This window comes from Meriones unguiculatus, chromosome 1 (genome assembly GCF_030254825.1).
Source record: "Meriones unguiculatus strain TT.TT164.6M chromosome 1, Bangor_MerUng_6.1, whole genome shotgun sequence".
Taxonomy (NCBI): Eukaryota; Metazoa; Chordata; class Mammalia; order Rodentia; family Muridae; genus Meriones; species Meriones unguiculatus.
In genome coordinates this window covers 28,464,388-28,603,286 of record NC_083349.1, presented here as the reverse complement: position 1 = coordinate 28,603,286, position 138,899 = coordinate 28,464,388, and the positions used below count along the sequence as shown (strand labels likewise).

General features: G+C 51.4%; 1 protein-coding gene and 1 pseudogene across 7 annotated transcripts; both read left to right on the top strand.

The window, feature by feature from the left end:
• Positions 1–72,995: 72,995 nt before the first annotated feature.
• Positions 72,996–73,658, top strand: LOC110548084 (large ribosomal subunit protein uL16-like; annotated as a pseudogene).
• Positions 73,659–79,737: 6,079 nt separating this feature from the next.
• On the top strand, positions 79,738–137,054 carry Dagla (diacylglycerol lipase alpha). Of its 7 annotated transcripts, none has more exons than XM_060386397.1 (21): positions 79,751–79,881; positions 100,278–100,367; positions 112,804–112,941; positions 113,307–113,518; positions 114,720–114,821; positions 115,205–115,343; positions 118,527–118,614; positions 120,355–120,489; positions 121,031–121,108; positions 122,867–122,991; positions 126,051–126,204; positions 126,676–126,759; positions 126,840–126,917; positions 127,278–127,358; positions 128,078–128,220; positions 128,571–128,639; positions 128,954–129,026; positions 130,186–130,385; positions 131,261–131,390; positions 131,823–132,010; positions 133,713–137,054. In XM_060386397.1, exons 3-21 carry the CDS (start codon positions 112,847–112,849, stop codon positions 134,671–134,673), a joined length of 3,135 nt encoding a protein of 1,044 aa, XP_060242380.1. In that variant the 5' UTR covers positions 79,751–79,881; positions 100,278–100,367; positions 112,804–112,846; the 3' UTR covers positions 134,674–137,054. The 7 variants fall into 7 exon arrangements, with proteins under 7 accessions (XP_021491748.1, XP_060242380.1, XP_060242363.1 ...); XM_060386380.1 differs by having other exon boundaries at positions 100,278–100,374; XM_021636073.2 differs by lacking the exon at positions 100,278–100,367 and having other exon boundaries at positions 79,738–79,881.
• Positions 137,055–138,899: the final 1,845 nt, after the last annotated feature.

Below are 138,899 nucleotides of genomic sequence, written 5' to 3'. Positions count from 1 at the left end.
CGGAACCGCGGAGGGCCGGGGAAAGAAGGGTTGGTGGGTATCAAAACCAGGAGTGGAATATGTTGCCAGCGCCGGGCCTCGGTCTGACGGTCTTGTCTTTCCCAGAGCTGGCCCGCTGCAGGAACGGGTAGGACTAGAATCTCCATTTTCCATTGGGTACTAGGTTTCGCGACCCTCCCCACTTATTCCAGCTCTCTGAGAAAGAAAGCAGCCATTAAGCCCCTATTTGTTCTCCTTCCCTTAACCCAGTGCGCCCCTGATAGGAAGGAAATCCCCCTTCTCCTGCCAACCTTGAGGCTCTTTGGGTGTGCTCTCTGTCCCCGTATCTGTTCAACATTGTCCAAATCTGACGGACTCTGTTTTTCTCTACGGAATAGAGACTATTTGATTCTGGGGCAGGGAGGAGACAGACTAGTGTCTCAAGAACTTTAAAGGCCCAGGACCCAAGCTTGGAGATTAAGGTATCAGGCCTCCTTGCACACGTCTACAAAAGGACTCACCTCCCTGTGCCCAACACACACGAGCATACAAACCACCTAGCTCACAAAGAGTCACCGACCCTTCCCATGATGCAGGTGTTGCCCCTATCCTGCACAGAAAGGGGTGGGTAAGACAGCACAATCTTTGGGTTACAAACGTCAGCCTCCCTCCTTGCAGGCTCCCAGAAAGCCACCTAGCTGGCTTTATGCTGTGTGTGTGGCTCATGCCCTGCCATACCTCCACCTCCTACGTGGTACAGGCAGCCAGCATTCATGGGGACAAACCTTTGTTCCAAGTGTCCCTCGTTGTGCTTGTTGCACAGTTGCGCATGCACACCATTCCTTGAAACTCACATGGAAGCTACCCCACCACTACCACCACACACACACACACACACACACACACACACACACGCACACACATTTACCTCCGCCCACAGCTTTTCCGGTTGAGAAACAGATAAGAAATTTTCCTCATCAAACCTTCCCTAAGATGGTTCTGGTGGAGAACATATTTCCTGGGATTGAATATTCTAATTAAAAGTGGAAGCGGGGTGGTGGATGGGGGCAGGGAGGTGGATGTGGGTTAGGGCCTATAATTTCCCAGTGGCCAGAATCTCACCCTAACTATGGTCAAGGGCAGCCATCCACATGCAGCCAAGAATTCAGGACTAGCCATAGCCTACTTTGAGGGCCCAGCAAATCCTAGGAAGCCAAGCCAGGAACCCCAAGCTGGGGTTTTAGGGTCTCCAGTGTTCACTCCCTCCACCTGTCAGATCCAGCTGCCTCCCTCAGTGGCCCATCCTATACCCCAGCCATCAGTACACAAGGGTTCCTTCTTACTCCTGATCCCTCCCTCCTGCTGAGAGGGAGGAGAGGAGAACAGCATAATCCTTTGCCATTGCAACTTGACAGGTCTTTTGCTGGGCATCTGGAAGCTCCCAGTCTCTCAGCTGATGAAGAGGACATTGCAGAGATGACACAGACCACCTCCTCAGGTGACAAACGTTGAGAGTCAGGCCCCTAGAGGAGACCCAGGGAGCCAGATGCCCTGGGAGCTCACAGCCCAGGGAGATGCTAGGGAACCTGGAGCAATCCTTGGTTTAAACCCCAGATTTGTGGCTGCCATTCTGAAATTCGTGAATAGATCCTTCTATTTGTTCCCATCCCAGTCTCTCCCTTATAAAAATAAAACTCACCGCATTCTCTCTCAGCAGGCATGAGATAGCTGCTACTCCCAAACATCCGAGATGGACAGTCCCCCAGACATGCTAGATAAAACCTCATGAGATCGCTTTGTGCAGAACAAGGCTCCAGGGCATTGTGGGTTTTGGTTTCTTTCTTTTTTATTTTTATTTTTTTTTTAATACTGGGGACTGAGCCCAGGGCCTGTGCTTGCTATGGAAGCACTCTACCACTGAACTAAATCTTCAACCCCCTAAGACTTTGAAAACCCTTTTTTTCTGTGGGGTCTCAGGCACTTTGCTTAGGAGAAGCAGAGGCATTGGAAGGAAGAAGAAATAGATTCACGTGGCTCTGCCATTTACAGCTGCATTTAGCCTGCACAGGCACATGTCTCAGGGCTTTGGTTTCTTCATTCTACATAATGAGGATAACAATTCTTATTTCTTTGATTGCTGTAAGATTAAATGTACTGATATCATTAATGATGCTAGAAACATCTATTTTATTCTTGATATTGAATCCTATTATTGTTGTTTATCCTTAAGAGAGATGCTGCATACTCTCCGTTTTCATGTTTTGCTTGTTGAACAAGTCATTTCAGAAGAAATCTAACCTCAAACCATTCTGCTACATTTGAGGGCTACTCACTCCTGCTGGAGCATCCTGAGAGCCCAGCCAACCAGCAGTTCCTGCCTTCTAGGCACTTGCAAGGGTTGGGAGGCGGCAGGGAATGGAGTCTGCCAGAGAGCTCAGGTCCTTGGACAAAGGACCCAGGTAGCTGTGAATTGCCCCCACCCTGCCCTCAGGCCCTGACTCTTAGAAGAGTTTCTGGACATCTGGAGGGGCCTGGGAGGGGGTTCAGGAGAGGCCCTCTCCTTCTATGATGCTGCCTGCTGGGACCCTATGTCCTGGGTTCCATGACGTAGCAGGAAGCATTTAGAGCACCTGCTTCCCAAAGGACTGGCTTGCTGCATGCCTTGAACCCCTCAGGCCTGTCTCCCATATGGCACAGTCATTGAAATCAGGTGTCCTGGGTCAGCTGTAGGCTGGGAGTAGGAGCAGGGAGGGACAAATGTCCCTCTGGAGCAGATGCCAGGCCTCCACTCTCCCAAACAGGGCCCCCGAGGCCACCTGGCTATGTTGCTAGGCCACAGCATGGAGGCAGGGCTCCTGGGTCCACCAGACTTCCCTGGCATGCTGCCTCCCTACAGCGCCTGTCCCCTCACCCCCACCCACCAGGCTACAGGATGAATTATTAATAAAAGTGCTGAGGAAGCTGTTTGTGTGCGCATGTGACAGAGCAAACACACCTCTCTCCTTGTCACAATCCATGTGGAAACAGATTCAGACTGAGCATTGGCCTGACCCAGGAGTGACCGGCCGAGACCAGCTAGCATAGCCACATCAAAGCCTACACAGTGTGCTAGGCCACTTGTCCCACAACCCTGTCCCTTCCCTCCCCCCGCAGCCAATCCCTTCCTCCTCTGCAGAGGCCCAGAGTTTAGAGTGGATAAAAGCATAGGATTGACATGTCACCCAGGTGTGGTGCTGCACATGCCTATAAACCTAGCACTTGGAAGGTTGAGGCAGGCAGGTCAGGAGTTGGAGGTCAGTCTGAGCTGTAAAAGATCCTGTCTTAAAACAGCAATACACAGATGTTATTACCCTAAACTGATATGACAGAAAGGACCTAGAAGATAGTAGCTGCGATCACTGTGCCTGTCTCATCACAAGGAGCTGTAATCAGTACTTCCAGATTTCCTACCGGTACCCAGCCCCATGGCAATCCTGCCTTGCAGGCCTAGTTCTAAAGAAAGAGGATCTGTGACACAACATCAAGACCAGAATTCTGGTCCTGTGCTCTGCTCCTGCCTCTTTCTCTAGCTGCTGGTCATTGATCATTGGTTGTTTACTGTTTATCTCTGGATGTTTCCCCATTCATATAGTAGGGCTAAAAATTGTACTGCAGAGATGTCAAAATATGTTGGAGACATGAAAAGGTGTCTTTCCTGGCTCCCAGAGCTGACCCCAAAGCATCAAGAACCATAACCCAGGCTTATCTCTCCATAGTTACCCCTCAAGGATCCCTCAGGCTCCGCTGTAGGTCCAGAAGCATTCTCTTACTTCCATATCATCTGTGCTCCCACGTGTTTCTCCCCATTGATTCTCTCTCTTCTTAAGCTTTTAAAAACATTTATTTATCTATTTTATGTGTATATGTGTGTGGGCACGCACATGCCATAGCTTATAAGAGTCAGTTATCTCCTTCCACTGGATGAGACCCCAGGACCAAACTCAGATCATAGGGTTTAGTAGCCTGTGCCTTACCTGCCAAGCCATCTTGTGCCCCTGTCTCTCTTTTCTCCATGGTCCCTCCTCCTGACAGTCATTCATGTTCGGCTCAGCTCTTACAACATCTGCTCCCAGAGCTGAAAACAGGTGTTCTTCTGGTAAAGCTCTGTAGGGACAGCTATAGCCTTAGTCAGAAGCTTGCTCTCGGGTCTCTGTGTTGACTCTTGGGCTGCTCCAGACCCCCGAGACTGACTAAGGCCCCTTGGAAACTCTTCAGCTTGTTGATGCCAAGTTAAGAGAGCTAGGGTAGGACCCTCAATTCTTCTGAGAATCAGTTTATCACTCTGTGCCATAGGGATGTCTTTTTACCATCTTGATAATGTCTCAGGCCCTTCTGAAAAAGGAAAAAAAAAAAACATGCAAACACAAAGAGATACAACATTTTGCTCATCAGTAAGTATGTGGTCTAAAGTTTCCAGTAAAATCTCCCTTGTCCTGAAGCTCTACAAGGTGGCTTCCAACAATTTCAACCCGGTTCTTTGCACTCCTTGCCCTCCCCATGAAAGTGGGTCATGAGAGAAGTGGGCTAGGGGGATCCATCCCTAAAGTGTTTCCCTCCAGCCTTTGTGGCCTCTCCCTTAGCACTGCTGTGGCTGGAGCCAGCCTGTCTGCAGCTCATACTGGTGTTTTAATTCTTCTTGGAACCCACTGAACCGGCGTCACCTGCCTTTCAAGGTATTTAAAGGTTCTTTGACCAAATGCTTTTTGATCCTCCATTGATGGGAGCCAAGCAGAGGCTCTTTCGCCAGCTGCCCCATTCCCCTATGTGATTAGTTTCTAAGAGCTCTTTTTTGATATTGCAGAAACCGGCTGTGGTTTGTTCAAAGCTCTCACTCTTGCCGCTGCCTCCCCCAGAGAACCAAGCTGGTCAGCTCATCCCCAATGATGGCCTAGTTAACAGGGTCCTCCCAGTATCAAATTCTCACCTAGACTATTTTGAGACCCCCATCCCCAGCTTAGCTGATAGAGAATCAAGTCTGCTCCGCCCAGGGAGATTCCTGGTGTCTGGATAGGAACGGGTGTCAGACCAGAGGGCCCGTGGAGTCTCTGGACCTGTTTTCAGGTTCCAGTTAGTGAGATATCTTAGCTTGATGCCTAGAGGAAGGAAATTGAGGCTCTGAGTCCCAGTTTCAGGGTTCTGTGTGTGAGGGGACAGAAACTAGAACATACCACAGGGGATTCGTGTCCCCTGACCCTTTCAAGGCAATGTTTAGCGTATCCCAAGTTGGCCTCCAACAGGCTATACAGTCAAGGATGACGGCAAACTTCTGATCCTTCTGCCTCTGTCATTCTAGATCTGAGATAACCTGAGATAACAAGGTTTATGTAATGTTGGGGTTGGAACCCAGGGCTTTATAGATGTTAGACATGAACTTTACCAGTTGAACTACATACATTCCAAATCCCATCCTAAGATCTCCATGCTCCAGCAGTGAGCAACTTCCACTCTCTGGGCTGGGCTCAGATCCAAAATCGGAAGGTGGGAAAGATAACCAGGTGCTTTTGCTCCTAACAGAGGAAAGCTTGGGGGCCCTGGACTGCCACCTCTCAACCGGAGCGCAGAGAGGCGCATTCTTCTCTCCAACTTGGACCAACCCGGTGCTGGCAGGGAGAGTCTGGGTCTGGACAGGTGGAGGCAGAGAGGGCTCGCATGTACCGGTGCGCGTGCGCGTGAGCGAAGGGGGCATGGTGGAGCCCTCCTGATTGTCACAGACTAGAGAGGACAGGACTCAGGACCACGCTCTCCCAGGGGAGGAGGAGATCCAACCTCAGAGCCAGTAAGCTTCGCATGCTGGAAAGTGCTCAAACCTCGGTCCAAGGCCCACCCCCAGCTCTTACTGAAGTTGAAGACCGCAGAAGATGTGAGGGACCTTCAGATCATGGGATGATCCACAAGGGGACAAACTGCTGTCCTGAAACCACCTTCCCTGGCTTTGGGCTGAGGGTGAGTTCCAGTACCCCAAGAACAGCTAGTGCAGATCACCAGGCCCCTCCTTCACCAAGACCTCCAGTGAGGCTGCTGGGTACATTGGCTGTGCCAGACCCAGCGGCAGAACCCAGTCCCGGCAACAATGATAATCATAATAGCAGCAGCCAGCGTTTATTGAGCTCTGAGGGCTTGCCTGGCCCGAGTGCCAAATGCATAACACCCATTATCTCACTTAATAGTCACAGCAACCAACATGGAAATCGTCCCGTGGTTATCCCCTTAGGAAGATGAGGCTTCTCCCCCCCCCCCCCCCAGGGCTCCATAAGGTCAGACAGAAGGAGGGGTAAGGGAGTAAGGGATCCAATCACTTGAGTGAGCTGTGCTTCCTGTGGCTCTGTGAAGTTTTGGGGGTGAAACTGGGCAGGTACCAGGGCCACCTGTAGTCCTGCCCACAGAGGTGAGAGAGAGCAGAGGCCTCCAGCAGTGTGGGAAGAGGAAAAAGAAAGGGTTCTACCCCCTTCGTCTTGGCTGCTCTAATTTCTTTCAGGTCCCCAGTCTTCCTGCTCCCATCCCTCCCAACTGTGGGTGGCCCCCGAGGCTCTGTCCTCAGCCTTCATCTTCCTTGCATCTCTCCTTGTGATCTCATTCACTCCCACAGCCTCAGCTCCTGCTTCAGCCCTGTCTCTGGAGCCCTGACCTCCCTCCTGAGCCTGGCATCTGCATTCTTAATGAAGCAGCTCCACTCAGGTGGAGGGAACTCATTCCCTTCCCCAGGGAAGCAGCCCCCATTAGATCACACTGCCGCCCACCCCAGAAGGCCTCATTAACTCTCCCAAGCCCCAGATCTGTTTCCCAGATCCTCCTGGAACTCATTCCCCCACCCATCCAATCAGCCTCTTTGCTCTGCAGAGTTTCTCACCCCATCTCTGACTCTGCAGCCACCTCTCCAAGTCACACAAACAGTCTCTCATCCCGTACCTCAGCCATGGCTCCTGACCTATCCCTTGCCTCCTCGACTTCTCTCTCCCAGTCCTTCTCCGTTGTGACCTTCTGACCAAGATCTGTTAGGTCCTTTTGTCCCCCAGCTCCTGGGGACAAGAGTGACACTACCAGTGACATTAGTTATAAGTACCTTTGCCCTAAGTGGCATCTTCTCCAGAATGGCTTCTATCTCTTGCCCCCTTGCTGGACCAGTGCCCCATCTTTAACTAAAAACTCTGAATTCCGCCTATGAGTTTCCACCCTTTGAGGCCCTTCAGACAATCCATTTCTTCCAGATAGCTATCCCTGTTTGTCTTAGCAGAACCTTCTTCTGAAGCTCAAAGGTACTTCCTCAATGGAATTGTTTAATGGTATTTAGCATCTTTCTTTTCCTATTTCTTCCTTCCTTCTTTTCTTCCTTTCTTTCTTTGTTGTTGTTGTTGTTTTGTATGTTTGTTTGTTTTTTGAGACAGGGTTTCTCTGTATAGCTCTGGCTGTCCTGGAATTCTATCTGTAATCCAGGCTGGAACTCACAGAGAACGGCCCGGCTCTGCCTCCCAAGTGCTGGGATTGAAGGCATGCAGCACCACTGCCTAATTTGTTTAGCATCTTTCTAATCCTACAATGCACTGGAGATCCTTCTTTCATTTCATTTCTTGTTTTATTTCTTGAGAAAGGGTCTCCCCATGCAGCCCAGGCTGACCTTGAGTTCCCCCTCTCCACATCCCTCCACCCAAACCTCTATGTACTGTGATTATAGGCAGGCACCACCACGCCAGGCAGTGGGGACTCTTTAAGTGCAAGAAGTACTTATTGCTAACTGTATTCATTTTCGTGCCTTCACATTTTTATCAAACCATCCAACAAACATGGGCTGAATAGCTACTTTAAGCTAAGCATTAGATACGAAGATGCCCAACTTTGGCTACCTCTGGATGCCAGGCACGCTGTGGAATGGGGTCAGCGACAGAGGGATGTTCAGGACAATAGCCCTGCCCCATGTACGCCTATCCATCCACTAGCCACTGGAATTCCAGACTTTAGGTGATGGCATGCAGCTGACGTAAGGCCAAGCCTTGCCATCCAGGATAAACAGCAGCGTGCACAATTGCAGGTATGAGTCAAGGCCTCGTGGATGAGAGAAAACAACACAATGACCTTAGCCCTGGGGAAACCCAGAAGCTTCACAAATGCCCGCTGTGTTGCATCAAGCATGCGTCTCATGAACCTTTGCTGATTAAGTGGATTTGAAAAAGAAAGGGAACATAAATGAGACTAGAGAGGAAAGGGAAGGCTATGGGAGGGGCCAGGGCATTTTCATAACATCTCCACAAAGTAGCCCTGCTGTTTACTGCAGAGGAATACATGAGATCATGGACATATACTACTCTGAACTCTCAAGAAGGAGAACAAGAAGAAGAGAAGGAGGAGGAGGAAGAGCTAAATAAATGCCCTGGTGATATGATTAATCTATCCCCATCAGACCAGGTAAGTCCTTCTATCTGTGAAATCTCAGCTTCCCCCACCCCTGAGAAAATCAGCCAGGTCCTGTAGCAGCTCACTTCTCTCACTGAGCCTTGGCTTCTCTCTCTACCTGCAGTGTAAAGAGGCGAGAAAGTGCGGTCCTAAGGACCTCTGGTCCTGCTGGTGACATAGTCCCAGGGACAGTATCTGCCCAAGACACACCTTCTCTGTTCTCTCCTGCTTGCCACATCCTGGACTGAGCTGAGATGTCTACACAGTGTCATCAAGGTCACTCCCTGACATATTTGCCTTTCTGGTCAAACAAGACCATGGGATCTTTTTTCTTTTTTATCACCTACATATGTGTGTGTACATGTGGAAGTCAGACATTGATGTCTTCCTCAGTTGTTCTCCACCTTATTTTTTGAGACAGGGTCCCTCACTAAACCTAGAGCTTGCCTACTGGACTAGACTGTCTGGCTAGCAAACCCTAGAGATCACTTTCTCTTTGCCCTCTCAGCACCTCTGTGGTGAGCTATTTACATGGGTGCTGGCATTTAAACATGTCCTCAGGCTTACACAGCAATAGTAAAACACTTTACCAACCGAACCATCTCCCTCACTCCTTAGAGCCTGTTTTCTAAAAAAAAAAAAAGCCCTTTGTGTAGTCCCTTCTTTTCCATCCCTAGCCACAGTCTGGTTCCCCTGGGGTCTTCCTATCCCAGTCTTCACGGTCTTGGAGAACCAAATCCCCCAGTGCAAGGGTGGGGACCGCAGCAAGAGAGAAGCACCTCCGGAGGACCACCATGTCCCCTCCGATATGGGCCTCCATTCCCTTCCCTTGCCACCTCCTGACCCTGTAAAGAAGACATCAGCCATGTCCCTTTCGACCCCTTTTTCTTTAACCAGTACATTTCACTGGTGCTATATTTGTTACTTTTGTGTGACTATAACCAGATACTGGGCAGAAACAACTCATGAGAAGAAGGATTTATCTTGGCTCATGGTTTTAGGAGGTTTCAGTCCATCAAAGCCAGGAAGTCTTGGTGGAACAGCCCCATCTGCAGCAGTGGGAGTGTGAGAAACTGTTCACATGGCCTTGGATAAGGAAGCAGACAGAAGCTGGAACCAGGCTACAGCATTTAGAGTCCCAGGCTTAGTGGCCTACTTCTTCCAGCTGGGCCCCATAATCTAAAGACTCCACAGTCCTCAAAATTAGATCATCAGCTGGGGAACAAGGACTTTAATATGAGCCTGGTGGCATTTCAGACTGAAATTTTGAAAAGTGATAAGTTCCCCCACATAGTATCCCTCAGTTTACAACCAACCTCTGCCTTCCTCCCATGACCTCATCTCCTCTCCACATCCCACTGCCCTAATCCCTTGCTCTCATTCCCCTGTCTCCATTCTCTGTCCTCATCCCCTTCCCTTATCCACTGCCCTTCTTCCTAACCCCACCCCTTGCACTCATCTCCCTGTTTTAATCTCCTGTCCTCACCCCACGGTCGGTCGTCATCCCACTGTCCTCATCCCCTGTCTCATCCTCTGCCCTCATCCCCTGCCCTCATCTCCTGTCCTCATTCCACTTTCTCTCATCTGCTGTCCTCATCCCACTTTCTCTCATCTCCTGTCTTCATCCACTACCCTTCCAAGAGGCTTTCTCCATAGTACCCACTCAGCCTCCAACCTAGCTCCTCATTTTATATGCTCACCTATGACATCAAAGCATCAGCTCAGAGCCCTTCCATAGATCCTCGTTGTTTTTGAGCAAAAGCTCAGATTCTCTTCTTCAGCTAACCAGATCTTTGCAGGGTTGTCAAAGAAGGCTGAAGATATACAGCTCAGCTGACAGAATGCTTGCTTAGCATATAGGAAGCCCTGAGTTTAATTTCCAGTACCACATAAGCCAGGCATAGTAGGGCATACCTGTAACCTTAGCACTCAGGAAGTGAAGGCAAAGAGGATCGGGTGTTCAAGGTCATCCTCAGCTACAAAAAGAGCTCAAGGTCAGCCTGGGCTACACGATACATTGTCTCAAAAGGGGGAAAAAAAACAACCTGTCAAAGGGTGATGGGGAGTACACTTCAGACAGTGGGTACAAAGGTAGGAACTGTGATGGCCCCTGGGTGGGAAGAGTCAGAAACCTGATCTGACAGGAGACTGGGCTGGGTATTAAGCATATCAGGCACACCTGCTGTGTGCTAAGTTCTCATACTGGGGATGCAGCAGGGTCTGAAATAAAGATCTCTGCCCTTGGAAAGCTGACACCCTAGCTCTGCAGGGGAGACAGACAAGCAGTGCTTAGCAGCAGAATACAGAATACAATATACGTTAGAAGTCACGAGCGCTGTGGGAATAAGAGATGGCCATGGCAATATTCACGAGGTAGATGTGCAACTTGCCTTGGGAAAGGGTTGCGTGAATAGGATTGCGGCCCTGTGCGTAACAGTAGGTTGGATGGACAGAGAGCATCCAGGCAAAGACCCTAAGGTCTCCCCAAGGGGAGAGCATGCCTGGGGTATTAGTCACGGCAGGGATATTGGTGGGCTGGAGAAGGAGAGGAAGGGAGATGAGATGAGAAGGATGAGTCCCAGCAAGGACTTTGGGAGACAGAGGGACGCTGAGGACTCTGTGAAAAGCAAGGACAAATGGGAACTGGCTTCCATGGAAGGAGAGCCTCTGTGGCTGTGCGGAGGAGCTGGGCAAGCAGGAGGAGGCAAGGTGGATGCTGCTGCCATGATCCAGGCGAGAAATGATGGTGGTTGGATGCCAGGGGGGAGGTGGATTATGGATCTATTTTGAAGGCAGAACCAAAAGGATTTTCTGATGGATTGGATGTGAGTTGTGACAAAAAAGGAGGAGGTGAGGCAGCCAGCAGGGTTTGGCCTGAGTGATGGCAGGGTGGGATTGCCAATGGATGACTTGGGAAGTTCTCATTCCAGCTACCCTCCTTCCCAATCCTTTCTCATATCGCCCACCGCCAAGGAAGCTTTTTAGACTCCCCCCACTTTTGTGCCTCCCTATGAAATTTTAATTCCAAACTTACCATAAGTTATACTTTGAGAAATCCACAAATCATTACACTATATATGATGATTTTTGTCCTCCAAGAACAAGCTTTTGCATCCTTTACCCTCATGTGTATGCGTGTGTTTATGTGTATGTGTGTGTGTGTGTGTGTGTGTGTGTGTGTGTGTTTGTGTCTGTGTGCGGTCCCTGGAGGATGTATTTGATAAACCAAGTAGAAGAAGGGAGAACTAAGATCAGCTTTCCCGTGTTTGGTCAGAGTTTCCTAATACAGGGAAAGGTCACATATACTTGAAGTCCAAGTCTGGAAATGAGGATTTGAAGTAATAAGTATACAGATACTTTTAAGCCATGAGAGTGCATGAGCTCATCAGGAGAGTAATGAAGAGAGAGACCAAGATCAAAGGCTGAGCTTGGAGTGCCCAGTGGTGTCTGGGGGAAGAGAGAAAAGCTGAACAGAAGTTGGAAGGAACAACCAGAGATGTAGGGGAGTAGAGGGGAGTGGAGGGAAGGAGAAGGAAGGGAAGGGAAGGAAAGGAAAGGAAAAAGAAGGGAGTGGAGGGGAGGGGAGGGGAGAGGAAAAAAAAGAAAACTGATGGCTTCTGGGGGCATAGTGGAAACCATTTTCCTAGGAGCAGGAACTGTCAAAGGCTTCCAGAAAGCCAGCTATATGAAGCATGAACATCTTCACGAGACCATCTTTGATGCAGAGGAAACTCCAGCAGGAGGTTTTGTGGAGAGAAGGCAAGGGAATGGGCAGTAGCTGGGAGAGGGAGAGGACAAGCCAAGATCCAGGGGATTGAGTGAGATGGGAAGGAAAGTATCAGGTTTGTGCAGGGAGAGATGATTGGTGCTGAGGGAACGGATGGGGGTGACATGGGGAGGATGGATGTCCTTGAACAGAGCAGAAGGTCTGGGTTCCATGTCTGGCTGTGAGCATGGGTCATTATAGGCAGAGTGTGGTGGGGTGTACTGACCCCACCACAGATATGGTGCAGATATGGGTGAGGAGGAATGCACCCATGCTAACCTGGAGTTGCTTCTCATCGGATTGCCTTCAGGGACTGGGAATCGGGATCAGCCTCTGCATGAGGACTAGAAGGGGAGTGGGGGGCCATGCATGGCGAAGGCATGGATGAGGAGAGCAGAGATCACAGCCCCGAGCCTTCCAGGCTTCTCATCACAACAGCAGACTGCTCGCCTCCGGGTCTTGAGCTCCCCAACCCTGCTGAACTTCGGCTGTGCTGAGTAGCAGGGAAAGAAGCAGTCATCCAGTGTCCTTTTCAGGCGCTGGCTGTCCACCTTGTTTGTTGAGACCCTGGAGCTTGCTGATTAGCCTAAACTGGCTGATGATCAAGCCCAAGGGATCCATCTTCCTCCACCGCCCCAAACCTGGGACTACAAGTGCTTTCTACCACCTCAGGCTTTTGTGTGTAGCTACTGAGGCTCAAAGTTGGGTCTTTGCACTTGCATCACAAGTGTTTTACTGACTGAGCCACCTCCCCAGTCCCCGAGTTTAAAATTTAAAAGTGTTCATTCCTGAATAGGGTCCTCCACCAAAGTAGGGTCCTTATCATTCTGATCCTAGTGTCTGGCAAGGCTGTGTAGTCAGGCAGCCAGCTGGAACAAATCTGGGCCTTTATTGTTATCATCATCATCATCATCGCCGTCGTCGTCATCATCATCATCATCATCATCATCACCGTCATCGTCATCATCATCATTATTTTAATGCCCTGTGCCCTCCGGTCTGTGAAGCAGGAACAGAGGAAGAAGCCAGAACCATGTTGTTGGTGCTGCCCATGGAGAGGATGAAGGCACCATGGATGAAGAGTGAAGGAGGAGCATGGGGTGGTTTTATTCTTCACCCCTGAATGCCTAGTAGAAAGAAGAAGGCCATCACACCTGTGTCCCACTGTGTCCCTGAGCCCCAGTACTGAACTCTACTATGTGAATTAAAAAGCACTCAGTTAGGTGTGTACCCTGGAGACAGACCCACCAGTAAGCTCAGAACAAAGGTCAGGGCCACATTGGTCACTTTCAATAGAGCTCATAGGACCAGGGAAATGAAGCCTCTTTCCCTAGCCCCACCCTTGGACTTCCTGTCCAGCCTGGCCCTTCCTGTTTGCCTCCCTGCCCTTCACCTCCCCACTCCTGGACATTTCCTCCACCGGTTCAGGATAGGTGTGGCTTTCTCTCTTAAGAGCCTAGAGTTAGCTTGATGAGGGTATGGCCGGTGTGTATGTATGCATGCCTGCTTGTGGATATATGTGTACATGGATGTGTTTATGAATTCGTGTATGCCTATGTGTACATGTGTGTATATGTGTGTGATCATGTACTATATGTATATGTGCGTACGCATGAGTATGTCTGTATACGTGGGTGTGCGTGTAGGGGATAGGAGGTTTGAAGGAGATGCTGTAGTCTAGCTCCTTGCCCATAAAAAGACCTCAGCAACACAGCCCTGGGAGGAGCCTTGAGTTTTGCCTAGACACCCGCAGAGCACACGTGCAGAGTAAGACCTTTTGCTCCCAGCAGTTCACTCTCTGTCTCCTGCAACCTGGAGGCAGCAATAAAACCTCACCATAGGGGCCTTCAGGGAGCAAGCACTAATGGGCCAGAATAGGTTCTATGGCCTGGGAGAACAGCCGAAATGTTCCCTCCCCATCCAAAGGCCTAGTGGAGGGCTAGGCAGGAGCTGTTAAGTGCCAGGTGGTGGTGAGGCTTGAGTGAGATGGGTACAGACAAAGTGCTCGGCAAAGCCCTAGCCCTGCTTCTCACTGCTTAATGACTGGCTGGAGAATCACAAGAGGCTTTGGCCTCAGGTCTCAGCAGAGGGAGGCTCCTGCTCTAAGTCTGGCTGCCCTGGTCGCTCACGTCCTGCAAGCAGGCAGCCTAATGCAGGGCTGGTTCTCAGGTGCCTCTGGTCCCTCTCTCTGCCCTCCTGCCCAAGAAGGCTCTAGCAGTGGGTACAGGAGCAATCCACAAGCTGGGGTCTTTGGGCATCAGTCAGCCACTCCTTCTCTGCTTGCAAAATGAGGCAAACGGCCATGGGAATGGCTTACAGATTTATGTCATTCCTAGGAAGCCTGCTGACTCTCTGTTCTCCTTCAGATGACTAAGACAAAAGAAGCCATTTAATAGGGTCTGCACAAATGATGTCCAGCCAGAAGCAGAGTAGGATAGGGTGACAACAACCACTCTTTTTAATAAGGACCTACTGTGTGCCAGGCAATGACCATTTCACATGGGTCATCCAAGACCATTGGAAAATACAGATATTTGCATTCTAATTCATAACAGTAGCAAAACTACAGTTATGAGGTAGCAACGAAAATAATTTTATGGTTGGAGTCAGCACAGCATGAGGGACTGCAGTGAAGGGTCACAGCATCCTAATGCTGTGAGCACTGCTGCTCTAGGAGCACTGAGCTCTAGTCCCAGCACCAGTCTCAGACCCAGATTAAATCTGAAGGTCCAAGTTCCAATATGCACTCTGCCTTCGCCACTTTGGTGCAGTTGAGGAGGCTCCAGCCCCTCTTTTGGGCCTCTGTTTTTACAATTAGGGGGTTCATTTATCCCTGAGTTCCCTCAGCCCTGTTGACTAATTGTAGACACTCGTTGAGCCCTCCGTGGGAGCACCCTCAGGCCAATTGTCTGCTGACACTAACCGTACTCAGTCCTTCGTCATCTCCTTATAAATGAGGAGGTGTAATGGTTTGAATAAGAATGGCCCCATAGGCTCGTGTATTTGAAAGCTTAGTCACCAGGGAGTGGCACTACTGGAAAGAATTATAAAGATTAGGAGGTGTGCCCTTGTTGGAGGAAGCATATCAGTGGGAGTGGGCTTTGACACTTCAAAAGCCTACACCAGGCCCAGTCTCTCTCTCTCTCTCTGCCTACCAATCAGTATGGAAAGCTCTCAGCTACTGCTCCAGCACCTGCCTGCTTGCCACCACGCTCCCCACCATGATGATAATGGACTGACGCTCTGAAACCCTGAACAACGCCCAGTTAAATGCTTTCCTTCATAAGAGTTACCTTGGTCATTGTGTCTCTTCACAGCAATAAAACAGTGACTAAGGCAGGAAGGAGAGAAGTCTGACTTTGCTTACCCAGTCTTGCTGTCTCCTTTACCCATCTGTTTCCTCAAGGCTTTGTATCCTTAGCCCCTTCCCATTGTTCAGGGGGAGACCAGAGATGTGGAAGATAGAGTGGACCACACAGAATCATGACAGGTTGGGCTGGGTGGTGACAAGGACTCTTGGAAGAACGTGCTTGGCTGGAAAGGTATTTCTCGTCAAGCCCATGCCTACTGGGTAGTAGGAAGACACACACACACACACACACACACACATACACACACAATTAAAAATAAAAATCAATCTTTTAAGAGAGAGGGAAGGAGGGGGCTCCATGAACTACAGTGTGTTCCCAGAAAGCATTGTACCTGCAATCCATCATGTATCCCTCTCCTCCCCTGTCTTTTAAACAGCCTTCCCTGGCTGGCTAACTTCCATCCATCCTCCAGGTTAGCTGAGGATCTGTCTCCTGCAGGACACCTACCCCGGTTTCTCTGGTAGTCCTGCTACACTTCTCTGCTAGGTTACTAATCATCTGCTAAGTCATCAAAACACACTTTTATTTTATTTATTTATTTGCAGAACTGGGGCCTGGAGGATGAACCCCAGGGCCTCATGGATGCTAGAGAAGCCAACTACCACTGAGCTATATGCCAAGATCCTTATTTGTTCACTTATTTTAGATTTCATTCATTTTTATTTTATGAGTGTTTTGCTGGGGTGTGTGTGTGTGTGTGTGCACACACAAGCTCAGGTACCACATGTACATGCCCGGTGCCGATGGAGGCCAGTAGAAGACACCAGATTCCCTGGAGCTGAAGCTACAGACTGTTGTGTGCCATCGTGTAGGTGCTGAGAACTAGACTCAGGCCCTCTGCGAGATCATTAAGTGTGTTTAAACACTAAGCCATCTCTCCAGCAGCCCCAGACTGGTTTAAATTTTTTATCGAGAGACAAGGTCTTGCTAAGTTTCCCAGTCTTTTCTTTTTTTTTAATATTTTATTTATTATTTATACAATATTCTGTTTGCATGTACATCTGCAGGGCAGAAGAGGGCACCAGATCTTATAATAGATGGTTATGAACCACCGTGTGGTTGCTGGGAACTGAACTCAGGACCTCTGGAAGTATAGACAGTAGTCATAACCTTTGAGCCATCTCTCCAGCCCCCTCCCAGTCTTTTCTTGAAGTAACTTTTCTTTCTTTCTCTTATTTTCTTCCCTTTCTTTCTTCTCCTTTTCTCCTTCCCTCCTTCCTCCCTCTTCTCTTTCCCCTTCCTTCCTTCCTTCCTTCCTTCCTTCCTTCCTTCCTTCCTCTCTCCTTCCTTCCCTTTCTGCCATCCTCCCTCCCCTCCTTCTCTCTGAGACAATGTCTCACGTATCCTAGGCAGTCTTTGAACTGTCTATGTAGTGGAATATAAGCGTTAACTTCTTGGGATTACAGATTTGAGCCACACTCAGTTTAAGTGCTGCTGAGGGCTGACGGATTAGTGCGCATTAAACAAGCATTCTACCAACTAAACTATATGCCAGTGGAGCTTTGGACTTTCAATTCTTTCATCTAAACTTCCTAAACGCTGGGGTTACAGCTGTCATATCACACCCTACAACATCTATAGAGACCAACTATATGTTATGTGAGGTATCCAGGGCCAAACAGGACCCAGCCTAGCACTGACAGGAACAGTGGCCCAAAATGTGTGCAGCACCAGTCTAGTCCAGTGTGGTAGGAGCTCAGAAAAGGAAGGAGTGGCACTGAGATGGGCTACTAGCCATCCCAGAGAGAGAGGCCAGGGGCCTTAAACGGCAAGTCACGGGGGCAAGGATCAGGGCTAGATGACTGGCTTAGTGATCTGACAGTGTGCTGCTTGACTGTACTGGTGAGTGGTCCACAGGTCCAAGAGACTGACTTGCCATGGAGAGCCATTTCCAGGAGAGTCCAGAGAGTCGGCAAGATGCTCAAGGCAATGTGTCTGGGCTGCTGCTCAGGACCAGAGTTCTGTGCCATCCTTGCCCAGCTTTCCCTACCTTGCAGCCTCCTATCTCTTGGTAAATAAGCTGCCACAGGCTCCAGGGACACAGAATCAGAGGGAGGTGACAATAAAAGCTTATCAAGCCGCTATGTAGGAGGCAGCCACAAATTCAGCGGCTAAGTAATCTGTGTCTACTGTTGACTTAGCAAGAGAGCGGCCCTCTAAAATGTCAGTTCTGAGATCTGCCCCAACAGCTGTCAAGGCTGTTGAGACCGAGGAAACTGAGTCACTAGAGGAGCATGAAGTACTGTGTGTGGGATAAGGTTGCAGGGGTGAGGAATCGGGGTGTGAGGCTGGAAGGTGCTTGAATATTAGGATGAGGCCATCAGGCCCCCGCTGGCCGTTTCCAGAGAAGCAACAAGTTTCAGTTTGTGGCATGGACAGGAGCTAAGAACTGAAGCTGTAAGCTGTTCAGTAATGACACACACCTTAAATCCGAGCACTTGGGAGGCAGGAGCAGGCAGATCTCTGCTATCTTTCAGTTCGTGGCCAGCCTGGCCTACAGAGGGAGTTCCAGGACAGTCAGGGCTACACAGGAAAAAAAAAAAAAAAAAGAAAAAAAGAAAAGAATTTCAGCTGCTCTAGTGCAGACAGGGACTGTGCTGGCTAGTTTTATGTCAACTTGACACAAGCTAAAGTCATCTCAGAGGAGGGAATCTCAGTGAAAAAAAAAAAGCCTCAATAAGATCGAACTATAGGCAACCCTGTCAGGCACTTTCTTAATTAGTGATTGATGGGGGAGGGCCCAGCTCCTTGTGGGTGGTACCATCCCTGGGTGGTCCCTGGGTTCTATAACAAAGCAGTCTGAGCAAGCCAACGGAAGCAAGCCAGTAGGCAGCACCCCTCATGTCCTCTGCATCAGCTCCCACCTCCAGGTTCCAGCCCTGCTTCAGTTCCTGTCCTGACTTCCTTCAGCGATAAACTGTGATCTAGAAGTGTAAGTAGAATAAACCCTTTCCTCCCCAACTTGTTTTTAGTCATGGTGTTTCATCTCAGCATTAGTAACCCTACCTAGGAGAGGGACGGAGGAGGCTCAGCTGTGAGGACCCAGTGCTCAGTGGCTGCAGAGCCTGGCTCTTCCCATGAGCCCCTGCCACTTCCTTAAGTACCTTAGAACCTGTCTCCTACACGGTGTAGGAAGGAAGCCTGCTTGTCCAGTGTCTCCCCACCCAGGGCCACACTAGTGAAGTTACTGGTGTCTTGAAGAGGACAGGAGTCAGTTCTTTTCTGAATACCAGAGACGTCACCCTCACCTTTAGCCCACGTGGGTGGCTTTGGGACCTTCCTCCATCCCAGTTCCTTGGGAGACCTCAAGCAAATTTTCAGTTTTCTTTGAGCCTCAGCTTTTTCCACCTATCAGGTGACTGGGAAGGTCTCCAAGGTCCTGCGTATCTGTGGTAAAGAAGACTTCCTCCCTGCATTGCCCACCACCTGCTTCTCTGCCCTTCATGGGATATGGTCTTGGTATTATTATTATTATTGTTATTATTAATTATTACTATTTTGGTTTTTGCAAGGTAGGATTTCCTGTGTAGTCTTGGCTTCCTGGAACTCACTCTGTAGACCAGGCTGGCCACAAACTCACAAGAGATCTGCCTGACTCTGCCTTCCAAATGCAGGGATTAAAGGCGTGTGCTACCATCACCCGGCTTCCAGTTTTTTGTTTTTACATTTATGATGTTCGTGTTCCAATCATTCACAACAGCATACGCATGTGTCACAGCACACATATGCAGGTCAGAGGACAACTTGTCAGTTTCTACTATGTGGATTCTGTGGACCAAACTGAGATCATCGGGCCTGTTCGTGGACATCTCTAGGCCCCTAGGGTCTCGACTTTTTCCATTCTAGTCTCCCCAGGTTCCTGTTGCTCAGTAGCAGTTCAGGTATGCTACTGGCTTTGCAACTCCCAGTGACCATACCACCTCCTCCTTCCAGGTTCCTTCTCCTAGGAAACCTGGCTGGTGTGCCCCTCCCCCAACCCTCAGGTTCAGCTGGGCTCTGCAAACCTGGGCTGTATCATGGGCTCCTGTGCACGTGTCGGGATACAGATCTGGAAGCCTCCCCCTGCTTCTCTTCCACCTTCTCTTTTCCAACAGGGGTGCGTGGGCACAGTGTCTTCTTTTAGATTCCCCTCGGCACGGCTAGGATGAGTGCCAGGGCCTTGGTGGTACAGCCGGTGCTCAGGGGGTTGTTTACAGCCTGCAGTGAATCACCCACAACAGCCCATAGAAGGCTGGGCAGGCCTGGGCTCAGGAATGGAAACAAGGAGACCATGCCATTTTTATTTATTTTTTAAACACTCTCACGTAGCTCAGGCTGACATCCAGCTCACTGTGTAGCTGAGGATGACCTTGTTCTCTGGATCCTCCCAGTGTGAAAGCCCACCAGAGTGCTGGGATTTTAGGTGTATGCCACCAAACCTACTTTATGTGCTACTTCAGGTTGATGCTGGGACTCTGCATGATAAGCAAGCACTTTACTAACTAAACTACATTAGTTTCCGGTTTGGGACCACATCTTGAAAGCCTTCTTGGGGCTGGAGATGAAGCTCAGTTTGTAGAGTGCTTGCTTACCATGCACAGAGCCCTGGCTAACCAACCAGTTCTGCATAACCAGTTGTAATTCCAGCACTCAGGAGCTAGAGGCGGACGGATCAGAAGTTCAAGGTCATCCTCGACTAAATAGTGAGTTTGAGGCTAGCCTGGGATACATGAGACCTTGTCTTTAACAGGGAGGGATAGAGAGATTGCTTAGCGGTTAAGATACTTTTTACACATACATGTAGACAGAAGTTTGGGTTCCCAGAACACACGTAAATGCCAGATGAGCATGGTGGCCTGCCTGTGATATCAGTGCTCAGAAGGTAGAAACGGGGGCTCCCTGGAGCAAATTGGCTAGGCAGACTTGGGTTCAGCTGAGAGCCCCTGTTCCAGAGAAAGGTAGAGAGAGCAGTTGAGGAAGATGCCTGACAGTCAGTCTTGGGCTTCAACAGGTGCACATATGCATGCAGCAACCCCTCCCCCATCTACAAAAGTCTCTTGAGATGCTGCGACAGGAACCGAGAGGTCTCCCAGTCTCCCTCAGTCCTGGAGGAGCAGGGATGGGGATTTGAGCAAGCTGGGCCAGGATGGAGAGGGCCTATTCTGTGTAAGTCCACTGAATCCTAGCCAGGACCTCCCTCTTGGGAGCCTTGGGCTGGAAACCCGAGGAGAAAGAGAGAGAGAGAGAGAGAGAGAGAGAGAGAGAGAGAGAGAGAGAGAGAGAGAGAGTCTCAGGGATGAATTATCTGAAACCTTAAAAGGAACTTATAAGGGATGTTGTGAGCCATTGGAGGCAGTCATGGGGTATCATTTATTTGGTGACTCAGGTGTCACTGAGGCAAAAGCAGCAGCATATGCCCATTTGCAGAGGTTGCCTATCACAGTGAGTGTCTGGATGCCAGTCTGCCCATCTGTGTGGGCCTTGGTCCCCTCCCCTCTTGAGTCTCTGTTTGCTCATTTGTAACATCAACATGGTGCTTTAGTAAGGGGGTTGAGGCTGGTCCCAAACTTCTGATGGGCTTCTCCAGTAATGAAGAGGGATCTCACTGGAACAAGGGGTGTGAATTGTCCACAGGGCAGGGATCTGGGTGTTAGTGAGGTCCTGGGGGCTGGGCAGGCAGGATAAACAGGGCTGTCTGTTTAAGCAAGGAGGGGAGTTCGGAGTAGGACACTGCCAGCCAATGAGACCATCTCTCCAGGCCCAGTGTTTGCTGTTGGAACAAGAGCCGGGTGTGTCAACAGTGGAGGATGAGGTGGCCCTTCAGTGCACACACAGCCTGTCCCTGGAGCCAGCTGACAGAGACCTCTGGAGCCCAATGGTCCAATAAAGTGGAGATCTGCCTGAGCTACTTCAGCCTGCAGCAAGGAGCTGGGGTGGTATGGCTCTCAAGAAAGGAAAGCTCCCCCCTCTCACCCCAACCCCATGCCAGCAGTTAAGGCCTCCAGCTGTGCGCCTTGGAGATGATGCACACAGGTTCAAGTTTTTTTTATTATTTTAATTACTTATTTATTTATTCGCTGAGTAGGGGGCGGGTACACACGGTAAGTGTGCATGTGGAAGTCAGAAGAAAACTTGCAGGAGTTGGTCTTCACCCTTCACTGTCTGGCCCTAAAGAACCTGGGTCATCTAGCTTGGCAGCAAGTGCATTTTACCCTATGAGTCCTCTTACTAGCCCACAGGCTCAGTCTTGACTCTGGTACCAATTTGATGGATGACCCTGGGTCAGTCCCTTCCCTCTCTCAGGTGAGGTCTTGGTGTCACTTTCCTGTCCTGAAATGAGAGTATGAGAGATAATATATCAGCCATTTGCCTATGGGACCCTTCCTCTTCTACCTGATGCAACTTGCTGTCTGACTCCTCTGCATGCTAGCCAATGGTCAGTGCCGAATGGGTGACAGATGGTGGACACATGAGGGTGCAGCTGGGTCTCCACTTCAGCGAGCTTCTCTTTTAGAAGGGAAGCCACCTGCCTGGAGTCACACAAAGGTCAAAGGGCACATCCTGATGCTGCCGTTGGCTAACCGTGTGATCTTATACACTCTGTGTTATCTTTGAGCTGGGGATGAGGATGTTAGCCTGCTAGGTTGTGGTGACACCACCTAGCCCTGGCACTGTGCTTCCTTAGGGTGTTTGGAAGGTCTTCAGAAAGCCTTAGCTGTTATTGCTGTAGCTGAGGATCCTGACAAGTCCCCTCAGCCATGGAAGAAAAATCCCTGACCCTAGCAGGGGTAAGAGAAAGTGAATCAAGTGTCCCTAAATGAATGGGCAGCCTGGGGCTGTGTAGAACAGAAGGCTCTGGGAAGCAGTGATTACGCCCCTCCCCCTTCTATTGCACCCCATCCACACCCCATTAAGCTTGCAGTTCAGATGCCCTTAGAAAAGCCCCCTCAGGCTGGAGAAATGGCTTAGTTGGGAAAGTGCTTGCCTCACAAGTGTGGGGACTAGAGCTCCATTCTCAGATCCCACATGAAAGGCCAGGTCCAGAAGTGTGAGTTTCTAATGACTGGCAAGATGGGAGGAGACAGGTGGATCCCTGGAGCTCCCAGGTGGGTTAGCCTGGCCTACATGCTGCAGGTCCAGGGCAATGGGAGGCCCTGTCTCAAACAAGAAAAATAGAAAGGAAATGGGGAATGACAACCAAAGTTATCCTCTGATCTCCACACGAATGTGCATGCAGGCATCTACACACACGTGCACACTCCCACATGCATACATGAACGTGAACACACATGCCTAGGATCCTGTCAGATCCTGGCTAGCTGTGCTTGGTCAGAGAAGCATGAGGGTGCTGCCTGGGCAGGCTTCCCATCATGCAGGTGGAGAAACTGAGGCTCAGGTGTTAGGAGAAGCAGGCTTTTTAAACATCCAGCAGGATCCACCAGGAGCTCCCAGCCTGGCCCCTCTCCTCGCTGTAAACAGCAGGGTGAGGGATGCAAGCTCCTCACTCTAGCCCAGGTGAGCCTGCTCTGCCAGCTCTCCAGCCACCCCAGCACCCACTCTGAAGAGCCTGTCTCTGGGGAAGCAGATGGTGCCAGAGCCTGCCAGGTACCCAGCTGTTGCACAGATGTGGGGCAGGGGAGGATGTGTGAGAGCAGGTTCAGAAGGCAGGGACCCTTGGCAGCTCCTGCCTGAGTCACCCATCAGCTCTGGGAGTGGTAATGAGGGGATTAGCGTTATTACTGCGGAGTGACTGGGAGCGTGCACGCTCACCCGAGCAACCGCCAGCAACCGCCAGCGGCGGCTTATCCCACTTGGCTGTCAGGCTGCCTCCCTCACCCCTGCCCTCCCGTCCGCTCTCAGTCTCTGGCCTCCACATGCCTCATTAGAGCTGCCTGGGCGCGCCGTTCCCAGACACGTCATTTCTCCCACCACTCTCCCTGGGCCCAGCTAAGGACACAGAGCCTGGCCTTGGGGGCCTGGTGGTAGAGAGATGCTTGAAGCTGATGCACAGATAGGATGTGGGGCGGGGGCACAATCACCACACTTTGGTCACTTAACAGGGCCCTGAAGCCAGCAGAGCCAGGAACATCTCACTGTCTAGGGAGAGCTGTTCCTTCTCCCCCAACTGGGCCTCACGTCTTTGCTTCAGCTCCAACCAGCAGAAATAGACCACGTATCCAAGTGGCCTAGCTCTGGGATACGAGGCAGAGGACCAGGGTAGCAGTCATAATAACAAATGACAGATGGCTAAACCTTAGTGCCTGCTCTGTCCCAACTGCCCTGGTCTGTGCTAGGCTTGTTTGAATTTACTCTGTCCTCAAACCAGCTCTGTGGCCTGGTGTGTTATCATCCCCATTCTAGAGAGGAAATAACTGGCCCAGAAAGGCTAAGTAAGTGACCTCAGCTCACACAACTGGTGAACAAAACATCTGGGTTTTCACCCAAGCATCCTGGCCCCGGAAGCCTCTCTTTCTACTTCAACCTTTCAGGGCTTTATGACAGCTGCCCCAGGGCCCCTCTACCTGAGGCAGCTCCTGCTGCCACCCTTATACTCATTTTCTGGAGAGACAGTGGCCATCCCATCCATTGTCCACACTCTTCTTTTGTGTTCTAAGCAGTCCCACCCCTGTGTGCTGGCTTAGGATCTTTCCATGGTATATACCTTGCTTCGAAACCATTGCTCTGTGTGCCTGATCTGGCCCAGATATGTAAGCACTCATGAGGCACAGCGGAGGAACGTAAGGGGAACAATGGAGAGAAAAGAATCTCGGGGTCAGTTTGGTCGCTTACAAACACAGGGCGAAGTGGCCACCTCCCTGAGCCTCAGTCTCTGAAAGTGAGATCTACCAGCTTCCCTTAAAAATGTATGATGCTTCCGGGTACACATGGCTGTAATCCCAGCACTCGGGGAGACAGAGCAGACGAATCTCTGTGAGCTCCAGCCCAGCCTGGTCTACAAATCAAATCCAGGACAGCCAAGTCTACACAGAGAAACCCCGTCTCAAAACAAACAAAACCCCAAAATCCATGATGCCAAGTTCCAATGTCCTGTATCTAACAGACTGATAAGCAGCCAGTGTGACCAACGTGAGGAGGTCCCTCGTCTCCGCTTGTGAAGTTGAGCCAGGACCTTTTTGTCTAGGGGATCCCAAGAGGCCACCTGTCCTCCGTGACTCTGTGCTGGAGTCCTACACTCATAGCAGGATGAGAAAAAGAGACGGCAGCTTCCCAGGTGGCCCCCTGTGACCTGTTGTGGAGGACAATCCTCAGCCTATCTCCTGGAGCCCAGCACCCGCCCTCCCCGGGTGCTGGAGAGGTAGGTGGCACCCTGCCGCCTCCATGCTGTCGTCACCACCTCAAAGACTGAGAATCCAGGGAGACCGTCTCCTGGCAGCAGAGCTCCTGCCGCCCTGCATGGGAGTGTTTGGCACTGCCACACCCACCGAGGGCTGACTAGATCCTGAGAGCGGGTAGAGGGATTCGATTCCGCCAGGGGCACAGCATCCCGCTGGGAAGTGAGGGCAGATGAGGTGGCCACCCTAGCTGCTTTTGATGAGAGAAGACAGTGCACAGGGGCGTGGCAGGTACCAGATGTTAAGGACAACCTCCGAAGCATGGGGGGGGGGGTGTTTTTGAACACTCTGGCCACCAGCAGGGAGGGTCGCAGCACCTGGGGGAGTTGAGGCTTCGATGATGGCTGTTGGGAAGACAGTTGTTCAGCTTGTTCTCATTGGAGTGGACGTGGGCTCTACCCAAGATGCCCCCTCTGTCCATTTATGCACACCAGCTCCCATAAGATAACGTGGATAAACCTCTCCACGGTGCTCAAACCTGCGCTGGAGCCATGGCTACGAGGGTGCAGATGTAGCCTCTGTCCCAAATTGTCCTTTCCTCGGGAGGGTCCCCATGTGCCATTTCTACCTCTGGAAAATTTCATGGAGCCAAAAGCAATTTGAAATTTTGTCTCACCCAGGAGGGTCTGGAAATAAAAGAAATAAAATAGCCACATGGTGGTGGCGCACACCTTTAGTCCCAGCACTCAGGAGGCAGAGGCAGACAGATCTCTGTGAGTTCGAGGCCAGCCTGGTCTACAGAGACAGTTCCAGGACACACAGGATTACACAAAGAAACCCTGTCTCAAACAAAGAAAGCAAAAAATAAATAAGTAGTAGATGGATAGATAGAAGTTGTGTGTGTTTCTTTTATTATTTATTTATTTATTTATTTATTTATTTGAGGCAGGCCTTGTATTCCTGATCCTTCTGCCTCTCAGGTTCTGGAATTCCAGGCATACACCACCACACTCAGATTAATTTACATTAATATTTTGAATGAGTGGCACACGCACCAGGTTCAAAATTCAAAATAAAAAGGAAAACACACACACACACACACAAATAAGCTGGGGATGCTGGTATATGATATCAGTGCTCCAGAGTCTGAGGCAGGAGGATTGCCATGAGTGCCAGGCCAGCCTTCAATACAGAAAGAGATCTTATCTCATATAAATGAACTAACGAAAGAACCCAAACCAACCAAATAACTGCCCCCTCCAAAATAACTCAAATACCCAAAACAGGGCTATGAGGTTACTCAGTGGGTAAAGGCTCTTGCCACTGAGCCAAAAGACCTCAGATTGAAACCTGAAACCTGGGACCCACAAGGTGGAAGGAGAAAACTGACTCCCATAAACTGTTCTCTGACTTCTACGTGTGTGCTGAGGTGTGCGAGAGTACAAATACATATACACACGAGCTCACACAAAGCAGACAGCAAAGAGTCCCACCAGCCCCCTCCTCCTGCCCACTTTCCCCCTGCAAAGAGAGACATCCTTATTTCCTGAAATACATTATGTATGAACCATGACCTTCCCTGGTGTCCACACCCATCATCTCCTACCCTGTGTGCCCTTCTCCTACCTGCCTTTCCTCCCTGGCAGATACATCTTGGTTACTGCTAAGCATCTTTTTTTTTTCTTTTTGAAACGGTGCCTTCATCCCTAGTTTATGGCTATGCGGGACTTCCTTATATGGAGCGACCACGAGTTATTTAACAGATCTTACTGATACACACTTAGCTTGTTTCCAGCCTCTGGCAATTACTTTAAATGTTGCAATAAATAACCCCCTGCATGTGTGGCTTCAGTGGGTGCTTGTAAACCTGCAAGCCGAGGCCCTCCTGGAGGTGTGGGGATCTGAGGTCCTGATTGGGTAGAGAGGGTCACAGTGCCTTCCAGGTTGTCCCCAAGCTGTACCAGCCCAGCCTTGTCTGCTTGCCCTGCTCCCCTGTGGCCTTGCCAGCGGGCGTGTTATCAAACGGAGAGCTTTGCCAATCTGATATTTGAACAAGGCTGTGTCAGTGTGGTAAGAAACTTTTAAGACAGCAATTATGTAGTCGGCTGTCTGTTGCGCAGCGGGGTATTGTGCCAAGCACACGGCACACATGACATGGCGCTCGTTTCTCCTGAAGGACCACTGGATGTAGAAAACAGTTGCCTTTTCCAAACAGGAAGAGACTGAGACTCAGGAGGCTCGTGCTTTTCCAAGGTCCCACTGCCTCAAAAGGCGAGGTGGGATTTAAGCCCAGATCATCTGGCCTAAGCAGCCCCAGCTGCTCTTGCAGGAAGCCTTCTTCTGGTGATAGGCTTCCGATACCTAATGCTCTTCACCTGGGAGAGATGGAAAGCGATTTGGTCCCCCAACTGTCTCGCCTAATGTGGAGCCCTCCCTGATGTGGGCCCCCTGAATTTTAGGTCTGTCTTCAGAACAGAGAGGGCAGGCTCAGTGGGAGGTGGGCATCACTTCCCTTGGCAATTACAGAGTTCATTTCCAGGCCCTAACTTCCTCATCCTCTCCCTCAGGGCTTACCTCTCTAGAGCCAACCCCAGTGGCCTCCCAAAGAGGCCCTGAGCCCCAGCAGTCCATCCACATTTCATGCCCTGTGACACTATCTGTTTTCTAGACACACATTAGCTGACCTTGTCTCCAAGGAAACTGAGGAGACTCCAGCTGCCAGGAGGAGTTCCCTTTATTGCATCCAGGAGGTGACTCCATGGAGTCATCTCCATGACCCCAAATGGCTTTACAGCAACTCTGAACTCTGATCCTGGCCAGCACGGATGGGACAGGAGGCTCTGTCAACAGTGGGAGAAACTCATTAAGTGAATGTCAATACGATTAAAGGCTTGGATGGTCCAGGAGACACAAGTGACATCACCTGACAGTAGGAAAGAACTCCCTCGGACATGTGGGGGTGGCATGGGGGTTGGGGCAAATAGTAGCACAAATGTTGGAAGGGAGGAAAGGGAGGGAGGGAGAGAGAGAAAGAGAGAGGAACAAAGGAGAAAGGCAAACCACCCCAGACAGAAGAGCCAAGAGAACAGAAAAGAAAGAACGAAGGGCTAGCAAGATGGCTCACTGAATAAAGGCTCTTTCTGCAAAATCTGACCACCTGAGCTCAATTCCCTGGACCCACATGGTAGAACTGATTCATGTAAGTTGTCCTTCTACAGCCCCAAAGCACATACTCATACTCCATCCCTACAACAAACAAACAAACAAACACACAAATAAAGAAATAAATGTAATTAAAGATTGTTTTTTTAAAGCAGGAGAGCCCAAGAAATGAGAACAAGCATTTAGAAAAAAATGAGAGAGTGATAGAAAAATTTAGAATCCGGAGACATACATTCCCAGAACCTCAGAGAGAAAAATCAGAGAAAGGGAGAGAAGGCACGCACGGAGGCTGAATGGGTCTGAAGATGAGGAGAAAATCAAGATTGAGCTACTAGAAGCATTCTGGCCTATGAAGCCTTCTCAGGAAGCTGTGGATGGCATTCTCAGGGACTCTGAGTGGCAGGTTTGTCACTCAGGCAAGAATAAGATGGATTGAACACCCACATGATGTCAAGCTTGGCTATAGGTGTCAGGGACAGGTAGGAAACTGGCAGAATGAAAAGGAGATGGCCTCTGCCCTGGGGGTTGAAATCACACAGGGAAATTGGCACAGGCTAGCTCAGAGGAGCCACTGGCAGTTGACTCTAAGAACCCATGAAGGAGTCACATTGGCAGAAGCAAGAAGTGAACATGGTCCTAGTCCCTTGTCTCAGTGGTAACTCTGTGGGACCACAGTACTGCATAACCAAGGGTGTGTGTGTGTGTGTGTGTGTGTGTGTCTGATATGAGTGAGGATGGACAGCCTTTCACCTGTAGCATCCTAGGCTGATCACAAAGGTTGGAGAAGAAAGAGTATAAAGCAGAGATTGGAGGCTGATCCTGTAGGGTAGGTGATAGGGACCAGTTTGAGCTCCGGCTCTGCCGGTGTTTTGGGTACCATCTTGTCAAGAGACGCTCTTTTTCAAACCCTGTCCTGGAGGATAATGGCAAGGTTGTTGGAGGATTAATGGAATGTCCCTGCACATCAGAGGACTCCATCAGTCTGCCTTGCCTTGTCCCAAGGTCATGGGAGGATCCGTAAGATACCCTTGGCTGCTCTTGACCAAGGGAGGAAGCTGGGAGAAGCAGAATGTATGGGAGAGTTGGTCCTATCTCTTGGCCCCTGAGGGAGGGTGGGAGAGGAAGCAAGAGTGGACAACTGGAATCCCTAATGCTAGATCCCACCCAGCCCTAGTACACCCAGGACTCCTCCTTAGGTGCTCAGCATAGAGGGGAATTCCTAGAGCTGCCTAGCTCCTGGCAGGGTCCAGGATTTCTGCTGTGCCTGCCGGGCCCCGGGCTGCTGGTTGGCATACAGACAGGCAAGCCGGCAGGCAGGCAGGCTGCCTGGCCAGCGGGCACTGCAGGAGGGTAAATTCCACATTTGCATTTGGATGTTCCTGGCCCCAAGGGCCGCTGACCTTTACAGCTGTTACTTCCACCCCTCTTCCAGTGCTCGACTCAGCCATGCCTACCATCAATGCCCCAGCCTCATAGGCAGGTGTCCAGGGGCCTGGGAAATGCCCTGCAGACCCCCACCTTGCCTCACTTGTCCTACTGTACCCTGACTCAACATCAGCTGCCGCCCCTCCCCCACCCCTACAACCCCAGGATCTCCCTCCACCCCCCACAGCGAGTCACTGACTGATGCTCAGGCAGCTCAGGCCCTTGCATTAGCGCTGTCAAGGAGATGTCAGTCGCCCCCGGCTGCTGTGACGTCTCCCGGGGGAATCCCCGTCTATGCTGAGTGGCAGCAGTGCTGAGCACCGAGCACTGTCAGCTTTTCTGGGCTCAGCAGTCAGGCCTGCACCTCTAAGAAGAGAAATGCTTCCCAGCCCACCTGGTCCCCAGGGACTCTTGTCACGGGTGGCTTGGCTAGCCAGCTGACTGAGCAAATCCCACAAGGTTTTTTTATAAATTAAATTCCATCTCCCGTATGGCTCAGTGCAGAGGACTTCTTGCTCTACAAACCTAAAGACTTGTGTTCGAATCCTCAGGACCCACAGGAAAAAGCTGGGTATGGTAGGGTGCAGTATGGGGAGGCAGAGACTGACTTTGTGAGATACCCAAAGGTGTAGGGCAGAGAGCGATGGATGGGACAGGGCACCTGACCTCTGACCTCTGACCATACATGTACATGCCTGCACAACTGTACATACACACACTCAGAATTTAGTTTTTAAAACATCAGTATTTTGTGTGTATTATTTTACCTCTATGTATGTTTATGTAACACATGTGTGCCCGGTACCCACCGAAGCCAGGAGAGGGAGTTAGGCAGTTCTGAGCTGCCCTGTGGGTGGTAGGAATCAAACTCGGGTCTTCTAAGACAGCAGCCAGTACTGTTGATTGTTGAGCCATCTCTCCATCCCCCACCCACAGATCTAAAAACAAAGCCCATCCCCCAGTCTCGAGGGTGCGAAGGGTGCGAGGGGAGTGCCAGGTAAGTACCTCTGCACTGAGCTTCAGCCCCTGCTTGATTCACTCTTTTTTTTTTAAATAAACATTCTACTATCTTTTTACTCGTTTACTTCATGCAGTGGGGGTGGGGTGGCACACGTGTGGGGGTCAGAGGACAGCTTGCAGGGGTCAGTTCTGTCCTTTCGCCCTGTGGGTGCCGGGGATGGAGCTCAGCTGCCAGGCTTGGCAGCCGGCAGACTTTACCGTCTGAACCGGCCTGCTCTGTTTCTTCTTCTTCCCACAGGTGTGCCTATGTGTGCGTGTGTGTGCGTGCATGTGTGTGTGTGTGTGTGTGTGTGTGTGTGTTGGGGGTCTTGATGATTATCAGGGGTTGAATCACTTGTAGAGAATATGCTGCCGTGCCTCAGAGTAGCATCTATTTGGAAATTGGTATTCAGCGTACAGACCTGCTGAGGTAGGGTAGGGTGCTCCTGACTCCAATATGTTTGGTATCCTTAGGAGAGAAAATAGTAAAGTTATTGACACTAGAAGAAGATGTCACATGACAGCAAGCACAGGCAGTCAGGGAGCAGGAAGGAGAGCCAGGCAGGGGAAGGGAGGGCTTGTCCCCCCAAGAAGGGAGGGAGGCCCTTTCTGGACGTTATTGAAGATTTCAGAGCCAGGAGGTAATCCACTCTTGTTTGAAAGTGCCCAGGTTGTTATTAGTTACGGCAGCCCTAAGACATGAATGCAACCAGGGATGAGGGCCTCAGGCTGCTGGCGCAGCCAAGAGAACAAGGCAGAGATGGCAACAATCCAGGAGGTTAGCAGGTGAAAACACAGCGTCGGGCTGGGGGACCCGCAGAGCAAACAACCAGCCTTGTGCCTGTTTGCTCCTACCTGGAACAGTTACAGATCTTTCTGTCTCTTACTGTGTGGCACAGGCTAGCCCAGAATTCTTGTGCTCCAGATCCTCCTGACTCTACCTGTCTGCAGGCTGAGCCTGCAGAGGTGGGCCCCAGCACTGGCTTGTGACAGGTCTTAAGGCAAAAATTCACCTAATCCTACCAATCACCATGCCAAGGCTGTGATGCCATTTTATAGACGGGACTCAGAAAAGTTGATGGTGCACACTACTCTATGGCAAAGGAGGACCCGAACCCAAGCCCCAGGACTCCTGACTCCACACATTTAACTATTACTCCATGCCCTGTGTAAGGCTAGGGGTGAGGAACCACTTGGAGAAATAACCAAGTATCCTTTCTGATCTCAATGAGATCTCCCATGACTCCATTTTTCTCATCTGGCACACAGGGCCATCCCCCTCCCCGTGCCTGCACCCAGACACCTGCTTCTCACCCTGCAGCAGCTGCGGAGAAACCAGCAGTATCCATTGAGTCAGAAAAGCTGAGCTAAGCTAGGATACATGTTTTGTCACTTATGAATGTGACTTCTGACCCTGGTACTTTGCGAGATAGGAATGGGAACAGGGCACCATAGTTGAGGGAGGGCTTTGTGATACATTAAAGCTGGAAGTCACCTGCCTCTGGCTCTCCCCCTGGGTTCTCCTCTGTCCTTACTGATGAGGTCTCCAGGCTGGTCTTGACCTGCTGCTGAGTCTCCCTACCACTGCTCACCTGTGCCCCTGACTACATGTCTTTCCCAGAATTTTCTGCTCTCTTTCAAAATCTACCTGGAGGCGTCCTCTCCTCCAGGTCTTTGGGTCATCTATCCCCACACCAAGATCTTTGAGGGACATCTCCCAGCCTGGAGACTCATCTGCTGGAGACATTATATCCATTACCTTATCCTTTCCTCTTGGGACAGCAGCTGCAGGCACATAGGGACCATGCCTCAATTTTTTTTATCTCCACGATCTAGCATGCCTAGTACAATTTCTCTACCCCTGCTCCCATTGCCTTTCATCATTTGTCCATCTGCCCTCTAGCTGGTCCCCAAAGCCCCCACTGGCTGCCCTGCCACCTCCTGTCAACCATGACCTCAGCTGGGGCTGGGGAAGGGGCAATCCCCCATCTTCATCTGACAGGCAGATTACAGAGCTGTCTCTCCCAGAAGACAGTGGGTGACAAGGGTAATTAGCTGCCTGCCAGCTAGCCACCCGGACGAGCTGGCTCAGGGGTTGGTGACAACAGGGAAGACCAGCTGTGTCTAATGTCTCCCTCCCTATTGTAGTTCTGGGTACAGGGGTCCCTGTGCTAGCCCCAAAGTCCACTAACAGGAGCTGGCCAGCCAGGACATCATTTCATGCTGGGGGCTTTAGGAGGCCTGAGTTCCAGTCCACTCCCGTTCTACTGTGCTTGTAATCAAGTCACTACTGTAAACCTTGGTTCCAGGTGTATATGTCTAGGTGGGCCGCAGTGACCTGGGGGACATGATGCCTGGAGGTGTCCCTTCATGGGGTGATGATGTAAACTCTCCATCACCCACAGCTTGCCCATCACTTCACACACCATACGATAATCACATGGTATATGGTTGCGAAGTCCCTGGGTGGATTAAGGCTAGCCTCAGTTAACTATCTCCCCAGTTACTTACCTGCTCTTTACTCCATGGCTGACCAATGGGCATGATTGGGAGGTGACCAGGTGAAATTTAGAAGAAACTGTACTCTTGAAAAGCAACACGCACACTGGGATAGGCAGATTCCTTTTGGCCCCAGTCTTGATTTTTCTTTCCGGGTATTACAGCCAGGATGCCTGGAGGTAAAGCAGCCATTGTGCTACCGAAAGCTAGAAAGCCAAAGTTCAAAGCCGGAGACATCTTGAAGCTAGCACACCCGTTCTGGGCCTTTACCTCTGGAGCCCTTGTTATGTCAGAACGCTTGAGATCAAAGACACAGGTTCATTTCTGGCTCCTGATGTCCTCATTGTGCCAGGTCACTTTAGGCCTGTGCCTGAGTGCTACCACTCAGCACCCGTGGACGGGCTAACTGGATGAAGACAGAAGGGTCAAGTTTGCTGAAGTTCTTGGTGATGGCAATTGTCACATCACTAATAATAGAAACCTGCTGTGTCCTCAACATGAAGCACCATCTCTCACTGTCCCCACAGAGACACCACAAAGCAGAACTCTGCCCCCATTTCACAGATGACAGAAGCGAAGTCCCAAAATAGGTCCCACAGTTTATGGGTGGTGACACAGGCTTGCATGAGCGTGTTGGCTTCAGAGCATGCCTTCAGTCCCTCACCTCATTCCCCTATCTCAAGGGGTCCAGCCTGGTCTAACGCCTCCTGGCCTAGGAACAGCAGTGGTATTGAACAGGGAGGCTCCAGACCTCTGAGTCTCAATTGTCACATGCAGTTGTGCGCAGCTTGCAGGCTCAGGCAGGATAAAAGAGGGGCCTGGAGGGAAGCAACTGGCTCATAATGATCCAGTCTTCAAGGAGTCAGAGCCAGGGCCTCTGAGGTGAGCTTCTGAGAGCTCAGGGCACCAAAGTCACACCTATCTGTCCCCATGGCAGCCCTCTGGGTGGATGTCTGCTAGTTCCTCTTAGACCTAACCAGAGAGGGAAGTGTAGAGAGGAGATCAGGGCCAATCCTCCCGGGAGCCTTTAGAATGTGGCTCTCACTGGCTCAGCCAGACACACCAACACAGCCAGTGGATGTCCTGGGGTGGGGAAGCCATTAGGCCAGTAGTCCCTGTTCCTATGGGCATACATGATCAGAGGGAAGGCGCCTGATCCCAACAGGGAGGATCAGGGAACAGCCAGAGCTGAAGCTGATGGAGGAGAACGGTGATCAGAAGTTCTCCCTCAGAAAAGTTCAGGGTCAGCCTGGCACAATGGTGCACACCTGTGATGCCACCACTTGGAGAGGCAGGGGATCTCTGTGAGTTCAAAGCTAGCCTGGTCTACAAAGTGAGTCCAGGAGAGCCAAGGCTACACAGAGAAACCCTGTCTCGAAAAGCAAAACAAACAAACAAAAAAGCAAAAGGGTACTCCAGAGAGGAGGCTTCGCTGGCTCAGTGTGAGGGACAGGTGAGAGAGAAGTTAGTGGGAAGTGAGGAGAAGCTGGCCCTGGGCCTGTGAAGCTATACTGAGCTTTACTGACAAGGGCACAGAGGGGTGGACAGTGTTTCAGCAGAGAGAAGCATGCCAGGGTTAGAATTACAGCATCCCTTAGCTTCTCCGGGACTCAAGGTTCTGAGTCTCTGAGGCTGTAGCTAAAAACTGAACAACTCTGTAAACTGAATGTATTTGCCACCCACATGGAGACGTTCGTGGGGCAGTAACCATGGAAGGTCTGTGGATTCCTTTAGTACCACAGGGAAACAGGAAGAAGAGGTAAGACATCCCCCAAGTTCAAAGGCAGCCCCGCACAGCGCTTGACATGGCTCTAACCACCAACACTGTCAAGGAGACAGCGTCTCCTCTTTTCCTGCCCGAGCTCTGATCACAAATGGTGTTATGAGAGGGAACGCTATAATTGTTCACGGGTTATGTCACTGCAGACCTGAGAGGGGGACCCTGCTTCTGAGGGTGGGAGAGGGGGTTGTCTTAACCAGCACATGTGCTTATTAGGAGGCTGTAGCTTGACTCTCAGTGTCCCCTGAATTCTGGGACCCCAAAGGGCTGTGTGTGGAAGGTTTGGTGCCCAATGTGGCGTTATTCGTGGTGGAGTGAAGCCTAATGGTGGTAGCTTTTAGGTCTTTGGGGGTGTGCCCTGGAAGGAAAGAGGAGAAATCCAGCCTCCTCTTATCTCTCTTTCCTTCTGGCCACCATGAAGCGATCGATCGGCTTACTCCAACCTGTGTTGCCTCACCAAAGGGCCAAAGGCAAACCCAACCCAATGGCTGCAAAACTGTGAGCCAGAGTAAGTCCTTTCTTGAGTTGGTTGCCTCTGGTGCTTTGTTAGAATAGAAAGCTGGCACGTTGAGGGGAAAGACAAATTGCTGGACTTGTCCTCTCGAGGTGAGGTCCCTCACCTGCTCTTCTTGGTGCGCGCACCAGCTCTCGTTCCAGAGATCCTCGTGAATTAATGCAGTATCCACAGGATGCCCACTGTGGCCGAGGGACCTTTCGCAGTGTTTGAACAATTCGCACTACTCTTAGATTTGTATAGATAAATTTAGATATAACGTGCATGAAATATGATACTGATTTTTTTTTTTTACTGCTTCATGGATGCCAAACACTACAATTGCGAGTCTTGCGAATCGTTTTACCAAAAAAAAAAAAAAAAAAAAAAAAATGGTTAACAGGATTTTATAAAAATTTCAGAAAGATTGCTAATTCAGGTTTGATTTCAAATGAAGTTGTCAACTATCACATTATTATAACTTCGATTTTACCTCTTTGTTTCGACGAATAATCCTGAATGTTAGAATAAAATATCTTTGGGGAAAATCCTTTAAATGTTGATTTGCTGGAGAGATGGCTCAGTGGTTAAAAATACTTACTGCTTTTGCGGAGGACCTGGGTTTGGTTCCCAGCGCCAATAAGGCGGCTCACACCAGCCTGTAACTCCAGTTCTGGGGAATCTGACTCTCTCTGCTGGTCTCCTCAGATGCCTTGCACACACAGCACACGTAAACTCATGCAGGTATACATATTAAACCTTTAAAAGTTCCATCCGCTATAATTCGTCTTTGGTTATTTTTGTAGTCATCGGAAAGCAAACCCGAGACTTTCAGAATGCAAGGGAAAAGGCCCATCGTTGAGCCACTCCTCCAGCACCTCAATTTATCTTTTCTTTGGTAAAACTCTATTTCTTTCATTTCTTTGGATCACAACCATCACTGGAATTAGTCATTTTTGGTGAAATGAATACATGGATATTTTATAAAATAAAATAAAAATTTATGAATTATGTATCGCACTATTGCTTGTCTAAACACAGCCGGCCCTGTCAGCGGGCTACCCAAACACCAGTTTCCACGCATTTAAAAACCAGGGCCCCACATACACTTCTGTTTTGCCACTGTGAAGGTGTGTGTGTCGAGGTAGGAGAAGAGAACATATTTTATTTAACAGCTTGTTTGGTTTGGGGATATTTAGGCATATGGTATGTGGGTCTTCATCTGCAGTCCCCAAAATTTCAGAGGCTGGTCTGGATTAAAATAAAATAGCTTTATTGATATGTAATTCAGATGCTTTCAAGCCCATCCTTCTAGGGGGTGGAGAGATGGCTGAGCAGTGTCTCGCTCTTGCAGTGGACCTGAGTTCGGATCCCAGTACCCACACTGTACAGCTCACAAATGCCTGTGACTCTTCTTCTATATTTCCAGCCTTGCTTTAATGACCACTAATCCTAAATTAAATCTCATTATCCTCTTTGAGCAGTTGTTCCTCATCTTCTAGAAATCCCAAGTGTGCTTCCTGCCTTTGTGAATTTGCCTGGGTGCTGCCTGGGTGTGGCCTTTTGTTGTTTTTTTTTTCTTTTGCTTGGCATGATGTTTTCAAAGTTCATTCATTTTGTTCCACATATCAGTGTTTTTCACTTCCTTTCATGGCTGAATAATATTCCACTGTGTGGCCAGATCAACTCATCATATAACAGACATTTAAATTATTTCCATTTTATCTCACTCCCAAGAACACTCCTGTGCAACTCTTTAGGGGACATATGTTTTCAATTCTATGAGGCCTGTACCCGGGAGAGGAATTGTTGAGGCATAAGGTAACTCTATGGCTTATTTTCTGAGAAACTGCCAAGTGGATTTTCCAAAACAACCATGCCACCGTCTTGCATTCCCACCAACAGTGCACGGGGGTTCTAATCTCTTCCCTCTCTTGCCAGCACTTGCTATTGTCTGCCTTGCTTTATTTTCCAGCCATCCTAGCGGGTATGAAGTGGCTTCTCATTGTGGCTTTGATTTGCATTTCCCTGGCGAGTTGTGCTAAGCCGCTTTGCATGTGTTTATTGGCCATTTGCAGATCTTTGGAGAAATGCGTATTCAAATCCTTTGCCCATTTTTTAATTGGGTGATTCAGGTCTTCGTGTATGCTACCGGGACAAAGCTGCAGTCAGAAAGACCCCATCGCAGACACCTCAAGTGCTTTGCCGGCGGCCTGGGCCATTCGGGATGGCCACACTTACCTGCTGGCCTTTACCGAGGCGCTTGATGTTCTTGTCTAGCAGGTGTGAGGTCTTCATAAATCGGACATGGGAGGTGGAAGGTGGGGAAGTCAGGAGTTCAAGGCCATCTTCAGCTGTATATGGACTCTGAGGCCAGCCTGGATACCCAAGGCCCTTTCTCAAAAACAACAGGGGCCTGAGGAGATGGCTCAGTCTGTGAGGCGTCTGCCATACAAGCATTAGGACCTGAGTTCAACCCTCACCACCCATGCCAGAGCTGTGCTGTGTGCTTGTAATCCTAGTGCTGTAGAGGCAGACAGGGGCAACCCCTGGGGTTTGCTGGCCAAGCAGTCCGGCCAAATCAGTGAGTTCCAAAGGGAAGACACCCTATATCAGAAAATAAGGCAAGGACCTAGAGAGATGGCTCAGCAGTTAAGAGGACTTGCTGTGCTCGCTCTCTCTCTTTCACACACACACACACACACACACACACATCATACACAAAATAATAAAATAAACCTTAAAGGTAGGGAGCAGCCCAGTATCTTACTTAAATTACAACACTCCCCCCCACTACAGAGTGATATTCTGAAGGTGTTGGGCCAGACTCAAAGAAGCCAAGGCTAAGCTCTGACTGGCTTGCATGGTCCACACCGCGTCTCCCCAGACCTCAGCTGTGCACAGCTGGGTGACTCAGTTTCTCCACCCTTAGTAGTTCACCCCTTCCCCTGGTGCAGAGCTCTTAGGGTTACAGCACTAGGTTAAGGGTTGTGATATTGCTAATTGGAGGAAGCCCTTGGGGTGTCTGGTGGAAAGTTGTTCTCCCATAACGTAACCTCCCCTGAAGGGTCCCAGGGCCCCAGGGCCCCAGGACGGTAAGCAGCCCAGGCAGCCCCTGCTAGCCAGAGTGTGGGGCCCTTAGGTCTAGAGTGCAGGTCTGGACATTCCTGCTCCCAAACCCTGCTGTCCATCTGTTTCTCCCTTCTCTTCGAGGCCACTCAAGCCTCCTCCCGAGTGGCAAGTGGCGTGTGACTGCTCAAGGGATGTGAGAGGCAGTGGGAAAGTGACACAACACCCCTTAATTACTATCTTCCTTCTGCATCCCAGCACCTAAATTTAGCCAACAGAGCCCGGGCACAGGGGATGAAACTCCTTCCTCCCCAGTCCCCTGTCCTTAGGGGAGCAAGAGCCAGACCTACCCCCCAACCCCGTGAGTGTGTGTGTGTGTGTGTGTGTGAGAGAGAGAGAGAGCAGGACTTCTTACCAGCCTGAGAATAGGTCAGGATATAGCAGAGGGTAGTGGGGGCACTGAGCTCCAGGAGGAACACCCCCCGCCCCCGTGCAAATGGCAGGTGGCAGCTGGGGCCACTAATCACCGGGGAACAGAATGGCACCGCCCCCCAACAGGAAGCCTGGGAGGGAAGGTGGAGGGGAGGAGTGGTCAGAGTCCTAGGGACTCTGGATCCTGAATCAGACAGTGTCAAGCTCTCCAGCTTCTGTTCTGCCACTTGCCAGCCTTGCGGCCTCTGGGTTGTCAGCCACCCTCTCTGGGCAGGGTCCCTCATCTGAACCTGGTGCACACCTAAGTAAAGTGCCTGTGGGGTTTCAACAAGATCCCACGGGTATAGCATGGAGCACCAAGCAAAGGTTGATGGGTCCCGTCGTGAAGTCCGTCCAAGTTCTGTGGCCTGGTAGCCCAGCAGTAGGCCCTAGGTGTCTAGGAAGTGCTCATCCAGGAAGCCCCACTCCTTCTGTAGCCATTTTCCTTTCTCTCTTTACCCAGCATCCAATGCAAGCCCAAGCTGGACTCCACTCACTACGCAGCTTGAACTTCTGAACCTCCCTCCTCTACCTCCTGTGTGCCAGGGTGAAAGGCAGGCACCTCTGCCCCTAATTTACACAGCGCTGGGGACTCTGCACGCTCTGCACGCACTCTACCAACTGAGGCGAATCCCCAGTCCGGCAGTGTGACTCTCAACACCCGTGCTTTAGACGGCAGCGCACAGGCGGAGACGGGAGAGTTGCCATGTCCTAGGTCACCAGCCAGCTGGCACAGCTGGCACAGCACATCTGGCCTCTGTCTGCAGATGCAGGATCTTCCTGCAGTGCCTAGGGGGAGCTGCCCTTCTTCCAGGCCTGCTCAGAGCTGCCCACTCCAGGAAGCCCTCCAACTGCCCCACACCCCGCCTGCAGTCTCCCGAGCCGCAGAGACCGATTGTCAGCCACAGGCCTGGCCTCAGCTCCAAGAACTCCAGAAAGAGACATCTTACTTGTTTCTGTGAGTCACTGGAGTTCAAAGCTACTGATCCTTTTTTTTTTTTTTTTTTTTTTTTTTTTAAGAAAAAGGACACAGCTGGAGGGTGATGGAAAGAGAGAGTGAATGTGTGCCTGGCTGGCTGTGCAACCTCAGGTGTTGACAGCAGTTTTGTCTAGGTGTGGTGGGGTCGGGCAGGGATCCTGTGGTCAGGTGGGGTAGAAAGGAGCCCCAATCCTGGATCTCAGGTCTTGGTTCCTCATATACAGAATGGGGTGGTAAAGACAGCCTCCTGGGGGCAGGAGGCCGATGGAGAGAGACAGGCCAGTAGGACCAGGTCTTCCATCCTGACCTGTCCTGGATAACAGACTTTCACCCAGTGCCTGGATACACACTCAGGTGTAGGCCTCCCATAGTAGGAACTGAGGCACAGCATCACCACATACTCCTACTTTTGGTTCACACAGGACCTGCTGGGTGCCAGCCTTCAGGGGCATCTGTCAGTGAGGCCTGGAAGGCCCTACCCCTTCACTGCTCTGGCCCCAGGTATCCCTTGCCACCACAGGCTGTCACCAGCCACGTGGAGTTGAATTTAAACCTTCAGTCAGGCACTTGTGTCAGCTCGTCTCATAACCAAAAGAATCAGGGCAGAGATTGGACAGTTCTCAGATTCAGGCCCAGCCTGGGCAGAGTCTATGCCTGGCGGCCTCTGACACTGAGAAAGATGCTAGAGTCACCAAGCCCCTTTCGGGAGTGGGAGGTGATACATGAAGTGGGCGGAGAGTACTCTTGACAAAGTAGGAAGTGAGAAGCTACACCCCTGCCAGGTCATGTCCTTCTTGAAGAGGCCTGCGGGGTCTGAGTTTCACTCGTGACATGGTTCCTTGCGGTGGCGTGTTCATGAGGCTGGTGAGATACCGGTGGCTCATGTGCTGTAGGCAGGTTACAGGCACCACGCACTGTCCTAAAATTTGACACATGTTGAGTCACCTCTTGCTCACAGTATCTTAGGAGATGCAATGGTGAACCGGAGGCCTGGCCTGGTCAAAACACCAGGCTTGTCAGAACTGGTTCGTGGGGTGAGCATACCACGCAGACAGCCTGAATCCATTTGTTTGTTCACCCTGCACCCCGTCACCTGCCACCATGGCTCTCTCTGCCTCACCCCTGTGACCTGTTTCCCCCAGGCCTGGGATGTGCTGTCCATTGGAAAGCGGATGCTGGGTAGGGAGGTACAAGCCTGGGACTTGCACAGTCCCTATGGCCCCCTGAGAATGCCCTTAATAGCTCCAGCCCTCCCTGATGACCCTGTGGCCTTAACCAAAGCAAACGTTAAGAGTCAGAGAGACAGCCCAAGCTACAGGGAAATGTTTTCCCAATTGCCTCCTGTTCCATCCAGTAAGGGGCCCAGTGCATAGAGAGGCTCACTGGCCCTGGACAGCATCTCACTGGTGACACAGTGGAAAGTTGTTCCTGGGAAGGGCAGGATCTAGGTTTCCATCCAGACAAGGAGAAGAGACATGGGCACAGTCCCCTCTTGGAAAGCTGAGCACCGCAAGGGGCACCCTGGGATCTTTATTACATAGTGGCTTTATGATTGGTATTGTCATGGGGTGATCATTCAATCCCACCTAGCCAGGTAGGGACAAAAGGGACCAATAGGGATGAGGAGGAGCAGGCTCATCAATGAATGCACTTGCTGTCGAAGCCTGATGACACTGAGTTCAGTCCTTGAAAACCTTGCACGTGGTGACTCAAAGCTGTAATGCCAGCAGAGATAGATGCCAGAGACAGGAGAATCGGCTGGAAGCTCATGGCCAGCTAGCCTGGAGTACACCGTAGCAGCAGAAACAAGAGAGGCCCAGCACTGAGTGGCAATCCAAGGCCCTGACTTCTGGAGCAGGAAGACAGGGCTGTCTGGAGGGAGGGCTGCCCCGGCAGAGTTCTCTCTACATCAACCACGCCTCACGGTCAGGCATTCCACTCATACCTCCCAAGGGAAGATTCTGGAAAGGATCGACACTTGCTAACGTGCCTTCGCTGCTTATTAGGTGTGAAATGACCTAGGAACAGAAAACCCAAGCATAAGGGCTCTCGAGAAATTCAAGAATGACCTGTGTGTACTTAGAATACACCCACCCAAAAGAGATTGAAAAGCAACAACAACAAAGCAGCCACGGGCAGTCCCACAAGTGGGTACCTCTACCATCACTCGCTTCTTGGTTAGCCATTAGTTAGGTGGAAGTCATGTGGTCACTTCCTCACTGTCCCACGTGGCTACCCCAGCTCCAACAAGCATGTGCAACAAGCCAGCAAAGAAGAGACAGAAAGAGCTTTACAGAAGAGCTGTAGATGTCTTAAAAGGAAATCAGAGATCTGCAGTCTTAGTTCCCGGTGACCCTGCCCAGCTAGGCATCAGGAGTTTGGTGGGAAACATGCTTGGATACAGCTGACAACCTCCGGAATCCCACAGTCTGCCTCTGTTCTGCAGGAAGGCTGGCTGTGTGTTTCCTGGCACCATGCCCCCGGCGGCCTTGAATCACTCGCCCTTTGTTCTTACGCCTTTCTTGTTCTTGGACATTAGTCCAGTTCTCCAGCACGATGCCAGAACTGCTGTAAGAGCAAGACTGCTTGCTACACAAAGCCTTCCCTCTGGCCTCCGGAGCCCCTTGGCCTCTGGGGCCTGTCATCTGTCACACAGCTCTGCTCACCTCTGCCCTGCCCTCTGCCAAGACTCCCCTCCTCACCCCTCTGCAGGAGTCCAGGCTGACCTTGAAGGCCCACTATAAAAGGGTGCCTCATGAGTGTGCCTTCCTCAGTCTCTAGGGAGAATCAGACTCCCTTTCTCTGGCCTCCCTTGGGCTTCCGGAGCCTTCCGTCATTTCTCTATTTATAGTTAGAGTCAGGTGGCTCTGGCCTCCACGTCGTTGCTGGGCCTGGCTGGTAGAGCGGGTTCTGTCACCTGCCTGGAAAGGCTGGGATTTTCCAAGACAATCCTGTGTCGTGTCCCCCCCACCCTGCCCCATTGTGCCAATCCCCTGGAGAGAGGCACCCACACCAGGGAGACCCTTACCCAGGCACACCCTGCCAGCTTCTTGACCCTTGCTTTGCCATATGTACCCCTCAGCCTGTCACCTCCGAGAGACAGCTGGATCACCCTGTGCAGGATTTTACCTTTCTGTCACCATCCTGGTTTGCAGGCCTGGGGACCAGCACCCTCTTTGCCCTGCATGTCAGAACCCCACAGTCTCACTCTGTGACCTCCAGTGAGCTCCAGTCTTTTCTGAGCTTCTGCCATTTATAGCTGATGCCACTCTGATCTAACACGTTGGGGTTCCCAAGAGACCTGAGGAGGGGGATAATGGCCCTTGGGCCCCTGGGGACGTCATACTCTCCCCACCCTTCCTCTGACCCTCAGGTGTTGAAGGCAAGGCTTGCTGTGCCTCTGGACCTGGTCCCGAGGGCTGGCAGTGCCCAGCCCACCTAGCTTAGGGACCAGAGAAAGACGCTCTGGCTGAGGGTCGGGAAGGCTTCGGTACCAACAGAGAGAACTGATGTGGGGCGCCTCCTAGTGGACACCAGGAGAACATCTTCCTGGCCATCCTGTGGTCCAGGCTAGAAGGAATCTGGGACACATCTCATCTCATTCAAAAACCTCAGTTTCCTCAATCTCCTAAACTGAGATGAAATCCTCCATAGGATTCCTAAACTGAGATTATACCCCCCCCCACACACACATACACAGGACCCCACCAAGGCTTCCGTGTTTCCCAGGTCCCCAGAGGCAGGGACCCTTTGGGGACCACAAGGAGCTGGTAGTGAGGAGGTGAGGAGACAGGCTTCTGAGTTACTGCTGGATGCTCTCTGGGTGCTGTTTCACCGCGACCTTGCACTCTGCTGTGTTAATCTCTCCCTCCAGCTCTGGGTGTTCTCAGAAGTTTTTAGCTCTTATTAACATACCTGTCCCAGGAACAAGCTTACAACTGTATCCAATTAACCTTCCTGCCAGCAATGATTCGATGTGAGTTCTTTGCCAGTGTTCACAGGGATATCTCTGCTTTCCCTAGTCCTGAGAGACAGAAGTATTGCATGAACTACATCATGATGGCTCTTGTGGCTGGGGCCACAAGACGCTGGCTTCTGGAGAGAACTTAGGGTCTTCCAGGAGCGGTGGCTATTATGCTAAGCTGTGCCCTGGGTGAGAAGCTGTATGTTTGCATGTGGGTAGGGAGGAGAGGCCTCCCTATGGGTGCCAGTGGATGTAAAAGAGACCATTCAATACCTCTGGGTGGAAGGGAACTTCTGACCTGCATGATGGATTCCTTTGTGCTGTTGAGGCTGACAATGGGTGTTGCAGCCTAGGGGCTTCCAGCCAGACCTGCTGAGGTTGTCTGGGAGCTCTGTGTATTAGCATTCTGGATGCGTTCCTTGGGGGTGGCTGGACGTAACATAAGCGAGGCAGGTGACTGCATTCTCACCCTCCCTTAGGATGGGCCTCTCTTAACCGACCCCTGGACTCATCTCTGATGTTCTGGGGAGACCCAGTGGCTCTGGTGGAGGTAGGGTCTGAGGATCCTCAAGGGTCTCCCTGGTAGACCTATGCATGCTATGGCCCACCAGCTTTTACTCAACACCTATCATGACGGCCTGTAGATAAACCTATAGGCAGGCAGCATGGCTGCATAGATGAGAGGAGACTGTGTAGCTGATAGGCTGGCAGAAGGAGAGGAACAGGGTCCCAGGGAGGTGGGCTGAGACTACACTAGATGTGGTGTGGGTAGCTGGGGACAAGGTCACCTCCCCTCAGGCCCTCTAGCCAGGAGTAGGAAAAGCGAGGAGGACAACCTGGAGCCAGAAACCAGATTGTAGGCCTGGCGCCACCTTGGGGGTTGACAGAGGCAGTCCTGAGAGCTCCAAGTCCCTCGCTCCAGACAAACTGGCTTTTTATCTTCTCTGTGCTCTCCCTTCCAATCTCTCTGCCCTCACCTGTGCAGGTCTCCTGCTCACCTGTCACTCATGAGAGGCACCTCCTTGCCCTTGCCCTGCTATCCCTTACCCGGATCCTACCTCCTCTTGCCTCCCTTGGAGCTCTGGCCAGTACCAGAGCTCAGTTCAAAACACCTCTCTCTTTTGAAAGCTCCCCTCACTCCAATTCTGTTCCCTCTCCTGGGCTGGGAACCTGGTGGGACCTCTACCCGTACCAGAGGCTCCCTGGCCCAGCATGTTGCCACCCCTCCCTGAACAGGCTCAGTTGAAGTTGCTCCTTCTATTTTACAAAGGACAGCAGGAGGCCGGGCAGGTTTTCATGGAGCTGCAGAGCTGTGTGTCTGTATTGGATTTGGGCTTTAGAAGTTCACTGGGGCTGGCAGAGCTGAGATGAGGGCACAGGGCTTCTGTGATTGCTAGGCAGGGAGGCTGTGAGGGCAGAGGGAGGGGAGGGCTTCTCACGGTCCGGCCTTTGCTTGATCAGAGGTCTCTGAGCCTGGCTTTGCACTACAGTCATGTGTCTGATTCCTCCACCACTCCACTCTCCCCACCCCCCTCCCGCAACCAGGAGAGTAAAAATCAGATTTCTCGGATGAGAGTAATAGGATCTCTGGTGCCAGAGGCAGGATTTTAAAGAATTTTTTTTAAAGTGCACATGAAGGTTGTAATGTAAAATTTATCATCTCAGCATCCCCTCACTCACATTCACATTTAGAGACAAGGCCTTGGTCGCGCTGTACCTCAGGCTGGCCTTGAACAAGAGATCTTCCCACGTGTTGGAATTACAAGCCTGAACCATTATATCTTGGGTTCATACTGGTTGCTTTAGTATCTCATTAGCTCAGGCTTTGTATTCACTGTGCATCCAAGGATGGCCTTGAACTTCTGAGCCTCCTGCTCAGAACTATAAATCACTACACTTGATTTATATAATGCTGAGGATTGAGCCTAGGCCCTTGTGTGATAAGCAAACATTCTACTGACTGAGCCATATCCCAGCCTCAGTTTTAACTGCTTTTTGTTTGTTTGTTTGAGGCAGGGTTTCACCATGTTGCTGTGGCTGGCCTCAGACTCACAGAGATCCACCTACCTTTGCCTCCCAAGTGCTGGAATTGAGGCATGTGTTACTGAACCCAACAACTGTCACTTGGACATTTATTTTATTTATGTGTGTGTGTGGGGTAGGTGAGTGTAGAAACGTATCTGGGCACGTGCATACTATGGTGTGTATGAAGATTAGAGGACAGCTTTCAGGAGCTGGTTCTCTTCTTCCTCTGTGTCAGTCCTGGGGTTGAACGGCAGTCACACAACGGATGGTACTTGCGTTTGGATGGCCCTTGTTTGTGTTTTCAGTTCAGTGGTAAACAGATTCAGTTGTGTATGAGGTCTCTAGAGCTTTCCCGCACCGAAAATCGGAACCTCTTGAGCTTGCTGCACAGGGCCCCCGTCTTCCCATCCCACTCTCCGGCCCTTCGCCCCTCCCCCAGCCGAATGTTTTAGTGTCTATAAGTGAGTACTTTCTACCCCCTCTGATGGTTTCCTTCACTGTTTTTCTTTTGTGAGTTGGAGTCTATACATTTTTAATCTCCACATCGTTCTGAGGCAGCTGGTATAAGGCTCGGGTTTGGAAACCTGAGCATAGTCACCTATGCTGAAGGAACCCTGTCCTGTTCCTTACCATTGTGAGTAAAGCTAGATCCAAGTGACCTGGAGCCTTGAGTGAGGATTCCTCATGACCTCCGGGGGTCATTTTCTCCCAGAGAGACTGTCAAAGCCTACTCTAGCCAATCAGGATAAGAACCTGACATCCCAAATTAGGATTAATTTTCACGACCTGCATTTTTGTGATGTTTTGGATGCTGGCTACTTGAGTGTGGTCCTGCATCCCTCGGAGCTAGTTAGAAAAGTCCTCCTAGGTCCCACCTCCACTGCAGCATCTCAATGAGTGTGTTAGCGGGCTCCTCAGGGGCTCCTGAGAGGCGTAATGGGGGAGAAGGCCTGGAGGCTGGGTCAATGGAGAAGAGGGGACTTCCTGACCCCTTACCTCCCACACCAGGAGGGTAGAGAGGCTGGCAGAGAGCCTAGGCTGACATAGGGCTTGGCCTACTCCATTGCCAAGTTACCTCTGAATAGATTCTTCTATGCACGTGTCTAAAGCTCCCTGATGCCTTAGTTCCTGATCCTTAGCCACTAGCCTGGTATCCAGCCACCCCAGGCCTCAGCTACAAATTCTCAGAGCTATGGGAAGATGGCCTTGAAGTTGGCCTTTTCCTGCATCGCCTGTGCTGTTTATCACCCTCCCCACAGGGCAGCTCATCTACCGAGGCCTCGGTAGTTGTCCTGTTCAGTTATGCTTATTATTATGTCTTCCGGGGAACCAAGGAAGGGGCTCCCAGTCACCAGGCTGCTCAGTCCCCACAGAGGCCCAGAAGGATGGCACAAGGTGAGTCCCGGGATGCTCAAAGACTAGTACAATGTCCTGTGTGTAGTAAGTACCCAAGTTGTCGTTTGAACTTTAGGCTCTCTGTCAGGGCTGAGAACCTCATCCAGGCACCTATGTTTTTGCTGTTTTATCTTTTCCAGGGGAGAATACCATATGACTTAGGTGTTGGACCTAGGGCTTGAACTCAGGGTTATGCATGCCCAAGACCCTGACTTCTTAATTGCTGAGCCCAGTCTCTTTACCCCATCCTCAGATGAGAAGCTGCACAGCATGTTAGGATCCCTGTGGACTGGCTTCCAGCCACCCTGCGTTCCCCTGGGACTGTCATCTCAGCAGTAACAATCACTGATGAGCCAGGTCCCAGGAGCAGCAGCTGTAGTATGGGAGGCGCATGAGCTCAGCACCACGAGGAGAGATGGAAAATGACACCTTCTGGTCCCGAGGCTCTGTGCCTGGGGGAGGAGGGAGGGTGAAGATTGGACACCTGGGCTCAGGAGGTGGCCTGGTGCAGCAGCTGTCACATCAGGAGGAGGAGGCAGGAATGGAAACTGACAGCGTGGGTAGAGGTGCTTGGCCACCCAGGCACCGTGAGCTGCCCATCAGAGTCAGGATGGTGGCTGAGACGGGGCAGGTCGGGTCTGGAGCACATGGGACAACCCCTGGATAGCCAGGCAGGGCCTGTGGTGGCTGTCACACATTGATAGGAGTCATAGGTGTGACAAGTGATGATTGAAATGGTAGCTGGAACCCTCCCTGTCTGCTAACTGCGATGAGATACTTCTCCTGGACTCTTGTTCCCTACTGTAACTGGGGTGGTAACGGTACCTCTTGCCCTGCTGAGAGCCTTCGGGGCCGCAGCATCCACAAAGCACCTAGTGCCTAACATGCCTCCTCGCATGGGTTGGCTGAGCTGAAGAGAAGCAATTTACACCTGGCCGCTGTGAGGGGCAGGTGAATTACATATGGGAGAAAAAAAAATGCATGGTGCCAAGTGTACAGCAAGCTCCGTCAGTAATTGGTCTTATTATTAGGAACAGGCCAGCTACATCATTTGCAGAGCTCAATGGAAAAGGAAATGTAGGGCTCTCACACGTAACGGATTAAAAGCTCCAAAATGGCGGGGCCAGCAAAGGTTGGCAAAGTACGTAGGTAAAGGCACTTGCCACAAACCCTGATGTGGGTCCTCAGGATCTACTTGAGAGAAAGAGAGAGCTGACCTATGAGTTGCCCTCATGTGCACTGTGGCAGCTGCAGGCCTGTGTGCATGTACACACCACACACACACACACACACACACACACACACACACACACGGTTTTAAAATATAAATTTAATAAAAACAATAATTCCAAGATGGTAGCTTCAGAGGCATAGGCTAAGAGCAGGGTCGTGTCTGAGCATATATTCCTGCAGACTCTACAGCTGGCTTTGGTGAGGAGACAAGATACCAAGGTCCTTATAGTGGACTTGTCTGTGCCAAGTTAAGGATGTTCCAGCCCCGTGTCCTGGTTTCCAGATCATTCGGGTAAAATTCTGTGTATTGTGGGGACTTCTGACCTTCCCTTCCCTCTCATTAGCCTACTCCCAATTCATCATGAGAGAACATGAAGGGGCAGCTCTCTGAGGTCAAGGCGCATGGCCCCCTGCACAGATTTTCCCTGGAGAGATGTGAGCAAACGGCTACTCGTCCCAGAGAGGTCACCAACGAGTGACTGAAGTAACAATCCAAGGATGAGCTTATTGGGCTTGCTTGTGGGAATGTGATGACACCTCCAAACACCACTGAAAAGCCTCACCCCAGCACCAAGAAGCCCACCTACCCACCCCCTTCTCTGCAGCACCTCCTGAGGCCACTAAACCAACACAACCCAGGCAGAATTACACGCGGCTGGCAGGACGCACGGGTGGGTATACCTGTAATCCCAAATAACCCTCCCCCCTCTTGTATGAAGGAATGTCTGTAGGGCCAATACGTGTGTGTGTGTGTGTGTGTGTGTGTGTGTGTGCGTGTGTGTGTGCGCACGCGCGCACATAGGAGGCCAGACGTCAATATCTCTGACTTGGTTTTAATTTTATTCCTTGTTAGTGTGTATGCATGTATGGTATGTGTGTCAGTGCAGGCACATGCACACCACGACATGTGTGGAGGGTAGAGGACAGCTCTCAGGAGTCGGCTCTCTCCTTCCACTGTGGTCTCTGAGAATCGGACTCTAGTCTTTAGGCTTGTGCGTCCAGTGCCTATCTCACCAGACCCTTGCCACCTTACGTTTTTGAGACTGAGTTTACTCATTGCCTAGGCCAGGAGGCCAGTGAGCTCTGGGGGTTGTGCTTACAGATGCATGCTACCACATGTGGCTGGTTGGTTTTGTTTGGTTTTTTGTTTGTTTGTTTGTTTGTTTTTTCCATTAGTGCCGGGGACCCGCACTCAGGACCTCCTGCTTGCACAGCGAGTGCTTTTGCCACTGAACCCGCTTCCCAGCTGAAGCAGAGCTAATCCTGAAGGTCTCTTGTGAGTAGTCACAGCCGCTTTAATGAATATGGTTATGGCTGTTAGGCTCGGGAGACGGCTTACCACAACAGAGCCCAAGAACTCATCCCATGCCCACCCCAAGGGGACATTAGGACCCTGTCAGAATGCACTGTGATGACCCGGAACAACCTTAGGACAGGATGGGGACTCCGGGGCCCTGTGGAAGCAGAGGGTGTGCAGGGGAGGGAAGGGTGGGAGAGAGACAGTGCACATGTTAGCCTGGGCTGTCCCTGGGGGTGGGGACGGGGGTGGTTCTGTTCTCTCGGTGGCTCTGTGTTTTCTCCAATGGCAGGGATTGCTTTTGTAATAGCAGGAAAAACCCATAAATGAGCCTCTGTTCAAGAAAAGGCACTGTTCTCATAGGAACCAGGAAGACAGCCCCCACCCCGTGCAAAGTACATACAAAATAAAAGCCGTGTGGAGATGTTTAGATTAGAACGACTCATCTGTGCTACCCATGTTGGGCTGGGGGAGGGGCAGGAGGAGGAGGGGTGAGCCTTAAGTGGGATGGTGTCTGTGAGTGACCGTAGGAGGTGGGAGACAGCTGGTCTTTGCAGAAGCTGGACCCCCAAGTGTCCTCTACGATGCTGAGTGGCAGGACGACCAGACAGAAAACAGGTTTTGAATCAGGGTGAAACAGTGTAGGAGTCCCAGCCCCACTAAATCGGTCACAACCCGTCCTCAAACAGCAGCTCGCTGGTGTGTAGAAGACAGAGCACAGCATCTGAATTGTAGGATTACGGTTCCGACGGTGAAAGAAACAGACCCCTAGTGCACAGTTGGTGTTCAACCAGCGGGGGACTCCTCCACTCTACCTCCGGCACATCTTACCGTTACACTGAACTTTGACATCTTCAGAGGACAGGCCTCACAGTCACCTGTAACCCGACCCTCATGAACAGGACGGAGGACTGGTCAGCGCTGGTCACCGTATCTAGCCCTGTGCTCCAAGGCCACTCAATGGGAGTTATAGAACCCTGGAAGGAGCCATTTGGTGGAGCGCAGAGACCCCTAGTGGTCTTCTCAGAGACTGCACTTCCCACCTGGGGCCTTCCCTTCAAGAGGATGTGTTTGGTGGTGCTTGTAGGTGCAAACGGGAGATGATTATCGGCCTTAAGAACCCATTGTCAGATGCAGCAGAGGCCAGGCCATTCTATTTCTACTTCTTGCTCCTATATGTCCATATAGAAAATGGGCTTGGGCATGATACACTCACAAGCCTGTTGGAGGTCACCCATGGAATGAGCAGGAACCAGCAAATTCATACGGTTTCCAAAGATCTAACTTGACCAATAAATTGAGCCTGGAGTCACATTTCCTTCCTCCTCGGCAGGCAAGATGGAAACACCGAGATTCATGGTTATATTTGCCAGTGCTTGCGGTGTGCCAGCTACTGGGAGAAGCCCTTTGTGTATGGCCTCTCATCCCATCCCCCACAGAGCCTCTGCCTCCTGAGACTCTGAGCTTAGTGAGCACCTGATGCTCCAGAATCATAGGTGTTGGGGACACCTACAGAACGTAGGGTGGATATTTGAACCCAGGACCACCGGGATCCAGAGCTCAAGCTCTTGTGCATGAATCAATATGTCTGCCTACAAGAACTCACAAAGCAAAGTATCTCTGGGCCTCAGAATCCCCCTTGGTCAAGCCAGCTGTTCTGGTTTGTTACTGTTTGGTCACTGTGTTTCAGCGGCCTCTGTGGACTTATTGGGTTCTCTCTGTCTGAACACATCCCTGCACTGGGGCTTTCCAAAGGCTTCTCAGATTGTTCTAGTGAGGACTGGAGCCCAGAAGGAACACACATGCTACAGCACAGGAAGAAAACACTGTTCTGCTCAGCGTGAGAGTCTGTGGAGTGGGAAAGAGTGATGCAGACCTGCAGTCCCACTACTCGGGAGGTAGGAGGATCTGGAGTTCAAAACCAGCCTTGGTTAAATGAGGACCTATCTCAAAAACTACACCTCCAAAGCCTGAGTAGCCCCCACCTGGGTCTTCCCAGCTGCCTCATACATGAAACTCACACTTTTATCATGTACAACTAGATGCCACTCAGCAAAACTCCCAGGTTTTGAAAGAGTCATTAGCAACTGGACAAACATTCTCTTCTGTCCCCTAGAAACCCTGTACCCATTAACTTCCCACCCACACCCAGCCCTGGGCAACTCAAATCTGCTTCCTGTATCTATGGATTTGTGGGATCATAAAAGATGTGACCTTTTAAAAACTGTTTTTTTATGGGGCTGGAGAGATGGCTCAGTGGTTGGGAGCACTTTGCCCTGGTTCAAGTCCCAGCACCAACATTAGGCAGCTTGCTTCTGCCTTCAACTCTAGCTTCGGGGAACCAGACACCCTCTTCTGGCTTTTTTGGGGGGCTGGGGCACCAGCACACACATGTGCCATATACTCATTCAGACAGCATAGATACAGAAAAATAATTTTAAAAACATTATTTGTGTGTGCAAGAGAAAGAGAGAGAGCACGTGCCACAGCCTGCATGTGAAGCCCAGAGGACAACTTCGTGGAGTCTGTTTTCTCCTTCCGCATTTATGTGGGTTCTAGGGATTGAACTTGGGTCACCAGACGCTTGGGGAGCACTTGCTTAGTGGATTGCCCTTCCTGCCTGGTTATTTCACTCCTTAAATGGTAAGCTTCTTAACTCGCACAGATCTGCCCTGGTGGCTTAAGCCCGGAGCGGCTAGTTCGAGGGCCATATTACTTTAATCAGATAATCAGATTAGTTCCCTCCTTGGCATCTGGCAGAGATCAGAGCATTAGGCGAAGGAAATGAAAGCATAAAGCACCCATCCCACTGGGCAGATATTTATCAAGTGCCTGCTCTACACAGGCCAAAGGCCCCAGCTCTGCAATGCAGCATGCCCCTGGGGCTTCCTCAGCATGGCCAGACAGCGTTCCACTGTTCTCCCTGCCCTGTCCTCACAGCCACCTCTACTGCCATAAGTGCTATGTTGACCATTTCACATGGAATTGTTCACCTAACCTTCATGACAGCAGGTACAGGAAGTGCCTTATTAGAGACTGACAGGTGCAGCAAGAGGAGAGTTTGTCTGCTCACATATGGAAGGCTTGTAGGCTTCAAGTGTGATGAGATCAAGGCTCCCCCGTCCTCGCTTTCCTCTGTATCCCATGGCTTCCTTGGTGGCTTTGAGGTGGCCATGAGGGGCATCCAGGTACAATGCTTCTCTATTCTTGTCCAGCAAAAGAGAGACTGAGCTTTCTAAGAGTTATCTTTCAACAATGAGGAGAATGCTCACCCCGAAACCTCATCTTACATTTTGTTTTCCCAGATTGGCTTAGACCTACCCATCCCCTAACCCAGTGGTCCTCCCTCCCAACTAATGGAACATCAAAATCACTCTGTGATTTTTGGAGAAAATTAAAAATACTGACACCCGAGAACAATGTTAAGGACCATCCCCCTGGTAAGTTAGGACTCTGTGTGTGACCCCAGGCACCAAGGTTCTAAACAAGCAACCAAGGTATGTCTAGCATACAAGGAAAGCTTTGGGGTTAGAATTTGGGCACCATTTCCAAAAGAGGTCCTAGCCCTGGGCTGAGGACCCTGGCCAGAATAAATGAAGACGTTATCAGAAAACATCACACCCGTGGCCTGTTGCTAGACCCCACTGCCCAGAGAGTACCAGTAATTAATAATTTTTAAAATCCTGTAATTTTCTTGTGAATAGCATAATTATATTGCTTGGCAATTTGCGTGTGTGCTAAGAGCATTAATTTGCTAAATGTAAACATCTAAATCTATGCCGCAATTATTGTAAACCATGTTAGCATGCCTTGATTTTTAATATCCTGGGAGCTTCTCCTATTATGAGGTGTCCAGGAGCCGGGGATGTGGCTCAGTCAACAAAGCATTGTCTTTCAAGCACGAGGGTCTGATTTTTACCCCTAGAATCCACATTTTTAAAAAAAGAAAGAAAGAAAAGGACAGGCATGGTGGGACAAACTTGTGCTCTCGGTGTTGGGAACGGGGGAGGGGGCGCTGAGACAGGTGGATGACTACGGCTTGCTGGCCAGCCAGCCTAGCCCGCTCAGTGAGTTCCAGGACACTGAGAACACTGCCAAAAACCAAGTTGGATGGCACTTGGGGACTGACATCTGAGGTTGTCCTCTAGCTTACACACAGACACACACACACACACACACACACACACACACACACAGATCCAAGAGCTCCTCAGCTCATCAGACTTCACATCTGATGCTCAGCCATGGGCTGAGCTGCACAGGCCTAAACACACATCCCTTCTGTGGATGTTTGCAGACTCAATCCAAGTCTCCACTGCCCTCGTCTCCATTATACATAGTCCCTTGGCCATGGCTTTGTGGTGGGTTGGATGTTCCCTAGGTCCCTCAGCTGTGGCCTTACTATGCAGTTTGTACTGAGCAGTGAGCTAAGAGATGGACAGGGACTAAACAGGTCCCATATGGCTGCGGCCCATCAGCCTGAGCCTGGGATGGTTCATTGTATGGGTGCACTGTACTGGACTAAGGGATGCCTGGATAACTGACAGACACCATGGGTGGGAGTGCCTGTAAGGGTGTCTCTTGTCTCTGGATGAGATTAGCACTGGAGTCTCTAGGTGACCACCCATGGTACTTACTTTTTGTTGTTGTTGTTGCTTTGACAAAATACCCAACAAAAGCAACTTAGGAAGGGAAGGGCTTATTCTGGCTCCCAGTCTGAGGCTACAAACCGTCATGGTGGAGAAATCGGGGGGGGGGGGGGAAGGAGTATAATGCATCTGGCCACACTGCATCCAAAGTCAAAAAGCAGAGGGAGATGGGTGCTGGCCTCAGCTCACTGGCTCCTCTTCATTCAGTCCAAGACCCTGGCCCATGGGATGGCGCTGCCTTAATTTTAGTGAGTATCTTCCCACCTCAATGAACCTAATCTGGAAACTCCCTCAGATGTGCTCAGAGGTTTGTCTCCTAGGTGATCCTACACCAATTGATATCCAAGGCTGACCATCACATCACCCTCACCAATGGGCCTAGACAGCAGCAAGTCCTCCAAGGGCCTGGACTAAAGGAGGGAGGAGGAGGAGGGGTGAGCTCTCTTTTCTCCAGCCAAGCTGATGCTTCCTCCTGCTCTTGGATATCCACATTCAGATTTTTATTCCTCTGCTCTCAGGCTAAAGCATACCCCCTGCTTCTCTGGCTCAGCAGCGTGCAGGTGGCATGCTGTAGGACTCTTTGGCCCCCAGAGTCATGTGAGCTGATTTCCACAATAAGCTCTCGAATGCACTTGTGCACACTGTTCGCTGATACAGGGCCACAGGAAGACACAGAGCGCTTGTGCGGTGCCTGCAGCTATGCTTGCCTGAAAGCTCTGAGGGGAATAGCCAGACTCACTTCTGGAAGCTTCTGGAAGGACATCTCAGAGCGGGTTGACTGAGGAGGATGCCCTGCCTCTGATGTGGGTGGTGCCACTTGATAGGCTGGGAAGAAGGAAAGAAGAGCGAAGCTCCTGCCTCAGGCATTCTCTTCTGTCTCCTAGAGGTGGACAGCCATGTCTTCCTCGCTCCCCTGCAGCCATGTCGTTCTCTGCACCTGTGATCCCAAAGCAGTGAGTCTGGCCAACAACTAGCCAACACCTCTGAGAACATGAGCCAAAGGAACTCTCATCCTCGAACCTATCTTTCAGGTATGTTTCACAGAAAAATTGACTGACATGTCTGCTTTCTGGAGCAGAGCCATGCCGCCAAGCAAGACTGTGTTGTTGAGGGTGCGAATACTGGATTGTTGTTTTATATCACCCAGCTTTGGGATGTCAGTTATGAAGCATCATTGCAGCATTAGCTGCCTAGTACTCATTTTGAGACGAGGCTGGAGATAGATATTCAGCCTTAATGATTTTTTCCCTCAGAGATTTAAAGGCCTAGCCCAAGGGCGAAGACTGACCAACAGAGAGAACTTCCCTGTTGGTGCCCGGTGATCACATCTAGCATTTTGAGAGATGTGGTCAAGTCTTAGTCGAAGGGTAGAGATTCTTTACCTTGATATTTCAAAATCAAACAACTTAATTTCATCTCATCTTGTATGTAGCTTTAGCCAGGCTCCTAAACTTCTCCAGGCCTCAGTTTCCTCATCTATAGAAGGGGACAATAATAACAATAGCTGCCTTGCTGTGCAGATTAAATAATCTCTTCATAATATGCCCGGAGCAGGGTGTGGTCCACAGTTACATCAGAGAGCAGGTGTTCTGTCCACATGATTCTCTTAATAAACCAGACAGTCTTATCATTCTTGGGAGCTGAAGTAAAGAGAGGTCCACTGGCCAATTTTCTGTCTCCACTACTGTGGTGGATTGAATGAGAAATGGCTCTCATAGTCTTGAGCGTTTGAACACTTGATCCCCAGTTGGTGGTGCTGTTTAGAGAGGTATAGGAGGTGCAGCCTTGTTGGAGGGACCGCAATATTGCTGGGGGTGGGCTTTGAGAGTTAAAATCCTGCCTATGTGTAGGGGTCTAGGTCCAGCTCATGCATGCTCTTTGGTTGGTGGTTCAGTCTCTGTGAGGCCCCATGGGCCTAGGTTAGTTGACTCTGTAGAGTCTTCTTGTGGTGTCCTTGACCCGTCTTGCCCCCTCAATCCTTCCTCCCACTCTTCCACAAAACTCCCCAAGCTCGGCCTATTTGTCTGTGGGTCTCTGCATCTGTTTCCATCGGCTGCTGGATGAAGCCTCTCAGAAGGCAGTTATGCTAGGCTCCTGTCTGCAAGCAGAGCAGAGGACCATTAATAGTGTTGGCTCGGGGCTGGAGAGATGGCTCAGTGGTTAAGAGCACTGTCTGCTTTTCCAAAGGACCTGGGTTCAATTCCCAGCACCTACATGGCAGCTCACAACTGTCTACAACCCCAATTCCAAGGGATCTGACTCCTTCAGAGTAATGCACATAAAATAAAAATTAAGTTAAAAAAAATAGTGTTGGCTCTCTCCCATGGGCCAGTTGGCCCTCTCAAGTTGGGCCAGTCATTGGTTTGTCATTCCCTAGATCTCTGCTCCACCTTTATTCCTACAGTTCTTGTAGGCAAGACAAATTTTGGGTTGGTGGTTTTATGGGTGGCTTTGTGTCCCCCTCCCTCCACTGGAAGTCCCACCTAGCTACAGGAGGTGACAAGTTCAGGCTGCTAGGAGTCTCAGCTAGGGTCAAGACTCCTGGGAGCCTCCTCGGTCCTAGAGACCCCACATATTTCCGTTCTTCCTCCCGATTCTCCCCAAACCATCCCACCCCCACTCTCCCCACACCTAATCCCCAAACCTTCTCCCATTCCAGCTCCCTCCCTTCATCTACTTCAGACGTCTGTTTTATTTCCCTTCTGAGCGAGAGTCAAGCTTCCTCCCGTGGGCCCTCCTTGGCTTCTTTGGGTCCGTGGGTGGTAGCATGGTTATCCTGTGGTATGTGGCTAGTTATGAGTGAATACATACCATAAGTGACTTTCTGGGTTTGGGTTACTTCACTCAGGATATTTTCTAGTCCCATCAACTTGTCTGAAAATTGTATGATGTCTTTGTTTGTAACAGCTGAGAAGTGTTTCACTATGTAAATGTACCACATTTTCTTTATCCATTCTTCAGTCGAGGGACATATAGGTAGTTTCCAGTTTCTGGCTATTCCAAATAAAGCTGCTATGCACATAGTTGAGCAAGTGTCCTTGTTGTATGGTGGAGTGTCTTTTGGGTATATGCTCAAGAGTGGCATAGCTGGCTTTTCAGGTCGATCTGTTCCCAGTTTTGTGAGAAACCTACAATTGATTTTCCATAGTGGCTGCACAAGTTTGCCCTCCCACCAGCAATGAAGGAGTGTTCATTCCTCTTGCTCCACATCCTCACCAGCGTGTGCTGTCGTTTGACTTTTTTATCTTAGCCATTCTGATGGTGTAAGATGGACTCTCAGAGTCGTTTTTATTTCTGTTTCCCTGATGACTAAGGACGTTGAACATTTTTTAAGCGTTTCTCTGCTATTAGAGATTCCTGTGTTGAGAATTCTCTGTTTAGCATCTTGGTCATCGTGTGGGATCCCTAACAGTGGGAGTAGGGGCTATCTCTGACCCTCTGGCTGCCTTTGGATCCCTTTCCCCTAGTTGGGCTGCTTTGTCTGGCCTCGGTTGGAGAGGATGTGCTTAGTCCTTCTGTGACCTGAGGTCTCAGGGTGGGTTGGTACCTCTTGGAGACCTCTCCTTTTCTGAGAATAAGCAGAGGGGGATTTGAAATAAGAGGGAATAAGGGTAGAACTGGAAGGAGAGAAAGGAGGGATTGGAATCAGGCTGTAAAGTGGTTAAACAAACAAACAAATAAATAAATGATAAAAAAAATTTCTGCCAATGCTTCCAGTTTGCTCTCTCTGCTTTGTGCTTTTGGTTCTGTGTGTGAACTCTTTGTTCTTGCCACCATCTCTGTTGCCATGCTTCTGCTCTTCCGTCATGGATGCTTAGCCCTCTGGACCCATAACCCAAATAAACCCTTCTACAAGTTGACTTGTCATGGTGTTTTATCATAGTAACAGCAAAATAACTAATACAAGTACTCACTTTTATTGATGTGTGTGTGTGTGTGTGTGTGTGTGTGTGTGTGTACCTGTCCATACAGGTCAGAGGACATCATCAGGTGTTGTTCCCTGGGTACTATGCACCATTTTCTTTTTTAGCCTCTCACTGGCCTGGATCCCCAATGAGGGTGGCCAATGAGCCCCAGAGACTTTCCTGTCTCTACCTCCCCAATGTTGGGATTACAAGTAAGCACTATCAGACCTGTTTTTTTTTTTTAATGTAGGTTCTGGGATTTGAACTCAGGTCTTTGTGCTTCTACTTTACCAGCTGAACCAAATCTCCAGTGCCTATTAGTGAGTGCCTATTAGGCTCACATCAGGCAACCATGAAGTGGGAGAGTACATGAATAGCATGGCAGGGTTGAAGCAGACTAAATTGTGAGCAAAGCCCTTTAGCCAGTGCCCTCATTGTGTCATGTGACTTTGAACTGGGCTGAGGATTGATTGGTCAGAAGGGACCTTCCTGGGGTTGGTTGGACAGGGGAGGGGCAACCTCCCCTGGGTTGGTATGTGTGTCCTGGAATTGCCTTCCAGACTCTGAGACTCACTTTGCTCCAAAGTGAAAAGGGGAGGCTGCTGGGAAGTGGGGTCAGAGCTTCCTGTCCAGTGTCCTCCGCTGCCTGTAGCAAGGCCCCTCCTTCCCAGGAAGAAGCTGAGCCCTGCTGAGCTGGCAGATCCTGGGGGCCTGACAGCTGTGTCCACAACCCCAGGCCAATACAAAGCTGGTCTCTCTAAAAGGCAAGGATAGGTGCAGGGTTTTCTCTGGATAACAGTGTGCCGGGGGCCTGACCTATACGCTGGGCTCAGGGGTCACCAAAGCCAGGTGCTCTGGGCTCTCTCCTGATGGAGAAGGTTGGCAGATCCCTGAGGCCAAGGTCAGGGGAAAACAGAGAGGATGTCCTAACGCTGTCACTTTGCTCTCCGAGTCTCAGTTTCCTTGACATGACATTCATATTCTCATGCACCTTGGCCCGGGACAGATCTTCCAAACAGGTTCCATGTGGGCGTTGGGGTGAGGAGAAAAGACCCTTGCTAAACCGCAAGGATCCAAGGGTCTGAGGGGCTGCTCCTGAGTCCTCAGTTCCTGTGCTGTAAAACCCAAGCAAGAAGCTTAAAGAGCCTCGCAGCAGGGACATGCCTCTTACCCAGTCCTTCCGCGTGACACTGTCTCTCTAACTCTGCCTTACCCAGGAATGTGACGTGTGCGTGGGAGATGCCACCAACCCTTTGCACTCTTATCATTCAGCTACAGTCACAGACTTCTTTTTTTTTCCATTTCATTTAGAGACAGGGTCGCATTAAGTTGCTCAGGCCAGTCTTGAACCTGTGCTCGTCATGCTCAGCTTTCCAAGTAGCTGGAATAACAGGCCTGTGCCTGTATCTGAATCAAAAATATTTCCTTACCAGTCTCACGTTTTGAACGGCCAGGCCCCGGTCTGTGTCTCTATTTGAAGGCTGTGAAGCCTTTAGGAGGTGGATCTGGCTGACAGACATGGGTCACGAGGGTTGGGCCTTTAAGATTACACGTCCCATTTCTCATCTAGATGTCTCTGTTTTCTGATCTGTCCCATGTCAACAGTCACCATCACACGCTCTGGACGCCATGACCCTGCTTGGCCTCATGATACACTGGGCCCTCCAAAAACCATGAGCCCAAATCAACTTTCCTTCCCTTAAATTGCCAGATATGTTGTCATAGTGACCAATACACTGAATGGCTTATGCCTGTAAATGTAGATGACAAGGGATGAAATGACCAAAGTGACACAGTGCCATCATGATAAGTCAGTCCCAAAGCAAGACTGTCTTAGTTTCATTTCCTGTCACTGATTACTATGTTCTAACAAAAGCAACTTACATGAGAAAGGGTTTATCTTGGCTCACAGTTCCAAGTATAATCCTCCGTGATGGAGAAATCAAGGCAGGAAGAGCTTGAAGCAGCTGGTCACATCCCATCCACAATAAGAGATGGAGATGAGTGCGGTTGCTTAATCCCCTTCTTCAGTCAGTCCAGTACCCCAGAAATGGGTATTTTCACACCAATGAGCAGAAGATAATCCCTCACATGCAGGCCCAGACACCCATTTTCCACGTGGTTCTAGAGTCTATGGCGCAGCTGCCTCAGTCCTTCCAGATCTTTCTGACACAGGGACTGGGGAAGCTGAGACTTGAGGGCCTTGTGGTGTCAAAAGGACCCGCACTCCCGGCGATCAGCGTGAGGGATATTCAGGGACAATGAAGGAACTTGAGGTTGGCCTATGGAGCGGACAGATGCGGATGAGGCTTAGAGAAGTGGCTTAGCCTGAGGACCAGGGTTACAGTTCCCAGCACCCACACCAAGTGTCTCACAACTGTCTGTAACTCCAGATTCAGGGGATTGTGTAGCCTCCAGGGGCTCTGTCTGCCCTCCAGATATCTGTCTGGGCACCTGAGCACATGTGCTTCACATATATGAAAACATGAACCCACAAACACATAAAAAATTAATCAAATAAATAGTTTTTAAAGAAGAAAGTTATAGATGGATTGGCAGAAAGAGGCTGAGGCTGTCCCTGACAGCAGGCAGCAGGCTCTCCTATTGACTAGAACAGTCACACTCCTAAAAAGAGGCCAGACAATTGGATGTTTACAGCGAGACTCACCAGGGGCACAGAATGACAGCTTTGTTTCCTTATTTTTTTTTTCTCATCTGCGTGTTTAACTTCCAGGATAACAAAAGTTTATTAATTTCATTTTGAAACAAGATCTCAAATGCTTAGACTCCAGCCATCCTTCCGCCTTGGACTGCTGGATGGCTGAAAGTCCAGGTTTTGTTGCAGGCCAGGCCCTTTTATCTATCTATCTATCTATCTATCTATCTAACTATCTATTATCTATCTATCTATTTTTTACAGGAGGTGGAACCCATGCCTTTTATATTCGAGGCAAGAGGTCTGCCACTGAGCTGCAGCTCTGCCACAGTTGGGGGTGTGGCTTCATTGGTAGGGTTCTCATCAAGTATGCCAAAGCCTTGGGCTTGATCTCCAGTTCTTCTAGTATAAACTGCTTGGCTTTGGGCAAAGAATTGCTTCTCCAGGCTTCAGTTAACTCCACCACCCATGCTGTTGCTTTTTGGTGGTGGTGGGAATCAAACACAGGGCTTTGCACTTGCTAAGCAAGAGCTCTCTCTACTTCTGAGCTCTATCCCTGGTTTGTTAATGTCCCCTCTATAAATGGTGTTGAGGGCAGTCCCAGGTCTCGTTGAAGGCTATCTGAGTTGAAGGTGGGTCCCAATGCCTGGTAGCTAAGAGGTATGGGTGTCATTATTATTGGCCATGTATATAATTGACTTGTGCATGGTGTGAAGATGGAGAGGGGGATTGCAGCCCAGCTTCCAAAACCCACAGAACACGCGCTTTGTTCTGTTCATCATGTTCTGCCTACCACCTCTCAGGGAAGACGTCAGCAGCCAGGCACCTCCAGTTAGCTCTGTTGTGACGTCACTTCCCAGGACCCCTCCCAGAGTCTCCCCACCCCCTTCCCAGCCACCACAAGTTGGCCCCTACACTCCATTCTTTGAAGCTGTCACCACACATGTGGCTCAAAGAACAATGGTGCTCAATGAGCCCCGGCCAGCTCCTCGGAGGACTCTGGGAGATCTAGAAGGACATCTTCTTGGTCACAATAGCTGTGTGCATCTGTGTGTGTGCAGGAGTGTGACCTGTTTATATATAAACACGAAGTAATCTTTCATGCTTCTTATATACACAGAATTTTCTGGGAACGAGACTATTGTGTATTCAGAGAGAAGATTGGTCCTTTGTTTTGTTTGGCATTTTGCCAGGACTCGGCGCCTAATTCATGTCACTGGCAACAGGGCGGCTCATGGTGGCTGAGTCAGCCCCACAGCCACCTGTGTCCACTGTCTTTGTGGCTGCTGTACCCCTCACGTAGCATCTCTAGGAGCAAATATGGGCCATGAAATTTTATCTACCTACTATAGTCGGTTTTCACCCTGAAACTCACATTATTATGAATTACTTTTCATTTTTCCTTCATAACATAGTTAGGGTATTACATTGATTTTTTTTTTCATTTGCTTAAAAGCATATGTGCACACAGGTTCGGTTATTTATGAATTTCATTTCCACTCAGTAAAGGGGGCACTAGGAAATATTTGTCATCTACATAAGGAGTCGGGCACCAGCCTGCAAACCACCACTCCAGGACCCAAATCCGTATAATCCAGGAGACCCATTTCTGAACTGGCCTCAGCATCGGCCATCAGCCGGGAAAAATGTTGGTGCTGAGATGGAGTGCTCAGCCGCTCACTTGCCTGTGGGGTGTGGAGTCTTCCTCCATTGCTCCTCTGTTAAATGGAGCCTTTCCCTCTCATCCAAGGAATGTTCTGGATTTGCAATTCTGTGACTGGTCTCCTTGCCCACTCCTGTCAGTCAGTGTCTTTTCCAGACTCCCCCAGAGTCTGGAAAAAAAGCACATACTTGACTTGGCCACCCTGTCCCCTCATATGCTGCCACAAAGCTTCCTTGCCTTGGTCCTGAGGCCTCTTCTCTCCAGAATGTCCAGTCGCCATCTCCTCTTCCAGCTCCCACCATCCTCACCTCCACCCGGCTGTACCTGTGACTTCCTATTCTGTTCTGGCCTCAATTAGACATTCCCACCCAGGCCTGGAACTTGCCAGAGAAAGGTGGCTGCTGGTGGTGGGGGTGGGGTGGGTGGGTGGGGGAGCAAGATGTTCGATTTGAGAGGTCTCAGGGAGGAGGCTCTTTCCATCCATGGCAGAGCCATTGTGAGGCAGAGGGAGAGGTGTCTCCCTACATCCCTTCATACCCAGGCCAAGTGGGCTTTGGATGTCCCCATCCTTGAACTATGACAGTGCTAACTCCGGCTCAGTGGGAATACTGGAGGCTGCTGTTGGATCAGTAGACAGTTTGCACAAAGATGGGGCCAGGCATGACCCGAAGCTCCTCCCACAGAAGGCTATCAGCTAAGTCACGTCTCGGCAGAGGAGGAATGAGGATGGTGAGCATGGGCATTCCTGGGACTCAATGGGTCCTCAGTGGAGGGAGGGCAGGGAGGCAGGCCTGCTGCTGATGTCCAGGCTAGTGCTGATAGAGGCTTAGATGGCAAGGGAAACACAGGCCGAAGGAAATCCAGAGTTTCCTATTAGGATTTGTACAGAGATTTTGCTTGATTCAATATGACATTATAGTCTTGTGTGGGAACATATACTTGTAATCCTAGCACTCTGGAGGTAGAGGCGAGAGAGTTGGGAGTTCAAGGCCAGACACAGTGAATTTGAAATTAGCCTGGGCTACTTGAAGCCCTGTCTCAAAATAATCATCAGTCAAATAGCACCTCTCCCCCTTTATTTCTTTGAAATAGGGTGTCGTGTTGCCCAGGCTGGCTTGACCTTGAACTTTGGATCTTCCTCCTGCCACCTCCTAAGTGCTGGTATGCCACACTCCTTGGTTTATGCCACACCGAGTGGAGCCTCCTGGGGAGAAATGGGAGCAGGGCAGGGTTTCAGGAATGTGAATTGTGGGTGCTGGGGGGCTGTAAACAAGCACTGGAGAGTCTTAGACACAGTCTTAGACACTGGAGAGTCTTAGAAGAGCGCCGGACTCTCTGCTGCCCTTTTAACGGGGTCACAAGGATAGTTAGCCTTCTGTCTGATGTGAGCCCTGGGTAACCTTGCTGACCGACACCCAGGACCCATCTCTCCTCTTGATTTTAGAACGCTTAAATTCCAATCTCACCAGTTTCACTGTTTGTCAGTAGCTGGCTTTTAATTTTAATTTTAATTTTTAAAATCGTGCGTATGTGGGGTGGCATCTGTGTGCATGTGACTGCAGAGCCCAAGGAGACCAGATGCAAGGGTCAGATCTCCTGGAGCTAGAGTTACAGGTGGCTGTGAGCCACCTGACATGCGTGCCGGCAACCAAACTCGGGTCCTTCTCACGTGTAGCACTTGCTCTTAACCACTGAGCCACTTCTCCATCCTCTAACAGCTGAATCAAATCATGTGTATTTACTTATACGTCATGGCACCCACGTGGAGGCCAGAGGACAACCTGCAAGAGTTGTTAACTCCTTCTACCACGTCAGTCCCAGAATCAAACTTGGGTCAGCAGCCTTGGTGGTAAACGCCCTTCCGCACTGAGCCATCTCACCAGCCTGGTAGCTGAAGTTTGATATATTCATTGGCTCAGAAAACACAGCACAAACGATGACTTTGAGTTTTGGAATGCTTTTCAGGAAATGGATGATATTAATCACTAGGGCATATGCATACATTTGAGAGCCTTTGTGTGTTGTAGAAGCCAAATGCTTTCCAGTGATGCTGCCCAAGAGGCACAGATGGGAAGTAGGAAAGGTACATGAAGGGCAGTTGATGCTTAAGCCCCGCAATCTCTCATTGTATTAAGAGGATAGAAGCAGTCTGATCATGTCTCCAAAGGTGTGGTCCCCCAGAAAATATTAGAGTTAGATAAGGTCACTAGCTGATGACCACCTCATGATTGGATCGTATTGGCTTTACAAGGAGAGAGAGAAGAACACACACACTCACTCACTTATATCCACACACTATCTCTCTCATCCCACCAAGTTGCTTAAGGATGCTGCCAGCAAGAAGGCCATTGCCAGTTGCAGGCATTTGACTTTGGATGGACTTTGAGAACTGGGGGTCAAAATAAGCCTTTCTTCCTTCCTTCCTTCCTTCCTTCCTTCCTTCCTTCCTTCCTTCCTTCCTTCCTTCCTTCCTCTTTTTCTTACTTAAAATTCTATGTGTCTCAGTGTTTTGCCTGCATGTATGAATAAACATCACGGCACGTGGTGCCCAAGGAGGCCAGATGAGAGTATTGGGCCCCCTGAACTGGAATTACAGACTGTTGTGGAATTGCCATGTGGATGTTGGGAACTGAACCTGGATCCCCTATAAGAGCAGCAAGAGCGCTTACTTGCATTGTAAATTGCTCTAGCCCTTAAGCCATCTTTCTTTATAACTCCCCCAGCCCTGTGTGACTCAGAGTAATATGGGAGGACTTGGTGCTACTTATTAGCAAGCCACTCCACAGGAGGGTAGACTGTTCAAAGTGCCTTTAGGTTGGAAACCAGGCCAAGACAATCCGCTATGACCAGTGAAACTACTTCAGCAGACGGAAAAACAAGCAGGCTGGGACCATGTCCCCCAAAAGGTGCCTGGAAATTTGGCTAAGAATGAAAATTTTTCTGGCAGGGATATAAAGTGACCAGAATCTTATGTAATTGGTGGGAGTAAAATGAGAAAACCTGCTTTGAAAAGCAGGAAACATGGATTACAACACACCCCAAATATCTACCCTTAGGAATATACTTCACAAAAATGAATGCATGCCTGAAGAAAAAGAAGAAGATGAGGAAGAAGAGGAAGAGGAGGGAGGGAAAAAGACAGATAGGAGAGGAGGAGGGTTAGAAGAGAAAGGATGAGGGGGAGGAAAAGAAAGAGGAAGAAGAAAAGAAGGGGGAAGAGGGGAGGAAGGAAGAGGAAGGGGAGGAAGAGGAGGAAGAAAAAGAAGAGGAAGTGGAGGAGGAGAAGAGATGTGGGGAAGCCATAAGATGGGAGAGAGAAAGATGGTGAGGAGAAGAGAGAGAGAAAGAAAGCATTCTGAGATGGAATACAACTTCTTTTAGTAAGGGCAGGATCACGGTGGGCCATGAAGTAGAACATGCCTCTTCCCCCAGAGGACAAATAAGTCTTGGAGGTTTGGGCCAAGGGCATACGCATAGCACTGTGAACTCCTTACCGGCTTAGCCCAAAATTTGCTAAGAAAGAAAGAAAGAAAGAAAGAAAGAGAGAGAGAGAGAGAGAGAGAGAAAGAAAGAAAGAAAGAAAGAGGAAAAGAAAAGAAAAAAGAAATATGAAAAAGACAAATCCCAATAAAGATGATCTCAGTCTCACCCACTTTCAACCAGAAGACTTATAAAACCCTGCCAGGCAGTACAACAAGATGGCTCCTCTTTGAGCCCCTCCCAGTCTCTGAAGATGTCTCTCGCTTCCCTTCATAAAACAGCTTTCTCTCTCTTCACTTCTCGTCTATGTTTCCTTAATCTTCTTTGGCATGAGACAATGCACTCAGAAGCCCTGGCTAGGGTGGCTTTGGTTGCCGTCAGCACCCTAGCTCCCTGAGTTAAGTAGCCATTCAGTATCAGACACTTGAGCATTAGTGGGGGTCCGTTACCTTTCATAGTCTTGGAGCTCCTCTTCCAGACACTGAAGTGCTGCTCTCCCGAGGGTTAAGGATCTGAGATATGAAGCTGGCCGTAAGGTCTCCTGGAGCCATGGACTATTCTGAGAGACCCCAATGGACACCTGCCTCCTGTGCCATGGGGCTCAAAAGCGTGCTTGCTTCCCTTCTTAACTCTGATCTCAAAAGGCAGAAAAGCTTTGTGAAAGACTCCAGGCTGGGACCCATTCCAAAGTCATTATTCTTCATGTTACCCGAAAAGCCACCTCTGGCTGCCATGTTAGGAGGGGATAGATGACAGACAGCTCAGGAAGTCTGGTACTCATGTTCAGTTGAGAGAGCGCCCAAACCCAGGGCCAGGCCTATGATGGAGACGGAGTACGTGCCATGAACCAAGGACCATGCCTAGACACCATACTAGCACTCAAGGCTGATATTGGTAAACCCACTTTCCTAATTGGGAAATGAGGTTCCAAAATGGTCCCACAATAATGAAGCAGAAGACTTCGGAGCTAGATTCTCTTGGCTCTGAACTTCTGTTGAAGACCTTCCTTCCTGGGGTGATCCTTTTCCTACATATACGAAGAGGCAGAAAGAGGCAAAAATCTGTGATTATTAGTATGACTATTTGCTCCCACCCACACATGGCAGGAGCTCATTACCCAGAAGTCAGCTTGGTAGAAGAGGCTCATCGCTGCTGGAATGACTTCCTGTATCTCCCTCCTCTTTGTGAGCCAACCCTTTCCCAGAAAGGAAACTGTGAGATGAAAAACAGGAAGGGGCCCCTGGTGGAGGGAGTTCATCTTGAATGGGTTGAAGCAGGGCACTATGGGGAGGGGCATACCACTTACCACACACTGAGTGAAAGGAACTCTGTAGTGGGAATCAGCCCTCAGTTTTGGTCCTAGGCCAGCCTCCAACGTGTGCAACCTGAGGTGCCTTTCCCTCTCTGTGCCTCTGTTCCCTTATCTGTACATCTTTGCGATTGATGCTCATGATTACTAAGGGCTCATCCGCAGATTCCGAAAGTGTTAACAGATCCCCTACTTCAGTCACCAACCAAGCATCAGAGACAGAGCAGTGAACAAGTTAGGCCTGGCCCTTCCCTTGCTCCTGGAGTTGAGCCAGTGTCATTAAGACTGCTATACAGAAGTCCAGTAAACTACAGACCTACGCCTCAGTCCAAAGACCCAAGCCAGCCTGAGATCGGCTCAGAGAACAAGCTTGCTCTCACCTGGGCATCACCCGGAAGCCCTTGAATATATTCCTGTTCTTCTGGTGCTTCAGGCCCTGCCTTTGATCAATGCGTCAGGAAGCTTCCACTTTAGGGGGATGCTATTAACCCCATTTCCTGATGGATCTGAGGAGAGACATAAAGTGTCCTCGAAATCTGGCTGGAAGGGCAGATGACACTGTGGATAAACTTGCAAACAGGTTACCTAGCCAGAGGCTGGAATCTGTGCAGAGGCCAACGGGGAAGGAGGCTAAACAGGTGAGGGGTAGCTTGGTCTGCCCAGGGACAAGCCGGCTGCATTCTGGACAGGGTAGGGCTCTGGAGAGGTAGCAGAGCAGAGGTCAGCCCCAGCCTTCATGTTAAATTCTACATCAACCCCCAGATGAAATAAAGATGGCTGGTTAAATGGGAACTTCATCTGGATCACAAATAATATTTTAGTATATCTTGGCAATCTTTGGGCTATACTGATATTTTAAACATTTGGTTGCTGTTCAACTAAAGTTCAAATTGAATTTTTTTTTTAAGAAACAGAATCTTTTTTTTTTTTTTTAAATGTAAGGATGGCTTGAGTTCCTGGTTTCCTGCCTCCACATTCCGATACTGGAATTATAGACTTGAATCACCACCCTGTGGTTGCAGCGGCTAAACTGGCCACCCTGACCATCTCAATACACATTGAGTTCAGAGACAAGAGTCACAGGTTTGAGTCCTAGCTCTTATTTCAACACGATGGCCTTACCAACTTACTGCCCTACTCTCCTACTTAAAATATCCTCCTCCCTAAGTGTCAAGTGACTGTTTCCAAGTCAGTGAATAAGAGTCACAGATCCCTGGGATGTGCTGAGCTGTCTAGATGGGAATACTAGCTTTCCTCACGAAAAAGACCATTTCCTCCTAAGTTGAACCACATTGTGTGTGTGTTTGTGTGTGTGTGTATCACACTCTCAAGTTGATGTCATAAATCAACTTTCAAGAATCAGTTCTTGGGCTGGAGAAATGGCTCAGTGGTTAAGAGCACTGGATACTCTTCCAGAGGACCTAGATTCAATTCCAAGCACCTACATGGCAGCCCACAACTGCCTGCATCTTCAGTTCCAGATGATCTGACTCTCACAGAAACATACATGCAGGCAAAACACCAGTGCACAAAATAGATAGATAGTAAATAGATAGACAGACAGACAGGTAGATAGTCCTTTCCTTCCATCACGTAGATCCCAGGAATTAAACTCAGGCTTGGTGGGAAATGTCTGTACCTACTGAGCCATCCCACCAGCCCATCTGGATGGTTTTCAAAAGGCTTCTTAACCTTGGGTAATGGAAAGGAAAAGGAAATCTGTGGCCAGACCCTGGACCATGATGGCTCCCAGAATGTGCTTGCTAGACCAATTATGCTGTGGTGCACCCACAACATAATTTTACAAAAAGAAATTAATTGGCTTGCCAAGTTTCTTTGGCTTTGTTTGTGTGTGTTTTTGTACTGCACTGAGAATACTTGGTTCTAATAATATAATTGAACTTTATTTCTCAATTCTTCATAGTTCTAAATGTGATGAAGTCCAAGATCAAGGGCCAGCAGATTCAGAGTCTGGTCAAGGCTGAGCTCTGACTTCAGAATGGTACCTATTAGTCATCTTTCTCACTTTTGTAACCAAATACCTTACAAACGCAGTTCAAGGAAGAAAGGGTTTATTTTGGCCCATGATTTCAAGAGATATAGTCCACTATGGCAGTAAGGCATAGCAATGGGAAATGCAGTTTTAGCTCGCTGTGGTGGCATGTATGAATATGGCCCGCACAGGTTCATCTATTTGAAGGCTTGATCCCCAGTTGGTGGAAGTGTTTGGGAAGGGTTAGGAGGCGTGGCCTTGTTGGAGCATGTGTGTCATTGGGGGTGGGTTCTGAGGTTTCAAAAGCCCACACCATTCCCGGTTAGCTTGCCGCCTCATGTTTGTTGTCTCCATAGGTAAGCTCTCGGCTACTGATCCAGCGCCGTGCCTGCCAGACTGCCGCCATGCTTCCTGCTGTGGGGGTGATGAAATCTACCCCACTCTGGAACTGTGAGACCCAAACGAAATGCTCTCATTCAGAAGTTGCCTTCGTTGAGGTGTCTTGTCACAGCAGTAGAAAAATAACTCAGGAAATGGCGCCAGGGAGTGGGTGCAGCACTGTGACAGGCCTGACCGTGCTTTCTGTTGTCGTTTTGAGAAATGTAGAAGACTCTGGGACTTTGGACTCCAAAATGGTTGAATACTGTAGGTGGGGCTGAAAAGATGGTAGTACTGAGGACAACAAGGACCACGGTGGCCTAGTTCAAGGGGTTGCACAAGGGACTAAGTTTAGTAACTGGGTGAGAGATCACTCTTATGATATTTTTGGAAAGCATATGGCTGTTCTTGACCTTGCTCGAGAGTCTGTCTGCCTGTGGTTTGGACTAATTTCGTCGGCAGAGATGATTCTAAGACAACCTAGTATTGACTGTGTCATGTGATAATTAGGGATCACGCTCGGGCAGATCTACAAGGAAAAAGAGCATAGAGGGCAAAGAGAAATACAAAACGTACAGTTTGAGGAGGAAAGGAGCACAGGGGAATTTAATGCTGGAACCTTGGTTTGTGCTCAAAGAGACAAGAAGAAAACGGAATAAAGGAAATGGTGCCTTCAGATCAAGACCCCACTCAGCTAATCTTGACACTTGTGAAAGGAAAAGGCCTCCTCTGTCTTGAAAAGCAACTGAAAAGGAAACCTTATGCAAATGTAAATCAAGGAGGGGTCAGACTCCAGCCCCAGCAGAGCAGAGTTCCGCAATTTGGACCGTGTGGTTCTGGCTTCAGGGTCACGAATGGTAGAGGAGGAAAGGAGTTGTGGAATCTCTCTCTGAAGTTAAGAAAAGCCAGAGGAATCCCCTCAGGGAAGCCCTGAGAGACCAGCATGTGAAGCTGTGATGGTGAAGCCTGGATTGTACTGGAGACCCAGGATGCTGGAGATGTCAGAGCCATGGAATAGCTGCCAGGGAGAAAAGTTTGCTGCAGTGGGCAAAGATGGAAGGGCAGAGCCATCTAAGTCCTTTGACATTAGAGATAGAGCTACAGGATTCGGCCTCTGCTCTGCTGGGATTTGGTCTTGCTTTGGTCCAGTATTTCCAGTATTTGGTCCACTATGCCCCTATTCCTCCCTTTTGGATATTTTGTGCCATTGTATATTGGAAATACATATATTTTTTTTAATTTTACAGGTTGTCATAATTAAAAGATTCCCTTGAGTCTCAGAATTTATCCTGTGTTGAGACTGTGAAAGACCATGGATGACTTTTGAAATTGGACTAAGTGTATTTTTATTGTGATTTGGCTACAGACCTATGTGAACCAGGTAGTGAAATGTGGTTTGAAAGAAAATGGTACCCATAGGCACATATATTTGAAGACTTGATCCCAAACTGATGGAACTGTTTAGGAAGGATTAGGAGGTGTGGCCTTTGAAGGAGACATGCCACTGGGGATGTTCTTTGTAGTTTTAAAATCCCATACTTGACTTTCTGCATCTCTCTCTCTCTGCCTCATAGTTGCTATATCAACATTTAAGCTTTCAGCTACTGCTTCTGTGTCATGCCTGCCTGCCTGCTGCTCTGCCTTCCACCATATTGGTCATGGAATCTAGAACTCTCTGGACTGTGAATCACAAATTAAATGCTTTCTTTTATAAGTTGCCTTGGTCATGGTGTTTTGACACAGCAATAAAAAAAAGTAACTAATACATCCACTTTCTCCTTTCTATTCCTTTTGGGATCTCAGACCAAGAAATGATTCTGCTCACATTTAGGTGAGTTTTTCCTCCTCAGTTGCTCCCATCTAGAAACTCCCTCACAGGCATGCCTTATAGTTTTGTCTCTTAAGTGGTTTTAACTCGTGCTTGACAAGAATAATCATCAAAGTGTCCCCTGTCACGTCCTCACTTGGCAGGAGACTCAGAAGGCATTGACAATGTCCCTCAAGCTCTTTTAAAAGTGATGCCCATGGCATAATTCCCAAAGTCTCCACATCCTTTTTCTCCCAGCATAATATTTTTATTAATTATGTGGGCATTTCATACAATGTGCCCCTGTTACACTTGCTTCCCATGACCCCCAGGTCTCTGCTCTCACCCTTGTGCCACCCCCTTTCCCAAAACACCGAGTCCAATTTGTGTTGTCCATATACTCATTGAACATGGTCAAACTACCAGTAACCAGCCCCCCCAAAGAAAACTGAGTCCTTCCCCACCCCCTTCCTGAAGCCTTCAACTGCCTTTGTCACAATTTTTAAGGATGCTCTTCAATTGCTTTCTGCTTGGACTGTTTTTTACAGAGCAGAGATTTATGAGTTTGAGGCTAGCCTCATTTATGTAGTGAAGTCCAGGCCAACCAAGACTGCACAGTGAGACCCTGTCTAAAATTTAAAAATGTAGGGATGAGATTGAGGAAGCTATCTGCCTTTGATGTTTGGCCTTCACACATGTAACTCCCCCACACATACAAACACAAAACCAAATTCATGCTTTTGTGAAAACCAAGTTCATGGATGTATTGCCTAGAAATGGAAGATGAGCAAAATTAATCAGACATAGGAGCATATTGTATTAGTCAGTGCTCTCCAGAGGAACAGAACTTATAGAATGTGTAAATACATAATATATAATCTATACATTTTATAAAATATAAAACGTATTTATAGAAAGATTGGAGAAAGAGAAATATACAAATCTAATATTTCAATTTATTAGATTTATAGGATTTATTAGGATGGTTTACAGGCTGTGGTTCAGCTATTCTAACTATTCTAACGGTGGCTGTCTACCAATGGAAGGTCCAAAAGTCCAGCAGTAGCTAAGTCCATGAGACTACATGTCTCAGCTGGTGTTCAATATATGTCAGAATTCAGAAGACTCAGGCTCTGATGCCAGTGAAGGAATGGACTTGCTAGTAAGAATGAGAGCAAGCTGGCAAAAAGAGCAAGCTTCCTTCTTCCATGTGCTTTATATACAGCTGTCACTAGAAGGCATGGTTCAGAATAAAGGTGGATCATCCCCCACAAAAGATCAGAACTAAAGGTGTATCCACCTCAAAGATCCGGAATAGAGGCGCGTCTACCCACTTTAAACGATTTAATTCAGAAAAAATTCTTCAAAACAAAACAAAAAGCTTTGCTGGGCAGTGGTGGTACATACCTTTAACCACAGAACTCAGGAGGCAAAGGCAGGTGGATCTTTGAGTTTGAGGCCAGCCTGGTCTAGAGAGTGAGTTCTGGGGCAGCCGGGGCTACACAGAGAATCTACGCCACATAAAACCAAAAAGACCATTTTTTTTTCTGGCATGCCACTGAAGATCTTATTGTCCTCATGGGTCACCTGGTGTTACCAGCATTGTAAGAACAAGCCATACCCAAAGTCTTGCTTCTGCCAAGGCGTTCCTGATGCCAAGATCTTTATCTTTGACTCGGGACAAAAGAAGGCAAAAGTTGATGAATTTCACTTTGTGGCCACATGGTGTCAGATGAATATGAACAGCTTCTTATGACTATGAAGCCCTGTCCGAATTTGAAGCCCTGTCCTCTGAAAGCTGTCTGTATTTGTTGGCACAAATACATGGTAAAGAGTCGTGGCAAGGATGGCTTTCCTATTAGAGTGGGGCTCCACCTTTTCCATGTCATCTGAATCAACAAGATGTTGTCCTGTACTGAGGCAAACAGGTATGTGTGGTGTCTTTGGAAACCATTGGGCGCAGTGGCCAGGGTTCACATTGGCCAGGTCACTGTGTGCATCTGCACCAAACTGCAGAAAAAGGAGCATGTGAGCGAGGCTGTACAGGGCCAAGTTTAAGTTTCCTGGCTGTCAGAAGGAGTGGGGCTTCACCAAATTTAATTCGGATGAATTTGAAGACATGGTCACTGAGAAGTGGCTCCTTCCTGATGACCGTGGTGTCAAGTACATCTCCAGTTGCGGTCCCCTGGACAAGCAGTAGGCCCTGCACTCCTGAGGGTTTCCATAGTGCTCTCTCGTATCCTACCAAATCGTGTTCAGAAAAAAAAAAATCTCACATTCAATTCTCCTTGAAAAAAGAAAGAAAGAAAGAAAGAAAAAGACAAAAGAGAAAAAAAAAAGAAAAAGAAAAAGAATCCCTCATTGACTTGCCCAGCCTTTTGAGTTTAGTTAATTCCAAATGTAGTCAAGTTGACAATCGAGAATAAGCATCACAAATATCTCCTATGTAATTGCTTTGGTAAGAACATTACTGACAGACAAAAACCATCCAAAGGACAGAAGTCCAAACAATGGGTACTTTTAGGGAGGCAGAGGCTGACTGTGAAGGACACAAGGAACTGGAAATGTTCTGAATCTTCACTTGGGTTGTGATGGTATGTAAATACATACATAGAAATCCATCAAGGAACAGCCTTTACCGTGTTCGAGTCATATCCAAGGGAAAAAAAGAAATGGAGTCTGTCTCTTAAGAGTAATGGGAAACCACAACTGGGGTTTAAACAGTGACTTGACATAATTTGATGTTCATTTATAAAAGGTCACTCAGCTGCATGGAAATGGAAATGGATGAGAGGTGAGAGCTGCTACAGTTTTCCTGAAGACAGCCAAAGCACCCTGTTGGGAGATTATGATAAAAATGGGCAGAAATGGATTTTCAAGGATATTTAGAAGAGGGTTGGAGAGATAGCTTGTTGAGTGCGGGTGCTTGCCACCAAACCTGATGACTTAAGTTCATTTTTTGGCACTCACACAGTGGGAGGTTAGAACCAATGAGCATACGCTATTCTCTGACCCCCACATATGCATTGTGGGACGTATACATGAGTGTTCACTTTGGCTCATGTTTGAGCACACACACTCCCCACATTAATGTAAAAAAAAAGGGAAAAAACAATTGGGAGGAAAAATGAAGAAGAGGTGATTTAAGAGGATAGGTGAGAGGGTTGATGGAAGGAAGAATAGATGGAAGGATGATGGATGTATGGGTGTGTAGAGGGAAGGATAGATAAGTAAATGGATGAGTGGATGGCTAGATGTATAGGTTTGTGGAAGGAAAGAAGAACGGAATGATAGAAGGATGAGTGTATGTGTCGGTTTGTGGATACAAAGAAGGATGGATGGGTTTGTGGACAGAGGAATTTGTGGTTTGTGTGGGACGGTGGGTGGGATGAAATGACACATTGGATTGATGGCAGATGAATAGATGTGTAGGTGAGTGGGATTAGGAGTGAGTGAACAGGTAGATAGAAGGGTACCCTCCAGTAACTAGACTCTCTCTTCTGGCTTTTGGTGTCCAGAGAGTACAGATGAATCATAGCAGTCAGTGAATACACTGACTTTCCCCTGAGACATCTGTGTTTACACTTCCATCATTCCCCAGTGCCCCAAGGAGAAAAACTAGTTACTACGATGCCCACCAAGGAGCAGACACTTACAAATAGGCTGTCTTAATGAGATGAGAGGATCTCCCAATCCTCTGGGCATTTGTAAGAAGGTTCTGGTGATGCCCGAGTGAACAGGGCTGAGGCTAAAGTAGAGAAACTTCCTAAACCATCCCCTGGGAGGCATGAGGTTGCTTGGTCCCCTCTATCATTTCCAATAGCAAAATCCCATCATGTTGGTCTCCTCCAGTAAGTTAACCATTGCCATCCTCGCTGAGATACTCTCATACAGCTCTCGAGCTGCTATTAGTAAACTAAGTTCATTTAGGCCAAAGATGTGGGCTTGCAGCTTTTTCCTGGTAGGAGGGAAGAACTTTCACCCCCTTAGGACCCCAAGCACCCTTCGGTGATGGCTAATCTTCCAGTCCTTTGGATGCCAGCTAAGCCGTGTGGCCTGCATCCCACTTCTAGCCAGTTAGCCCCTATGATCTATTCCTGTTATTTCATAGCAGTAGGTCAAGGGAAGACAGGGAGGGCAAAGGTTTGGCAGTGCAGACACAGCAACTGTTTGCGGAGGCAGAAAGGTCTGAACTCCTAAGTGGAGATGCCTGAGATGATCCAGACATGACGCTGCCTCCAGGTGCCCCAAAGTCCAATTCACATGCATTTCCTAGACTTTGCAACTGGCTAATCTCTCTCCCTGTGGGAGTCTGACAGCTCAGCCTCCAGAGCTTTGCTCTCGCCTCCCCAGGCTGGCTGAGTTTGTGCTATTTGGATAAACAACATTCCCCTCTTGGGATGCCAGCAACAGACTTATTTACCTGGTGGTAACCGAGCAATTCCTTCCCAGCCTACCCCCACCGGAGGTGCCAGGATACAAGGGGAGCTGACGCTTTGTAATACTCAGGGGATGGAAGCCCTGGGTCTTGGGGGTGGTCAAAATTCTCACACCAGCTACGGAGATCAAGGGATGGGTACCACAAAGTCACCGTGCCCCAGACCTGTGATTTCACGCAGTAATTCAATATCTTACACACGAGTAAAGGAGTCATAGTATTTCCCCCAGCCCCCGGCCATGAACAGACACTTTATACTTTTAAACCCTGGGTGTTTTGAATTCTCCCAACCCTTTGCAGAACTCAGGAGTCTCTTAGTGGCTCTTTCTCCCTTAGGCTTTCTCTCTCTCTCTGTCTCTCTCTCTGTCTCTCTCTCTGTCTCTCTGTGTGTGTGTGTGTGTGTGTGTGTGTGTGTGTGGTGGGAGGAGGAGGTAGTGTGTGAGATCATCCAGTCCAGGCCTCCAAGGGGCAATACAGTTAAAAAAGAAAGAAAAGAAAGAAAGAAAAACCAGGGGTGGTGTTCAGCTTAGGAATTTTGCAGTCACTGGCTGAACCAGCCCTGTCTACAGCTGCTGTGAGAGTCTGGGGCAGGGTACAGTGGTGCCAGCTGTTGGAGACAAATTATACTATGAAACTCAGCCTTGAGTCATATTCCAGCACAGGGGAAATGTGCAAAAGTTAGACGCCGTCTTTGGGGGAGGGGTGTGTGTGCGCCAGAAAACACCATCTTGGTTTTGTCTTGTAAGATGTTGAGCTTGCAGAAAGTGGAGCAGACGGAGGAAGGGGGTGGGGAGGACAGGAAGGGGAGCAGATCTGTCAGCCTGTCACACACCCTCCATCGAGTCTAATAACAACACCCAGCATTTAATCAGCCCCTTCATGGAAACAGGCTACACCACACTCGTTAATTTCTTAATCCACACAGCCCCCCCTGGAAGGAGGAGCCATGTTATTATCCCCACTGCAACCTGGAGGGAAACTGAGGCCAGAATGAGGATTTGGCACAGACCTCAGAGAGCACAGCTAGACAGCTGGACCGGGACCAGTCTATAGCTTGTCATTGGTTCTGCTGTCCTCATTTCATCCTCTTCATCTTGTCCACTCAAGATGACTAGTCAAGCCCTGCTGACTATCTCCTGTGACACCTGGCTGAGCCAGACCAGAAGGTACTATAAGGAAAAGCCAAGCAAGGTATGGGAGTCACACAGGGACAGGTCCCAGAGAGTATGTGTTCATAGCCAGCCACCCTACATGACTGCTCTTTGCCAAGGGCCCCCCCCAAAAAAAAAAGCTGGGGGGATGGGTCATTTGGCAAAGTGCTTGCTTAGCAGGCATGCAGACCTGATTTTAGATCCCTAGCACTCATGTAAAAAGCAGGACACAAGCCTGGTATGGTGGCACATGTCTCCTTCCCCATGTGCTTGGGAACAGAGGCAGGTGGATCTCTGTGACTTCGATGCCAACTTAGTCTGCATAGTGAGTTCCAGGAAAGCCAGGACTAAATAGAGAGACCCTTTCTGGAAAGAAAAACAACAACAACAACAAAAACAAACAAACAAAAAACGCTGGACACAACCTGTAATACCAGTGTCAGGAAGAGAGAAGACAAGAGGATCCCAGTCTAGCCAATCAGTGAGTTAGAGAGTTCCCGGCCCAGTGAGAGAGGAGGACATTCAGCATCAACTTCTGGCATACACAACACACACACACACATACACAGAAGGGAACTCCAGAGATCCGGTTGGTGACCACTGAAGGCCTCAAGGAGAAAGACTTAGGTCAGCCTGCCAGCCAAATGAGACATGGACAGGAGGCAAGGAAAGAAGGAGTTAGAGGAAGGAAGTCGTAAATTCCTTCCAGGTGTTCAAAAACAGTTGCAAAAATAATGCCTGCAGCCTCTACCTGTGTTTCCTTGTTTCTCACTCATGTAGTTAAATCCTAAATAATTAACCAACTTCTTTTGTCTGCTTTGGGGTTGGCGATTGCATCCAAGATCTCATGTATGCTGAGCATACAGAACATTTCCTGGAGCCTGTCTTTTTATGATCACAATTAAAAACATTCTTTCCCCCTTACCTTTGCCTTTCCTCTTTCCCCCAGTTTCACAATGACAGTTTCCTAAACTTTCCCATACATACAGATCCCTTGAGGCTTTTGTAATCAGGCTAAGATCTTGGGTCTGAGGTTCAGAATTTCTAGTAAGCTTCCCTATGGAGTGTCCATGTCACCTACACAGCCAAGCAGTCCAAAGGCTGTGTTAGCAGCCGAGAATGTACCCTTTAATCCTGTTGTGGAATGCCCTACATGGGAATCGCTGAAGCAGCTGACCAAGAAGAGGACATCACCTTGAAGATACCTAGTAATATCACCTCCTACATGTCAGAACCGGTTTGGTGAGGGCTTCATGAATGGGAAGAATGGTGTGTGTGTGTGTGTGTGTGTGTGTGTGCAGGGAACTTGTGTGGGTTCATGTGCTGGACAGCTAAAGGGTGGACTGTAATAGACTGTCTTGGGGTGGCCACATAGCCCTGCTCTCTCCACTGGGAACGTTTGTGAGTGAGGAAGAGGGCTGCTACTGCCTGACAATAATGGATCCACCACGGTTCACAGGACCAATACAGTTCTTTCTTCCGGGAGTCTGGAACTTCGAAGCAAAAGATATTATCTTTGGCTGTGTGGTCTGAATGAATCATGACAATCTAGAGATAAGGTCCCTGAATAGTCGCCAGGGCCTCCCCTGATCCCGGTATTTCCTGAGACATCAGGAGCTCCTCTTCTTGAATTCTTTGAGGTGCCCGGCATCTGTTCCCACTTCCCATTTTCTTTACCTAAGCCAGAGCTTGTCTTTGAAACAACCACATATGATACCAAACCACCTGGGGAGGGGCTGAGCTACAGCAACAAAGACAAGCCTGTCCTGGATTCGGGGTTTCACTTTCAGCCAGATGTCCACCTGTGGCCTCACGCCTACAGAACAAGGGTCAATAGTCCTGATTTCCCAGGATAATGACTGAGCCCCGGAAACATTTTACAGGCTTTTCTCTTACTCTCTTTTTTGACCTCTCATGTCTTTCTGCTGGACTTTTGAGACCTGGCTGGTTGCATCATCATGACCTCTACCTCCATTACTACCCATGACCCTCTAGTGCAGCTGCAGCTCTCAGCTTAGCCCCCATGTAAATGCATCTGCCTCCCTCAGTGACCCAAGATCCTTAAGGGCAGGCCTGCACTGCCACCCCCTCCCCAGACGCAACCCAGCACACCAGTAGCTTTGCCCCTGCTAAAAAGCAGCTTTCAGGAAGGCGTGTTGAGCGACTTGCGCGTGTGTGAAGGAGAACAGGAGGGGCGATTTTCTTCATTTACCAGAAAATCAAGATTGATTAAACTCCCCTTTGACTGTCAGGCAAGACTGGGTGTTGAGGAGGGTGGCAGTGCGGAAAGAGGGGAGGACATAGATAAAGATGCGTCCCAACTCCTCAAGACACGGCTAGGTCCCCTGAAGGAGATGGAACCCATCTCTCTCCTTTTCTCTTCCCCAAACGAACCAGTTCTCTAGTGATCCTCTCCCACGCTAAACCTTGTCACGCGGGGCCTGAAGGAGGGGGGAACCTAAGCAGCCCCTATGCCCCTGTGCAGTGCCAGCGGTCCAATCCCTCCTGTCTGCCCACGGAGCCCCAGTGGAGGCCTCAGCCCCGCGCCCACCGCCCCCACGCATAGGGAGCCGGGCTCCTGCAAGGGCTCCGCCAGCTCCGGCCTGCGCGCCTCTTCCCTCCCTGGCGCTAGGGGGCGCTGCCGCCCCACGGCCGTCGCCATGGTCACCGCTGGCGGCGGAGTGGGGTTTACGTAAAGGACGCAGCGTCCCCCGGGGGGCGGAGGCGGCCTTCGCGCCGGCGCCGGCGCCCTGCGGAAGCAACGTTAGTGAATAGGGGCCTTGGGGAGCCCAGGATGGAGGTGGCGGTCGCAGCGGCCGCGGCGGGCCGAGCCCTGCGGCGCGCGGGAGGTAAGGGGGCCCCGGCCGAGCCCCGGGCGCGGGCGCCCTGCGAGCAGCGTGGCGGGCTGGGCAATGTCCACTGCGCGCGGTGGCCGGTACGACAGGTCCGCGGGCGGAGGTGCGGCTGCCACGCGCGCCCGAGGCAGGTGTGAGGTCCGCGGAGCCCCGGGCCACCGGCGTAGGAATGGTGACACGCGTGGCACGGGCGTGGGCAACGTGGATACAGCACGGGCAGCGTGATTTTTCCCAGCGAGGGTGTCAGAAGACTCACCCCCGCCTTGGTGTGGCGGTGGCCGCCCAGGTGTGAGGAGGGTGCACCCTCTGTACAGGAGGGTGATGCACGCAGCTGGTGCGGGTGGGTGACCAGCTGGTGCCAGGCCATGGAGGTGAGATGGGCATGGGTGTGAGAAAGTGCTGCCATTGCTTGGGTGTTGGAATGGTTCTGGCCTTGGGCTTGACATGGTTTGGAGGGATGGTCCTGGGGCTTGAAGAATCAGTGTTCTGGGCATGACTAGTGGCTCCGGCCCAGCTGTGAGAAATGGCCTTGGCTTAGCGCAGTGCCCTGGAATGACTGGCACTGTGAGGGGAGACTTGGTAGCCCTCAGACCCTGGTAATTACCCACCCTTTCAAGGGAAATCAGGAGGGGCAATGTTTTAGTTATGGAACTCAGCTTTAATGCATATTGGGTCTGCTGGCCTGGGGGCAGAAGGCTGGAAGAAGGTTGGTGTTCTTTATGATGGATGAGAATGAGAGACACCATGAAATTTGTCTACCGTGAGATTCTTGATTGCTGTCCCAGGTAGAGCTCTGCCCGGTTATAAACCTGTACCTGGTCGTGAATCTTTCCCACTTTGGGGAAGATGGGAGACATAGGTGATTCTCACTGGTGGTCCTTTGTTTCTGACTGTACGAGACCCAGAAAGGTGCAGACAAGTGGCCCGTATCTATAGGTCAGGGATGGGCCCTTCGTTTTCACTGGATTGATGGAGATGCTACTGGGTTTCTGGGAATTGTCTCTTTTTAGGTCCAGAGGATCCTTTGAGGGCTGCATTGAAGATGATTCTGTGGGAGTGTTTTGGGATTGCATCTGTCCTCACCAGTCTTCTGAAAAGCTTTGGGGAGGGTCTCTTTCTCTCTCTCCCTCCCTCCTTCTCTCTCTCCTTCTCTCAGTGCCACATGGTGTCCTACTCCACAGAGCATCAGTTTGCAGACCCCCTAGAGAAGTCTTGGGGAGCTGGAGAAGACTCCAGGATGTTACAGTTTTCTTGGTGGGAAGGACTAGGTAGAAGTAGAAGCAAAGAGCTGAGCTTTTCGTAAAGAGGGTGTTTCTTCGCAGATGGACCTTCTCTTTGCTTGGAGAAGCCTCCCTCATTTGAGGGCACTGAGCTGAGTTCCCCAAAGCTGGTGTATTGTCCATTATATGTAGAGCCAGACGATTCAAATTCCAGTCTTGGCTGTTTGACCTTGAGCAGGTGTTGTTACCTTTAAGAGCCACTTCACACAGTGGTCCCAGTGGTCCCAGAGAGTGGGAGGAGATGTCGAGCATGGAGGCTTTTATAAGCAGTGAAATGCTAGACAAAGGTCGGGGATTCTCATCTGATAAAGAGACCAGGGCAAGAGACAGGAGGTGGTCAGAAATGGAGTCATGGAATGTGATTGGGCAGGAAGCGAGCCGTAGGTCAAGGGCTTGTCATAGGGAATGAGAGGCCCAGTATACATGCTCCTGGTTGGGGGGGATGTGGGCTCTGTTGACACTGTGAGTCAGCTACTGAGCTGGAACCAGGCCCTGGGTCTCCCGAGGACGGTTGTGGTTCTGGACATGGCCATGGCAAGCGTGGTCTTCTGTAGGAGTGGTCCCCGAAGGAGGAAGCCCTTTGCTTGGGCCACAGACACACCTCATTATCTGGGAAGGTCTGGGAGGCGTCTATGGCTGACAGATCTAGGGTACCTGTGTGGGAGGGAGACTCGGAAAGTGTGTTTTCTCTTGAGAATTTCCCTTGGTTCTGAGAATGGGAGTGGGGAGCAGTCATGTCAACCCTCTGGAGGCCATGGCCTAAAGAAGATGAACTGGGTCAGGGTGCCTACCAAGTAGGCTCAGGGCAGGTGGTCGTGTGGGGAGGCTGAGGCTGTATGGCAGGGGAATGGGAGACAGTGAATGATGCTCTAGACACATGGAGGAGGAAAAGAGTCAATGAGCATCCTTAAAGGGTACTCCAAGCTGGATAAATATGGTGAGAAGTCCCAAGACATCGATCCTTATGTGATTCCATTTCTGGCTGAACACCCTTTCCAGGTTGGGAAGGTGAGGTGGGACTGTAAATTGCTTTGTTTTGGTGTCTTTTTCTTAAGCATCCCTGTGAGTGTCTGCATGGACAATAACTTATTGCCAAAGCTTGTACCCTGAGGTAAAAAGTTTTCTGCCTCATGTCCCAGCTTCGGTGTGGAGCCATAGGTGAAAGGTGTGGTGAGATGACTTTTCCATGCTGGGGAATTCACCCTGTCCCAATAGCTGCCACTTAGGCATAGTGGCATGGTGAGTGTTTTCTTGGCTGTTCCCAGGTTGACATGAGGGGTGTCCCTGGCTGTCTGCATGCTCCCTGCAGCACCTTTCTACCTCCCCGGGGGGAAGGAAGAGCTTGGCACTTCATCTCCTGCCTGGAAAGCGCTCTGTAGAACAGTTCCATTATGGAGGAAGCCTTCAGTCTCTCTGCTCATGTCCCCTCAGCTCACCCTCCACACCTCCGCCTATGTGTTCTGATTTGTAGCTCAGCCTTATGGTTTGGGGCTCCAGGGCCCTTTCCAGCCACCCCTTGCCATCTGCTTGGGATGCTGGGACTCTGTACAGCGGAGCTGGGCAGCGGGTGGGGTGGATCAGAAGATGCTAAGAGGAGGAGTTGGCCTCTGTTCCCCAAAGCAGAGCTGAGCTCTCTGAGCTGTCCGGTTTGAAGATGGTAGGGAGCCTAGCCAGGGGACTGGCTTGGTCACTGTACACCGATGATGGTTCTGACAGGTCCAGCAGAGGCAGAGGTCAGTAACAGAAGTGGACTTTGAGGGCAAGTCGCCCATTGGAGCTGAGGTTTTCAACTCTAGTCTTCAGTTTTACTCCCGTTTTCTTTGTCCATGTTTCTCTCAAAGTTGCTGTACTCAGCTTCTGGCGTCCTTTCCTTTCTTGGCTGCTCCCTAAGTCACAATGCCCAGCTGCTCTGCCTGACACAGAATGCCAGGGAGTCTGGTCTTACTGACCAGAGGTTACCGCTGAGAGGAGGGGCACCAGGTGAGCCCGCTGCAGCTGAAGCTGTAGTCACTCTTGCCCTCGCCTTCTTCCTCTTTGCAGGCCAGAGCGGGGAACCTCTGAATCCATTACCTGTTGGGCTAGCACTCCATCTGAGTTCAATTTCTCACCAGAATAGTATAACATTACACTCCAGCAGACCGGGCAACCTGCGCTTGGGGAAGTATCAATGAGTGTGTGGTCAGGGAAAGATAAATCTTTAGAACCGCGAAGTCGGGGACATCTGAGGATGTGGTTACCAGCAGGCAGGGCTGAAAATGTTTATCTCGATTCTCCCTTTCCTTACTGATCCCTCTGAGTTGGGGTGGATGGGGACGAGTCTGCATGGCTTTCCAGGACACAGGAAGTTGACTTTTGGTGGGGACTGCTTTGCTGCTGAGGGGCCCAGCAGAAATGGTGTGTTGGGGAACAGTGTAGCCGGAGACAAAGGTGCAGTTCTCATGAGGTGCTTAGCAGGTTGCGGTTGAGGAAAGCAGGGCAAGGCTGTTCCCACCACAGAGCTGCTCGGAGTACACATGTGTGGAGCCACGTGTGCCTGCAAGTGTGTCTGTGGGAAGTGAGGGCTGAGGGGGTGTGAGCGGCTGGTGGTGTGGGAATTTGTGGGCTCTGGTGTCTGGCTGGCCTGGTGTCAGTGGGTGTGTGGAGAGGGGATTTGCAGCAGGAGGAAGCAGTGGAGCCCGATGGGGGAAGCCTTCTAGATTGGGCAGGATGGGAGGGTGGGCTTCATGCTTCCTGTGATGGTGTTTGCTGAGGAGCCCGTCTGCTTTCTCAGTATTCTTTAGAAAGAGCCTGGCTCTCAAAGGTTTACGTGGACCTGACCCGGGAATTGGGGGGTGGATTCATGCCTGCTTCCCACCTCTTCCTCTAACACCTGGAAGTCCGATGAGGACAGTCCAGATAGTATCATAGCCTGTGGATATCATGACTCTAGATGCTGAGGGCACCCAGCTTTAGATTTCAGTACTGGTACTTTTCCACACCTCAGTTTCCTTATCTGTAAGATAGAGATGGCAACCCTCCTACAAAACAGAACTGTAAGAATTTCACCCTGTAACACCCGTGGAGCAGAGGTCGTGATGGAAGCCACAGAGCGTTCACCTGGTCAGGGGTTTTGCTCTCTAGTCAGAATCTATTCCACCAAAAAGTGTGACATCCTGATATGAATAGATTAGAACCAGAGAGGGACAACAGGTTCCAGGTCCTGCTATGGAGACGGCAGGGCTATCCTGCCCTGGAGGAGTGTAGCTGTCAGAGGTATCACCTGTGCAGGTGCTTCTGTTAGATGTGGTGGTTTCTTCTTGAGTACAGGCTATGGGTTGGAGTCAAACAGGGTCACGAAGACAAGTATACTAGAGCAGAAGGTGTAGAGTCTGCCCTCAAGGGGTTTGAGTTTCTAAAAGTGGTGCTTCAGGAGGTTAAATGAGGGTAAGTAATTTGAATGCTGTGATTAAAGGAAACTTGAATGATCTTGGCTTTTGACCCAGGCCCATTAGGACCAGTGGGAAGATAGATCACAACAGTGGATGTAGCTAGGAAGGCCAACAGAGTGCACAAGCCAGAACTAACTAGAAGCAATAAAAGCCATATTTGGAAAAGTAGGGAACAGCTAGGTCCCCAGGACCATGAGAGTAGGGCCAGAGGTTGGATTTCCATCTATGTAAAACATGACCACCACTGAAATGTCCTGAGTAAGAATCTGGGGCCTGGGAAGAGGTTCCAGGGCTACTGGTGGACAAGAACATAGAAGGCCCAGAGAATAGAGCTGGAGCAAGGTAGTGTCAACCCTGAGAAGCTCAGTAGAGATGCAAAGCCTGATGGAATATGGAGGGGAGGCAGAAGCCACAGAAATCTATGGGTTTGGTCTCTAGAAGCTGGACATGAGGGGCAGGAGGCAGGAGGAGAGCCTGCAGGGGCCTGTAGTATCTTTCCCTTGTGACTTTTAGATGGTGGTTCCCAGCAGAGCAGCGCCAGGCCAGAATGTATTATAGAGGCTTTCAAGGATCTCCATGAGGTTGTTGACACTGTCCTCAAGGCCGTCCTTGCCTCTGAGGCCACTGAGGGCTTCTGCTATTCCTAGCACTTACTTCTAGACATTTTTTAAAAATTATTTTCTCACCAAATTACCCCTTGAAATTTCGCCTGCCTGAGTTCAACCCAGGAGGTTACTATTCTGGGAAGTTTCACCAAAACCCTTTCAGCGTTGGAGAGTTCTCCAAGCTGGGGGCTGGGTGGGAAGAGAACAGGGCTTGTCTGCGCTTGTGTTTTGGGGAACTGCATTTGCCTGCATTTGTGTTTCAAGGAGTATCCCCCAAACCTGGAAGCCTCCCTGGCCGAGGAGCTGCTATGTCTCTGAGTCCTGAGGAAGATGGCCTTGGCTGTGGAAGCTGATATAGGACTCCTGTACTAATCCATCCCCAGCAGGCTCTGTCACAGTCTCTCATGGAGCCATTTAATTAATTTATGATTGATGTTCCTGGACTCACTTGCGGTTAATTCATTATTGATGTTCCTTCATTATGTACCATACACCCTGCTCCTCCCCCTTCTGTTGCCCTGGTGGACAGGCCATGTGAGGGGTGGGCTCCATGGGGCTGTAATTTTTGTCCCTCAGACTTGAGTTTGGTGGCACACAGCTGGAATCTCAGCATTCACGAGGCAGAGGCAGGAGGATCCCTGCAAGTCTGAGATCAGCCTGGTCTACACAGAAAGATTTAGGGCAGCTGGGGTTGCCTAGATAGACCCTACCTCAAAGTAGCTGCATCAACAGTAACAGTAACAACAGCTTTCATCTTGTGCATGGCAACTTGAGAGATAGAAGATCTTGTTTATTCCTTGCAGCAGGTACCCCTTTCACTCCTCCATCCCCCACAAGCTCCATTTTACTGGAGGCTTAAAGAGGTTGAGTCACCTGCTCAGGGATACACAGGCGACCAGGTGGGGAATGAGGGTTTGAAGAGCTTTTCATTGTCATGGCCCAGCCCAGCCCTGCCTCTCTTCCAAGCTCCACACAAGCCTCTTCCTACAGGAAGCCTTTCTTCATGCTCCACTGAAGTGCATGCTATCTAGACAGCCCTAAGGATGTATATGGCTCCCTTGCTTCCTGAAGAGTGAGGAACTAGTAATATAACATTTGCTGAGCAGAGGTGCTAGCACCAGGCATCTCTCTGTTCCTTAGTTCATTTCGTCCTCACCACCCCAGGGGTAGGTGGCATGAACCCTTTTTACAGATGATGTTTTGAACCTTGCTAAAGGTCATTCAGTTGCCAGAGTTTAGGGTATTTAAAGTCTCCTTGGGATTTCCCTCCCCACCCTATCCCCTGCCCCACATCAGTCAAGAATGCTGTGTTTATCAAATAGCACACCTGTATGTCCCGTCTGGCCTGTGTCAGGTTCCCTCTTTGCTGTGAGGACCCATTTCCATATGGTGGGTACTTTTGGAGACATGAAATGTACTGAAATGGGCCAGGATTCTGTTCCTCTCTGCTGGGCATTTATGCATAAGTTACTTGTGAGTTCTGAGCTTCAGTTTTCCTGTTTGCAGACCAGCAGTAAGGATATCCATCCTGGCTTGCCCTGTTTAAACATGATGCTGGGAAGGAAGGGGTCTGGGAAGAGAATGTACTAAACAAAGGTTAGGGTTGCCAGTGAGGTCTCTGGCGGACCAAGGGTGCTTATGGCTGGACACACAAACTCAGGCTAAAGCATGTATACCTACCCTCCAAGACATCCAGACAGGCTTTTAGAGAGTCCTGTGGCTTTCTGGGTGCCGGGAACTTCAAAATCCTGTGGTGCCAGGAAAGGAGTTGGAGGTTCTGAGGAAGGTCCTCAGTCCTGGCCTACATTTACTAGTCTATTGGTTGGCTGAGAAGTACCTGGGTCCTGGTTGTATAAAGTGCAGAGGGCTCTCCGGGATTCTGGGCCCTACTTCTCCTCTGTTTCCATGTGCACCCTAACGAGGTCGATTCAGGCTGGGTTTAGTGAGGAAGAGGGAGAGTTTGCCAAGCAGCCACCTAGAGCTCTGCTACCCCACCCCACTCCCAAACAAGCAGCAGCTGGGAAAGAGGTGAGCCCTGCATCCCGGAAGCAGGACACTGCCAGACTCTCCATGGCAGGGTTCCCAGGGCGTCAGCTAGGAATCCTCTGCTTTCTCATCAGCTCTCCCCAGTGCCCAGCAGCTCAGTGCCTGGCAGGGGCTCTCTCTGGAAGGCCACAGGGCTCTGCATGGTTCTGCCCTGATCCTCGCAGGGCCCCAGAGCAGAGGGCAGAACAGAGAGGATTGACTTGTGGGTGGGGGCAAGGCAGGCCTGGCACTGCCTGTTGGAAATCTGCAGCCAGGCTGCCGTTAGGTGACGATTCGTTTCACTTCCTAAGTTTCCGCCTTCTGCAGGCTGGGATTACATCAGGCTCCCCTGGCACGCCCTGTAGCCTACTCCCACTTCTCACAGCTCTTTCACTGTCCTGGGACAGTTGCCCTGCTGCAGTTTCTCTGCAGGCTGCAGAATGGCTGGGTAGTCCTGGGCTGGTAGCTGAGAATACAGTCCCAACCTTTGCAGCCTCAGCTTCAGGGGCCTGGAACTCCCAGTACCCTGCCTGCTTCATGCTCTTCAGAGACTGCCTGTCTCCAGGCGCATGCCACCCCTGCCTACCTCTGACCGTCTGCTTCCAGTTCATCTTCCCTGCTTTTAAATAACACAGGTTTTCAGGCAGGGACTGTGCATAACGACAAGGCTTCACTGTAGTACACCACTGCTTGGGCGGGTCACATGACCTCTTGGTTCTTTCTCAAACACTGGAAGGGGGCTCTGCTGGAATGTGGCACATTGGTATCAAATGACATCCATATGGGAGTTCCTGCCCAGAGCCTAGAATGACAGGTGCCCAATACTGGCTAAGGATTGTCAGTAATTTTCAAGATCATTTCTTTCCATTATTCTGGCAGCCAAGGCCAGTGTTAAGGCTAACAAGACCCTCTTTTTAGCCAGTGCTGTGCCTCCTCTGAAGCTAGATGACCCCAAACCCTTACTCAGTTCAGGCCAAGCCCCTTGGGCATCCCTTCCCACCAGCATCTGGACCTCTTCTCCAAGCTGACACTGTTTTGCTGGTCCCCTTCTGGCGTCTCACTCTTCACATCCCAGCCTACTCTGAAGCTGGCCTTCCCAACCCCCAGCTTCTTTTGGTTCCTCTCCTATTTTGGTTTGCTTCCCTCTGGCACCCCTTCCATCCGGCTCTTGCCTTTGTCTAATGTTCCTCTCCTGAGGCCTTTGGGGAAGCCAGTTTTTCTTAGAGCTCCTGTAAGTAAGCAAAGCTATGGTGGCCCCTCTGGCCACCCTGGGGCTGTAGGATGATGAATGATGGGCCTGAAAACCAGATTAGGCTTCATAACGTGGCCTGGATGTGGCAGCCTCTTCAGTGGCTGGAGAATGAAGTGAGCCCAATCTGTGGGTACCACATCATGCTCCTTGAAGCTTGAAGTCCCAGAAAGAAGTCCCCTCAGTTCTAAAGATGTGAAGAAGGCCAGGGGAGCCAAGTGCCCCTGGGAACACCAGCCATGCAGATGCTTCATTCTTGCTAGGTCAAGAAAGTCTTCTCAAGGGTCCATTCAGCTTTGGCCAGGCTGCTGATAAAAAGGTCATCATCAAGCTGAGCTCCTGCTGTACACTAGACTTTTGTGTGGAGCTGGGAGGCATAGGAGGAAAGTCAACCAGATTCTTCCTGGTTCTGTTAGTGGCTGACAAATGACACACAGTCTCTGGGATATCGTTCCAGACCCAATTCAAAGTACTCCAAGCTCAGGGTCACATTTAATGCAGAGTAGTGGCAGCTTCTCTGTTGTGGACACTTATCCCCTCTGCACTCAAGGCGCCTAGGAGGAGCACTGAGTGTTTCACAGCTGAGAAGCATGTGGGAACTCAGCTTCCTGGGAATGTCCAGGAAATCTGTTGGAAGCCATACCTCTGCTGCCACCCTCTGTGTGGCCCCTACTTTCCAAGTGTTGATCCTGCTTGCCGCCCTCAGCTCCCACTGGGGACTTTGTGAGCCCCAGGACAGTCATCCTCCTTTCGGATTCTCCACTGCTGAGAAGTCCGCCGTACCCCCAGGAAGCCCCAGGTCTGTTCCCCAGTGTGCAGACTGCGTTTTCATCTGTGTTGCTCCACTTCCCAGCCCTGTCCTCCTCAGACCCCACACCTCCCTGGCCTTGGCAACGCCTTTCAGGCTCACACAGGATGGTTCCTCTCACCCCGCATGCCCCCTGCCAGTGCTGTTGAGCTGTTCCAGATTGTTCTCCTTGCTGCCTGCCTGCCATACTATGCAGTTTAATAAACAGGCTAATGAAGGCCCTGGGCACCTCAGGAGCTGCCTTCTCTGTTTCTCGGTCCCTTTAGAGAGCCTGCCCCCTCCCTTCCCCAGGTGAGCCCCATTCAGCAGGCTTCTGGAAGCGGTAACTAAGCTGGGCACCCAGCCCACCACCTGCTCAGTACTTTATAAAAGTTTAACCTTAATGGTGTAATGAACTCCCATCATAAAGCAGCTGGAGCAGTGCATCCTGGGATGTATAAATTATAGGAGCCATCTGAAGTTGTAATTGGAAATGGCAGCAACTGGAATGTTGAAAGAGGTCGGCCTCACTGGGCTGAGCACAGCTATTCTCTACTTCCTTTCAAAAGGCACACAGAACTGGGTCTGGCTGCGAAGAAAGAATGTCCTCAGACCAAACTGAGCTCCTGGTTCCTCCGCCCCAGATCCTACTTCCTGTCTCCAGCTGTGTCTGCAGAGACTGAGAGCTTTGGAGGCAGGACGTCCACCCTGGCTCTGAGCTGCAGACTGCAAGCACAGTGGGCCGGGAGGGAAAAGGGCTCCAGACACACAGTGGGGGTCAGCTTCAGCTCCGCTGTCCAGGGAGGGCTGCAGAGCCATTGATTTGGCTTCCCCTCTGCTTCCGTGACCATGGCTTGTAACTGGGCCTGATCTGTCAAGTGGGACTGGAGCTCCCTGGGAAGTAGCGAGTGCTCTGCCCTGGGGCTCCTGCCACAGCTTCTGGATCCTTAACCGAGTTATTTAGCCTCAGCTACAGTTCCTGCCTATAGAACAGGCATGACTGGACCTCTGAGAACACCAGGAGAGACACAGGGGATGCACTCTCTAGTTGCTTGTCCAGGACTGGGCATGGCACAGTGTGACACTCACATTTCATGTGGGGAGCTTGCTGATGTACGCTCTTGCACAGGCCAGATGGACCCCATCTGTATTTCTAAGATGCTTAGATTCTAACTATCAACAGGCTATGGCTGGTCCATGGACTGTGATTTGAGTGGTAAAGTCGTACAGTATGCGATCCTTAGGGAGTGCGATGGTCTGTCTTGACACTGCCGAGTTCTTACACAGGTACTTGTGTTGGTATCGGTCACCATTCCTGAATGCAGCCTCACCCTGGAACAGGCAAGAGAGCAGGCTGTTATTTGACACCGCTCCCCCAGCCACCATCTGACTTCTCTGAGATGGAACTCGGACTCTAGGAGCACTGGATAGTTTCTGCAGGCTTAGATGGCAGCCCCGTTGGGATCCACTCTCAAAATCAGGGCTCCTCTTAACACATTCTTGGGCCCTACCTTTGATTCAAAGATTCAGAATTGCTGGGTGGAGGAGTGGTAGGGGGACTGGGAATTTGCACTTGTCAGTCAGCACTGCTATTCCCCTTTGCACATCTTTGGGAATCACCACCTGTGAGCTGTGTGAAGGACCCAACCCCGACTCCTCAAACTCAAGAGAACAGAAAAGACAGGATCTGCCAGGATCCTGCTGTTAAGGCCTTCAGCACAGAGGTATATTCCCCAGGCTTGCTTCAGAGGTTTTCTCTCAACAAGAAGAGGGAAACTGAGGGACTAGGCGAATAAGCTACTGTGATTCTGCCGTGTTGAAAAGAGGTGGTGAAAAGCCATTTGATGTGCAGAGTTCACTCTTGGGTTCCCCGAAGATAAATGGCAGGTACAGAGCAGCCCTGTGAAATAGTTACTTTGCTCATTGTTATTTTTAAATACTGGACAAAGACATCTCCAGGAAGGAAGAGTTTATTCTGGCTCACAGTTCAAGTCCACCATGTTGGGGATTTGATGGCAGCAAGAGCCTGAGGCAGCTGGTTACATTGTCTCCAGAGTCTGGCAGCAGAAGGGGACACAGATGCGGGTGTTCTACTACTGTCTTCTTTTTATTTAGTCTGTGACTCCAGTCCATGGAATGGTGCCACCCACCCTAACAGTGGGTCTTTCCTCTTCAATTAACCCAATCCCCAAACTCCCTCATAGGCATGCCCAGAGGTTTGTCTCCTAGGTGATCCTAGATTCTGTCAACAGTAACCATCACACACTATATTTGGACAGAGAAAACAAAAGACTAGATAGTTTTTCATAGTTAATTTTCCAAGTGGGATCAGGAGAAGCTTCTGGTTCTTTTATTGTCAGTGGTGGTGGTTTCTGTTTTTTATAGACAATGTAGTATTGTAGGAAGGAGGAAAATGTGACATAAACATGTCTGGTCTAGGGTCCCAGGGACACAGAAGGCTCACCCAGTATGAGACAAGAGGCTTTCCTGGCTAGTGGAAGATTCATCTGCCAGGACTGTGGCACCCTGGCTGAAGTAACCTTGTCCATGTCCCCTCGCCTTCCCCAGGTCCAGGTGCTCTTTGTCCATTGTTTTGATCTATTGCTTTCTTGCTTCTCCCTGTTTCAGTTTCCTCTAGTGATGGTGAGGACACCTATATGCCACACAGAAGGAAAGTATGGGGAGAGATGGCCGGAAGCCCCTTCACTTCTGGTTTGTAGAACTCCAGAGGTACTCTGGATGTGTCACCTAGGTGCCCAAAAATAAACTCCAGAATCGAGACTCATAGAGCATGCTAAGGAATTAATGATGGAATAAATGAGGCTTGAGTGGCATTTCTGCCAGGGCAAAACCCAAAGCTGTGTGACCTTGGCCATGGCAGTGTACTTTCCCTGGACTCCAGATCCTTGTCTGTAGATTGTGAGGGTAGACTGGCCTGAGCTGGAACCCTGGCGCCCCTAGCTCTGCTCTGGTGCTCCATTCCTGCTATACTATCTGTTTTCTGGGCAGCTTCAGTTGCCAGAGAAGACCTCTCCTGCCTGTTCCAGCTGCTAGGCTTGAACTTCTAAGTGGCTGCTAGCACATGGTCCCCTAGACAAGGGACTGATCAGGGCTGTCTGTCTCTGATATCTAGGCCTCCATGGCAGTGGCCATAGGGATGTGGTGAATGGTGGGGGAATTTGTGGACCAGTTGGCTGCAGAGACCCAGGGCATCTGAGTGATCCTGGCCCTAAGGTTGGCCTCCTAGATCTCATGGGCGGGATCTGCCCTGCCTTCTCTCTTTCTTTCCTGTTCTGAGCTGCCTCAGGAGCATCCCAGTGCCTGGCTTTGTGTCTGAGGACTCACTTCCAGCAGCCCTAAGACTCAGTACTTCAAGCTACTGTTTTCCATTGAGTGGCTCAGTTCCAGGAGGGGTGGGGATAGGAGAAAGTCATTCAAGAGATTTGTTTGAAAGACATTTAAATAAACCCAGGAGATTTATGTGGCCACATGTTTCCAGTCTTCTTTCAAAGCAGTGGATGGGTTTCTGAATCTCTCCCACCACCCACTTCCCCACTCCGGAAGTGCAATAGGCCAGGCTTTAGGAAGAATCAAGAAAGAGGAAGCCCAGCAGGAGCTGAAGATCAAAGCTGGCAGGGGCTGGAAAAGCCTAAATGGGAGCTTTCCCAGTTACCCATCATGCCCATGGAGAGGGTCCTTAATACCTGCCCAGGCAATAACCAGCATGCATGTGATCCTGATAAGGTGGGGAAACTGTCCCTGGGGCTCTGTGTCTTCTCCAGTGTGTGCCCTCTGGCTAGGAGCCCAGAGGAACTGCTTTTGCATGTGACCCAGGGAAAAAATGTGGGGAACCTTCTGCTCAGGGGCCTCCTGGCCACAGTGGTTAAAGAGCAGGCCCTGTATCTCCTGCTTGGTCCTGGGGTGGAAAGAGGGGAGGAAGTACGATCCAGACTGGCATCTTCCCTCTTGGATCCATCATCCATCTCCTGACTTAGCACTGACCCCATTCCAAGGTCCCTTGTCTCATAAACCCTGCACTCACTGGCCTACCTTGGGTTTCTTTGTCAATCTGACCAGAGAACTCTTAGAGGTTGGACTGTAGCATCTCCTGAGGTCTTGTAGAGTGTGGCCATTGCCTCCTGGTCTGGGAGCTCCCAGGCCATAGATCTTCTCTCCTGCCCTGGGCTTTGAGCCACCCAAGGCTATGGGTGAAGCATGCTCAGAACATCATCCTTACCTCACTTCTCTTACCTAGGCAGAGGCAGAGAGCCCTCCCTATGTGAGCACCAGACCAGAAAAGGATGGAGGTGTATTTGTGTTTGAGTGTGTATGTGTGAATGGGGAGCCGGGCTTTCCTAAGGTCTGATGTTACAGCTGCAAAAGGCAGCAGTCTCTCTGCATTGTCAGGCAAACCGCAAGAGGTAGCCAGTGGCCTCCAGCACCAACTGGTCTGGTGGGTTTACAGGCCTGGCCATTTCTCCTGTTTCTTCCAGAACAAGACATCTTGCTGGCTCTGCCTGATTCTGTCCTGGCCTTGTTTTCTGCTAGGCTTTGGTCTTACCTCTGGACCTCTGGTCTGGACCTTAGTCCTCCCTCCATCTTGGCTTGACAAGGGGGAGGCCCCTCTAGAATGAGGTAGAATACCCATTCCTTTATCATCTAGAGTCACATAGATGCCAAAACCCTGGAAAGCAGTATACTTGGAGGCCAGGGTCCCTGGCACTAAGCAGGAGCCACCAGGGACTCCTCTCCACTTATATGCCAATCCTAAGGGGTCAGGGGCTATAGGAGGGCAGCTGTATGCCCGTGGCCTACCTTTCAGGGCTGTCTGCAGTGTGACTTTTTCCTGTTCCACCTGCCTGGCTCCTCTCTCAGGGAGCAGGAAATGGGGGTGAGGGAGCCCGGGTGTTCCTCTCACCCTCTGTGGGAGGGGCTGGATACCCCACTCATAGGTGTCAGCAGAGCCTCTCCAGTGGTGGGTGCTGGTGCTGGGACTTCCCTTGCTGACTCACCCTGGGCCTGGTTGTGCCTCCGCTGAGGCAGTTGTGAAGGTGTCTGGGTGGTGACAGCAACTCACACTCAGTCCCAGGATGGGGTGAGGGGGATAGAGTCACTACAACATCCGAGGGCTGACAAAGAGCCTGCCACCCCTACCTCCCAGCATGAGACAAGTAAGGCTCAGGTCTTGAGCATGGCTGTTCCTGAAGATTCCTGGGCCAGACGCCTTCCTTGCCCTGCCCCTGTCAAGAGACCAAAGAATAGGGAAGCCATTGATTCAGAGGCATTTCCCAGACAGACAGGGCAGCCAGGCTGAGGACTGTGAGAGTCAGGAAGTGGGGTCAGTCCAGTGGCCTAGCTAGGGCCAAGGACCCCTGGGAGAAAGGAGAACACTGTTGGTTCCCCACCCCCAGGAAAAAAAAAAAAAGACACCTCACAGGTCCTGTGTACTTGGTTCTCAGACACCCATAGCCTCCCCCGGCAGGCAGTAGGACAGAGGTGTCGCAATCAGTGTGGGGAGGGGTGGAGGAGGACCGAGCAGACAGCACTGGAGTGCATGGCTTGCTAGCAGGCCTGTGGGGGCGGTGGCAGCAGTGCTGCGTGGGGTGAGCTGGGGGGGTGGGTTGGGGGGATGTGCAGTTCTGGGTGACTAGACCCAGAATCCCTAGCTTCCTGTTACCAGTGGGAGAGGGGGTTACCCTGACTCCCTGGGCTGGAGTAGCAGGAGATGGCTGCTAGGAGTGAGAGTTGGGACCCTGGCATGATTCAGTTATGACACCAGTCCGTTGGCCTTGTGAGAAATGTAGCAGTGTCGTCGGACAGATGCCACAGCCAGAACCTCTGACAAGCAGGGTATCTGGATGTCTGGGCCATAGAGTGCTGATTCCTTGTGGACAGGCACAGTGGTAAGGTGGCCCAGGCTGGAATGAGACTGGCAAGCCCAGGTTTGGACAGCCTTAAGCCTATCCTGGTACTCAGCTTGGCCCACAAAGGGAAAGAAGCACCGAGGCTGCCAGCTATGACCTGAGCAGGCAACACGCATGGGCGGCATAAAAGAACATCAGGCCCCAGCTGGGATGGTTCTTCCCAGTGGGCCAACATAGTCTTGTCCCTCTAACAGGACTCTCTTTAAAAAAAAAAAAAAATTGTCAAGCTGCTTGTATAGAAGCAGGGTGGCCCTGTGTGGTAAGTGAGGCAGTGCTGTGGACAGGAAGGTGAGGCCAGTCCTGCATCAGGTGGGGCAAGGCTATAGGAATCTGAGTTCTTGGATTTGCTTTTTACCTGCTGCTGAGCTTGTGTGGCCCATGACAGGTCTTTGTACCTTTCGTCCACAGGTGTTCTGTTTATTGTTTCCTGAGCTCTAAAGAATAGTCAAAGGGCCAGGTAGTGATGGCACATGCCTTTAATCCCAGCACTCAGGAGGCAGAGGCAGAGGCAGGAGGATTTCTGTGAGTCTGAGGCCAGCCTGATCTACAGAGCAAGTTTCAGGACAGCCAGGGCTACACAGAGAAACCCTGTCTTGAAAAACAAACAAATAGAATAGAATACTTAAGGACCCTAGAACCTTGTTTGGGTGGGTCCTAGGTAGCCAGGTCCCTCTATAGGGAGGAGCAGGACCTGGCCACCCTTTCTTGGACGGTCTTTGTTCTTCTGTGGGAATGATGGGGTGAAATGAGATGATGGCTGGAAGTTGCATTGATGAGACTCGGGCAGGCACCTGAGTTTTCAGTTAACAGTAGCTAATACTGTTGTCCTTAATACTCTATGTTTAAGTTATCATTATCATATTGTGGAATCAGCTCCCCAAAGCCTGGAGCATCCTGGCCCTCATATGCTCAAGATTCAGAAGGCCAGGAAGGCGCAGCCCCAGAGTGTAGGTAGGATTGGCCCTAGCGCCCCTTGGTGGCCTCTCATGTCTTGGCTTAGATGCCTGGTCCCATCTGCAGAGAGGCCACCCCACCCTCCCAAGTTGGCTGGGAGACCTCAGAGCTAGGAGCGCATGTTCTCCAAACATCTTGCTCACAGCAGATGGCAGCCACAACTGCCTTTCTCCCTGCAGTTCCGGTGCACCTCCCTTGCTCACCCCCTGTTAACTTTGGTTTCTGCTTTTGGAGATGGGGAGGCAGCCTTCATGTCCCGAAAGCTGCCTCTGATTGTGGGTGAGGCTTGGAGCATGCAAGGTGGGCACTTTCTGAAGGAGCAGAAACCTTGTACTCCCCAGCTCAGGGACACAGTCTTACCCTGGTTCCTGCTAGCTGACTTTGGATCTTCTTGGCCAAGTGTGTTGGCAGTATGATCTGAGAAGAGCAAGGAGCCGGGCTGGGGCCTTGTTTGACATTTCTTGAGCAGCTGCTAGGCACCAGGCTCTGAGCTGTATGCCAAGGACATGGAGATGTAGAGTGTGAAGCCCTGCCCTGTAGTAGCCCCCAACCTTTGAAGAGCACAGGATGAAGGAGCACCAATTATTCCACCTAAGGGGTTTGGTGGGCCCCAGCAGCATCTTGGAGGTAGTGTTTAGGCTAAACTCAGGAAACCTGAAGAGCTTGGTAGACAGCAAGATTGGAGAAAGCACTGTGGGCTGAAAACAGGAGGCCTGCAGCCCCCCCCCCCCAACTGAGGCACACAGAGCAAAGGGAAACCATGTCGCCTCCACCCGACCCGTGGAATATATGTAACCTGTCTTCTGTTTGAATCTAGGTTGGGGTCAGCCTAAAGCCAAAGCTCCAAAGGGGAGTGGTACCCATCTCTTTCTGCTCTAGGGATTCTGCCCTGGGGCTGCAGCCCTTGACAGTGGAGTAGGTATGACCTATCTTTTCCTTCTGCCTGGCCCTGCACCCACAGGTCAATGGCCAGATTAGCACTGTTTGCCCAGGGGGTCCAAGAACAGCTGGGCCCCTGCAGCACTACCCCTCTTTCTGAACCTGCCTCCAGTCCACCCACACCCACACGCACAGGCAGCTCTAGGCTGAACATCCACATAGTAAGTGGCTTGTGTGTGCTGAGCCCTGTGCCTGTTACTGGAGTGGTAAGGGTCAAAGCCTGGGCACTGGCAGACCCAACAAGCTAGACTGACCATCTGTTCCCTGTTGGCCAGTTAGAGACAAGTAGTAGTGAAAAAGAGAGCGAAGCGTGGCCATGCTGGGGGGGAGAGGATCTAGAAGGGACCAGTGCCCCCACCTACCAAGTCTGTCTGTAGGGTCCTAACAAGATGTTTAGCCTTAAATAGAAGGCAAGAGGTATGCTTAACTAAACAGTCCTGGTCAGGCTGTGGCCCTGCTGATCATTGTCTCTGTTCAGTCTGTTCTGCAAGATGGTTGGAATTGTGTGAAACTTCTTCCTAGGAGGCAGGTTTGTCCTCTGGTTGGCATCAGGCTTAGGCTTTTCCCTAAGACATATGTCAAGGACTCCTACATAGGCCTCATCCAATTAACTTTACAGGTTGTAAGTGGTGGGCACCACTGCCCCAAGGCCCTATGACTTGCTCAAAGACTCTAAGCCCAGGTGAGCCTGCCCCTCTCCAGGATGTCTCCTGTGGGGTCACTTACCCTGTTCCCTAGACAAAGCTTGAGGGAGCATGGGTGGCAGGCCTAGGTGGGTGGCAGGCAACTGTGGGAGCCTACTTTTGAGGCCTCAGGCCCTGCTCATTCTTCCTTTTGCTGCCTCCCATGCTTCGTAGTCAGGCGTTCTGGAGGAGTGCATAGCAGGGAGTCAACTCACTGCTCTTCCAGACTCTCCAAATACCACAGGCCAAGTGTTGGGGCACTGATGGCCACCTCAGGCAGGGCCACCAGAGCACAGTCCAGCAGGCAGCAGGCCGAATGCAGAGCCAAGGCCTTGGGGTTTGCTTTTACCCTGCCCCCTCTTTTTGCTTTGCTTCTTGCACCTGTCTCACTGTTTCTGTTTGCCCAAGGATTTGCCCTCCTGGAAGATGGGCGGGACTGAGCTCAGCGGAGGAGGTGGGAACGGAAGGTGGCAGTGCTTCCTGGCCCTCGGCTCTTCTGCCGGCCCTGTACTGCACAGGGCCACACACCTTCCTGTGCTCCCTGACACTCTCCCAGCAGTGCACGGCTTCGCCCGCGCAGAGCATGTGACTTCATATTGCCTGGGCCTGGCATGCCTGGCATGCCTGGACAGCAACAGCGGCAGCAGCAACAGCTGGACTGTCAGCTAGAAGCAGGAGAGGCCCCCAGAGCCCTGATCTGGGGCACTGGCCTCAGGGTGTGGGGGTGAGGGGCAGCATCAATGGGACTTTTGTGTGGCTGGGGCAGAGGAACACATGGCCAGAGGCAGGAGCCCTGTGCAGGCACACCTGCTCTGTCTGGAACGGCCAGCCTGCAGGCCTCTGCCCTTTCTCCTAGCAGGAGAGCTCGTCTTGGTCCAAGCCACCATATCCCTGACCTTCCCTTCACCCCTTTCATCTGACTCTACTTCAGCAACTTGAACTTCTCTAGTTTGACGCTCTCTTGTAAGGGTCAGGTCTTTCCGCACCTCTCCCTGGCCTGACAGAGCTCATCCACAGTGGCTCCTGGAGACTGTGGTCTGGGTGCTCTGGGTCAAAGGGAACCAGTTAAGTAACCAATGACTAGATCCAAGGATGAGGAACCCCCTTTCTCCCTTAGCTAGAAGCCGCAGATGGAGTTTGCACTAGCTAGACAAGCCAAACTCCCTGGTTCGTGTTGTCTTGCCTATGACCAGCCTTGTGGATTAGTTTTAGTCCTGTATGATGGGAACTCTAAGCACAATCTCTGGGTTTCCATTCTGCTTTGCGTAGTCACCTTTAACAAAGTCAACACCATGTATGACCCATGACCTCTGTGTCACTGCCCATATGAGCCATGAGAACAATCAGGCTGTCACCAACAGGCTGTGCTGTACCTCCTATGGGTGAAGACTCTGTAAACAGAGGGAAGCTGAGAGGGCACATTTGCTCAGACTTGGTATCAACCTTTTCAGGTGGGCACAGCTGTAAGAGGTTGCCTGGATACTATCAGACTGGCCTGTGAGAGCTCACCCATGTGCTTGGGTGAGAAGGCAGCCATGGGGATCCCAGGTACCCAAGGCTAAGCAGGATGGATGAGAAAGAGAGAGCTGTCTCTCTGATTCAGGATGGGCATTGGGATGGGGGAATTGTCTCAGCATTCTGCTGCCTGGCGACAAACATAGTTGGCTAGCCTTGGGGAGCACTACAAAGCCCAACCCCAGGGGCTTTCTTCCTATGCCTTGTCCTCCAGTGGTGGACAGCTTGGTACCAGCTGCCTGCCATAACTCCTCCCCATGAGCAGTCCTGTGGACTATGACTCTTGGTATTCTCGTTTACAGGTAAGGAAACTGGTCTGAATTGCTCTTCCACCAGCAGCCCACAGTTGTTATTCCTCTTTTCCAGGCGTCAGAGCTCAAAGTGGCTACAACTTGCAGTTACCTGTTCAGTGAGCAGCCCTGTTGTAGCCCACGCTGACTGACCCCAAGTCCCGTGTGTTTTCCCACTCTGCCCCTGCAGTCAACAGAAGCACTAATAAAATAAACACATTAATACTTAATTAATCCTACCTCTATTCCTCCGGCCTTTTCTCTTTGAGCGCTTCCCAGACGTGATCTCATGCATGCTGTCAAAGCCCCAGAAGAGCTGTGAGGAGGCTCTGTGCAGATGATGGGGAAGGGCTGGCATCCATGGACCACAGGGACTTCAAATCAGCCGTTACCCAGACTTAGCTCTGATACCAGCCTACCACCCTTCCTTAGCCCTCCACCTCTGAGTAAGAGGTATTAGGCTGAAAACTCATCTGTACCCTGCCTCTGGTCTCTTTGGGGTTGTGCTGGGGTAAGCAGGAAGAAGAGAAGCTACGGTGAACCCTACCACAGGGTGTGTCTTGTGTGCACACACAAGAGTAGTGGGCATATCCGTAGTAGACTTCCTTGTAACAAGCTGGCAGAAAGCAGGTGAGAGGCCCAGGAGGGAGGTAGAATGAGTAAGCATCCTGAGAGCAGGCTCAAAGCTCAGGATCTTCCTCCTTTCCACAGTGGCCAAGGATGCAGCGACTGCTTCTGTCTTCATCACGTGAAGAGGAACCCAGGCTCTAAGCCTTGCCTGGATCACATGGACTCTCAGAGGTGTCAGGTTTGAATAGGCTTGTTCTGGCAGACTTCAAAAATGGAGACCCCTATACAGTTAGGTCATAGTAATAATTCTTGTCCCATTTACAATACCCAATGCTTGGCAGGGTCCCTGAGAAGGGCAGCAGGCTTGAGCTCCATATCTCCCCAGGCCTTGTTCTTTGCTTACAGGAAGGTTGCCACTGCATCCTTGGCCAGGCCAAGGCACAGGGCCTGTCACTGTGAGAGGGCCCAATCCCTTGGGTGTGTTCTAAGAACACAGGCCTTTATACTCTTTTCTGAGCACTTCCTTCCTTCTGTCCTTGCTTACATGTTGAGGGAGACCTGGAGCTCAGATCTGGGAGATGAAGGGGAAGTGGATGTATCGTCACTGCTGGGGAGTCCCTTAGGCAACAGAACCTTACCACAAGCAGAGCACTCAACCTCCTTTTCTGCTGCAATCTTCCCCGTAGGATGAAGATGCCACACTTACTCCTGCTCTGCCCAAAACACCAGTGCCAGTGTGAGCTCCTGTATTTCTCCTGCCAGGGGGCAGAGGGGCTTGAGCTCTGGCTTCCTGGCAAAGAAAGCCTGAGCCTTGGCCATCAGAGCCCTGGGCCCTGGCTCGGCTCTGCACTGGTTCCTGTATCTATCTCTATCTTTTGGGCCTTGCTCAGAAATGGTTCTTCTTCCACACAGCTGCCTCCTACCTACCAGGCCATTTTCTGGGTGCTGAGGACATAGAAGGGAGAAGAACAGGAGAGGTCTTCACCCCTGGGAAGCCATATTCTGGTGGGGGAGCCACCCAGAAAACTAGAGAGCGTTCAGTGGTACACAGTGCTGAGAGGAAAACACAACAGTCTTGTGTGGTGGGGAGGGCTACCTGAGACAGGACAGGCAGGCCCAAGGATAGGACCCCTGAGCTAGGAACTGAATGGCATCAGAGAGACAGGCACTCAGAAGTGGGACTGGGGAGCAGATGAAGAGAAGTAAGGATAGGGTTGTGTTTAGGAAAGAGATGAGACAGCATAAGAGGAGGTGAATATAGGCACCTCCTATATACAAACCCTACAGGACCAGCTTCCCAGGATGTGTGTGTGTGAGAGAGAGTGCATTCTAGTGTGATTGGCATTGTAAAATGAGTAGAAATGGGAGGGCTATAGAGGAAGGAAGGATGTATAGATGAATTCTTGAGTTAGTTGATGGGTAGATGTGTTGGGTAGATGCGTAGGTGGGTGGGTAGATGTTTGGGTGAATGGTTGGATGACTACATGGGGAGATGAATGATTGGATGGATGGATGCTTAAATGTATGTGTGTATGTATGCATGCATGCATGCTTGAGTGAATGTATGTATACATGCATGTATGGATAGATGCTTGAGTGAATGCATGAGTGGATAGATGGATTGGTGGATAGTTGACTTCAGATAGATCTGTTCTTCATTCCCCTCCCTGGGATGGTTTATATTAGTGTGGAGTCTTTCTCCTGAGTTAAGCCTCCCTGTATGGTTATTATCATGGTCAGGCCTGGATGACAAGAAGAATGAGAAATTGACTGTTCAGGGGAAATGGCCCAAATTCCAGGCATCCAGAGCAGAAGCCAGTGACCACTCCTCAGTGGTACCTGCCATGGGCATGTTCCCTCATACAGGTTCATCTGCATCAGGACCGGGCTGAATCAGAACTCTTTGGAAATATGGTGCTTTTGTCTGGGGCAAGGTAGCTCCAGGCCTGTGGTTTAAAGGCACCCCTCCAGGATCTGCTGCCCATGACACAGGCCAGTGACCTACCTATAACTGCTTTGTATGCTGACTCTCAACCTGGACCATCCATGTTCTTTCACCTCTGCCTAGGCCAAGGTCTCAGGATCTGGCCCACGAGGCCCTGTCCCATTGTCCCACCAGTGTTCTTCCCCTTCAGTCTTCTCTCTGTCCTTGCCTCTGCTAACCTGGTCTTGGCCCCATCCTCTGTTTTCTCCCATACAGCCTGTGTAGAGGTGTGTGCTCTGTGCTTGCCCCTCTCACCTCTCCGGTGAGCTCTCTGCCTTGCTTGACCCATCTCCAGCCCCACAGTCTCTGGGCAGCCACACTCAGGTCTGTGACCTCTTTGTCTTGTGATAGAATTTTCCTTGCTCTATGTGAGACTGGTTTGGATTCTCTTTTTCTTTCTTAGACTGGAGGTATCGTGAGAATCTGACCTCACGTCAGATTGTTTTCTTTATTGCCACCCCTTAGGTCCTTGGCATGTGGTGGGCACTCTTGATTGTCTGGGGAATAGAGGATGACTGCAGTAAAGAATTGCTTAGCCAGATCACACCTGTGTTCACATAACCCTGGGCACTCCCCTGTTAGCTGTTCCTTTTCTCCCCTCAAAGCCTGCCCTGCCTCAAGCCAGAAAACTTGGAACCAAACCCTACCACTGAGAGGATTTCTGTCTTGCCTCTACCAGGCTTGGGAACCACCTTCTGTCCTGTGCGCCTGGTCAGCCAAGCCTGGGCTTCTAAGAAGGAGGTCTCCCTCGTAGGCAGACTGCCAGGTAGGAGGAGGAAGCTGCCTCCTGTCTAAACAACTGACACTCCAAAGGCCCCTGTTAAAGTGGAGTTTGTCCTAAAGAGGCTCCCAGGGTGATGACATGTTTGGAATTGTTTGAATCAAAAATCACCGAGATGCTGTGGGGCTGCGAAGGTGAAAGGAGGGCTTAGGACCCAGTGGCTTTGGAGCTTTCAGCTCTGAGTGGGGCTCCAGAAAGAGCTCAAGGCCGGAGGCTGGGGTAATGGTACAAATGGAAGCAGGTCTCAGGTGGCTGGTGTCCTTGGGCACTGTTTCTTTGTTATCTCTTGGGCTGGTCAGGGCCTGCTGCCCTTATTTGTCCTGTGGAGAGGGTTTGGAATCAAGGTGCCGTCCTTCGGGTTTGGGGTTGCCTGTGGCTGGCTGAGGCATTGCTCGGATCTGAGCTGCTACTCTGGTCTTGCCCCTTCTTCAGGTGGGAGATGGCTCTCCAGCTGCAAGGATGTTCTGGTCAGACAGGCTCCATCTGAAATGAGCAGGGAGGGGGCCCCAGGAGGCCTCCAAGCCCACAATTCTAGGTCATCTCCTGCAACATCCAGAGAATGGAGTGGTATTTATAGCCACCAGCGGCCACTGAGGGTGGAGAAGCCAGCACGAGCTATGACGCAGGCCCGACCCCCCCTCACTGCCATCCTCCACTCCAGAGCCTTCCTGGGATGTGCAGAAAAGGACTGCGCCTGCTGAGGAAGCAGGCTTTGTCACATTGCTGCCCAGAGCCCTGGGGGAGATGAGGTATTAGTCTTGGCCTGGCAGGAGCCTCAGCCTCTCTGGTCTCACCAGGACCTTGTCTAGCCTGAAGACACTGGATGGCCATCCCATTAGTGCTCACCTGCCCTGCTAATCTTTCATGCAGCTGTTCTTTCTTTAAAAGGTCTGCCTCCTGAAGGTGGGGCCCACTGAGCTCTCTCATCCAGGTGAGGGCCAGCACAAAGGCCTGCCTCATCCCTCTTCAGTGGAAAATAGTCCCAGGCTGACTGAAGCAGGGCCTGCTAAACCCCTGCCCCTGTACCTGCTCTGGTCTCTCCAAGTGGCAGCTGAGGGCCCCAGCTCCACCTCCTGCTGCACCAAGGGAGTGAAATCACAGAAGTGACAATGTGACAAGGCTAGTTATCAAAGGCAAGGCCTCTGGGAAGGAAGGTAATACCAGACAGGCCAGGCCCTGCCTCTGCCCAGCCATAACCTCTCCTAACAAAGTGGACCATGGGTTCTGTCCAGGTCCGGGATGGGCAGCTGTATGCTGGAGGCATGTGCCCTGCTCCCCAGTGCCTTTTATTTTAGCCTCCTGGTTTCTCTCAGTCCTGTGGCCTATCCTCCAGACCAGAAAAGAAGTAGGCAGAAGCTAAAGTTTTCACCCCGGGAACTTGCAGTGTAATAGAGAAGGTGAAGCCGACACACCAGAAACCTGCAGAAAGTGAGCCACAGGCTGAACTGACCCACCCCAGGGCTGGAGCTTCAGGGCAGTTGGGGACAGCACCCAAACATACCTCCAGAATGCATCAGCAGAAGAAGCACATGAAGCAAGAGGGCAGGAAAGGACAGTCTCTGGTCAGGTGCATGATGGGAACTGTGGACAAGAGCAGGATCTGGCACCCAAGAAAGAGTTGGGATATAGAAGAGGTTCTTGGGGATCATGGCAGGGTGCAGGGCATCTGGGCAGCTGGTAGAAAGCTTTAGAGCCAATGCCTGAGAGTTGTTACTTTATTTAAAGGACACTGAGACATCATGATATGCTTTTTAAAATTTATTGGTAGTGTGTATGGTGGGGGAGGAAATGCATACATTTCATAGTGTGTGGAAGTCTGAGGACAACTTTGTGGAGCTGATTCTGCCTGTGGATTCCATCAGACTCAGGTTATCAGGCTTGTGTGGCAAGCGCCTTTGCCTGCTGAGCCATCCCACTGGCTCCAGTGCTGAGCTTTTGGAGAAGAGAGCAGTTCCTAAAGACATGTAGTTCATACCACTGAGCATCCTGTCTGTGTCACAGCCTGCACTCAGCACTCCTTTGTCCTGCCATCCCCTGGCCCGTGAGGGAAACATTTTCATCAGTGTCAGCTTTTTACTGATGGGGAAATGGTCGTTGACTCATCGTAGGAAGTGGCCAGCCCCTCCTGCATTGCACTCTGAAGTCTTTGCCCAGTGGATGGCTGAGAAATGAGAGTCCTTGGGACCAATGCCAGGTCCAGCCTGTGCTCCACCCAGCAGTAGGGGCCTCTCAGGCACTGCCTCTTCTTGGAGGCCCGTGCAACTTGTGATGAGTTCAGCGTTGTCCTACTGAGGGGTAAGAGGGAAGAAGGAGTATGAGAATGAAGAAGCTGTGACCTGAGATCAAGAGTTTTCTCCTATGGACCCTTCCTTCTGCCCTCCTAGCTCAGGCAAGGGAGGAGATGTGTGATGGTCTCAGGAGTCTAGGAACCTAGGCTCTCCCTAAATGCCAGAATTAGCCAGAGAGTTCCTCCATCTCATGGCACTTAGTTCAAAGCCTAGCGATACATACAGCAGCTAAACCTTGCTCTAAATGACAAGAAGTGCCAGGCCCCATGATCACTTCCCTTCATCTGGGGTCTCTTCAAATGGCACAGAAAGAAGGAGATCCAAGCAAAGGGGAGACTGGCCCATAGCTTGTGCTGTTGGTGGTCCTATATTGCACAGTTGGGGAGTGAGGGTGGGTGCTGGCCCTTCCAGTCACCAGAGCTCTGTGGAGCAGCTCCCTGGGGAAGGAGCTCTGCTTGCTGTCACTTGATCCCTGCTGGCTTTGAAGATGACTTGGGAGTGGCTGAAACCCAAGAGCCTGAGCCTCTGGCCTGTGCCCTAGATGGCTGTACTGCCCAGGAGGTGGCCCTCTGAGGCACACAGGGCTCATCTGGAGGCTTTCTTTCACCTCTGAGCAGCATGCACCCAAACAGAGCAGATCCAAGGGCTGGCCCACTGCCTGAGGAGGTGGGGCTGAACATGGCTCAGGGTAGGCTGGGCCCAGGGGGCGGGGGTCCCCAGAGGGGAGGTGTCACGCTTGGTATGCCCACTTAACACCTCATTATCGACCTCATTAGTGATCCCCTAAGGAAGTGGAAGGTGCTAATTCCTCTCAGAGGTGTCCCCAGCAACAGAGACTGACAGTCAGTCTTCTCTGGAGGAAGTTCTGAGGAGCTGGGAATAGGATACAGCTGAGATCTGGTGAACCTACCTGCAGGGGGCCAGCTGGGAAGCCAAGGGTTCCCAGCATGTAGCCCCAGCAAAAAGGGAGCCTTTCAGGAAAGAGCAGTGTGGTGGAAGGAATATTGGACTGGGCAGGGAGCATGAGGTGGCCTCTGCTCCTAGGCCATGTTGAGTGTATGTAGGGAAAAGATCTTCAGTGTGCAACCTGAAACTCAGTTGCACAGACAGGTACACAGCTTTCTTAGAGGAATGTGGATTTGGAGCGTTCTACAGCCTGTGGCCTTGGGAAGGAGCTCAGTAGTCCAAGTTGTGACCTGGAGAGAGATGGCATTCCTAGCTCACTGACTTGTGGATTCAAGGAGTCAATACTCTGGTAGTTTCCTCAGAGAGACCATCAACCCTATCTGAAAAGGTCACTAGGACTGGGGCCTGTGCAGTTCTGCCTGCTACTGGGAATAGAGGGCCAGGGACTTCCTGTTGCAGGGCAGCAGGCTTGGTGCAGAGGTAAAGGTTCTGTACATACTGCGGGAAACTGAGGAATGAACCAGAATGGGAACAGACCCAACTTCCCTGAACCATTCACTCTGCATATGGTTGCCCGCCCCTCACAACCCCTCTGAGAAGTGAGTACTGTCATTTTCTCATTGTGCACACAAGGAAACTGAGGCTCAGAAAGGTGTTTACAGACGAGTAGGTGTGACAGACCCAAGGTCCAGCACCAGATCAGCCCTGATCCAGACCCAGAGGGAAGGTGGTGATTGCTTCTGGGAACAACCTTTAGGTCTGTGTACTTGAAAGAGGGAGTGGTTAGGGGATCCAGTGGAGTGAGCTGGACTGCAAGAGATGGGAGGAGACTGGCTGTGTGCCTGCTGCCACCTGCCTGCTCCAGCTCAGCAGCTCCCTGGGGAAGAGTGCCACCTGAGGCCAGCACAGCTTGCCTGTCTAGGCCCCTCCTGCCCACCTCCGTCCAGAGAACCCAAACAAGCAAGAGAGGCCTACGGGGAGGAAAAGAAATGCTCTCTAAGGAAGAATTTAGAAGCAGAGCCTGGCCTGGCCAGACGGAGAGGGACCCTTCACCTTCAGGAAACCCTCCTGCCCAGACCAGAATGTAAGGAGTCAAGTCCAGGCTGCCAAAGAGAGGGTCCTGCCACTCTCTCTGGCCCTCCCTCCCCCATTCCGCAGCAATCAGCAGCCCCTCCAGAACAGCCAGCAGGAAGCAAAAGGCCCCAATTGATTCCTGGGGAGTTGGCTGGTGTCAGTGGCAAGGCCCGGTGGCAGATGGCAAATTCTTTTCATTGAAGAGGAGTGGAAAATAATTAGCGTGAGAACTAGAAGTGGAGCCTGGTGATAAATGGAGCCTGGTGAGCATGGTGGGGAGGGGCCAGCCGGGCCAAGCATGGCCTTTGGAGCCTTATGCCTGGCTCAAATGGTCACTGAACTGAGTGACCTTGGACAGGTTGCTTGAACCTCTCTGAGCCTTGGTTTCCTTGCCTCTAAAATAGAGAGAAAATAGCAGTTCATAGGAGGGTTAGAAGTATTAAAAAGGAATTCTATGATTGCCTGATACCATATCTAGCAGCACTGAATATTTGCATAATTAAAAAAATAAACGTGGCCGAAAATTATCGGGGCCACCCTACGGTTGGTTTCTGATTGCCTCATTCCCGAAACTCCATCCCCCTAGATGGTGCTTTTATAGGACAAGGTCTCCGGTCACAAGCTCAACAGAACAACGGGACTAGCTTCACAGCCTGACTCTGCCCCTTGCTGTGTTCCTAACTTCATGGAGCCTCAGTTTCTCCATCTGTGAAATGCAAACAGGCAGACTAACCTGGAGGAATATAGTGAAGACCCCTAATGGCAAGGGACAGAGGAAGTGAAACTGTCTCACTGCCACAGTAGCGGTGAGACTGTGTCGGGTTACCCTCAGACACTACTGTCTGGGGAACAGAAGACTGGCTTTCCTCTCCTGGCCCAGCTTGCCCCAGGCATACTGTCTATGCTCCGTGGGGCCAGGCATTTGAGGACCCCACTCCTGTTGAAATTCTGCCTCGGCCCTGGGCAGACTCAGCTCTGCCTTCTGCTCCAGCACAGCTGACGTGTGAAAAGCAACAGCTTTTGGGCCCCCTAACTTGGGTTGCACACGCCCGGGCACAGGCTGGTGGCGCACGCGGCCCTCAGCCCACGCGACTTTCTGTCACCTCCTTTGCTACCATCTCCCTTCCTGTGCCTTCAAAGGCCAGCCCCTCAGCCAGCCTGCCCAGGTGGGCTGCAGGCCTGGAAATGAGAAAGGCAATAGTCCCTAAGGGATTCTGGAGTAGGAGCCCTGGTATGTGTGCGCCTGAGAATAAGGTGTCGGGCTGACACCTGCTACTGTGTCAACAACAACAAGCTACTGTTGGTCCTCACTGTGGTATCTACAGGCCAAGCGCTTCAGTATACCAAGGGGTACTTCCTTTGGTTCTTGGCAGTTCTAGGGTATGCGTAGGCCAGAGGGTTCTACTACAGTGACCACCAGCAGGGACTTGAGCGATGCTTGGGCCTGTGGCAAGCCCCTGTAGGTTGGTACTCATCCGTTCTCACTGTAGCCTTGTGAAGGTGGCATCCCATTTTACAGAGGCAGGAACCACCTGACACTGTTCAGATGGTTGGAGGGGGCTCCACTGAGCTAGCAGGGAGACATTAATTAGCAAGCAGAGCAGGTGCGAGCCAAGAAGGGGCTGCCGTTGCCCTCCTGACCAGGAAAGGGCTGTTGCTGGCAGCTGAGCCTTGGGGATACAGTGGTAGTTTGGTGTGATGACACAAGGCCCGGTTATGCCTATTGAAGTCCCAGCCCCCAAGGCGCTCAGCTGAGCCCAGGCAAAGGCAGCAGCAAGGATTTAGTAAGTTAACTCTACGGAAGTCTGTCTGGGGCCAGACTGGATTGAGGGGCCTGCAGCTCTCTAAGTGAATGGGCAAGGAGGACGTCAAAGGGGAAGTGACTTTTGGCTGGCCTAGAAAGAGGACTAGGAGTTTGCATGGCAGAAGTACAGGGTAACCAAAGCATGGCTCCCATTGAGGCCTCTGCAGAGAACAGAAAGCATGGGGCAAGCAGGGGGTATTTCAGGAAGGGAATGTGATACAGTGAAGGGTTTGAGCGCCTGCCTAGCTAGACAGTTCCTGCCAGCTGAGGACAAGCTGAACATCCTGAACAAGGGACATCCTGAACCCTGTCTGGAATCAGAGAAGGTGCCCAGGTTTGATCCCCAGTACCACATAAAACCAGACGTGGGCACATTACCTGTAATTCTAGCATTCTAGACGTAGAGGCAGGAGAATCAGAAACTTAAGATCTCAACGCAGAGTTTGAGACCAGCCTGAGATACAGGGACTGTATAACCAAATGATGATGATGATGAAGGCAGCATGTGCATTTTAAGAACAAATTTGCATTTTTAGCAAGAGGAACTCTCAGAATGGGCAATATTTAACCCAGAGGCCTGAATCATCACTAGGAAAATGTGGCCATGGTAAGGGAGGGGGCAGAGAAAGAGGCCCCGTAGAGCTACCTACCGAATTCATTCCGTCTATACGAAGGGTACTCCTGGTAACCCCCTTCACAGTCACCTGGAGCCTGGAACCCCTTCACACCTGCTGGGTCCTGGTACCCTTTCACACCTGCCTGGGTAGGGGCAGCAGAGCTCCTGCTGGAGTGGGTGTGGCCTGCCTTGGAAGTCCTCAGGGTCTGGGAGGCAGAGTACTGACCCCACCACAGTTTAGTCCTTAGGGGCCACTCTGGGCATGGAAGGGGGACATTGAGGAGGTGCTCTACAGCCACCCTGCCCCAGGCCAGGAAGTGGCCAGGCCCTCCCCCTCCTAAGACATTTCCTTCAGATGAAATCACAGCCCCAGCAGGGGAACAGGCCCCCATTGTGATGGGCTGGGGTCTCCAAAGAAAGGACGTCTTTCAGGCTCATAAAAATAGAAGCCTTAGAGTTTGTGACTCTGTACAGGGATGCCTCCCCCCTGCTCCCCCCTCCCATCCTGTGACCTGGTGGTGACCAGCTGAAGATTCTACTGCCTGGCCTGGGAGGGCAGCTGGGCTGCCAGGGGTTCACACGCACTCCCTCGTCCCTCCACCCACACCGATGTGCTCTGGCATTAGTCCAGCACTGTGAGGGTTCTGCAGACCTTCTCTCTTGGGATCCTGGCTGGAACTTTAAGAGGGGAAGCACTTGGCATTTCACAGATGAGGAAACTGAGGTACAACTAGTAAGTTACACAGTTGGCTGTTGGATGCTGGGCCTGGACCTACTGAGTCTAGGATCTCGTTGTGTTAGCTGCCCTGGGCAGAAGCTGGAAGGGACGTTGAAGGGGTATGGAACCCTAATGCCAATAAGAGGACATGTGTGGGTCAACCCTCCAAAACTGCCACACTGTAGGAAGGCCCTGGTTCTTACCACAGCTGTTAGCCGTGGTCTGATCATCCCCTCACTCCCAAGCAGAGCAGAGGTGTGACTGATCCTATTCTTCTAAGGTCGGCATGGTCTTGTAGTCATGGCTACAAGACCTGGGGTCAGTCTTTGCTCACTTTTCCAATCTGTGAGCTGGAGACAGCCTGTGGGCAAGGTAGGGGTCAGGACAGGGTTCTAAGTGCAAGTACCGGGGTGCTGGGTACGTGGTGAGCTACAGTGTTAGCCTTTTTGCACTTCTTGAGGATGGGAAAGAGGTAGCCAGTGTGACTGAGGAAGGGCCGTGTTCTGCTTGAGAAGGAGATGCGCTGGGTTGAGGAGCAGGACAGAGAGCAGTCTGGATAGGCAGGACCCTCCCTGAGCAGCCTCTTGTGGCAAGCATGGCCCTGCATCTCCTCCGCCTGATGAGTGTGAAATACAGGGCTTTAACAGGTGATGACTCCATATCAGCCTCACCTCCCTAAATGCATTGAGTATGTGTGTGTGTGTGTGTGTGTGTGTGTGTGTGTGGTGGCTGGGTGAGTGTGTATGGGGGTCCCACCTCTAGCTTCCCACTCTGTGCGCCACCTACAGACAGGGAGGGAACAAGTACACCAGCCGTAGGCAGCTCTGCCTGCCCCAGCCTTGCTGCCACCCATGATGCCCCAGGTTCCTCCCATCCCATTACTCCAAAGCCTAAAGCTGTGCCCTGGGCTGCTTGTCCCAGATTTTGATCCAGTCCTAGGCCTCTGTCCACAGTAGACCTCCCCACCCCCAAGCCACCCCAGCAGCAGCTGCTTCTTCACTCCGCATCCTTCTCCTGCTTCCCACATGCTGCTTGACTCCTCCTTGAGAGTGGGATGATGTCACTTCCTGAGGGGGACTAGGCACGACCCCAGCAGCCTAGCCTAGCCGCTGCTCAGGCAGCCAGCTCTGCTTCTTGGCACCCCTTAGGAACATGCAGTGGCTGCTCCTAGGAGATAAGCCCAGCAGAGGATGGCCCGACATGACACCCTGCCCAGCCACCTGGCCCCATGTCCCTTCATCCACTGTCAGTGCTGCGCTCACTGGTCTAGAAAGGCTTGGCTGGTGCTTGCCCTAGTGAGTCCAGGCTCCACACACACCCGTTTTCCTTGGAACTGTCTCTAGGGAAAGAAGGACCTGCTACCCATCCCAGGACCAGATGCCATGTAAGCCTCTGCTGGCCCTGGTGGGCAGCTGACCTCTAGCCTTCTGTGGCAGAGGTTCTTTTCTACACAGGGCACATGGGGCTGCCCTGGAGAAAGTCCTGGGTCTCTGCTTAGACTAGCCTTCTACCTGTGCTACCACTTTTCTCTCCCATCTCCAAAGGAGACCCCAATTCCTGTCTACTCCTGAGCTTATTGGTAGCTGGTTTGTATCCAGCTACTTCAGAGAAGTAGGCATCAAGCAGTGAAAGCTGTCAGGCCAAGGGTGAGTGAGTTAGAGCAGCTGTTATTCTCACAGTGAGGGGCAGATGTCTCTAGCCACAATCCTAACCCATAGCCTTCTACCATAGCCTTCCTTGTCCAGAACCATGACAGTGCCTGGGAGTTTTGTAAGATGAGTGTGAAACAGTCATGCCACACTCACAGCTCAGTGGGCTCTAGTGAACAAGAAACCAAAGCCCTCACTGTGCAAAGACCTACCAAGAACTTCTGCATGCTGGGCATCCCCGCCCTTAGTCCTAGCCACCACCACTCACAGACCCCTCTCCCAGTCTTCCCAAGCCTTCAGTGTTCCTCCCGCTCTGCAGCGCTTTGTGTTAAGGGACACTTGTTCTTGGTTTTAGAAGCTTTGGCCCAGAACTGTGAGTATGGATCAGATTTCCTGTGGAAAGACAGGCTACTGGGGACTGAACATCCCATTGATCCTATGTAGGGGGAAAGAGAGAGTGAACTCAGGGTCTTTTGTCTCTCTCTTTTCTTTTTTTTGGGACCCAGGCTAGCGTCAAAATCTGTTCCTTCTGCCCTCATCTCCCAAGTGCTGGAATTTCAGGTAGGCCAACCAGAGCCTAGGTCTTCAGTGAAGCTGAGCAGTTACTGTGGGAATGATGTTAGCCAGTGGCAATCTGGTGGTAAGCAGGAGTGGCCTCAGGCGACAGGCGTCTCAAGGCCTTTGCTGTTAGAGGACTTGAGAGGGCAGGGGCAGCTTCTACCTGGGTCAACATCTCTTGTGCCTGGAGGTCCATTGGCCATGGGTAGGGATGGTTGCCAACGCCCAAGATGTCTCACCATACCTGATAGTAGTCCAGCCTGCTCCAGGGTCCTCTTCTTGCTTTCAGGAGGTGAGTGCCAGGCCCGCTGAGCCTCCCAGAGCTGCCAGCCATGCCCGGGATCGTGGTGTTCCGGCGGCGCTGGTCTGTGGGCAGCGATGACCTCGTCCTGCCAGCCATCTTCCTCTTTCTCCTGCACACCACCTGGTAAGTGTCAGAGCCGAGGCCACAGCCCTGGGTTTGAGGAGAAAGGTCTGGAAGGAAGCTTTCCAGCTACTTGTTTATCCAAACCAGGCCCAAACCTGATCCTGCCCTGCTCCCAGGCCCTCCTCCAGGTAGTCCCGCAGGATTCAGGAGGCCCTTTCTGCCAGCGGTCCTCCTGACCTGGCCGTGGACACAGCAGCTGCTGCTGCCTCCCCATGCTGACAGCAGGGCATCTCACCACCCAAAGCCAGGTAGACAGTGTTCTGGTTGCGGAGACACCTGTCTTCTGAGCTATACCAGGCCTGCCAGGTAGGGGCAGCACCCGGCACAGAGGCAGCCCAGCCTTGTTCACCCGTACCGTTCTGCAGGTTTGTGATCCTGTCCGTGGTGCTCTTTGGCCTGGTCTATAACCCACACGAGGCCTGCTCCCTGAACCTGGTGGACCACGGCCGCGGCTACCTGGGCATCCTTCTGAGCTGCATGATTGCTGAGATGGCCATCATTTGGCTGAGCATGCGCGGGGGCATTCTCTACACAGAACCCCGCGACTCCATGCAGTACGTGCTCTACGTGCGCCTGGGTAAGGGACCCCTACTGAGGGCTGGGACTGTTCTAGAGCCCCACACCCTTCTCCAGCACTCATTCACTTCCTTGGGTTTCAGTTATTAATATGAACTAAAAAAGGCAAACCCTGAGGAGCAGGACCTTACTTGTCTGACATTCTAGACCCAAGGGCCCAGTCCAGCCCACCAGCTCTAATGAATCTTTTCATCAGAGAGCACACCCACTTATTTATGTGTTTTTTTCTTGGGTTTTGGTACCATAATGGCACCTGAGAAATTGCTTGGTGGGTGGCCACGGAGTCTAAAATGCTTGCCCTCTTGGTCTTTCATAGACAAACTTAGTTGACCCCTATTTGAAACTGTGAGCTTGTCTGCAAAATACATTAGTGATTCTTCTGAAACAGATCAGGAAAACCCTGAGGCCAGGCTGAGCCAGCTCCCCAGAGGAGCAGCCTATATCTCTTTTGGGCCATGTCCCAGAAGCCTCTGGTGCATTCCCAGCGTGCAGTTCTCTCAATCTTCTTCACAGATCATGGGGAGGAAAGTGTTAGCTTTCCTGGACACTGGGGCCCAGGAAGACTAATTAGTTCTTTCAAGATCACACAGCAAAGTCAAGATAGAAGAGTCAGAGCTGGGATTTGAACCCATGCTGTCTATCTCCCTGGTCTAGGCTCTTAGGTGCTGTACTCTGCTGGCTCTGCCAGGCTGTTGTATTTCCTTCCCACTGGGGCTCTGGGCTTAGTACACTGGTGGACTGAGTGCGTGGCCACTGTGGGTTATCTCCTGGGACTCCTCTCATCCCTGTACTCCACCGAACCAAGTTCCTTAGTCTCTTCTGAGAAACAACAGTTGTCTTCTAGTCTTCAGTGTTTTGTGTCGAAGTCATTGGTACTCTCAAATATGGATGAGGAAATGGAGGCTCAGAGAGATTAGGTAACTTGCCTAAAATGAGTCTGATTCCAGAGCTCATGCATGCAACTGTGAAATCCTAAAGAAGCTAGGAAGTACTTCTTCCCTGTTCATCTGTCCAGGGAGGCAGTGGGGACTTGAGAGCACAATGCAAGGGGCCAGGCTAGGGCTCTGTGCACCCCTGCTGTGAGTTACTTTAGAGGCCTGGGAGCCTACTTTAGAGCAGGAGCCAGGCTTAAGTTCTTGGGCCCTTCCCTAGTTGCAGACAGTGGCCTGCAGCTTTGGGTCAGAACCCGCCTCTTCTTGCAGCCATTTTGGTGATCGAGTTCATCTACGCTATCGTGGGCATCGTCTGGCTCACGCAGTACTACACCTCCTGCAATGACCTCACTGCCAAGAACGTCACCCTCGGTATGCACCCCACCTGCCCCATCAGCTGAAGCCAGCCCTAGGGGTGGAGGTAATAGGGCCCAGCTTGCAGAGGAAGGGGCTCAGGCACCCAAGCATGGTTACTTCCTTCACCAGGAGGAGACACAGCAGACATACACCAGCAGCAGACACACAGAACTGCGCAGGCAGCCTTAGGGCTTCTCATCACCTTCTCTAAGGCCCACTCTATGCCTGCTCTGTGCCATGAGTGGGCCTCAAAGACCATGGCCTTCTGAGTACTTGCTCTTGGGTCTTAGAAACCATTGGGGACATAGATGCTACCTACAGTGGCCTTTGTTCAGAGCTCATGTCCCAAGAAGGCGGACACAGCACCAGCTCTTTCTTCTCATTGCTGCTGCCAACAGGAATGGTTGTCTGCAACTGGGTGGTCATCCTCAGCGTCTGCATCACTGTCCTCTGTGTCTTTGACCCCACGGGCCGAACCTTCGTCAAGCTGAGAGCCACCAAGAGGAGGCAGCGCAACCTGCGGACCTACAACCTACGGTCAGTCGGCTGGGTAGGCGGGTGGTGAGCCTCACAGGCTGGTGAGCAGGGGAGGGTCCTGCCCCCTCCCAAATCACACATCAACCTCATGTGAGCCACAGCTCCTTGTGAAAGCCTCAGTCTCACTGACTCAGTTCCTTCCCTGAAAAGGTTAGACTAGGCTAGTGGCACACACCTTTAATCCTAGCACTCATACTGATGAGGCAGAGGCATTTGGATCAGTTCAAGGCCATCTGAGTGTACACAGAGTGTCTGAAGCCAGCCAGAGCTACACAGGGAGATCCTGTCAAAGCAAAACAAAACAAAAAAAGTAAGAGTAACGGTTGCTGGCTCAGGATGTCATCGTGAGATTTAAGTGAGATAATATATGCCAAGTGGTTAACACTATGGGCAAGGGCTGAGTTAATGGAAAACCACTGTCGGCAGCAGCAGCAGGACTCCTACTCAGTTATGGTTACAGCAGAAGACACAAACATTGTTCAGAGTGAGTTACAACACATGTCCTTCCTGTAATGGGGGAGGTGGGGTGGAGAGCTTGTGTGGTAAGGCTGGTAACTAGCTCTCAGCCTGACTATAACCACTTAACCACTAGGTGAGGCTGCCTCTAGGTCTCAGAGGCTGTAAGAAGTTAATCAAGGAAGGCTTCCTGGAGGAGATTTCACCTGGTGTTTAAAAGAAATGGCATGGCAGAGAAAATGAGCACCCAGCATGGCCATAGTGACTTCTTTATTGAAAGCAAGGGACGTTCCTAGGATGAGTCACAGTGACCCCTATAATGGGGATTCTCCTGGAAGGCAAGCCCCGTGCTTAGCCAGTCCTTTTGCTATCCCAGAACAGCTGTGAGAACCCCTTCTACAGATGAGGGATCTGAGTCACTGCCCCAAGCCACAGTGGTGGGTGTGGAAGTGGCCTCCACCTCCAGCTCAGTGGAGCAGGCTGCCAAGACCCCTGCCCAGCAGGCCTGTCCCCCACCCCCACTCATGCCTCAGACCTTCCACGTCAGCCCATCAACTTGTCACTGCCTCCAGAACCACACCCATGCCTGGTCTGGCCACCTCCCAGCCTGAAATGTCAGGACTTGGAGCCAGGGCTCCGGAGCCCGTTTTTCCCTCCCAAAGCAGCTGGCCACCGCCCCCTGGCCCACTTTGCTGTTCTGAGCACACGCTGCACCCGACCTGTTTCCGGGCCCTGGAGAAAAGCATCCTTCCTTTCCTGACTCTGGGTGATTGCCTTTGGGGCTCCCGGCAGGAGCCTGTACAGCAGGGCCTGGGGCTCGCTGTCATTTTAATTAGGAAGCTCCCTGTGGTTTCCAGACCCTGTCGGAGGCCACAGCTTGCGGGCCCTTGACCTGTGGTGGTTTCTGCAGGTCTCTTTCGAGGAGGCAGGAAAGCGCCGTCTGCCTGCAGGGCTTTGTCACACTCACTACCTGCCTGCCTGTCCTCCGCTGGCTTTAAAACTAACAGTTTTTCTAACAGGGACATTCTTCAAGCTATCAGCTCCCAAGGGCAGGGACACACACACCCTGGCTGCCACATGGTTTCTGAAAGCCAGGAGGGTGTCTGAGTTTGGGTCCTTTCTCTTTCCAGTGAAATCTGGTGGGGACTGGGGGAGGGTGTTATTCCCGGCTGTTTCCCAGAAGGCCTGACCTTGGGTTTTTGTAGAAGGAATGTCTGACCCCACCCCCCTTCCACATAGAGCCTCCCAACAGAGAGCTACTGGGGTCCATGAACTTTTTGTCCAGACTTGATATGTGTCTCCCTGGTGTGGTCAGTAGCCCACCGGTGGTTGCACAAACATCTCAGACATCCCTACGATCATCTGCCCCCTGGAGGTCATGAGGAGTACTGCTCAGGGGAGTGAGCACTTCCATCTGGTCAGTGGCTGAGGAGGAAATTTCTCATCCTGCATTTGAAAGTCCTTTTGGATCAGAAAGCAAAAAGTATGTGATGCCCTGAGAACCCAGCTTCACTCTCTCGTCATCAAGCCCCCCGAATAGTGGGGCGTTGGTTTGGGATGCAAGGCTGCTCCATTTTCTTGGGACTGCAGGTCCTCTGACAGCTGGTCTCTTACATCATCCCTATCCCCTCCTGCTGTCTCCCTTTTGGTCAGCTGCCTATGTAGCCAGGGTTAAAGGAATTGGGAGCAGTTCCTGGCTGCACAGAGGAGCCAGGAAGCTCTTCAAGAGCCAGTCTCATTCCTGATGACTGTTAAGGGACTTAAATGCATCTGAGTGCCACCTTGTCTTTTGCCCCTGACCCAGTGACAGGCATTTAAGAGTGGAGAACATTGCTCAAAACCCAGCCAGCCTCTTCTGGCTTCCTTTAAGATTCATGTGGATCCACATATTTGATATCAGAGCTATTTTCTTTTCTTTCTTTCTTTTTTTTTTTTTTTGGTTGGTTGGTTGGTTCTTGTTTTTGTTTTTGTGTTTTAGTGCAGCCCTGGCTGTCCTGGAACTTGCTCTGTAGACCATGCTGGCCTCAAACTCAGAGATCCCCCTGCCTCTGCCTCCCAAGTGCTGGGATTAAAGGCGTGTGCACCACCACCTGCGATATCAGGGCTATTATCTCTGTCTTAAAATACACCGGCTTCCTGGTGCTCAGCATGAAAGTGCCTTTGTTGGAAAGTAGCCTGTTGTTCTCTGCTCACTGATTCCTGAGCTGAGGATGGGTGGGGGAGGGGGGTAACCATGCAGGCAGTGTACCTGCCCTACCCAGACAGCAGGTGTGAGGAACTGGAAAGCGTGGGGTCTTACCCAGTCCCCAATTTCCTGTAAGTACTCAGTACATGAGTTTTTGAAGTCTTTTGCTAGGAAAGACAGCGAGGGAGGACACATCTGGCTGACCACTCTACTGCTCCTTGTTTAGACCTTTAGACACCTGGCTGTAGAGTAGCCCTTACTTTGGATTCCCAACTTTGAAGTCCGCAGTCATGCCAATGAGTCAGTCTACTAAGAGTCAGAGACCACCCCACTCTGCAACAGTTCACCAGGTTGTCAAGCAAGAGTCTCCAGGAAACACCCTGGCTGGCTGACAACTGGGTCACTGGCCACCCAGCTGTAGCTAGCCTGCTGCCTCCTCCCCAGGCCCACTGGGGAGTTCTTTGCTCTGTCCTGGGAACAAGCTGTCCTATTTCCCTAACATCTGGTGAGCCCCCTGGCCTCACACATGTCCACCTTCACAGGCACCGTTTAGAGGAGGGTCAGGCCACCAGCTGGTCCCGCCGTCTCAAAGTGTTCCTCTGTTGCACCCGGACAAAGGATTCCCAGTCAGTAAGTACCCTGGGATGCTTGCCCCAGGTCCTCTCTGCCGCGTACATGCGCCTTATACTCCTCTGGTAATGTTTGGAGGCGGGGCACTGTGAGCAGGGTGATAGCCTACTTGTGGGACGGTCTGCCCTTTCACTGACTGCCCCACCCTGCAAAGCAGCCATCCACCTGCTTTGTTGAGGAAGAAAGGCGTGGTGACTGACTTGACAGCATTGGAACACAGTTTAGTTTAGAAGAAAAGTAGCACGTGGCCAGCAGTGGATGCATCTGGAAGGCCGGGGGTGCTGTTGAGTGCTTAGCCCGGGGCTGGGTGACACATGATCAGCCTTCATCTCAGGCGTCCTGAGAAGTGGGAAGACCCATAGTGTTGAGGAGCAAGCCCAGCAGAAGGCGTCTCTGAGCAGGAAGGGCAGGCAGGTTAGAGGTAATCCAGCCCCGCCCCTCATTGTGCACGTCAGGCAGCTGAGACCCAGAGAGAGAGGGTCAGTACCAGAGCGAGAGAAGTCAGGAGACCACTCCTCCCTGGGGCAGACAGCTCACCTCAGACGTCTGGGGGAAGCCTGGAGTGTCCCCTTCTAACAGCACCTCCCAGGGACCTTAGCCTGAGTAAGCTAGTAAAAGGAATGCCCGGTGTTCCCTGGCAGGTAGAGAGTACCTCACAGGGCTGTCTAGGTTTGCCTGAGAGATCTTGGTCCAGGCCTCACTGCCATGCAGAGGGCAGGGAGTGGAAACTGGAGGTGGAAGCTAGGCTTGCCTGGGTCTCTAAAGGGCATATCCTTCTCCTGTGCACAATGCAGGACAGGGTTTGCTGTGAGAAGATAGTAGAAAGGTCACGTGTGTCCAGAGCATGGTCCTATTAGACACAGACAGCCCAGGGGTAGAGCCCATCAGAGTGGTTTTCATCAGCTTGACTGTGTTGCTAAAAAATTATACTTGAATGCCAGTCTTTGAAAAAAAAATTTAACAGCATTTACGTAAATGCCTGTATGTCCAAACCTGGCACCCTGGGCTGGGCAGCTGGAGCTGAGCAGTATTTGGCTTTGTGTGGCACCTTAGAGGTTTGAGTTTGCAACCATTGGCTTTTCTCTCCTAACTTGCCAGGAACTCAAGGGTGAGACCCAGTGAGATAGATTCAGTTGCCATGAGTTTGCTCTTACCCCACCCTCTCCTGATAGGTTCAAGGCAACAAAAGGCAGGGGAGACCTAGGACCCACAGCTAGCAGGGCTTGCCTCTGTCCTTTCCTTTCTACCCAAGGCCCAGGGCCAGCTCAAAGCCAGCAAAGCTACCCGCTATGAAATTGTACTTCTTCTCAAGCACATTACAGGAGCCTCTAACTGAGGCCTCTGAGAAGCAGGGGAAGCCTCCAGGGTCACAGCTGATGGGGCAAGGGCAGCCAGATGCCTTGTGTGGCTTCTCGCTGGAGAAGGGCTGCCTGGACCTTGATTGTGGGTATCTAGAGAAAGAGAAGATGTAATGGCTCAGGCTGGTATCTGTGAGCTGTGGGACCTCAGTGGAGAGAAGAGGCCTGGGAGGTAGGGGGAGGGTCAACAGCTAAGATGGTGAAGGCCAGGAATCCAGAACAGGGTCCCCAGGTTCCTACTGCACAGAGGCATTGCCTGAGGGCAAAGCTGGCCAGTGCTGTGGAGGGTTCTGGTGAACCTGCCCTGGGTATTCATTCATGGTCTCACCTTTCTCCTGCTGCCCTGCCACCGCCTCCTGCCTTCCTGGGCCTTGCTTGACAGGATGCCTACTCAGAAATTGCCTACCTCTTTGCTGAATTTTTCCGTGACCTCGACATCGTGCCCTCCGACATCATTGCTGGCCTGGTGCTGCTTAGGCAGCGGCAGCGAGCCAAGCGTAATGCGGTGCTGGATGAGGTGAGTCCCCTTCGCTCTCCTGTGGGCCTCTGTGGCTGATCCTGTGGCATCCTCTCTCCATGGGCCCCCAGGCCACCGTTTACTGCTCATCGCCCTCCACTCTCCTAGCTCAAGCCTTCAGCCAGCCATTGCACTGACTCCCAGTGGGGAAACTTGTTCTCTGGACCATGTGTGGCCACTTCTGAGGCCAGCCTCAGAGGACGGCCTAGTCACTGGGGCTAGATGACCAGTGCCACAGCTCGAGTGCTTCGGCCTCTGTCTGAAACTTGTCCTGCCCCCCAGTCCTCACCAACACACCAGTTCTGGTCCCCTTCCCTCTAGGGTGGCTTGGGACCATCCCCTGAGGTCTGAAGGTCTGGGTAGAATGGCGGAGCAGGGAGGGGGGCTGGAAAAATAGGGAAACGTGATTCCGGAAAGCTGCTGGATATTGGAAGAGCTACAAGCCGTGAGTTCTTTCAGACCTCAGAAACAGGCTGAAGCTGAACTCCCTTCTCATCTTCACATCTGGACCACTGTCCATCTTTCCATGCCTGTTTTCCAGGCAAACAATGACATCTTGGCTTTCCTGTCTGGGATGCCAGTGACCCGAAATACCAAGTACCTCGACCTCAAGAACTCGGTGAGTGGGAAGTCTCCTCCTCTCTCCAGTGCCCCTCCTTGCCACCTCCCCACAACCTCGTGGTGAGTGGGAGGTCTCCTCCTCTCTCCAGTGTCTCTCCCTGCCACCTCCCCACCAACACATGGTGAGCGACCCCACCACTCCTGCTCAGCAGTCCTTTGAGTCTCTTCTAAGATCAGGTCCTCGAGAGCCCTCACATCATGCTGTTTCTATAAGCAGGACCCTGAATCTCTTAGCCAAGCTCCAAAACACTTGACCCGGGCTTCTGGAGATTGCCGGGTGCCTCACGGGGATGAGCTGTGACATTCCTGTGGCTGCCGCCCTCATGATAGACACTGGAGTGTGACATTGCCGTTGAAAAGCCTTTTTAGATGTAGAAACTTTCCTCAAGCACCTTCGGTAGAAAGCCCATGTGTTACAGGGAAAGTGGGTCCCATGGTAGGAAGGCCCAGGCCAGGCCAGCATGGCTGAGGGTAGAACCACAGCTGGCAGCAGGTAGTCGTCAGCCTGGCCCAGAGAAAACAAACTAATTTAGGTACATCCCTGCTTAATGGCCCTCTCTCTGTGATCTGGAGCAAGCCTGGCACCCTCAAAGCCCTCAGGACAGACGTAACATGCCCCACGCACACCTTGCACCCAGAGCCGGAGGAAGAGGAAGTGACCCATCTTAAATCCAGCCCAGCAAGGTGCTGGGAACTGGATGCCAATCAAGACAGGTCTGGAGAGGTTTCGGCCCTTGGAGATCTGTGTCTTTAGAAGAGCCCCAGGCGTCTGTCTCCCCAAAGCAGACGTCATTTCATTTCACGGGTCACATACATATATAGCCGGTGCCCCTAGCCAGCTGCCTGCCACTCACTAGGACCTCGCCTGGGTGGCTCTTACCGCCCCTGGGGGGAGGTGCAGAGTGTGCACCTGCCACCTGGCAGAGGCTGCCAGCACCCCGCCTCCCTGTCCTGTCACCCAGGGTAATTGCCTCTGCAGCTACTGACTCCTTCCTGAGTTCCTGAAGAGCAGGCAGAGGGTGCTGATTGAGGCCTACCTGTTTCACTTCACAAGATGACTAATCACCCTCCTTAACTTTTACAAGGTGACTAATTCCCTCTAAGTGCCTCAGTCCTGGTGCCTAGGGGCTGGGGACTGACTGACAGGCTTTGCTGGGACAGTGCCATCCTGCCAATGGACAGCTTGTAGCTCTGATACAAACCATCTAGAGCAGCTGCTGGGCGCCTTTCTCTAGCGTGATCCCAATCTCAGGGAGACAGCCTCCCCAGCCTCAGGAACCTGGGACTCCATGAGTCAAGCCTGAGAAGACTGGAAAGCCAGAGAGATTTGGTGATGGGTTTCCATGCCCAGCATGGCTCATCTGGTTTCTCATAGCCACACACCCAGAGCTGCAGTCCCCAAGGCTTCAGCGGGTTAAATCCCCCAGGGCCTGATGCTGAGGTAGGGCACTCACTCCCCATGCCCCCTTCTTTCTTATGAAAACAAGCCTGTGCTCTGAGTGATTTTCTGTCCCCTAATCATGAATTCTGAGACTGTAGTGATAGGATAGGTCTCATGAGTGTGCTGGCCTGGGTACAGGGAGAGAATTGGGCAAATATAATCAGTGTCTGAAGGGGCTGTCCCTCCGTCACTTTGGGGCCCAGCAGCTGTCCCCTCCTGGAGGAGGTAGGCAGGCTCCCACCTCAGACACTGGTGGTGGCTGAGGTAGCATGGAGGACTGGCGGAGGTCACCGCCCTCTGTGTCCTGTCTTCCAGCATGAGATGCTACGCTACAAAGAAGTCTGCTACTACATGCTTTTTGCCCTGGCTGCCTATGGCTGGCCCATGTACCTGATGAGGAAGCCCACCTGTGGCCTCTGCCAGCTGGCTCGGTCCTGCTCGTGAGTACTCAGCCAGTACCCAGCCATGTCAGCGTAGGGTGGAGGGAGGGGATGCAATGATGACCTGGTACTCCCTTCCCCCTAGGGCTTCAAAACTGCTGTCCTGCTCCCACCTCCTCTGGGTCCAAGCAGCTTCTCTCCCATACTGTCACAGGGCCACTGCCTTTTTCCCTTGCTTCCTCCCTGGACTGGAATTACACAGTTCATGGTTTGAATGCAGGGTTTGAATGAGCCTCTCAATTGCTACCTTGGACAAGCCAGTGCATGCCTGTGAGCCTCAGTTTCTGCATCTGTGAAATGGGATGTTTATGCATCTGTTTTTGAGATGCGATACTGTAGCATCTACACTGCTGATTTTCTTCTCTTCTTTGGGCCCTCCTCTGCCCCCTACAGCCATTCCATTCTGCCCACATCTCCCTTCTCTTGGCTTCTCTCCTGTGTTCTGCCTTTCTAGAAGAAAGAACTTTCTTAGGAAGTAAGCCCACTCCTTTGAGGTCTCTAGAAATGTGCCAAGAAGGCACTTTGGTACAAGGCTCTGAGCAGAGAAAGAAAGGTCTGGACCCAGATCTGACCTGTCACCCTCAGCCCTGCCCCTGTGACAGAGGGTGGAGCTCTATGCTTCTAAGTGGGCCAGAGAAGGGCTTTGGAAGGGCCCTGTCCTTCTGTGGCGTCTCCGCCCTCAGTCCATGACAGGCAAAAAGAAGCAGGACAGTTCCCTGGGCTCCTGTTCCAGAAAAGCTGACCTGCTGGGCCAGTGCCTCTGTCCTCCATGCCCCCTCCCGGGGGACAGCAGCATCCATGCTTGCTCCACCTAGAGAAAGTTGCTGGCTCTTGGGACCTTGTTCTCACTACCCCCAGCAGCTGATCAGAGAGGATCAGGTCAATGCCTGCTCCACCCATCTCTGCCATATGTACACACCTGGCACTTCCCCCTGCATTCCTGGGACGTTTAGTCTGGATGGAGAGGCTCTCAAGATAGGCACTGGGCCAGGAACACCTAGACCTGTGCTTAGATAGCCCTGTTCCCCTTTCCAGGGGCCTATTTCCCTGGGTCTAGCAGGTGCTATCAGCCTACGGGACAGTTCCGAATCACAGAGCCACAGTGGGGCTCTGAGTGCTTTGGGGACAGTGGGAATATCAGCACCTGCATGAGCCAGAATTGTAATGGCCAAGGACACAGCCCTCAGCCTTGGCGGAGCACAGTCAGATCCCCTCATGGAAGAATGTGCTTAGGGTGGCGTGGAGACAAAGACCCAAGGCATGGAGATAATTGGGGAGAGATGGCTGGGCACTCTTCTTAGCGTCTGCTGTCTGCCTGCTGCTTGTCACGTCCACTGGCCCTCAGATCCCGAAGATCGGTTGTCTGCCGCAGTGGGCGACACAGCACCACATTGTAAGAGTGGAGAGTGGAGCAAGACAAGGGCATGGCATAGGGGACAGGCTGGGGGCTAGTAGCTTTGGGAAGCAGCAGTCAGTGCTGGCTCTGACAGGAGGAAGCTGAGGCTTAGTTGGACTATGGCTGCAGAGTCAGAACATGACATACCAGGAAGGATTTGAACCCAAGTCCTGCCTCTCCCCTACCTCATTAGAGCCTTCTGCTCAGCTGAGAGAAGAGGGGAGCTTCCCAAAGGCTTGAAGGTAGGAGCTCAGACCTGGAACCAAGCCTGCCACCGCTTGACCTGCTGGTGGCTTCTGCAGGCTCAGTTCTGGGATGAGTGTCCTGTGTATTATATCCTGTGTATGGGGCAGTCTCTGCTCCCACGCTCAGGCGTTTCCAAGGTCTTGGCTTGACTCTGGGGTTTCTTGATGAGGGCCCCTCCCTGTCGGGAAGTCACAGTCCCACAGGAACGGCTCTGAGAAGACAAACACCTCACACTGAATGTCAAGACAGCCGGCAGGCCTGTCACTCTTGCTCCCAGCTCCAATCTGTTGGGTGCTGGCTCCCTCTGGTGGCTTAAAAAGCAGATGCATTTTCCTCCAAACCTTCCCCTGCCCCCCCCCCTCACTTCCTAGCAGTGACCAATTCTGCCCTGGCTTATCGACCCTGGGGAGCCTCCTGTATGCCTGACAGGCTTGGTGCTGGGGGAAACATCTGTGACTGGCACAGAGCAGACCCTGCCCTGTGTAGCTCCTGCCACAACAATATACAGATGAGGGGTGGAGCACATGAGGCAGGTCAGAGCACATGGATGCTTTGGAGGAGCATAGCTAAGGGCTGAAGCAGGGGGTCAGGTCAGGACTGGCCCGGTCAGAGAGGTATCTGGGGCAGACATCACTGAAGGATCACATTTGGATGGAGACTAAAGGATATGGGGAGGGGGTTAACCTGCATGGAATCTGGTGAGGGAGCTAATCAGGCAGAGGAAGGAAAGGCAAGAGCGGTGTAGATGAGGGGAGTGCATGGAGGTCAGTGAGATGCGGCAGAACCAAAAGGACTCAGACCTTTGTGCCGAAAAGGAAGGCATCTCTGTGGGATTCTATGAGGAAACCTCATAGTGGCTTGATGTATGTTCAAAGGGTCCCTCCCTGTGCTACTGAGTTGGTAGTTCAGGGGCAAGGGTGGAGGGACAGTGGGTGGGTTTGCTTTAAATGTGAAGACAAAGTGGACTGGTGTGGGCTGACTGGGAGGAGCTGGCATATAGTCAGGGAGTAGGCTGGGTTCCCAGAGGGCTGTCAATGCAGCTAAGGGAAGGTGCCATGTAGGAGTTCAGTAAGGTGCTTCTGGAGGTCTGCACTGGGTCTACTTGGCTCCCAAGAGAACTTGTGACAAACACATGAAGTAGGTTGCTACAGGGGACGGAGGTTCAGGCTAGACCTAGGACCTTGGAAGTGGAGGACAGGCTGTAGAGAAGGCTCAGTCTGGGAAGAAAGAATAGCGGTGAGGTGTTCAGTCAAGTGGGGACAGCTCGTGGGTCATGTTCAGCCTGGAGACCGTGTGATGTGCTGGTCACCACAGAGGTCACCAGGGCTTAGCAAGGAGACAGAGACAGGGTGGGGCTGAAGCTACTCCAGAGAGGATGCAAAGAGAAAACCCTGAGCTCTCTGCCACTTCACCCCAGGTGCTGTCTCTGCCCTGCACGACCCCGATTCGCCCCTGGGGTCACCATTGAGGAAGACAACTGTTGTGGCTGTAATGCAATCGCCATCCGCCGTCACTTCCTGGATGAGAACATGACTGCAGTAGACATTGTCTACACCTCCTGTCATGATGCGGTGAGGGACCAGGCTGGGGACAGGCAGAGCTGAGTTCTTCTGGAGGCCACTGGGGATCCAGGCCACCAAAGCAATTCCTCAGGCCAGTGGAGCCAGCTGTAGTTTCCAAATAATTTCCAGTGTGTACTCCAGAGATGGCCTCCTCCATTTTGGTGCCTGATACCCACACTGCCCCAAACTAGGTGGGAAAATGGATGCCAATCTCATTCAGTGTTAGGGCTCCAGGCCCAGCCTTAAGGAAATGGAAGAAATAGGAGGCAGTGGGGAAAAGCAGTGAACCATTTGGACTGAGCATAGGGCTGCCTGAGGCAGAGTGCAATGGGAAGGCTGGGACTAAAGAATCCTCAGTGACCTCCAGGAACCTTGGCTTTGGCAGGTGTTAGGGACCCAGGGGCCCGTGGGGAGTTTTATTGACATCCCTAAGTCTGGCCTTATTCTGAGTTGCTTAGGCTCACAACCTGGTACTCCTAGGTCTATGAAACTCCCTTCTACGTAGCAGTAGACCATGACAAGAAGAAAGTGGTGATCAGTATCCGGGGAACCCTGTCCCCCAAGGTAAGCTGACCATGGCTCCCCCACAGGCCCTGGCCTGTCTTCCTCAGCTACCCCTTACCTGCCTTTTTTCTTTTCCCCAGGATGCCCTGACTGACCTGACAGGTGATGCTGAGCGCCTCCCTGTGGAGGGACACCGAGGCACCTGGTTGGGCCACAAGGTATCCACCTCAACACCCGGAGGTCCCCTCACCTTTGCCACCCTCCACCTGGCAGGGGCTCAGCCAGAAGGGTGTGGTTAGTCTGCCTGCCTGCCCACTAAGGCTTGAGGGATCCCTGGCTGTCCCTAGAAGCATCTGGGCAGGCAGCTGGGGAGATGTCACACCTGTTTCTATCAGGTGGACTTACTTCCCTCTGATCCTCCATTTTCTGTGGAGTGGAAAATGCAATTGAAAATGGAGACAAGTACCCACCAGCCCTTACAGCCTGTTGTTGAGGGATGGAAGGGGTGCTGGCTGAGACCACCAGCTGTGCTGGTACCTGAGGTTTCCCACAAGCCCTGCTCTGTTCCTCCCACCCAGGGCATGGTACTCTCGGCCGAGTACATCAAGAAGAAGCTGGAGCAGGAGATGGTCCTATCTCAGGCCTTTGGGCGAGACCTGGTGAGGAGTTTTCCATGACATCCCATCCTGGAGAGGAGGGGTGAACGATGGTACCCCCCTTCCCCAAACACTAGCTCCTGTCCCTCCCTTCCTTCCACATCCCCAGCTCCTGGCTGGCTCCATCCCACCCCGCCTGACCTCCCAGGCCGTCTCCTCTCAAAGTGTCCTGATATCAAATGTGTACTCTGCCAGCCTCGTAGTCAGGACCACTGACTTGTTGCAAGATACGTAACAGACTAGTGATAAAAAACAGCTACAACTAGGGAAAGGCTGCACCTGAGCTGGACAGCAGCCTGAGTCAGCCCAGCCTCTTCTCTCTGCACAGGTAGCTCCAATGGATGCTGCCAGCCCCCATTCCCAGGTCTTACAGATTCAGGCTAGTGGTTAGGGTAGAGAGATGAGGACAGGTAACCAAATGAATATAAGTGTAATCACCAGAATGGTCATAGGGAAATTACAGTTCCTAAGAGGGAGGGAGCTTTTTCTGGAAAATCAGGGAGGCTTCCTCAAGGAGGGGGGATTTCTGAGCAAGGCTTTAGAGGATGAGTAGGAGTTTGTGAAAGCAGTCTCACTAAGTCTTTGCCCTTTGAGGACCTAGCTTGGTTCTCCCTCAGCCCTAGCACCCTTGCAGGACAGTATGATCCCAGGACTCTTAAGAAGAGCTGTCAGTGTCAGCTGGGAAACTGAGGCAGGGCTCTCAGATATCTCTTGGTCCCCAGGGCCGTGGAACCAAACACTATGGCCTGATTGTAGTAGGCCACTCTTTGGGCGCTGGCACAGCTGCCATCCTGTCCTTCCTCCTGCGTCCCCAGTACCCAACCCTCAAGTGCTTCGCCTACTCCCCGCCAGGAGGCCTGCTGAGGTAAGCAGCTTGCAGCCTCAGAGCTGGCTGGAGCAACTGGGACACTTGAAAGCCAAAGGCTGGCTGGATGGGACTGGGAGCTGGTGGCTGGACTGGGCAGCCCAGCTTCTGATGACAGGACACCTGGGAATGGCATTGGACACGACTGTGGGAGTGGGTTGGGGGCTTTCTAACATGCCAAGTGGACCTCTCCCAAGGCCTTGTGGTAAAACATAGGCAGGAAGGGCAAAAATAGAAGCCCAGCCTGGCACTATGAGCTTCCTGAGAAGCTGCAGCCCAGGTGCAGAATGGAACCACTTCTGCCAAGGCCCTGCTCTGGGCCTGAGCCCTTTCCCTTGACCTGTCTTTAGTGAGGATGCCATGGAATACTCCAAAGAGTTTGTGACTGCTGTGGTTCTGGGCAAAGACCTTGTTCCCAGGTAAGTCCACCTCTCTTGCTATGTCCCCTAGCAAGAGCTCACCCCACTCCTCAGTGCTCACATCTCTCATCCAGGCCCCCTCCCCCTCTTCCTAAGCACTCTAAGCACCCCTTCCCACTCTTAGTGGCCCTGTGGTGAGAAGACAGAGCCAGTGTAGGTGCTGTACATTCCCGAGTGGCCTCTCTGACCTGCACAGCATGAGCCAGGTGGTCTTGTCTTCTTGTTCCTGGGGAGCCAGGTGCCCCCACCACCCCCTTTCCCTCATGTCTCCTTGCCCATGACTGCCCCAAGCTGATGCTCATCGCCTTCCACAGGATTGGCCTTTCCCAGCTGGAGGGTTTCCGTCGGCAACTTCTGGATGTCCTGCAGCGAAGCACCAAGCCCAAAGTGAGCTCCCATCGGCTCCCTGACCACGGGGGGGGGGGGGCTGTCTGTCCCTCTTCTTGTCCCCTACTGATCCCAGGGACAAAGTGCAAGAGGCCACAGCTGTGTTATGGATGATTCAGGCTGTCAGACCCTCAGTGTCCAAGCTCAGCCTATCCAGCCCCTGCCATTGTAAGGAAACTGAGGGCCTTTGTGCACATGCTAAGCTGTCATGGGGTCATAACTGGAAATAAGGTGCTTCTCCCACATGGAGCTGATGTGAAAAAGGCGATCCCTGAGGTGTGGTGCTTTGAGTGGGCAGAGAAGCACCTGTTGAGGTGGCCCAGGCTTGAGGAAGGCTGCTGCCCCATGTCGAGGGCTTGTGTTCAGCTTATTCTGCTGGGGCCAGGAGAGAGCCAACTTGTTCTAACATGTACCAGATCTTGGAAGACCTTGGGGGCCCTTTCTATGCAGAGACCTTCATTGTCAGGCAGGTGGGGTGAGGCAAAGTTTTGTGGTCAAGCATCCTGTGGTAGGCCAAAAGTAGGAGGCCCTCTGTGGCTAGTCTGTGAGATGGCTGCCCACCCCAAGCTGGACCCTTACTGTCTTTCTACTGCCTGTCTGAATTTTTCCTAGCCTTGATGGCCATAACCCTCTGTCAGAAGGGACCCTGGGTCAGGTGTCAGGCCATGGGTCACCACAGCTCTAAGAGACTGTCTCCCTGAAAGCGTAGTCCTTGGAAACAGCATCTGCTTCTCACAGGGCCTAGCCCAGGCATTCGTCAGATCCAGGACCTAACTCAGCCGGTCCAGATGGGTCCTCTTAAGGCCTCTCCTACCTCTGCCTTGCACAGTGACCCAGAGCAGTTCCATCCCCTCACCGGGTGTGTTTCCTACCCACTAGATGAGGGCTTGACTAGTCTTCTAGGCCCTTGCCAGCTCTGAAATGCAACAATTTTGTGTCGTCTGTCCTTGGCATCTTATTGGCCACCTGGCTACCATACACATCAGCCACTGCCTCTTTAGGTGGGCACAAACCTTTAATGCTCCAGCCACTGCCCCCATCTCTGGCCCACTCCTCTCACCTGTTGAACCCTTTCCTTGCAAGCACCCCCCCTCCCCAATCCTATCCACCCAGCCAGAGCTGCTCAACTCTGTCACCCTTTCTCCCTGGCCCTATACAGTGGCGGATCATCGTGGGGGCCACAAAGTGTATCCCCAAGTCAGAGCTGCCTGAGGATCAAGTAGAGGTGACCACCCTGGCCAGCACACGGCTCTGGACCCACCCCAGTGATTTAACCATCGCCCTTTCGGCTAGCACCCCACTCTACCCACCTGGCCGCATCATCCACGTGGTCCATAACCATCCTGCAGAACAGTGCTGGTAGGTACTGACGGAGGTCCAGGCCACTCCTGTAGGTATGGGTCCAGGGAGGGAGCTGCTCAGGGCTGGACCAGCCTCTGCTGAGTTAACCACTGACAACTGGGGCAGAGGTAGAGACCATAGTCCAGGACCCAGCTGCCAGCCATGGAAAGAGAACCAAAGACCCAGTCCCCAGCTGTTTCCAGAAGGGCTCTGCGGTACACTGTGTATGCCTGAAGGAGCCTAGTTCTTGGATGCAGCTTCTGCCCCTCACACTGCCAGGCCCCGACATTCATCAGATCCAGAAGCAGATGTCAGGGACCTGACCCGAAGGTGTCCTGGCCTGGCAGGTCCAGCTGGGTCAAACTGAGGCCTGTCCCACCTCTGACTTGGCACACCACTGTCAGCCCTTCGCTGGTGTCTCCCAAAGCAGTTCTCCCTGTCCTTGGTGCATTTAGGAGTAGATAACCTGATGTAGCCACCTGGCCCTGGGCCAGCTCGCCTCAGTGTCCTTGGGTTGTGCCCAAGAGCAAGAACAGTGTGCTAGAAGGTAGCCCTTCTTTGCTTAATACGCTGAGAGCCTTGGGTCCTGGGCCGTCTTTCTTAATGCAGGCTGCCCCTCCTGACAGAAAGCTGGGGAGCTGAGCCTTGCCCAGGGGTGGCAGATGTAGCCTAGACTAAAAGCAGATTGGAGGCCTTGCAGGGACTGCAACTAAGGCTCCAGATCAGCCTTTCGTAGGCTTCAGGCAAAATAGCCAGGCCTGGTTATTTTGCCTGAAGCCTACGAACCTGCTGCCTAGGGTAGATGGGGACCCCCCAGATCAGCGTGTAGATCCCTCAGCAAGTGCGCAGAGCAGAGCTCTCTGACTCCCGTCTCTCTACCCGTGCCCCCCCAGCTGCTGTGAGCAGGAGGAGCCCACGTACTTCGCCATCTGGGGAGACAACAAAGCCTTTAATGAGGTGATCATCTCGCCAGCCATGCTCCATGAGCACCTGCCCTATGTGGTCATGGAGGGGCTCAACAAGGTGAGTGCAGGTAGGGCCCTTCTGAGAGACAGGGGCCTGAGGCCCAGATGCTAACCAGCCACAGTCCTGAGCTGGGCCCTGGGAGTCAGAAAGACTCTGCACATGACATGTTGCTCCATGGCAGGAAGGGTGGAATTCAGAAGATTCTTAGGAGCTGATCCCTGAGAAAGGCTGAACTGAGAGGCCCTAAAGGCCAGCTGGCCATTGCCAGATACGTAGTCAAGTGGGGAGAGCATCTACCTTCCTGGGCCACTGAAGGACAGAAAAGAGTGCTCCAACTTGACTGCTCTAGAGACAAGCATCCTATGGCAAGTCCCCGGCCTTCCACAAGGAAGAAAGGGGACCCGCTGAACCATCAGGCCGTTTACTCTGGGAGGCTACAGGGCTGGGCTGGCCACCTTCTCCCACCAGGCCCCTCCCTCCTGCCCTCAGGTGCTGGAGAATTACAACAAGGGAAAGACAGCACTGCTCTCGGCGGCCAAGGTCATGGTGAGCCCCACTGAGGTGGACCTCACTCCTGAGCTCATCTTCCAGCAGCAGCCACTGCCCACGGGGCCGCCACTGCCCACCGGCCTGGCCCTGGAGCTGCCTGCCGCAGACCATCGCAACAGCAGCGTCAGGTGAGTCTCATGTCCCCACTCCACCCCAAGGGAGCCCGGGTGCAGGGCCCAGGCACATTCCTAAAGCTGTGTCCGTATGCTCAGCGTGGGAGTCTAGCTCTGCTCAGGGTCTCACTCTTCTGTAGCTGTCTCCCACCTTGCCATCAGCATCTCAGGATTTCCCAGGTAGGATAAGAAGTTTCAAAGCACACACAGACCTACACACACCAGACCCAAACACCAATTTTCCCATTCCCACTTAGATCCAAACAGATGTTACACCGTGGTACTTACACAACTGTGCATCTATATTGAAGCTTATAACAAACTTTACTCATGACTATACAGAAAACTGTCCACATAGGACACACAGCAAGGCGAGCAGAACACACACATGGCTAAGAGCACACTTGGACAGGTAGACATGCAAATGAATGGCCGCACCTGTGATAGCTCCACAGCACACAGGTGCATGTGGTCTACCTGCACACGGGTACCAAGGCATACACACACACTCACAGATGTGCACACACAGCATCCCAGGTTCTAGAGTGATGGTTCTCCAAGGGAAAGGTTGTTCTGCCTTCCTGGGACCCTGACTCCCAGGCCCTACATTATTGCTTCTAAATCTGGCTGCTGAGAAGTAGGAGGTGGTGTCACTGCTTGGCGGGAACCCCTTGACACTTCTCCTTGTGTGTTTCCCGTGGTGGCCACTTGTATCCTGAAGAACCCAATGTCTGCCCTTAGCCACTGTGCATGAAGCAACCACCCATTTCCCAGCTCCCCCTTCCTTCCCAACAGAGCAAGAGGCTCCAGAGCTTGCTGCTCCTGTCCAGCATGGGGCTACCTCATGTAACATGTGGCACTTGAAGATGCTGGCCTGAGCTTAGGGGGCAGAATCCTTCTTACCTTCTTCCCTGATCTCTTTCCTTCCCTGTCTCTCTGTCCTTCCCTCTGCGTCTCCCATTCACTGTGGCCTCATGAGTGAGCCACAGCAGCCAGTCTCTTGATGCCTAAATCTCTTTTTAGTATCATGATAGATATGGATGCACAGGACCCAGAGTCCTCTGGGAATCTTAATGCCTTTCAGGGACCCCATTCCTGTCTACCTAGTGTCAGCTTTTTTGTTTTCTATCTTAGCTTCTTATGAGTAGGTTTTACTTCATTTTATATTTTAGATATATTTTATTATTTGTCTGTGTGTATGAATCTATGTGAGTGTCTGTTACACATACGATGTGGGTGCCCATATAGGCCAGAAGAGGGCATTGAGTCCCCTGGAGCTGGAATTACTGGGGGTTATGAGCTGCCTGACATGGATGGTAGATCTCAACTCCTGTCCACATGATTGTGCAGGAAACACTGGAACCTCTGGGCCGTATGAGTTGGTTTTTTTTTTTTCATTTCTTTTTAAATTTATTTTTTATGTGTATGGGTGTTTTGCCTGCCTGCGTGCCTGTGTTCTTTGTACATGCTTGGTGCCCTTGGAGGTCAGAGGAGGATGTTGGATCTCCTGGAACTAGAGTTAGAGATGGTTGTGGGTGCTGGGAATCAAACTCAGGTCCCCTGGAAGGACAGCCGGTGCTCTTTACAGCACTGAGCCATCTCTCCAGACTCTGATGTGGTTTTCAAAAGTCAGGGTTTCCCTTCTAGCCAGGAGAATAGGGGTCAATCTCCTTTACTCTGCTGAGTCTTATCCTTTTCTTGCACTCTTTCTCTGTAGGAGCAAGTCTCAGTCTGAGATGAGCCTGGAGGGCTTCTCTGAGGGGCGGCTGCTGTCCCCAGTGGCTGCTGCATCAGCAGCCCGCCAAGACCCTGTAGAGCTGTTGCTGCTGTCCACCCAGGAGCGGCTGGCAGCAGAGCTGCAGTCCCGGCGGGCACCGCTGGCCACCATGGAGAGCCTCTCAGACACTGAGTCACTGTACAGCTTCGACTCGCGCCGCTCCTCAGGCTTCCGCAGCATCCGAGGCTCACCCAGCCTCCACGCGGTGCTGGAGCGTGATGAGGGGCACCTCTTTTACATCGACCCGGCCATTCCAGAGGAGAACCCGTCCCTCAGTTCACGCACAGAGCTGCTGGCGGCCGACAGCCTGTCCAAGCACTCGCAGGACACCCAACCCCTGGAGGCAGCTCTGGGCAGCGGGGGTGTCACTCCTGAGCGGCCACCAAGTGCAACCAATGAGGAAGAAGAGGAGGCAGCAGGTGGCGAGGGCGGTGGGGTGGCCCCACGAGGAGAGCTGGCACTGCACAACGGGCGCCTGGGGGACTCGCCCAGCCCTCAGGTGCTAGAATTTGCCGAGTTCATAGACAGCCTCTTCAACCTGGACAGCAAGAGCAGCTCCTTCCAGGACCTCTACTGCATGGTGGTGCCCGAGAGCCCCACTAGTGACTACGCTGAGGGCCCCAAGTCCCCTAGCCAACAGGAAATCTTGCTTCGGGCTCAATTTGAGCCCAATCTGGTACCCAAGCCCCCAAGGCTCTTTGCAGGATCTGCTGAACCCTCCTCTGGCATCTCACTCTCGCCCTCCTTCCCACTCAGCTCCTCAGGGGAGCTCATGGACCTGACACCCACGGGCCTCAGCAGCCAGGAGTGTCTGGCCACAGACAAGATCCGGACTTCCACCCCAACAGGCCACAGGGCCAGCCCTACCAAGCAGGATGACCTGGTCATCTCAGCACGCTAGCACCTGGCAGTGGCTGCCAGCTCCTCCCTACCAGAACTCAAGACCCCGTGGGTACCTAATGCCACTCGGGCCCCAGTAGCTTTGAGGAGAGCCTCCCAGAGGCCAAGCGGTCTCAGGCCCTGGAGCACTGCTGCTGAGCAGGGGGTCTGCATCCCTACCTCAGCCTAGGACCCCCAGAACCAAGATGTCTGGGAAAAGCAGGGGTGGCTTTGGTATAGGGAGGAGCTTTCAGGTTGGCTGGTCAGTCCTCAGCCCTCAGCCTGTGACTCCTCTGTGTGGGCAGCCTGGTATCTCTGTTCTGGGAATGGCACTAGGCAAGCTAGCTTCCTGTCACTGCCCTCCAGCTACTCTCCCAGAGCCGAGGCAGAAAGCAGCCCCCTCTCCACATCTTCTCATTTGTCATTCAAGTTGGCACCTGCCCTGGCCACTATCCCCCAGATCTGGTGCCTGCTGGCCAGCCCCCTGGGGTGACCCCCACCAAGGTGGCCCACAGTGCTGTATATGTTTACAGAATCTGCTGGGCTTGGCTCAGGTTGTATCCTGGGCTCACAAGCCCCCATTCCCAATCATGTGTTTAATTGTCCCCTCTATATGGGACTTGAAGACCAGTGGGGCCCGAAGGAGGGTGGGGTTAGGGCTGCCCCTTCTCTGCCTGGTGCCCCTTATCTTCATGGGTCCTGGCCCCTGGCCCTGCCTGCCTACCTGCCACTCCCTGGCTTTCTGGCTCACCTTCTACCCCCAGGACTCTGGCCATTCAAAGGGTGGTGGACATTCCTGTGACATCACCCCTGGCTGCAGAGTCAGAGCCCTGGGAAGAAAGAAGGCATCCAAAGCCCTGTCTCCTTGGTGTCCCGCCTGACCCCTTTATGTCACCCCACCATGCCTAGGCAGCTCTGGGCCCTGGGGTCTGAAACCAAACATGCCTCTGCCCACTTGTTCTCCTGGCTGCTTAGCTCCTTTCTGGGTCTGGGCTCCACCTCCTACTGTGTCCTGATCATAAGAAGAGGGGCCGAGAGTAGAGTGTTGTGGGACCAGGCTGGAAACCCCGGCCCACTGCCAAGGAGAGGGGCCAAGGACCCAGGGGCTGTCCCAGGTTAGCCTGAGGCCTTCGTAGGTTTTCCTATGGTTGGGAGAAGCAGGCCAGGAGGTAGGAACCCAGCCCTTTCCCCAGGCTGGGGGCCTAGGGGAGGTTGTGCATGGTAGTGTCAGGTTTTTTTTGTGTGTGTGCACGTGCATGTATGTGCACCACTCCTGAGGAAAGGGGCTGCAGAGGGCTGCCCGCCTTCCCCACTTTCCCTGCCTCCTGCTCCTCCTAACCTGCCTGTGAAGTAAAGCTTTGGAACAAGCCAGTCCCTGGGATGTGCAGGCAAGCAGCTGCCCACCCTTGTGCCCTTGTCTCCTTGGAAGCATGGTCCCTTCCACTCTAGCCCCACTCACAGCCTCTCTGGGCTACCTAGGCTCCCCTGACCACCTCATGATCACCGGTACCTGGGCCTGAGCCCCAATTCTAACCCCCACAACTGGGGTGGCCTGGATAGCTATCCACCCTAACAGATGAGGAAACCTGGGGGCTGGGCCTCTCCCTTACTCTGTGACTCCCCTCTCAACAGATTCCTGGTCACTCTGCCTCCTGCCAAGGCACTGCCTCAGCCTAGCACAGAAGTAAGATAAAAATCAGTGATTTTTAAAATTCAAACCTTAGACAAAAAACAAAAACAAAAAAACCTTATATCAGACGAATAATCCAGTGAGCAACCCAGCTCACAGCAAGGAGAGTCATGGATCTGGCCTTCTAATTCTTCCTCTGCCAGGGTAGGTCTAGGGGTCCCCTCTAGGGTGTGCCCTTATGCCCAGGACTGAGCCATCAGGGACATACCCCCCACCCCCAAGGCTGCAGCCATACTGTGTTACAGGCTTGGGGCTGGGGCAGGCTTGGACTCAGCCCTAGACACCCAGGGCCAGCCCACCCCTCCCATTCCCTCCTTGCCTGACCCTAGAAGGGTGGGCCTGCTGCACGTCCCCTTCACTCCATGCCACATATGGGGGGTCTGAGCCACCCCCTTTATCCCAGTTCAGATTGACCCCACAATGTCCCCCAGACCCGCAGCACAAGCTCCCCCAGCCGTGAGCTGGCCTGTCCTCCCGGGCATCTGGGTGGCCTCCATATGCAACTAGTAGCAAACAGCCAGGCCCCCATAAACCCTCTGCACTCCACGTGCCATTCTCCCATGACTTTTTTGTACTTAATGTATGAAAGATCCACACTAATATTGCTGTAAAAAGGAGAGACAAATTAATATAGCTTATTCTATAAATATATCTGTATATAAAGTTTTCTGTATATTGTATAGAGCTGTGTATAAACTGGATGTAGAAGCACACCTCTGCCTCATGTGGTCTTTTTTTATCAGGTGGGAATGGAGGCAGGATAGGGACCTGGCCGCCAAAGTCACAGAAGGGTAAGGGAATGAGGACCTCTGAGACCATTTCCTAGATGAGCCAGAAAGCATAAGGGGAAACCTTGAGGACCCTTGGGATCAAGACTTTTGTGCTCCCAAAGACAGAAGGCACGTACAGCTGTGTAAGAACACCCTGTGGGTTAGAACTGTGTGGCTCAGCCTTGGCACCAGTTCTCATGCTCTTGTTAAAATGCGAATGCTAGCAAGATGAATTAGGAGGTAAGTCAAGGCACTTGTCACTAAGCTGGAACACCTGAGTTTGCTTCCCAGAAATCATATGGTCGGTGAGAAGTGACTCCCACGAAACTGCCCTTTGACCTTCACACAACATGCACTGTGGCACATGCACCACCTCCCCACGGAGAAATACGTAAACATAATAAAATTGAAAAATAAAGCACAGATGTGGTTCACTGGCTTAGGGATGGCCCTTTACTTTTCACTGGCTTCCTTGCTGTGTCAGTATCCAGGCCCAAAAAAAAACAATGAGTTACATCAAGCGGCCAGACGTCCTCATGTGTGTAGGGGCAGTCACTTGCTGAGTCCTGCCCATGTGAGATGTTCTGGAGGAAGGGCTTGTGTCCATCACATAGTGCCCTTGAAGCATGGGAGCCCCTTTTCCCTCCTGGAGAGCTCTGAGACTTAAGGGTAGGTCCATGACCCAGACATGGAACCAGCAACTGGAATACCAGGCTCATTTCATGTCCCCCCACCCTCTGCCTCACACTCATGCTGTGAGCTAGAGCAGGAATGGGAGTAGCACTGCCATTCAGAGGCGTAGCACTGAAATGTTGAAGCCACAAGAAGCTCTGTGAGGGCATGTGCAGCTGCAGAGATCCCAGCCCAGCCTGGATCCGAAACACTGAGGCTGGGGAATGGCAGGAGCACCCAGGAAGGATGCTCAATGCTGAGCATCCTGCCAGCCTCAGGCCCTGAATCTTCCACACAGCAGAGGGCGCTGTTCCCCCAACTAGTCTCACTATGCAGCTAAGCCCTGGCTCCAACTTCTTCCCACTCTGACTGCCCCCAAGTCCAGTATGAACCCACTTGATGAGGAGCTAGGGTTCTCCCCCTGACAGCCTCCAAACAGCAGAGGAAACAGCGTGCTCTGGGTCATACAAGAGGTACAGACAGATGTAGGACCAACTCCAGAGGTTTGTCCTCCTAGCCTAGAACCCTCACCTGGTAGTGGTTTCCACCCTTCACTAGTCTGCAAATGATCCTGGCCCTAATGGAGCAAAATCAGAGCAAATGGCCCGAGGGGTGCTGTGGCTTGCTCAGGGCCGTACAGCAGATGGCAACCAACTCCACAGACGACAAAGTCTGGTACAAAGGTATCCCTAGGCTCCTTTACCAGCCCCAGGGACCCCTGCTGTAAGGTAGGCTTGGGTCTCAACCTCTTCATGATGTCTAAGCCTCCTCCTTCACCCTAGGCCAGACATGAGAAGCCATGGGGCTTGGCTGTTCTATTACTCTGTGGCCTAGTGGAATGGGGGGGGGGGGGTGGTAAGGGGAAGGGCAGGGCTTGAGTGCCCCAAGTTGGGCCACTCTCATGAGATTCAAACGGGCCTGCATCCTGCCTGGTCTAACTTCAGGGCTAGCATGGATTTGAGCGAGGCCATCATCTTGATAATGTGGTGGGTCTTCCATCCTCAGCCCTTGGTGACCTGACAAGGTCAACACTGAGGTCACCAGCTCCCCCTTAGACAGCAGACATTTAGGCACGGAATTCAGGTGTGGAGAATGGAGGAAAGATCTTTGGGTAGC

Bases quoted from the DNA above. Each gene is read 5' to 3' on its own strand.
- Dagla (XM_021636073.2), top strand. From the start codon at position 112,847: ATGCCCGGGATCGTGGTGTTCCGGCGGCGCTGGTCTGTGGGCAGCGAT. The intron at 126,205-126,675 runs GTGAGGGACCAG...TGGTACTCCTAG, and splicing joins ACACCTCCTGTCATGATGCG to GTCTATGAAACTCCCTTCTA. The intron at 132,011-133,712 runs GTGAGTCTCATG...CTTTCTCTGTAG, and splicing joins CATCGCAACAGCAGCGTCAG to GAGCAAGTCTCAGTCTGAGA.